The sequence below is a fragment of the Hylobates moloch genome, unplaced genomic scaffold (assembly GCF_009828535.3).
Source record: "Hylobates moloch isolate HMO894 unplaced genomic scaffold, HMol_V3 SCAFFOLD_6, whole genome shotgun sequence".
NCBI lineage: Eukaryota > Metazoa > Chordata > Mammalia > Primates > Hylobatidae > Hylobates > Hylobates moloch.
The window spans coordinates 36,172,251-36,278,143 of NW_026652281.1; the positions used below are offsets into that span (position 1 = coordinate 36,172,251).

The window sequence follows — 105,893 nt, forward strand, 5'->3', positions numbered from 1 at the left end:
CCAATAGGAAGTTTATCAGCCTTTGCCCCCTTCCCTCCCTCCTAGCAAAATACTTTACCTATAAAAGGATTTATTCATAAAATTGTTCTTAATTAATATAAATAGAAGGAAAGTGTATGCCTTTTAGATACACACACACAAAAAATGAATTCTATGCCCTGATCAACATGATAACCACATGGTGTACTAATTATTTCATTTAATTAAGCAGTCATTCAATATCTATGTATTAGACACCCACCTACTATGCATTAGACACTGTGGTGGTCACTGGGGAATCAAAGAACACAGTTCCTGTTTTCTGGATATTCGCTGGCCTAGTTTGGGAAATAGAAACACCGACTCCAATCATTTGAGTCCCTTCCCTCTTCCTCTCTTACCTTTATCTGGAGTGTTCTGCACTCCTGACCTGCCCAATGGGTTTAGATGATTCCAAAGAAAGGCTACGAATGGTCCAGGCCAGGAGCAATCCCTGGTCAGTTGGGAGGAGTCTTAGGGGACCCATTCTTGTCCAGCCTAGGTCTGTCTTCCTTCAGCCAGGTGAGGATATTATTCTCAGAGCAGCAAATCTACTAGGAGAGAGGCAATAAAACCTGCCTTGACATTCTTTTCACCCCTTGATTTGACAGGAAAAGGAAAAGAGCTGGTGGTTAAAAACAGCCCCAAAGAGCTAAGAAACCAAAGAGCAAAAGAGCCCAGTGCACTTCACAGTGAGTATGAACATGGAAACGTTCTCATGGAATCTCACATTTCATTTTTTTCAGTCTTCTTACACTAGAAAGTCTTTATTCAAAAATAGTAAAGTGATTTTCATTCAGCATTTTTCAAGTATCATAAAGGGATTTTAATAAGTCACATGCAATGGATTTTTCCAGTTAACAAAATGTATTCATTTGATTACTGTTTTATGTTTATTTAACTGATTCTGATATTTGTTTCATGTTAAAGACTAAATCTTCTCAGTCTTGAGACATGGGAGAGAAATATAAAAGACACCATGGCCTTTGTAAAATGATTATTTCTGCATTTCATACCATGAAAATTACCAGTAGAAAGTATAAATATCTTTACAGATAAAAATCTCTTCCAATCTTTCTGATATTAGTCTATAGATGAGCAATATTTAGACTTCACAGTGAGCTGATCCATGGGTTGGATCCTAAAGGTGATGCCAGGGCTAGATCATGATTTATCCTCTCTGCCCTAGCACCATGATCTAATCATAGTAGGTGTTAAAGAAATGTCTGCTGTGACATAAAATGGAGGCAGCTTCTGCATACTGCCCCTTGCTCTCACTGAGACAGCACAAAAAAGAAAAACAAAGGACATTTACCTAGAACCTGGATAGACAGACTGCTGAATACCTAGCAGGGATATACAGTAGCCACAGAGAATCAGAGGATTTCTCCTGCAGCACCTACCTATGTGTGAGTGAGCCTAGGACAGAGCAGGATGATGTAAACAAGGCAAGTGTCTGAAGGCAGAATATATCCTGGGTAAGTTGGTTTCTAAACATGGCATGTCCTTGTGTTATGTTGTATTTCCTTTCACCTACCTTAGTGATACTGTTTTATCTCTAAATCTCTTCTTAAACTTCACTCTTGTTTCCTTTATCCAGCCATATGTGTAAATGGCTGATATCAACTCTCAAGGTTTCAACAAAAGTCACAATTTAGGCCAAAAAAAAGGGAAGCTAGCAGGTGGAATTTTAAGATGCAGGCTCGAACATCCATGCCTAGAGTGGGGTTTGTGACTTCCACAGTCACAAATGATATGGTTTGGCTCTGTGTCCCTGCCTGAATCTCACATAGAATTGTATCCCCAGTGTTGGAAGAGGGGTCTGGTGGGAAGTGATTGGATCATAAGGTGATTTCTAATGGTTTAGCCATCCCCATAGTGCTGTCCCATGATAGAGTTCTCACAAGACCTGGTTGTTTAAGAGTGTAGCACCTCCTCCTTCACTCTCTTTCTCCTGCTCCAGCCATGTAGGATTTGCCAGGTTCCCCTTCCCCTTCTACCATAATTGTAAGGTTTTTTCAAAACTTGGAAATTGTAAATATCTTGGAAGTAACTAACTGGTTTTGATTTTACAGGCCCCTAAACAGAAGGCACTTGCTTTGTCTCAGATGAGACTTTGGACTGTAGACTTTTGAGTTAATGCTGGAATGAGTTAAGATTTTGGGAGACTGTTGGGAAGGCATGATTGTCTTTTGAAATGTGAGAAAGCCATGAGATTTAGGAGGGGCCAGGGGCAGAATCATATGGTTTTGTTCTGTGTCACCGCTCATATTTCATGTTGAATTGTAATCCCCAATATTGGGGAAAGGACCTGGTGGAGGGTGATTGGATCATGGGGGTGGTTCCTATTGGTTTAGCACCATCCCCCTAGTGCTTTCTTGTGATAAGAGTTCTCACAAGATCTGGTTGTTAAAAAGTATGTAGCACCTCCCCCTTTGCTCTCTTCCTCCTGCTCTAGCCATGTAAAACGTGCCGGCTTCTTCTTCACCTTCTGCTGTGACTGTAAGTTTCCTGGGGGATCATTAGCCATGCTTCCTGTACAACCTGAAGAACCATGAGCCAGTTAAATCTTTTTCCTATATATAAACTACCCTCTTTCAGGTAGTTCTTTATAGCAATTTGAGAACAGACAAATACAGCCTGTTTGTACAGATTCTTTTTGATCTCTGGGTATAGAGCAGTATACCTCTGGAGTGAGGGTCTAACAAACTACGTTCAGGTGACATTAGTCAGAAAATTCTTTTATGGCCTTCTTCAGGGAAGAAATGCAGAAGAAGGTCAAAGAGTAACCTTCCTGCTTCTGATGTTTTCTCAGTTTCCTTCAGCTTACAATGCTCAGTAGACCAAGGTGCCATATTTTGAAGTATCATGTTCTGAGCCCTGATACTGCATTTGCTTTATATGCATTACCTTATCTAACCCTCACTCTAACCCCGGAGACTAGAATATGACTTTTCCCACTTTACGTACTAGAATATTGAGGCAGTCTATAAACAGAGACACTAAGTAATTTGCTTAAAGTCATGAAGCTGATAGCAGGGAGCTGAAGGTAAGCAGAGCCCATACTCTTAACCATTATTCCATTCTTCCAGACATCCTTGAAGGAAATATCTATAGCTATTTATTACCTATTAAATAAAAAATTAACTATTTTCAGGAGGCAGCATGTCTGGCACATAGTTAATGCTCAACAAATACCTACTTTTCTGAGTTCCCTTTGTCTATTTTTCCATCATTCCAAACTGCCTTATGATCAGCCTTTAGAACACCACGTTCCTCATAGAATACTTTGCTTTAGAGCTGGAAGAAGCCGCTGCGGAGTGCACATCCAGCCGCTTTCTTCAGTAAATCCAGTGAAGAGATTAGAGACGGGCATGGTTGTGCACACCTATAGTCCAAGCTATTTGGGAAACCGAGGTGAGAGGATTGCTGGAGCCCAGGAATTTGAGGCTGCAATGAGATATGATCACACCACTGCACTCCAACCTAGGTAACAGAGCAAGACCCCATCTTTTAGAGAGAGAGAATGAGAGAAGAGAGGGAGATGAAAGAACTTGTGGATTTTTTTTTTGGAAGCAGCCTCATTTCTACTGAAGAGGCACTAATTCCTATGGCAGCTGTATGATGTATGTATGTATGTATGTTTACATTACACCCTATGCCCTATGATGTATGTATGTATGTGTGTTTACATCACACTCTATGATGTATGTATGTTGACATCACACCCTGTGATGTATGTGTGTTTACATCACATCAAATTCTGTGATGTAAACATCAGTGTCCCCTCCCAGCATCTGAAAATCTCATTCTGGTCTTTTGTTTCCTCCAAGATGTAGTCTCCGTCTCAGGATAAAAAACTGTTATACTTTGCTTGTTTCTATTTCCATGGTGTCCCCTGGGAAGAGAATGCATTCACAATGTGTATTAGTCAGCAAGGGAAATATCCATCCCCCTGATCCAATTACCTCCCACCAGGTCTTCCTCCAACATTGGGGATTACAATGTGACATAAGATTTGGGCAGGGACACAAATCTAAACTATATCATTCTGCCCCTGCCCCTCCCAAATCTCATGTCCTTCTGACATTTCAAAACACAATCATGCCTTCCTAACACTCCCCTGTATTAGTCCATTCTCACACTGCTATAAATAACCAATTAAGACTGGGTAATTTATAAAGAAAAGAGGTTTAATTGGCTCACAGTTCCACAGGCTGTGCAGGAGACATAACTGTGGAGGACTCAGGAAACTTACAGTCATGGTGGAAGGCAAAGGGAAGCAAGCATGTCTTCACATGGCTGGCAGGAGACAGAGAGACAGAGAGAGAGAAGGGTGAAGTGCTATACATTTTCAAACAACCAAATCTCGTGAGAGCTGACTCACTCTCACAAGAACAGCAAGGGGGAAATCCACCCCTATGACTCAATCACCTTCCACCAGGTCCTTTCCCCAACATTGGGGATTACCATTCAACATAAAATATGAGTAGGGACACAGAACAAAACCATATGATTCTGCCCCTGGCCCCTCCTAAATCTCATGGCTTTCTCACATTTCAAAAGACAATGATGCCTTCCCAACAGTCTTCCAAAATCTTAACTCATTCCAGCATTAACTCAAAAGTCCACAGTCCAAACTCTGATCTGAGATAAAGCAAGTCCATTCTGCCTATGAGCCTGTAAAATCAAAACCAGTTAGTTATTTCCAAGAAACAATGGGGTACAGGCATTGGCTAAATGTTCCCATTCCAAAAGGGAGAAATCATCCAAAACAAAGGGGCTACAGGCCCCATGCAAGTCTGAAACCCAGCAGGGTAGTAATTAAATCTTAAAACTCTAAAATAATGTTCTTTGACTCCATATCTCACTTCCAAGCAACACTGATGCAAGGGCTGGGCTCCCAAGGCCTTGGGCATCTCTGCTCCTGTGGCTTTGCAGGGTACAGAGCCATCAGCTGCTTTCACAGGCTGGCATTGAGGGCCTGTGGCTTTTCCAGGCACACAGTGCAAGCTGTTGGTGGATCTACCATTCTGGGGTCTGGAGGACTGTGGCCGTCTTCTCATAGCTCCACGAGGCAGTGCCCCAGTGGGGACTCTGTGTGGGGACTCCAACCCCACATTTCCTGTCTGCACTGCCCTTGCTGAGGTTCTTCATGAGGGCTGCGCCCCTGCAGCAGACTTCTGCCTGGACATACGGGCATTTCCATACATCCTCTGAAATCTAGGCAGAGGCTCCCTGTCTCAACTCTTGCCCTCTGTGCACCAGCAGGCTTAATGCCATGTGAAAGCTACCAAGGCTTATGGGTCATGCCCTCTGGAGCAGTGGCCTGACATATCTGGGGCCCTTTTAGCTACAACTGGAGCTTATGTGGCTGGGACGCAGGGAGCAGTGTCCTGAGATTGTGCAGAGCCGCAGGGCCCTGGGCCAAGCCCATGAAACCATTCTTCCCTTCTAGGCCTCTGGGCCTGTGATGGGAGGGGCTGCCACAAAGGTCTCTGAAATGCCTTGGAGGCATTTGCTCCATTGTCTTGACTACTAACATTCAGCTCCTCTTTACTTGTTTGAATTTCTGCAGCCAACTTGAATTCCTCCTCAGAAAATGGATTTTTCCTTTCCACCACATGGCCTGGCTGCAAATTTTCCAAGCTTTTATGCTCTGCTTCCTTTTTAAATATAAGTTTCAGTTTCAGATAACCTCTTTGCTCACAAATATAAGCATATGCTGTTAGAAGTAGACAGGCCACCTCTTGAATGCTTTGCTGCTTCGAAATTTTTTCTGCCAGATACCCTAAATCATCTCTCTCAAGTTCAAAGTTTCACATATCACTAGAGCAGGAGATGCTGCCTGTCTCTTTGCTAAAGCATAACAAGAGTGACCTTTGCTCCTGTTCCTGATAAGTTCCTCATCTCAATCTGAGACCTCCTCAGCTTGAACTTCATTGTCCATATCACTACCAGCATTTGGGTCACAACAATTTAACAAGTCTGTAGGAAGTTCCAAAATTTCTGTCTTCTTTTGAGCCCTCCAAACTGTTCCAACCTCTTTCCATTACCCAGTTCCAAAGTCGCTTCCACATTTTCAGGTGTCTGCCAATTTTCTGTATTGCTCTAAAGAACTACCTGAGACTGGGTAATTTATAAAGAAAATAGTTTTAATTGGCTCAGAGTTCCTCAGGCTGTACAGGAAGCATGGCTGGAGGGGCCTCTGGAAACTTACAATTATGGTAGAAGGGGAAGGGGAACCTGGGAAGTCCTATATGGCTGGAGCAGGAGGAAGAGAGTGAAGCAGGAGGTGCTACACACTTTTAAACAATCAGATCTTGTGAGAACTCTATCATGGGACAGCACTAGGAGGATGGTCCTAAACCATTAGAAACCACCCTCATAATCCAATCACCTCCCATAAGGCCCCACCTCCAACTCTGGGGATTACAATTCAACATTAGCCAGGGACACATATCCCTGGCTACCATATCCCTGGCCAAACCGTATCATGGGCCTAGAGTTCCTCTCAGTTTATTACCATTAGATCATACCTTTTTGTACTCCAGTCATACTTCTGCACAACTGTCCATAAGGATACACAGTTTTTCCTGAGTCTCTGGGTTTTTATTTCTGAAGGCTCCTGTGGTACATAAAGCTTATATAAAATAAATTTGTTATGCTTTTCCCTTGCTAATTTGTATTTTTTCCTAAGGATATATAAACCAAAAAGTATCTGAGACAGGTCTCAATTTAGAAGTTTATTCGGCCAAGATTATAGATGATGATCCATGACACAGTCTCAGGAGATCCTGAGAACATGTGCCCAAGGTGGTTGGGTTACAGCTTGGTTTTATATATTTTAGGGAGAGATAAGACATCAATCAGTACAGGTGAAGCATACATTGGTGTTGTCTGGAAAGGCAGGACAATTGGAAGGTAGGTAGGGCCTTACAGGTTATAGGTGGATTCAAAGATTTTCTGATTGGCAATTGGTTGAAACAGTTAAGTTATTATCTAAAGACCTGGGATCAATGGAAAGAAGTGTCTGGGTTAGCGTCAGGGGTGTGGAGACCAAAGTTCTTATTATGTAGATGACCATCTTACAGATGGCTCCCCACGAGAGGCAATAGATGGCAAATGTTTCCTATTCATACTCTTAAAAGGTGCTAGGCTCTCAGCTCTTGATTGGCTGAAAAAGGATCAGAAAAAGATAAGCAAAGAAAAGGGAATTCTCTATAGAATGGAAATTTCCCCCACAAGAGATGGCATTGTAGAGCCTTTTCAAATGATGTCAGATAAATGTATTTTGGGGTAAAATACTTTGGTTTCTTTTATGGCACTGCTATCTGTCATGTGATGCTAAACTAGAGTCAGGTTGGAATTTAATATCTTACTGCCACAAAGAGTATGTTCTGTCAGTCTTAGGATCTCTATCTCTATTTTAATGTTAATGCTGGTCAGTTGTGTGCCTGCACTCCAAAGGAAAGAGAGTATGAGGCATGTGTGGCTCTCACTTTTCCGGCATGGTCTGAACTAGTTTTTCAGGTTTAGTTGGGTCCCCTGGGCTGAGAGGGGGCCCATTCAGTAAGTTGAGGGACTTGAAATTTGATTTTTGGTTTACAGGGTCTCAGCCATGAACCTAGCAATGGGGAAGAAGAAGATACTACTTTTTCTCCCTTACAGTGGGTTGACTAGGTACTTGGTGCATAACGAGTCCTTTTTAACAATGGGCTACTGTGATTACTATGAGTTAGATGTCCAAGACTTCAGTGGAGAAGTGTCCAATAAAGAGGGCTAAGAAAGGAGGAGAATGTAACCTAAAAGATAGTCTACAGCTGTGTTTTCAAACTGTTGGTCATGACCAGTTAGTGGTCAAGGAACCTGTGTAGTGGCTTGTGTCCCGATTATTATTATTATCTTTATTGGAATGAAATAGAGTAGAATTAAAAACCACCAGAATGCTTTATACAAAGTAAGGTTGATTTTAACTTTTGTTCCAGTTATAAATACAAATTTATTTGCATTTGAATGTACTGGGTCACATAAAAATATTTTTACTTGGGTCTTTGACAAAAAATCTTGAGCTACGTGGGTTGGGGGTGGAGGTGGGGTGGAATGGGATGCACAGCACAGCAGCTGTGAGTTGAAGAAGGCAGAGCCAGCTCAGGTGTACCTACCAATAATGAAGCAGACGAAAGTAATTATCCTCACTCTTGGCTGAACACTGTATTCACCTGGGGAACTATAAAAATAGACTGGTGTCTGGGTCCCACCACTAGAGATTCTGATTAATTGGACTGTGGTATGGCTTCAGAATCAGGATTTTTCTAAACTCCCCAGGTGATTCTAATGTGTAGCCAAAGTTGTGAGCTCTGAATTAAAGTAAGGGGGCCCTTATACTCTAAAATCCTCCCTATGTCAAGGCTTCAAAGTCTCGTCAACAACCTCCTGCCTGACTCAGCAGTAGTATGAACATTATCCTGAACTTCTGCGTCTTATAGACTTCTTATAGGCCAATATTATCATATCCATCACTTAGTCCATTTAATTCCCCGGCTAGGTGGGTTGATCTTAACTCCCAAGTGTTTTCAGGAGGCATATTTTTGCTAAAATACTCTTTACTATCCTAAGGCAGAGTTTGCAGGTGGTGGCTAATTTATACTGTTAAAGTTTGTAGCTAGTTAGACATGAGCAGGACAGGAGAGGGCTCCACCTCCACCCCACCAGGAATGCCAGACAACCATCAGTGATGGTCAGGCGGTTGTTACACTGCTTCTCTAAAATAATAATTGGTTGCAGCCAGCACCAGGGAAAGGCAATCTACCAATAGATAGAAAAAACCTGAAACTGGTGATCAGTGACTTTCTGATAAAATCTCAGGAGTTGGGCAAGTGGGCTTGAGTATGCACACTAGGGGCAAAATGACGGAGTTTAACAGGTATATGACCTTCTAAAAACACTTGACTGGTAAGGGAAGAAGGCCTCAAGTGAGCATGCATACAACTCCACTAAACACACAGTGCATGTGGCCCCTCTCAAGTGCTAGCAGGCCACTGCACATGTGGACAGCCCACCCCAAGGATAGAATCAGGGGAGAAGTAATGCAAGACCCAGGAAGCATGCCAACATGTAAAACCTCAAGTCAAATGTCAGACCGCACACTTGACTCTCAAGTCACCCACTTGGTCCTCTTCCAAGTGTACTTTACTTCCTTTCATTCCTGCTCTAAAGCTTTTTAATAAACTTTCACTCCTGCTCTAAAACTTGCCTCAGTTTCTCACTCTGCCTTATGCCCTTTTGGTTGAATTTGTTCTTCTGAGGAGGCAAAAATTGTTGCTGCAGACCTGTATGGATTTGCCACTGCTAACAATACTAATGAAATAAGAATCTGGACTAGATTGGGCCATGGGGATAAAACAGAGAATAGTCACTGCAGAGAAAGAATTGGCAAATTTGGTGGAGGCCTGCTTCTGCCATACCTAATCCAGTATTAACAAGAAAAATTTACTCTAAAAATAAAGTGAAATGAATACTTCGGAAAATAGAAAAGTGGTAGAGAAGTAATAAATTTTTGAGCTCATTTTAATTTTTTTAAAAAAGATGACCCTCTAGCTATTCAAATAACTATGAGAACAAAACACAAATACACAGAATCAGAAATACTGTGGGGGAAATAGACAAATACCCAGAGGAAATTTATTATTTCTCTCTTCTCCGTGAAAAATGAATTGAAACCTTGTATGAAAGGGACAATTTCTGGGCAAATATGAATGACCAATAATGATCGTAAAAGAGATAGCAAAATTTCAAAAGATCAACTACAGATACAAATTGAAAAAAATTATTAAATAATTCATTCTGAAAAAACCACCAGACCAGATATTTTCAGTTTAAGTCAATAAAGTTTTCAAAATCTTCATGTTGTTTAAAGCATCCAGAAGTGTAGAGGAAAGAAGCAAAGCCTCTACATTATTTTGCACATACAGAATAGCACTGATGACAAAACCTATCAGAAATATCACAAAAGGGAATTACAAACAATGTATCAATACGAGCTTCGTAATAAAATGTTTTTTATCTTATTCACTACCAAGAGAACAGTATATAGGAAACGCCCTCATGATTCAGTTGTTTCCCACTGGGTACCTCCCACAACGTATGGGAAGTATGGGAGCTACAATTCAAGACAAGATTTGGGTGGGGACACAGCCAAACCATATCACTGTCTCTACAAATAAAAGTAATAAAGCCTGAGGTAGGAGAATTGCTTGAGTCCAGGAGGTCAAGGCTGTGTTGAGCCATGATGGCGCCACCGCACTTCAGCCTGGGTGATACAGCAAGACCCTGTCTCGAAAAAAAAAAAAAAAAAGAATAATTTCACATATGATAAAGGAAGTGGAGAAACCACTGGGATAACTGGTAAGCCAACTAGAAAAATGGTTTTTGGATTCCTGTATCTCTTACCTTACACCAGAGTATGTTCTACATGGGCCAAAAATTTGGATATAATAAATAGAACTATAAATTTAATTAAAGAAAACATATGAGAAATACCTTAATGATTTCATTACAGGGAAAATGACTCTAAGCTTGGCTGTGAAAGCAAAACCTAACAAAGCCCCCAAACATTAACATGTTGCATACAAAATTTTTTTTTCTGTATAGCAAAGATGTCATATACAAAAGTACCAACAACAGGCTTCTCCAAAGCATTTGCTACTGTAATTGCCACCATTGCTTGAGCCGGCCTAGTCTCTTAGTGCTTTGGGGCTCTATGACTGCCTCTTCATTAGTGTGGCCCAGATCCTGAGGAATCAGTCACAAGGGTCTTCTAATTACCTTAATGCCTTAATTGCTTATTTCCTTCACATGTAAAGGTGTGAGTCTTAATAAGCAGCATCACAACCTTAAAGGTCTTCAATGCAGAAAGCTGCGTATAGACTTTGAGGTGCATTAAAATAATAATTTATTACGTCTTCCTGTATCTGGGAACCCCCAAGTGGCTATAAAGAAGTTGATTTTCCATTGGCCCTCTCCTATGTTCTCACAGGAAACCAGCAGGAGCTCACAGAGAGTGACACACAGTCCACTGTAAGCCTTTATTCTAATGGCAAGCCTGGCCCTCAGTTTTGTTCTTTCCGACCCAAGGAAATGAAATGCTAAAAAAACAAAAAGCAAACAAACAAAAAAAACACTTGACAAAGAATATGTACAGAATTTCCCATGGTGGGAGGATTGGTTGAGGCCAGGAGTTCGAGACTAGCCTGAGCAACAAAGCAAGACCCCATCTCTAAAATTTTTTTTTTTTAATTACGTGGATGTCGTAGCACATGCCTGTAGTCCTAAGTATTTGGAAGGCTGAGTTAGGAAGATAACTTGAGCCCAGGAGTTCAAGGCTGCAGTGAGAGCTATGATTGTGTCACTGCACTCCAGCCTGGGTAACAGAGCAAGACTGTCTCTAAAAAAAATTTTTAAGAAAGAATTTCTAGGCCCCATGCAGTGGCTTATGCCTGCAATCCCAGCACTTTGGAAGGCTGAGGTGAGCAAATTACTTGAGCCCAGGAGCTTGAGACCAGCCTGAGCAACATGGCAAAACCCTGTCTCTACAAAAAAACCCAAAAAACAAAAAACAAATAAAAAAACAAGAAATTAGCTGGGTGTAGTGGTACCTGCTTGTAGCTCCAGCTACCTGGGAGGCTGAAGTGGGAGTATCACCTAAGCCTGCAAGGTTGAGGGTACAGTAAGCTGTGATTGTGCCACCGCACTCCGGCCTCAGCAACAGTGTGAGACTCTGACTCAAAAAAAAAAAAAAAAAATTCCTACAAACCCTATTAGAAAAATGGACAAAAAACAAAAAATATAAGCAGACAATGCACATAAAAGGAAATATAGAATAAATGACTTTTAAACACATGAAACTCAATTTCGTCATTGTAAGTGAAATGTAAAGTAAGAATATAAGCATCAGTTTTCACCTATCAGATTATCAAAGATCAAAGATTTTGAAATTATTTGGTGTTGGCAATGTTCGAGAGAAATGAGTACTCATGTAGAGTTGATGGGACTATAAATTGGTAAAATCTCAGTGGAGAGCATTTTGAGATGATTTTTCAAAATTAAAAATGCCCAAATCCTTTGATCTAGTAATCCTACTTTTAGAAACTCATCAGTAGATATACTTTACCTGCACATAGAATTTATTTCATTATCAAAATTGCAAGAGATTAGAAACCTAATTGTCTATCAATATGGGACTGTTCATATAAATTGCTATTATCCATCCAGTGGAATAACAGCATGTTTTATGTTTAAAAAAAAAAGACAGAGCTGCATGTAATAATATGGCACTATCTTCAAGGTGTAGTAAGTGAAAAAGTAAGGTTTGGAACAGCATATAGCATACTGCAATTTGTGGTGAAAACAAAAGCAATGATATGAAAATATGTGTTGAATATCTCTAGAAGGACATACAAGAAACTGATTGCTATGTATGTCTGGGAGGAAGGAAATGGGAGTGTGGGAGGTCAGGAGTAGAAGAGTAGAAGGGGAGCTGTCTTTTTTTAATCTACCACATGCCCTTTAAAATTGTGTGGATTTTTTTTTCACTGTGCTTTTTCCCTATTAAAAGTAAAACAATTTAAATTAATTTGATGATTTAAAAAAGAAAAATAAATGTTGACAGCGAACAAGTGTGCTTCTTCTTACCTTACTGTGGTTCCTGTGAACCTGGGAGAATGTCGCAGGACTGCAGGAAAGAAAGCCCATTTCAGCAGAGGAGCATGCTGGATCTAGATGTGGCTTCACAAAAAAAGAGCAAGAGTGGGAATATAGACTCTTCCAAGCATTTGGAAGAGGCACTGATGCAACTGTTTGCATAGTCTAGCCCATGAGTCATCTAATATGTGAATGAGGCAGACTCAGGTTCCAGAGCTTTTGTGGTCTTGGGGTCATGGTAGGGCAGGGGACTTCAGGAGAGAACACTGGCAGCTGTTCATAGCGTTATGGCCCACACCAACCCTCCTGGTGGCTGCTTGACTTCCATGAATATTTAGTTCTTTTCCATCTACAATGTTTAGAACCCCTTCCTCTGGCCCACAGAGGGCTGATGCCAGCCCACCACTCTGTCTTGCAAAATCAATGCCACTGGGCATAAGGGACTGGCAGTGGAAACCAGGTGAAGCTCTGCCAGCAGCCTCCTGCCATGATGACCAAGTGGCACAGAGTGCCTGTCCTCATGCAGGGCAGTTACTGTTGTCTACAGAAGACAGCACAATGTACTACTCAGGTCTGCACGGGTACAACCCTCCTTTCTTTGCAGATGAGGAGAATGTGAAGCTTGAGGTCTCACGGAGAGACCAGGCTGAGTCCAGCTGCAGTGCTGGCTCTGGCACTATCGAGCTCTTGGTGCTGACCCCACACAGCTCACTTCTTTGTACGATCTTTAATGAAATAAACACGCCTCTTTCCTCTTTATGGTTTCTAAATTTTTACCCATAGGAAAGCCTAATTAGCTAATGGAGTTTATGTACCAATTAAAGTGGAAATGAGGCCCTTGGAGCTAAGGTGGAGTGTCACCACCACCTTCTAGGAGGGAAGGAGCACAGCAGTGGGAGTCCAGAACCCAGAGGCCTAACTTGCTCATGAATTGACTGTGTGACATGCATCACAACTTTTCTGGACCTCAGTATCAAGGTTTAAAAAAAAATGAATGAGCATGTGCATTTAATCAAATGTTGTAAATTGGGAGTTCACAGATGTGTTTTAGTTAACCTGCTTTAAATTAGCTTCAATTAGTAGTCAAACTTGAGATACTTCATACAAAAATCTGCATTCTCAGCTATCTTTGAGAAGGCACACGATCTGACATCAGAGGGCCAGCCTCTCCTGTGGCTCCTATCAGCTGCAGCTGCAGACTCTGCTGCCCTGTCTCTCAGAGCCCAGCCCCACTTCCACACCCACCCCTGCACCTGTTCCCTCCACCATCAGAGTGGTATCTTTGGCCTGAATATTTACCTGATATGCTGACCTTGCAGGCATTTAGTTGCAGCCCTTAGTCATTCTGTAAGTTTCCTTTCACTTTTAGGACATAATGATTCTAAAATTTGGTCCAGCTGCCAGTCTAGAAAATATATTTCTTTTCCATATTACTTTAAATTGGGAGCATTTTGAGCTAATGTGGGTGTAGCAAGCCCTGACCCAATGCTTTTCTTTCTTTTTCCATTTGCTCATAGCAGATTATCCTTTGTTACCATGGTGATTACCATCCCTTAATGATACGCTGCTACCGCACGGGGAATATAATTTTCTTTTGGCGTAGTGGAGGCAGTAGGGGAACAGTAGTAGGTATAAAAGCTTTCTCTCCTGCTCTATCCCTCAGGTGCTTCTCAGTCGCCACAAAGGACAAGTCAGGCTGTCGATCGGTCTCTCTAGACAAGCCAACATGAAAGCTGCTGTCAGGATTTAAATATCTTCCCTGGGTCTCAGTGCACATCTGGGAACCCAGATACAGGCTATTTTCAACCTCTGCAAAGCGTTCTGCATCAAGTCTCATGGGACTTAATTAAAATAATCAGTTTGCACAGTCAAAGCTTTCATCTCTAGCTTTTCACATGAAGTGAGCATCCCATGTTCAAAGAGGCCTGCTCACACATACTGAGAGTGAGTGACACCTCTAACTGCATGCTTTTCCCCCTGGTCGGGATCCCATGGTCTGCACCTGGCCCTTTCTGACTAAACTGTGGTCAGTGGAAGGCAATCCATGACCCATGGCGCTGCCCAGATCTTGTAGGCCTGACTTCTGGGGCATGTGAGATCTGATCATATCCAGGGAGATGGGAGAAGATGTGTTCTCCCTAATTCACAAAACCCTCCAGCATCAAGGGGCTTAGCCCTGGAATCTCACTTTGTGAGGCAGATTGAATCTGGCCAAGGCACCCAGCTGAAAAGGGCTTTGAAGTCCCTCATTTTGGGGGTCCAGTTTTACATCAAGGCCAAATAGAAAACCAGGTGAATGGATGCAATTGAACTTTAAGAGATGAGTTGATATGAGAGTCACCTCTACAGGACTTTCCCCTCTCCTTCCTTCTTTCCTGCCCCTTCAAATTCCCATACAGTTAAAAAAAGTAACTGAAAAGATAGGTGAGAAAGCAAGTGGAATCTAGGTGATAGGCATCCAGAGCTGTGCATTGTAAAGTTATTTCACCTTCTCTATACACTTGAAATTTTCATAAATGTTAGAAAATTGACTAAAGCAGAGTTCATACATGAGAGACCCACAGACCATGTAAAGCCCACAGAAACTATTTACTTGGCCGCTCAGCGATATTTTTTATTAAATCATTCGCAAACATTTAAAGAGGAGATCGCACATAAAAATCTGGATTTCCAGTTTCTGTAGACAAATCAGGAGATCTTATAGCACTGGCCCCACATTCCTGCATGGAAACAGTTGACTGGAGCTGGGTGGCAGCTGTTCCCTTTCGATGGGGCACATCCTCTCCTCTTGGACGCGGACCCTGCAAGATACACATTCTTCACTTATGTTACTTGTATGGGCCAGTTTCTCAGGTAATGACATTCATCCAGAATGGGTACTTGCGTGCCCACATGCAGTTATGCAGGAAAATGCAGTCCTACACCTTTGTTTTGTGTAGTCAGGTGGCAAGGCCTCCTCTTCCCTTCTACTCCAGCCTCCTGAGATGCCGCTCAGCGCCGCACCACAAAGCTAAGTAAGCAGAGCAGCTCATAAACAACTCTGGGTATGACTGCATGGACAGGAAAGTCTTGCTTCAGACTAACTGAGCCAGCCTTCATTCACTACAGAATGTTTGCCCTCTGACTAAAATGCCTTAGTTAGTGCAAGAGACAGACCAAGTCTCCTGTCAAATTGTCACCATCATTGTTTATCATAAAGCTTCATTGTTTGGTGCCAGGCAAAAAAGAGAGCCACACAGAACTCAGGTGTCCTAGAGCCTAAACTTGATCTGTGCATATCACAGTGGGAAATTCTACCTCTTTTGTTTTTCCTTTCTGGCCTAAAGGAGTTTGTGGGTTGAAATACTTTCTCAGAGGAAAATGCGTACTGGCCACAGGGTTCAGTGTTTCCAAAATGTTGCCTCTGCCTCGCCTTTTCCTTGCAGGGATCCACGCTCCAAAGGATGCCTTCGTTGGGGTGTGCTGGGCCTCTGAGCTCTGTTCTGGGCTGAGAGGTCCTAGTGTAGGAGCCATGTCTACTAAATCTGCTATCTTAATAGTTGGAGCAATGTGAGTGCTGTCAGGAGCAGAATACATCCTCGGTGATAACAGGGAAGGTGAACTCGAGTACCTTTGCCCTTTGGACTCTTCCTCCACTGCTTTCTATCGAGCTTAGAATACAATTCATCTCCTTCCTTGGCCAACAAGTCCTTATGTGGTCTGAACCCTGATGATCTTCCAGCCTCGTTTTATCCCACCTTTCCCTCCCCTCTCCATGCTCTGGCTACACTGGCTTCTTTCTATTCTGAAACACCCAAAGCTTGTTCCTACCCAGGGCTGCTGCACTTGCTCTTCACTCTGCCTGGACCACTCTTCCCCCAGCCCTTGGTCTGGCTGGCTGCTTCTCATCTGGGCTTCAGGTCATGTGCCAGCTTTTCTAAGGCCTTTCCTGACACTGTTCTCTTCCCCTCATGTCCAATTTCTATTCCATTACAGTGTTATTTTTCATTGAAATTATTACCTAAAATTATTTTCATTTACTTGGTTAGTATCTGTCTCCTCTACTTCATGGCAAGCTCCGCAAAAGCAAGGACCTTGTCTCTTGTTCACCAGAGAATCCCCACTGCCTGAAATAAATGTTTAATCAATGAATGTCCACACCCAGAGCGGGAGGGAATTCTAACAGTTGTGAGGCTGCTGGTGTTCCTTCCGGTGAATGCTGTGAAAAAATCAAGTCTATATACATTTAATGCTCCTGTAATTTGGACCTGCTTTTAAGAATGGCCTTTGGCCGTCTGTAATATCTGGATGCCAATATTAAAATAAAACTGGTGAAGAAGAAGGCTGAGATTAGATGGTTCCATATATTTCCTTAAATATTATGGTTTTGTAAAATGGCTTTGATCGGTGACACAAAAGGCAAGGTTGCCACCTAGTGTTTAGATGTGTAAATCTGTGTCACTAGCAATACCTTTCAAAAAACTGTGCGTCTATAGAAAGCCACACTTCCACAGCCTGCTGTAATATGGACCAGAATTTACCAAGGAAGCACAATTCCCCACAAAGTATCTCTTAAGAGATTCCAAATGGATACTTTCCATTCTCATGGGCTTCTGCCAAAAGTTGAGCTACTGTCTTTGTTAGCTACTAAAGAAATCTGAAACAACCAAGAGAGCTGTCTAGCATTTTACCAGATAGCACGTTCTCCAGACTGTTTTCTTAAATGTCACCTTCCTTTCCCAGGTAAAGTACGCTGATTATAAAATAAGTAAAATCAATGTTAAAGAAAATAGCAACCCACTATCTCAACTGTTTTCCCCCTGGCCACATAGGAATTTAGCCTTAAAGTTCAGGAACACATAAACCATTCAGAATCTTAAGTGGATGCAACCAAGCACAAGATTTCCCTGCACTGAAAAATCTTGGTAGCTTTAGGTGAGTATTTTTCATTCCTGAGCCATGCTGAAGACTGGTGAGACAACGGAAAGCTGTAAAAAGTGGCTGGGGGAAACCATTTAATAAAGAGCCTGGGTTATTGGCTCCTACGATATCACTCTGGGAAACTAGCTTATTAGAAATGATGGAAAATGGGTGGTAAGGTGAGCTCGTGGCTGGGAATAACCATGGCAACCAAACTATCCATTTTCTTATTTCGCTTTCCTTGAGACTAGAAATAGATCAAGTGTAGGTCACTGCAAACAAGTCCAGTGATGGTTTACATCTCCTGCAACAGCTTTTGCTGGCCTTTTTTGTGAGCATGTGAAGAAATGCTACCCTACTTTTGAAAAAATGTCATGTATCTTTTGTCCCGACCACCTAGTTTGTGTTCTGTATATTGTGTGAATATGGTGTTCTATTTTTACTTTAAAATATGTTTTTTAAGAGTAAATAAGAAATAGTTGTGGAATTACAAAGCCAGAAGTAGAATGCTTTTTGGAGACCACCTACTCAATGCGGGAATTTTTGTTTTTTGTCATCCTGAGAGATGGGCTGTATTTTAATCTCTTCAGTGACAAGGAACTCTCTACTTCATGATATAACAATTGCATTGTTAAATTGTTGGAAAGTTCTTTATTATTTTTATTTATTCACACAGATGATATTTATTTAGCACCTATTTTATGCCAGGCACTGTGCTGGGCACTTTGGATCTAGTGGTTAACAATATGAGCTCTGAACATGAAGTCCCTGAACATAAAGAAGTTATAGTCTTCTCCTTGTAACTGTCAGGTGAATATGTGCAATTGAAACTAATGAACAGTCTTTTCATGGTACTGCTACTGTTTCACCAACAATAGTTTTAGTCTTTTGTCTCTCTGATCAAGAGTCATATTTTAAGGAGAGAGTATCTGATTGGCTTGAGTCCCATGCCCAGCCCTTGGCTGGAGGTGGCAGCAGAACTTCTTGATGTCCCTCCAGAATGTATCCAATGTGTCCAACCAGAGATCAGGCAGTTTTTGCTAAAAGTACACACAGGGTCATCATAAGATTTTTCCTGGGGTTTAATGTCAAGACTAAATATCTCTATACCTATTTTCTAAAGGCAAAAATATTTAACTATCTCAGTGTTCCAGAAGCTCCTCATGTTTTCTTGGAGATTACTACAGTATCTCCAATCATGTCTGCCGGCTACTTGAGTGTTTTGGAAGATAATTCACTTGGACCCTGCGTCATATAGTCTCTTAAAGCTGCCAGGTGCACTCGCTCTTGCATTTATGTGACCTACCTTGTTTCCACCCAGTCTAATTTGAATACCAGTATCATTGCTAGAAGAGGCCAAAGAGCAATGTAAAAGATCTGCCTTCACCTTGCAGAACTGTGCAGTGTTTAAAAGAACAAGGGCTTTGCAATGAGAAAGACCCGGGTTTAAGCCCTATTCCTGTGTTGTACTGGTTGTGTGGCCTTGGTCCAGTTACTCATCTGTTCTATGTGTCTGTTTTCTCATCTGAAAAATGGATACAATCTCATAGAGTTTATGGAAGATCAACTGTACAGTCAAGAGACAGAAATCACACTGATTATTTGAACAGGGAGATTTCATATAAAGATTTTTTAATCAAGTACTCAAGAAATGAAAAGGCAGAAAGGAAACACTGAGAAGGCAGAAATCATAGAAGCAGTTACTGCTCTAGAACTGGGTGAATACAGGAAAGAGTTTGGAGTTGTTAAAGTTTAGAAGCTTGAAGGAGGGGGTGCCCCGCAGAGCTGAAACTGAAACCTCTGAGACGGGGTTGAGGGTCATTGCACTGTACTATTGCCTCAGGATTTTGAAGGTGGCCCCTGGTAGGGAATAGGTAGGACCCTGACCTTCAAGGAGAGGTGCTAACTGGTTGGTACTGGGGTCTCTAGGGGGTGTGATGATGCTGGTTCTAAGGGGAGTGATGGTGCTAGTTCATCATGCCCCGGTATTTAGGGGTAATGCAAATATCAATTCCTGAATAAATGTTGGAATGAATTCCTAAGTGTCTGAGACCTGAGTGTTTCTCTCTTGTTTTAATTGCTGGAATTTTCCATTAACTTTATTACTTATGGAAGTATAAGATACATCCCAGAAAATCCCCAGCATCTGAGACATGGTCCTCCGTACCTTCATTTTGCAGCAGTAACTGTTAACTTAAAAATCACAAGATGTATAAATTTAGAAAGGGAGAGGAGATTATTTCGTCTAAAGTGTTACAGCCTATAAGATGGCCATCCTTCAGGCTGGGAAGTACAGCCTCTGGCTGAAGCCCAGAAACAGGCACTTGGAAGGAGGAGGGGTTGGGGTATAAGTTTTATACTGAACAGGTTGACTAAACATACATATTCCACAGGTTACAGGAGGAGCTATGAATATTCATGAAGGTGGCCCTGATGCATACGTCTTGAACAAACATGCACGTAACATACAACCCGTGTTCACTTTGGGGTGGAAATGTAACATTTAAATGTATTATAATGAAGCCCTGTACTTCAAAAGATCTTTTCAAGACATGAAGGGATGCAAGTGCATAATCTTCGTAAACTGGCCAGAACCAGTCCAGGGTTGGTGGTTTTCTTATCTGGGGAAAGTTATTGAAGTCAGTCTCTTGTCCAGTGAAAACTGTAGTTATGGCTGGTGGAACAGTCCAGTGAGTCAGCGTCTGTGAGCTAGATGAGTTGTGACAGTTGTAATCGTGCTTATCTTGAGGCCAGTGCTTGTTTAGTTGCTAGAGAAAAAGAAAAATTTTATGGCAGTTAGAACATAGATTATTCTTCAAGTGTAGGGGTGCATGACTTAACTCTTGCCTGACATGGCCTTAGGTCCTGTTTATATGTTGGTACCTTATTGTCACCAAGAGTCTGTTCTGTTAAACTTATGATCTTTATTTTGACATTTAGGCTGGTCACTTGTTCTGTCTAAGCCATAAAAGAGAGGAGGTCTAATGAGGTAGTCTGACCTGCTGTCCCATCATGGTCAGGAGCTCAGTTTCAAGCTTTTTCTGAGGTCCCCTCAGCTACAAGGGAGTCTCTTCTCAGTTGAGAGGCCAGGGTTGGCAGGGGCAGGTAGGATTTTATTTTTAGATTACACAACACAATTTGTTCTTGGTATTCAGGATCAATCATCCGAGCCAGTAGAGTAATCCTCCTCTTTGCCTGTGGGTTCAGGAGCATGAGTACCCCCAAATGACCACTTGACAGCCTACTTTTCCAATTCAATGGAATCATAGCTGTGTTCCTGAAAGGAAGCATTCTTTCCTTTAGAATAAGTGCTTCAAACCAGTGCAGATTGCCATTGCAGGAACGAGGGGCATAAATTCTGTAAGAAGTTTATCAAGTGTGTTAGTGGGAGGAACAACTCCGTCATCCACCCTTGATTCCTTGACCCATGTATTCTGGCTGTGGATGAGACAGCACCAAATACTGGTCATTAGTTCTAACATATACTGTGTCCCATAAGACAGAACACAGTCCTTTGAGGATATTGTCTTTTAACCGGCACTGTAACCTACTTTTCAATGAATCAGTCCACCATTTTTTTCAAGCCAGCTGCTTCTGGGTGATGGAAACATGGTCAGACAGAGAGGCATCTGGCATATAGTGCCTTCCATACAACTTGGTCCAAAGTGCATCAGTGCCAGTGACAGACCAGGCATTCCTCCAAATCAGGGGCATGCATTATGTCCTCAGGCAACTGAAGGAGACCAGCTCAGCTAGACATCCAGCAGGTACTCTCAATCTCCAGCCCCATCTGGGTGTTCTTTGTGCTTCTTGCTTTTCTTTTTTTTTTTTTTCTGGAAATGGTACTCTCATGGATACTCTCCTCCTGGGCATGTCATTGCTGGTGTCAAAGGCTTTTCAGCCCAGAAAGCTCCTCTGCTGGAACCTGGGAGACTTCCAAGCCATAGAGAGACTTCTTCCTGCTGAACAGCAGGGGAAATGGCTTTCTAGACCCCTCCAGACTTCATGACAGCTGCATCATAATTGGCATAATTCTCCATGGTCACTCAACCACAGCAGGAATTGTGGGCCTGTAAAACAAGTCACTTCTTTCTCTTGGGCACAGCGACTATATCAGGGCAAGGCTAGTCTAGTATGCCTGGACCCCAGGCCATGTTTCAGGTCAGCTATGCCCAGCTCTACCACCGTTGCCTACCCCCTTCTTTAACACTTAATGCAATATCGTTGACATGAATTAAATCAAACCTTATTTTGGTCATTTCCACTAAGGCCATACTTAGTGAAAGTAATTCCAGTATATGATTATTACTGGAACACCAGTATTAATTATGAACCCTGTAACACTAAGGTTTCATTGTCCTCAAACTGTCATTAAATTGGTTCTTGGAAGAAAATAAGCAAGTTTCTGGATAAGCCCAAATTCTAGGGATTATTAACTTGTAAGTCTGTATGAGTGCAAGTACACAAATATTTTTAAATTTAATAAGAACAATAATGTTTTTTGTTGCAAATTTTGACTAAGATTTCCTGATGCGTTTTAGGTCTTTGAATTATTATATAAAGGAGTTTTGAATCTGAAGCTAGTTTCTGTGGCATTTAATCAGAAAAAAACTTCACAAATACTAAGATAACATTTCTTTTCTTTGATTCTTTGTGCTGCAAAATTGGGACAGTCCTGACAGGGAGCCAGAAGCCAGTTCCATCTGTGCTCCTAACACTACCAAATATGTGTTGTGTGACTCTGAGCTGTGCTCCTCTGTGTCTCAGTTTCCCCATCTGTAAAATGAAGTGAGTAAACGAGATGATTTCCAGGTTGTTTTTACTTTAAGAGAACGATATGAAATGATTCCTATCTTATGATTTTGTATAATGTGACCAATAAAAGGATGAGGTAGTGACTGAATTAGCTGAAGATGACCATCACTTTCACATGTAAATTCAAACTCTTCTCAGCCTAAATTCTCAAGATAAAGCAATTATCAATTCCTACAAAATAAATATGGAATATCTGATCTTAGTATATCTTGTTTTTATTTCTCCAGAGAACTGGCAAAAGATTTCTCCCATATTTATTGGTAGCAGAGAAATTCAATCTAGGTGCTGGCAGCCAGAAGCATGTGGCTGGTCACTATGAAATCCACACAGCCTACTCAGATTACTTTGTGGGGTTTTACAGTGGGTTTTGTTTTATTCTCTACCTTGTCATGGCTAGATCAGAATGCCTCTTTGAATACTAAATGATGACTTTCTGCTCTCAACACTGTCTAACTTAAAACACAAATAAGAAGATGCAGCCAGAGACGGGTAAAGAGGGACAAGAAAAAAAAGCTGTTGGATGAAGGGTATCCTTTTAGTTTTATGCGTGTGTTGGGATCTGGCCCAACACTCGTCTTAGGAGTTCAGACACTTGGAAATGCTTCCACATCGGGAAGCAGAGATAAGAATGAGAAAAGTGAAGCTCATCCATTTCTTGTCTTGAGCTACTTGCTCATGTACAGTGCATGGATCCCAGGAAAGCAGACACACAGGCACAAGAAGTAACTTGACTAAATTGTGCTTATGAGTTTACATTGGCAGTGAGGACGGTGTCTGAGAGTCTGCTCTCCGGAGGACCAGAGGCTGGCCAAGGGGCTTGAGAGAGGAATGGATTTTGAGCCCCTGCGCATGAATGAAGAATTCAAAGGTGGTTGTCAAGCCAATGCAAGAGGATCACTTGAGACCAGGAGTTCAAGACCAGCCTGGGCAACATAGTGAAACCTTGTCTTTCCAAATAAAAAATAATTAAATGTACATGACAGCATGCACCTGTAGTCCCAGCCACTTGGGAGGCTGAGGACAGAGGAATGCTTGAGCCCAACATGTTAAGCCTGTAGTGAGCTGTGATTGCATCACTGTACCAAGGAAGATGGTGCTAAACCATTCACACAAAATCTATCCATATGATCCAGTCATCTCCCACTAGGATCTACCTCCAACACTGGAGATTATATTTATTTCTTTTTTGTTTGTGAGTTTGATTTTTTTTATTATACTTTAAGTTGTGGGATACATGTGCAGAATGTGCAGGTTTGTTACATAGGTATACATGTGCCATGGTGGTTTGCTGCACCCATCGACCCATCATCTACATTAGGTATTTCTCCTAATGCTACTCCTCCCCTTACCCCCAACCCCCCAACAGGCCCCGTTTGGTGATGTTCCCCTCCCTGTGTCCATGTGTTCTCATTGTTCAACTCTCACTTATGAGTGAGAACATGCAGTGTTTAGTTTTCTGTTCCTGTGTTAGTTTGCTGAGAATGGTGGTTTCTAGCTTCATCTGTGTCCTTGAAAAGGATATGAACTCATTCTTTGTTATGGCTGCATAGTATTCCATGGTGTATATGTGCCACGTTTTCTTTATCCAGTCTATCATTGGTAGGCATTTGGGTAGATTCCAACTCTTTGCTGTTGTAAATAGTGCTACAATGAATATATGTGTGCATGTGTCTTTAGGGTAGAATGACTTAGAATCCTTTGGGTATATAACCAATAATTGGATTGCTGGCTCAAATAGTATTTCTGGTTCCAGATCCTTGAGGAATCACCACACTGTCTTCCACAATGGTTGAATTAATTTACACTCCAACAGCAGTGTAAAAACATTGCTATTTCTCCACATCTTCTCTAGCATCTATTATTTCCTGACTTTTTAATGATCACCATTCTAACTGGTGTGAGATGGTATCTCATTGTGGTTTTGATTTTCCAGTGTCATCCACCAGTAATGATGAGCTTTTTTTCATATGTCTGTTGGCTGCATAGATGCCTTCTTTTGAGAAGTGTCTGTTCATAGTCTTTGCCCACTTTTTGATGGGGTTGTTTTCTTCTCAAAAATTTGTTTAAGTTCCTTGTAGAGTCTGGATATTAGCCCTTTGTGAGATGGATAGATTGCCAAGATTTTATCCCATTCTGTAGGTTGCCTGTTCACTCTGATGATACTTTCTTTTGCTGTGCAGAAGCTCTTTAGTTTACCCATTTGTCAATTTTGGCTTTTGTTGCCATTGCTTTTGGTGTTTTATTCATGAAGTCTTTGCCCATGCCTATGTCCTGAATGGTATTGCCTAGGTTTTCTTCTAGGATTTTTATTGTTTTAGGTCTTATGATTAAGTCTTTAATCCATCTTGAGTTAATTTTTCTAGATGGTGTAAGGAAGGGGTCCAGATTCAGTTTTCTGCATATGGCTAGCCAGTTTCCCCAATACCATTTATTAAATAGGGAATCCTTTCCCCATTGCTTGTTTGTGTCAGGTTTGTCAAAGATCAGATGGTTGTAGAGGTGTGATGTTATTTCTGAGGCCTCTGATCTGTGCCATTGGTCTATATATCTGTTTTGGTACCAGTATCATGTTGTTTTTGTTACTGTAGCCTTGTAGTATAGTTTGAAGCCTGGTACTGCGATGCCTTTAGCTTTGGTCTTTTTGCTTAGGATTGTCATTGCTAGATGGGCTTTTTTTTTTGGTTCCACATGAAATTTAAAGCAGTTTTTTCTAATTCTGCGAAGGATTAGAAAATTCTTCACAATGGTAGCTTGATGGGAATAGCATTGAATCTATAAATTACTTTGGTCAGTATGGCCATTTTCACGATATTGATTCTTCCTATCCATGAGCATGGAATGTTTTTCCATTTATTTGTGTCCTCTCTTATTTCCTAGAACAGGGGTTTGTAGTTTAAGAAGTCCTTCACATCCCTTGTAAGTTGTATTCCTAGGTGTTTTATTCTCTTTGTAGCAATTGTGAATGGGAGTTAACTCATGATTTGGCTTTTTGTTTGTCTATTATTGGTGTATAAGAATGCTTGCGATTTTTGCACATTGATTGTGTATCCTGAGACTTTGCTGAAGTTGCTTATCAGCTTAAGGAGATTTTGGGCTGAGATGATGGGGTTTTCTAAATATACAATCATGTCATCTGCAAACAGAGACAATTTGACTTCCTGTCTTCCTATCAAATATGATTTATTTCTTTCTCTTGCCTAATTGCCCTGGCCAGAACTTCCAATACTGTGTTGAACAGCAGTGGTGAGACAGGGCATCCTTGTCTTATTCCAGTTTTCAAAGGGAATGTTGCCAGCTTTTGCCTATTCAGTATGATATTGGCTGTGGATTTCTCATAAATAGCTCTTATTATTTGAGATATGTTCCATCAATACCTAGTTTATTGAGTGTTTTTAGCATGAAGCCGTATTGAATTTTGTTGAAGGCCTTTTCTGCATCTATTGAGACAATCATGTGGTTTTTGTCATTGATTCTGTTTATGTAATGGATTACATTTATTGATTTGCATATGTTGAACCAGCCTTGCATCCCAGGGATGAAGCCAACTTGATCGTGGTGGATAAGCTTTTTGATGTGCTGCTGGATTTTGTTTGACAGTATTTTATTGAGTTTTTTCACATCAGTATTCATCAGGGATATTGGCCTGAAATTTTCTTTTTGTGTTGCATCTCTGCCAGGTTTTATTATCAGGATGATGTGGGCCCTATAAAATGAGTTAGGGAGGAGTCCCTGTTTTTCTGTTGTTTGGAATAGTTTCAGAAGGAATGGTACCAGCTCCTCTTTGTACCTCTGGTAGAGTTTGGCTGTGAATCTGTCTGGTCCTGGTCTTTTTCTGGTTGGTAGGTTATTAATTACTGCCTCAATTTCATAACTTGTTATTGGTCTATTCAGGGATTTGACTTCTTCCTGCTTTAGTCTTAGGAGGGTGTATGTGTCCAGGAATTTATTCATTTCTTCTAGATTTTCTAGTTTATTTGCATAGAGGTGTTTATAGAATTCTCTGATGGTGGTTTTTATTTCTGTGGGATCAGTGGTGATATACCCTTTATCATTTTTATTGTGTCTATTTGACTCTTCTCTCTTTTCTTCTTTATTAGTGTGGCTAGTGGTCTATCTATTTTGTTAATCTTTTCAAAAAACCAGCTCCTGGATTCATTGATTTTTTTTTTGAAGAATTTTTTGTGTCTCTATCTCCTTTAGTTCTGCTCTGATCTTAGTTATTTCTTGTCTTCTGCTACCTTTTGAATTTGTTTGCTCTGCTTTCTAGTTCTTTTAATTGTGATGTTAGGGTGTTGATTTTAGATCTTTCCTGCTTTCTCTTGTGGGCATTTAGTGCTATAAATTTACCTCTAAACACTGCTTTAGCTGTGTCCCAGGGATTCTGTTATGATGTGTCTTTGTTCTCATTGGTTTCAAAGAACTTAACTACTTCTCCCTTAATTTCTTTTTTTTTTTTTTTTTAGTTTTAATAGATTTATTGAAAGTTCACCCATTTTAAGTGTATAATTCATTGATTTTTTTTTATTATACTTTAGGTTTTAGGGTACATGTGCACAATGTGCAGGTTTGTTACATATGTATCCATGTGCCATGTTGATTTCCTGCACCCATTAGCTCGTCATTTAGCATTAGGTATATCTCCTAATGCTGTCCCCGCCACCCCCACCCCCCACCCCACAACAGTACCTGGAATGTGATGTTCCCCTTCCTGTGTCCATGAGTTCTCATTGTTCAATTCCCACCTATGAGTGAGAACATGCGGTGTTTGGTTTTTTGTCCTTGCGATAGTTTACTGAGAATGATGTTTTCCAGTTTCATCCATGTCCCTACAAAGGACACGAACTCATCATTTTTTATGGCTGCATAGTATTCCATGGTGTATATGTGCCACATTTTCTTAATTCAGTCTATTGTTGTTGGACATTTGGGTTGGTTCCAAGTCTTTGCTATTGTGAATAGTGCCGCAATAAACATACGTGTGCATGTGTCTTTATAGCAGCATGATTTATACTCCTTTGGGTATATACCCAGTAATGGGATGGCTGGGTCAAATGGTATTTCTAGTTCTAGATCCCTGAGGAATCGCCACACTGACTTCCACCATGGTTGAACTAGTTTACAGTCCCACCAACAGTGTAAAAGTGTTCCTATTTCTCCACATCCCCTCCAGCACCTGTTGTTTCCTGATTTTTTAATGATGGCCATTCTAACTGGTGTGAGATGGTATCTCACTGTGGTTTTGATTTGCATTTCTCTGATGGCCAGTGATGATGAGCATTTCTTCATGTGTTTCATTATTTACCCAGTAGTCATTCAGGAGCAGGTTTTTCAGGTTCCATGAGGTTGTGTGGTTTTGAGTGAGTTTCTTAATTGTGAGTTTTAATTTGATTGCACTGTGGTCTGAGAGACTCTTTCTTATGATTTCTGTTGTTTTGCGTTTGCTGAGGAGTGTTTTACTTCCAATTATGTGGTCCATTTTAGAATAAGTGCTATGTGGTGGTGAGAAGAATGTATATTCTGTTGATTTGCGATGGAGAGTTCTGTAGATGTCTATTAAGTCCACTTGGTCCAGAGCTGAGTTCAAGTCCTGAATATCCTTGTTAATTTTCTGTCTCGTTGATCTGTCTAATATTGACAGTGGGGTGTTAAAGTCTCCCACAGTTATTGTGTGGGAGTCTAAGTCTCTTTGTAGGTCTCTAAGGACTTCCTTTATGAATCTGGGTTCTCCTATATTGGATGCATATGTATTTAGGATAGTTAGGTCCTCTTGTTGAATTGATTCCTTTACCATTATGTAATGGCCTTCTTTGTCTCTTTTGATCATTGTTGCTTTAAACTTTGTTTTATCAGAGACTAGGATTGAAACCCCTGCTTATTTTTGCTTTCCATTTGCTTTGTAAATATTCCTCCATCCCTTTATTTTGAGCCTATGTGTGTTTTTGCACATGAGATGGTTCTGCTGAATACAGCACACCAATGGGTCTTAACTCTTTATCCAATTTGCCAGTCTGTGTTTTTTAATTGGGGCATTTAGCCCATTTACATTTAAAATTAATATTGTTATGTGTGAATTTCATCCTGTCATTATGATGCTAGCTGGTTATTTTGTACATTAGTTGATGCAGTTTCTTCACAGTGTCGATGGTCTTTACATTTTGCTGTGTTTTTGCAGTGGCTGGTACTGGTTTTTCCTTTCCATATTTAGTGCTTCCTTCAGGAGCTCTTATAAGGCAGGCCTGGTGATGACAAAATCTCTCAGCATTTGTTTGTCCCTATAGGATTTTATTTCTCCTTCACTTATGAAGCTTAGTTTGGCTGTATATGAAATTCCGGGTTGAAAATTCTTTTCCTTAAGAATGTTGAATATTGGCCCCCACTCTCTTCTGGCTTGCAGGGTTTCTGCAGAGAGATCTGCTGTTTGTCTGATATACTTCCCTTTGTAGGTAACCTGACTTTTCTCTCTGGCAGCCCTTAACATTTTTTCCTTTATTTCAACCTTGGTGAATCTGACGATTATGTGTCTTGGGCTCGCTCTTCTCGAGGAGTATCTTAGTGGTGTTCTCTGTATTTCCTGAATTTGAATGTTGGCCTGTCTTGCTAGGTTGGGGAAGTTCTCCTGGATAATATCCTGAAGTGTGTTTTCTAGCTTGATTCCATTCTCCCTGTCACTTTCAGGTACACCAGTCAAACATAGGTTTGGTCTTTTCACATCATCCCATATTTCTTGGAGGCTTTGTTCATTCATTGTCATTCTTTTTCTCTAATCTTGTCTTCACACTTTATTTCATTACGTTGATCTTCAGTCTCTGATATCCTTTCTTCCCCTTGATCAGTTCGGCTATTGATACTTATGTATGCTTCATGAAATTCTTTTGCTGTGTTTCTCAGCTCCATCAGGTTATTTATGTTCTTCTCAAACCAGGTTACTGTAGTTAGCGGTTCCTGTAACCTTTTATGAATGTTCTTAGCTTCCTTGCACTGGGTTAGAACATGCTTCTTTAGCTCAGAGGAATTTGTTATCACCTACCTTCTGAAGCCTCCTTCTGTCAGTTCATCAAACTCATTCTCCATCCAGTTTTGTTCCCTTGCTGGTGAGGAGTTGTGATCCTTCGTAGGAGAAGAGCCATTCTGGTTTTTGGAATTTTCAGCATTTTTGTGCTTGTTTTTCCCCATCTTCATGGATTTATCTAACTTTGATCTTTGATGATGGTGACCTTTGCATAGGGTATTTACATGGGTGTCCTTTTTGTTGATATTGATGTTATTGCTTTCTGCTTGTTAGGTTTCCTTCTAACAGTCAGTCCCCCTCGTCTGCAGGTCTGCTGGAGTTTGCTGGAGGTCTACTTCAGATTCTATTTGCCTGAGTATCACCAGTGGAGGCTGCAGAACAGCAAAGATTGCTGCCTTCTCCTTCCTCTGGAAGCTTTGTCCCAGAAAGGCACCTGCCAGATGCCAGCCAGAGCTCTCCTGTATGAGGTGTCTGTCGACCCCTGTAGGGAAATGTCTCTCAGTCAGGAGACACGGGGGTCAGGGACCCACTTGAGGAGGCAGACTGTCCCTTAGCAGAGCTTGAGCACTGTGCTGGGAGATCTGCTGCTCTCTTCAGAGCCAGCAGGCAGGAACATTGAAGTCTGCCAAAGCTGTGCCCACAGCCCCTGCTTCCCCCAGGTGCTCTGTCCCAGGGAAATGGGAGTTTTATCTATAAGCCCCTGACTGGGGTTGCTGCCTTTCTTTCAGAGATGTCCTGCCCAGAGAGAAGGAATCTAGAGAGGCAGTCTGGCTACAGCAGCTTTGCTGCGCTGCAGTGGGCTCTGCCCAGTTTAAACTACCCGGCGGCTTTGTTTACACTGTGAGGGGAAAACTGCTACTGAAGCCTCAGTAATGGCGGATGTCCCTCCCCACACCAAGCTTGAGCATCCCAGGTCGACTTCAGACTGCTATGCTGGCAGCCAGAATTTCAAGCCAGTGATCGTAGCTTGCTGGGCTCCATGGGGGTGGGATCCACTGAACTAGACCACTTGGCTCCCTGGCTTCAGCCCCCTTTCCAGAGGAGTGAACAGTTTTGCCTTGTTGGCGTTCCAGGCACCACTGGGGTATGAAAAAAAAAAAACAAAACTCCTGCAGCTAGCACAGCGTCTGCCCAAACAGCCGCCCAGTTTTGTGCTTGAAACCCAGTGCCCTGGTGGTGTAGGCACCCGAGGGAATCTCCTGGCCTGCAGGTTGCGAAAACCATGGGAAAAGCCTAGTGTCTGGGCCAGATAGCACTGCCCCTCATGGCACAGTCCCTCAAGGCTTCCCTTGGCTAGGGGAGGCAGTTCCCTGACCCCTTGCACTTCCTGGGTGAGTGAGGCGATGTCCCACCCTGCTTCTGCTTACCCTTCATGGGCTGCACTTACTGTCTAACCAGTCCCAATGAGATGAGCTGGGTACCTCAGCTGGAATTGCAGAAATCACTCACCTTCTGTGTTGGTGTCACTGGGAGCTGCAGACCAGAGCTGCTCCTATTCAGCCATCTTCAGGATTACATTTCAACATGAGATTTGGGGGAGACAATCAAGCCATATCACTGGTCTTGATTATATTTGTCTTTACAGCAGTTCAGTCAGTGGTACAAATAATTTTTAATATTATTTTAGGGATGAAGCAACTCATAAAGGCAAATGTACCCAGGGCCCATGGAAGTTATAATATAGTTCTGATAACAATTTCTATGATCTTAATTTTATGGATGAGAAAACTGAAGCATGCTTAAGTGTCTTGCCCAATTGGCAGAGCTGAAACTTGTGTCCAGGCACTGTAATTCCAGTGTTTCACAGAACAGTATCCTCAGCTCTGCAGATTTGCTTTTCAATGGAGTATTTCACATGAATTTTCCAGATAACTAAAAACAGCTCTCTACAAAACCAAAACATTTTGTTTTAATAATTTTGCATGAAGATCTTTCATACCTTTGTTATTTACTTTCCTGCTTTATTAATTAGATCATCCTGAACATAATGTAGTCTTTTTCATGATGATGGTATTTTTGTCCATAGCTAGTCTTTATTGAATGTTTTTTATGTACCTGCACCATTCTATGATTTTTGCATGTATTAACTAATTGAATTCTCACAACGCTATGAGGCAGAGTTTACAGATGAGGAAACCAATGTTAAGTGAGATTAAGGTACTTAACCAAGTTCACCCAGCTGGAAGGTAGCAACTGGATCCAGACATTCTGGCTACAAAGCTGAGCGTCTTAACCACAGTGTAAGAGGAACTTTGTGTTGTGCAGTGCAGAGTGCTGCTCTCAGGAGCTTTATTTGTACCCCTAATAGCTTCAGAATAATAGATTACTTCAGGTCTGTGTCCACCTTTCAGGACATGTCCTCTCTCCCTGTCAGGTAGTTGGCTGATAATTCTAGCTGTTTTGTTTCTAATTTGTTTCTCAATAAATTTATGGAGTGCCTACTATGTGCCAGGTATTGTCCTTACTTGCCGCTTCCAAATTACTTTAATGGAAGAACCAGAGAGCCCATTATTTTAGCTTTGTGTGTTAAGTATTGTTAATATGTGCTGTATGAAAAGGTGCCCCATTCATCAGCCTTGTGATCCTTATTGCCTGGCCTTGTGAGATTGATTTTAGATGCCTTGAGGACTATTGTGTGTTAACATTTATTTCTTGGCTTTCAGCTAAATTTTCAGTAGTGAGCAGTGGTAAGTGGCATGGTAGATATTATTGTATGTAAAGAGAAAGTACTTGGCATGATACTGTAATTCAGCAAGTGGCGTGACAGAATTCATTCACCTGCTTCACTGCAGTGTCTTCACGGTCTTTACTGAATAGTGTTACAGATGATTTAAATAGAAAATAAGACTCCATTGAGCTATTCTGGATTATTCTTTCCTTAAGGCTCAATCTTCATTATGAAGCCTGAATTTGGGATGGACTTTATCTCCTTACCTATATATCTGCCATCTCAATGTTTTTAATGTGAGAAGAAATGCTTTTTATTTGTCTTGACATCTGTTTCTACTGAAATGTCACATTACTGATCTTGTGGCCTTCATGGCTACTTTAGAGTTTTATACTCCAATTGGCCATAGCTCTAGGATTTGAAGACCACTCTCTGCCATCAATGTGATTATTTTCTATAAACCTAATTTCAATTATTGGCCTTCACAGCCATCAGGAAGCATGCTACTACTCCCTATACCTTATTGTTTATGACCACCCCAGAATGCTGTGCCAACTGGGAATAAGTTTATAAACCTAGAGAGGACTGATGGTTTCTGGGCCCTGCTGCTCAGTCATCATGGAAATCCCTGCAGCCCTTTGTAGGCTCTGGAGTATTAACTGACAATTTGCATAAGAGAAAAATAGGCGAAGGATGAGAAAATTTCATGAAACCTCTACATCTGTTTAAAAACAAACAAACAATCTATCCTAGGCTATTACCTAAGTCAGAGTGTGCAAACAGGTTGAATTTAGGCCACAGACATTTTGTTTTGCCTGCATCTTAAACCTCAAACCTTTTCAATCAATTGCTTTTATTTAAAAATCAGGAAATTTCTCTAAGAATATTCTAGATTTCGAGCTTCTTTTGAAAACTGGGTGATCTGACAGCTTTGGTTCCATGTTTCTGTGTAACAGTAATTGGCTGGACTTGGCAGCACCTGGCCACTGTGCACAGGGCTTGCCCTGCCCCCACTTGCTGCAATCCATATGCAGTCCACTTTGCTTACATATTTTACTTGCCTGTCCCCTGGAGGCATTTGATATCGCGTGGGCATTGTATCCCCTAATACGAACCCATGAAGATAAAAGCTCAAAAGTTCAGGACCACAATATCTCTGCTTAGTTTTCTGCTTAGTTAATATAATTTTAAGAAATCAATATTGAAAATACATACTCACAAAAATTAAAGCACTGTATAAATATAGAAGTGTGTACAGTAAAAACTACAAGACCAAGTGACCTTGTTGATCCAACAATTCCCTTTCCTCTTTTCCCACAAATAATATCGTTAACAGTATCTTTTCCATTCTGTTTCTGCAAATATAATTCTTTATCCAACAAGTGTTACCTATTTTTTGTCAGGCCATATGTATATACAAATACTGGGTCCCACACATGTATAAAGAGTGATGTGGTATATTAAAGTAATTATCTGTATAGTTAACAAAAAATCCTCTTGTTGAAGTGTCTGAATATTAGAGGAAAAATACTTCTTAATTATCTGGCTAATTGCCTCCATTAATCATCCTTTCATGTTCTCCATGGAATGAATTCATCCATTCAGTAGATATTTTCTGAGTTCTGGTTATGTTCAAAGCACTGCGCTAGACAAAGTGGGAATTACAGAGGTAAACTGAAAACAAGATCAACAACATTACCATAGGAAAGAGGTGATGAATTTTTGCCTCCCTCAAAAGAGGTGAAGGTGTTGCATTTGGAATTAAACTTACCCTATTTTCAGTGGACCACATCTAAAACGTGAGAGATTACAAAAGTCCCAGGAATGATCCAAACCTGATATAGCTCAAAAGAAGTTCAGCAGAGTGGAGGACCTGGGTGGTGCAGAGATGGCAGGAGATAGACCCACCCAGCAGTGAGGCTGAGGTGAGTACAAGGGAGAGCTCAGTGATAAAGGAAGACCTCCGAGGATACTGGCCCCAAGATGTTTGGCTTGTGTTCAGGCAGATACAAACCACCATGGGCTCGGACTGTGAGTCTTCTTCTCTCCCAAGAAGATTTTGATGACAATTTTACTAAGATGAAGTTAAGATGAGAGAGCAACAAAGGCAGAAATAAAATTAGAGATGTGCTTGCGAGAGATTTAAAGAGAAAGCAGAATTTTGCCCTTGAGGTCTTACTTATACCTCAGTTACCTAAAAATAATATATTTTTGTTGTTGGAACACTCTCCTTAATTAGAGAATGGTAAACGAAACAAAACAAAACAAAACAAGAAACAAAACAAACAAAACCCTGTCAATCTTTAAAGAAATGAACAACCAAAAACCCATAAAGTGTTACCCTAAGGACTTTTATTTCCTCTGTAGATTTTCAGACAGTTGGGGCCTCTTGGAAATTACAGAAAACCCCTGTTTGTTCTGGATTGGCAGCCACTGCAAATGTATGTAATGAAGGCACGGAGCAAGCAGGCCTCATGGAGTGGAATGATAAGGTGGTATAATTCGTCCCCCACTTTTCCTTTTATATTTATTCAATGGGGAAAGTTTTCCCTTGGCTCTTGGATTAAAAACATCAGCAGTCCTATGACTTTCCTTATCACACTTAACTAATAAAATGATTGCCACTGTTAGTCACCAAGCACAGTCTCAATTCGGAAGTCAAAATTTCTCATCCCATATAAGGCAAAACTCTGAACCTGATTTAAATAGAAATCTTCCCTCTCCTACCAGGAAGCCTTCAACTGGAGGAGGGGTGTAGTTGGTTCCTTTTCCCTTCCTATGCTCTTCCTCCCCCAGCCTAATTGTGCTTTCTTAACCTTCGAGATCTGAAACCAAGGGAAGAGAAGAATTAAAATAACCAGGAGAGGTTTTACTTGACTGCTGCTACTACAAGGTGGCTTTGCAGCCCTTTTCCCAAGTTCTTGTCTTTTCCCATTCTGAACAATTTGGTCCTCAGTTGATTAAATGGTGCCCACCCAGACTGAGGGTGGGTCTGCCTTTCCCAGTCCACTGACTCAAATTTTAGTCTCCTTTGGCAGCACCCTCACAGACACACCCAGGAACAACACTTTGCATCCTTCAATCCAATCAAGTTGACATTCAATATTAACGATTACAGTTGGCTATGGTGCCCAGAATGGGGTGTCAGAGCCCAACTTGGGTGAGGAGGGCCTTGCCTCAGAGAGGTGCATTGGTGTGGCACATCAGACCCCAAGCAGGCTGAGGAGGGCATCTGAACCAAGAAGGCTGTCCAGGGCCACACACTGGAGTCAAATGAGTTGAGGTGGGTATTTGCATGGGAGTATGGGCTGCCTAAGGAAGCTAGAGCCTGTGCAAGGTGAAGAAAGTTCATGCCTTGCCACACATGTGGTGGCAGCCTGGTGCAAAGATGGAACCCAAGGAGGAGGGTGGTCTTGTGTAGGGTATAAGAGCATGGACAGGGTGGGGAAGGTGTCACTCCACACAGTGAGGCATGATATTGGCAACTTGCTTTCAAATAATTCAGGAAAAAGTTTTTAGTTCTGTACATGCGTGCTTCTGTAAGTTTGAGATTAAAAAAAAAAAACCCACAACAATTTTCAAATATTCTCTGGCACTGGCATGAGTTTAAAGGTAATGATTTCATAGATGCCATCATGTATTCTTTGGATATTTCACTCCTTGTCCCCTCTCTGCTTCCACACCATCTTCAAGGATCTCTCTGCAACTCTGTTCATGTGAATGGTGCCCTCTCATTTAGTGTGTTGCTTATTCCCTCTCCAATCCCTACGAGTCAGGCTATGCCATCAGCTTCTCTCTACTGAGGACTTTGCCCTCCTAGGTAGCCCTATTGGACAGGATGTAAGATGACCTCATGCCAGCTTTCTTGTGTGTGGTTCACATTTCTGTTATGTAAAATCCATGCATCTCTTGCCCTGACAAATTCTGTGTGTGCAGGCCTATGTCAACCCAGCCATCTTTCCCTTGGCTTACCAGTCAGCTGCTGTCCAGCCTGTCTGTCACCGTTGAGTGCTCAGAGGGGAGTCACACTCAAGTGCAGTGTGTCCCCACCCCCAGACTTCAGGAAATGCACATTAAGCTCTCTGAGAATTCCCTTTGATGCTTCTTCTAAGTTGAGATGAAAAAACAAGCAATTCACCTCCCATTCTTTTGTGAATGAGGTGTTAGGGGAACCCACAGCACATGCAGAGCTTTCAGAAGACATATCACTCTTCAAAAATCCCTTATTTTCATTTCCGGTAGCTGGGTGCTTTTATATGCTCAACATGGATGAGGGATTTAAGAGCTGTGCAACTCTGGTTTTGACATGCATCATGGTTATGCAAGATATTAACATTGGGTGAATGTGGGTGAAGGGTGTGTGAAAACCTCTGTACTATTTTTGTCACTTCTTATGAATCTTAAACTATTTCAATATGTAAAGTTATTTTAAAAATGGTCATGCAACCAATTTTGATTTTTGGATAATATCTTGTTTTAGAATGTTGGATTTGGGTTTGGAATTAGACTTACCCTGTTTTCAGTGGATCAAGTTTGAAATGTTGTCTCTTTTGTGTTTTGATGTCGGAAGTTCTAATTTAAAATCTTAAGTAGTGTGAGATCATGGCGGACGGGATGGGGGCAGGACTAGATTGCAGCTCTGGACACAGCAGTGGAGGGCAGCTCAATTGTGAATTTTAGCTCCAGATAGACTGCAAGCACAAGGCAGCAATTCCAAGAGCACCCGCAGACTCTCCAAAGGAAGTGGACTGCTCCTAGAGGATCCTGGGGACCCTCCCAAAACTGTGAGTTCCCCAACTGTGGAAGTGAGAAAGAGAGACCCTCCTCTCCTGAACACACACCTACACTGTAGCAGGACAAGCCTCAGACAAAACCCCTCAGACACCGAGTTAAAGAAGGAAGGGCTTTATTTGGCTGGGAGCTTTGGCAAGACTCATGTCTCCAACAACCGAGCCCCCCAAGTGAGCAATTCCTGTCCCTTTTAAGGGCTGACAACTCTAAGAGGGTCCGCGTGAAAGGGTCGTGATCAATCGAGTAAGCAGGGGTATGTGACTGGGGGCTGCATACACCAGTAATTAGAAAGGAACCAAAGAGGACACGGATCTTCACAGTGTCTTTTTTATGCAAATAACCGATTAGGTCCGCGGTGGATCTTTAACTACCAGGCCCAGGGTGTGGCACCGGGCTCTCTGCTTGTGGATGTCATTTCTGCCTTTTAGTTTTTACTTCTTCTTTCTTTGGAGGCAGAAATTGGGCATAATACAATATGAGGGGTGGTCTCCTCCCTTATTCTCCCACCTTTGAGAATCTCACTCAGTAGTGGGAGTTCTCACTTTCATCCTCACTACCCATGACTTCTTGCAAGACAGATTGATAGTGATTCATATAGTACACTTGTGCTGAAGTATTTTGGTGAACTAAGGTAGCAATGAAGCTTTTTATCATTTGAAGAAGTACAAGTAGCAAACAAGGGAGCAGTAAGCAGGTTCCTATTACTATTATAACTCCTATTACAAGAGTTTTAAATTCTCCTAGCGTTGGGAACCATTTTCCAAACATGGCCTCAGGATCAAATCCATGCCACACTTGCACAGGCACATGTGCCAGTTTTGTCATATCTCTAAGTATGTCTTCAACCACTTGCCCTTGATCATCTATGTGTAGACAGCAATTAGTAAGGTTAAATTTCCCACAGACCCCTCCTTCAACTGCTAGCAAGTAGTCGAGAGCCAATCTATTTTGATAGATATCATTTCTCCTCTGAGTTTCTTGTTGGGCCAGAATATTCAAGGCTCTGCCGGTTTTGTTAGTGATTATTTCTAAGACAGCTTGTAACCATATGATTTGGTTGATCATGTAAATTGTGGTCCGGTATCCCCACAAGTTGTCTTATGCCCAAGTAGCAGGCCCATAATATTGTATGATTCTCTCAGGGGGCCATTCATCATCTTTCCAATTTCCTATAGCTATGGTTCTCTTTTCACTGGAAGCATAGACAGGGAAGCCCAGGAGTTCGCCTGTCTTTATGGGCAGTAGAAAGAAAGATGGTTTAATATCGCCAATAACACAACTACTTGCCCACTGGTTGGATAATTTGGTGTAAGCTCTATGCCCACATATCCAGTATAATCCGGTGGGGGTTGTCCAGTCCCGGTGGGACTCTGGGTGGGTCCATACAGTTTGTAACTTTGGGAATTTACTAAGTGGATTCCTCTCTGTGTGATTTGAACTCCACCAAGTGACTGTCTTTGTGGTACCATTATACAGTTTCTGTTCCAAACAACTAAGTCATCCTACGGGGTGAGTGAATTCTTTCAGGACACAGAAATAATCAGGTTGATTCTTTTGAGCCGTGAATTCATCAGGAGCTGGGTCTGTAGGTACTAATTCTCAGGCTTCCCATGGCCATTGATCTCCCATTACAGTTCCTCCACATACATAAAATGAAGTGATATTGAGAGACTGGGCTACATGCTCAGCTAATTGCAAAAACAAATTTCTTTATTTTCCTGCAATTTCTGGTACTGGCACATTTAATTCATCATAGAAAGTTTGAAACACTGGTTCAGGAGAGTGTTTGTAAATTTCTCCTTGAACTAAGATATTTGCTCAAGGATCCAGTCCAATCCCATCAATTCCTAAGGTCACACGCTCCCCTTTTTTCCAGTGAGGATCAAGGGGATTGGTTATTACTAGGTCTAAGGGGTTACATTGTCCTTAGTACAAGAAGGGCCATTTTTTCCTTTCTGAAGGTGGACTGGATCCTCTTCATTTTTTATCCAAGTGGCCCAAATGACACAAGACCAGTATCCACATTCATTTCCACACAGTCCTAATTCATGATAAATGTACTTATTTTTGGTCATATAGCCTTTTTCCCAACTAAAAGAGCCACATCCCCTTCCTAACTTATTGCTATTAATGACACCACAGGTATCAAATTTCAAGATTATGCATTTGGGCACCCCTTTTTCTTCTGTTCTGGCTAATACTTTACTTGTATCATTTATGACTCCCCACCAGTCTTCAGTCCTTAATCTTATTTCAAAAACTGTGGACTTGGGAGGCTCAGAGGGGTCATAATGCACATCTGGCCAGTCGTTTCCTGGGCTACATACCTTGTACTGAGTGTCATTAGATAAACACGTTCCTTTTAAATTTCCGGGGCATTCATAGTAACTATAGAAGAGAAAGATTGTTTTAACTTGTTGCAGCCGTGGGGGTGGTCAGGATGAGGGTCTAAGGTCCTTTCCACCATGGCTGAAAAGGGGCTATCTACATTCCAGTCCTTGATCCACATGCGATCACCTGGAGAGAAAGGGTGAACTGGGGAGAATAAGCTGATGGGATACCTCTCATTTACCCAAGTTGAGATTGTGTAATTTTTCCTAAAGCCTGTAGCTGTCGCTGTAATTCAATTTCACCTAACTCTCCGAGAGCACCTGGAAGCCCCAGTAGTATAGGAGGAGGCCTATGATACAGTATTTCATAAGGGGAGTATCCTGTTTTCTTAGAAGGAGAGCATCTAATTTTAAACAATACCATACGAAGAGCCTGTATCCGCTTTAATCCTGTTTCCTGACATACTTTCCCTAAACTATTTTTGATAGTCCACTTCATTCACTCCACCTTTCTGGAACTCTGAGGTTGATAGGCAGCATGTAGCTTCCAAGTGATTCCTAATGCCTTTGCTGTCTTCTGTACCAAGTCAGCCACAAATGCTGACCCGTTATCTGAGCCAATTCTTAGGGGCAGTCCAAACCTAGGAATAAAATCCCAGGGAAGCACATGGGTTACCTCATAGGCCTTTTCAGTTTGTGTTGGATACACCTTCACCCACTCAGAGTAAGTACACGCAAGAACCAGCAAATACTTGTTACCTCCACATTTCGGCATTTCTGTGAAATCCACCTGAAAATTCTCAAAAAGAGCTGCTCCATAAGCTTGTGTGTTGGGCAGAACAGTGGGGCCTTGCCTCACATTATGCTGTTGGCAAGTAATGCACCGTTGTGCTACTGCTTTGGCAAGGGCTGGCAAGTGTGAGATGTAGAAGTACCAGCCTAACAATTTTTCATGTGACCCTTGACCTAGATGAGTGGTTTCGTGCATGGCCAATACGACTGTGGCTCCCAGTAACTGTGGCACAGACTCTCCCATCTGGCAGTCTGATCCATCCTCCTTTTATTACTTGCCCCCCTTCTGCATGGAAGAAGTCTTTTTCTTCTTTAGAATAGGTAGGTATCAAGTCAGGTGTTTGAGGGAGTAAGGGGGCTGCTATTGATGCCTACTAATGGGTAGATGCTGTGTTTCAAGCTTCTGAATCAGCTCGAGAGTCTCCTAAGGCCACTGAGGTGGAGGCTCGCTGGTGTCCCCTGCAGTGCATGACTGCCACCTTCTGAGGTTTCCACACTGCCTCTAGTAATTGTAGAATTTCTTGTTGATATTGTATGTCCTTTCCCCCAGAGTTTAACAGGCCCTTTTCCTTATATAATGCTCCATGCACTTGGAGGGTTAGAAAAGCATATCGAGAGTCAGTGTAGATGTTTACAGTCTTACCTTTACTGAGTTCTAGAGCCCGAGTTAAAGCAATGAGCTCAGCCTTCTGGGCTGAAGTGCCCTGTGGCAACGGTTCGGCTTCAATGACAGCATCCAAAGTTACCACTGCATATCCTGCACATCTTTCTCCTTATGGGTTGATGAAGCTGCTCCCGTCCACGTATAACTCCCAGTCTACTGATGCCCATGGCTGGTCCCGAAAGTCAGGTCTGCTAGAAAGTCAGGTCTGCTAGAATAAACTGAGTCCAACACCTCTACACAGTTATGCTCGACCGGGCTCTCTGATACTGGGAGCAGGGTGGCAGGATTTAGGGTGTTACAGACTTCAATGATTATGCGGGGATTTTCACATAGAAGCTTTGGTACTTGATTAATCTAGCATTTGATAGCCAATGATGTCCTTTGGTATTCATCAGAGTTACCACAGCATGGGGGGCCTTTATATTCAGGTTTTGCCCAAGGGTTAGTTTATCTGCTTCTTGTGCTAACAGAGCTGTTCCTGCCAGGGCCCTTAGACACTGTGGCCAGCCTTTGGAAACCCCATCTAGTTGTTTTGAGAGACAGGCCACTGGCCTTGGCCAGGGCCCCACAGTCTGGGTTAAAACTCCAACTGCCATTTTTTCCCTTTCTGACACATAGAATGTAAAGGGCTTTGTCAAATCTGGTAGTCCTAGAGCTGGGCTGACATAAGTTTTTCCTTTAACTTACAAAAGGCTTGCTGTTGTAGAGGCCCCCATTCAAAGGGCTCCAGGTCACCCCCCTTTGTAACCCTGTACAAAGGTTTTGCTAGCACTGCAAAGTTTGGAATCCATAATCTGCAAAACTCTGCAGCTCCTAGGAATTCCCTTACTTGCCTTCTGGTTTTGGGTTCCGGTAGGCTGCAGACGACCTGCTTTCTTTCTGACCCCAGGCTGCACTCCACTTTCTGAATAGTGAATCCCAGGTAGCGTACCTGCTGTCTGCAGATGTGAGCTTTCTTCTTGGACACCTTATACCCACAGTCCTCCAGGTGCCAAAGCAGGGCATCCATCCCTTTTGCGCACCCGACTGCCGTGGAGTGTCACAGCAGAAGGTCATCCACATACAGGAGCAAGACGCAGCCTAGGTATTTGGCAGTAAACTTTTGCAGGTCTCGAGCCAGGGCCTCCCCGAAGATAGTAGGGGAGTTCTTAACCCTTGGGGAAGCCGGGTCCACATGTACTGAGTAGTGACACCTGACTCTGGATGTTCCCACTGAAAGGCAAACAGCTTCTGGCTCTCAGGAGCTATTCTGATGCTAAAGAAGACATCTTTTAAGTCCAGACAGGTAAAGCAGCTATCCTCAGCCAGCAGCAGCCCTAACAATGTGTAAGGGTTAGGAACTGTTGGGTGCAGAGTCACTGTAGCTTGGTTGACCAAACGCAAGTCCTGTACTGGGCAGTAGTCCTTGGTCCCTGGCTTAGGGACAGGCGGGAGGGGAGTGTTCCACGGAGACTGGCAAGGAACTATAATTCCATAGGCTTTCAAGCACCTGAGATGAACCTGGATTCCTTCAAGAGCTTCCCTGGGAACCAGATACTGCTTTTGTCTAATTGGTTGGTCCCCAGGCTTAACTTCTATGAGTATGGGGAATTGGTTGGCCACAAGTCCTGGAGGATTATCGTCTGCCCATATTTGAGGCCATTGCTTAGCTGGAGCTGGTTTTATCTCTTGGCCTGGCTGGGTTAGAAAAAGTCTCCATTCTTTTCCCAGGGGACCATAAGGGCCATGATAACTCCTGTTCCAGGTAACTTTAGCTGTAAAGAGCCCTGTTTTTGTAAAGGAGATGGTGGCTGTCAGCAGACTAAGCAAGTCTCTTCCCAGCAAGAGCAACAAGGGACAGTCAGGCATGTACAAGAACTGGTGAACTATTTCATGTCCCCCCACTGAGCAGGTCCATGGTAGACAGAAAGCCTGCTTAGTGGAAACTCCTGTTGCTCCGATTATATCAATGGTTTTCTGGGATAAGGGGGCTACCGGGGTGGTCACTACTGAATGTTCAGCACCAGTATCGACCAAAAACTTAATGTCCTTGCCCCCAGTTGTAATCCTGACCGTGAGCTCCTTGGGGGTACTTAAGCCTGGTCCCCTTCAGTCCAATAGCCCTTCAGCCAGATTGAACAAAGTTCTCTCATCTTTATCTGAGGTGTTTTCTTCCAAATTATCTTGGTTTTCCTTCAGTTGGGTACACTTATCTTTCCAAAGTCCTATTTCCTTACAATAGGTGCATTGGTTACGTTGCAAGCATGGGCGATTAGACTGGATATTCTTCCTGGAACCCCCCTTCGCCTCTCCTTTTGGGGGAATTCCTCTAATGGCTGCAGCCTACTATAAGTTGGCATTTCACCTGGCCTGGCATTTGCCTCTTTAAGACTTTCTCTGTGGCTTATTGTATCTTTATTTACAAACACTCGATTGGCTATTTCCAGTAACTGTGAGGTATTCATGTCCGCAAACCCAACCTGTTTCTGCAATTTTCTCCTGATATCTTCTGCACTTTGACTAACTAAGGCCATATTAATCATGCACTGATTTTCAGGGCTATCTGGATCAAAAGGAGTGTACATAGAGTAAGCCTCACACAGTCTTTAATAGAATTGCGCTGGACTCTCCTCTTTTCCTTGGATGACCTCAGAAACTTTATTTACATTTGTAGCCTTTTGAGCCCCTTTCTTTAGACCTCCTATTAATGCCTCACAGTACTGTCTTAGCCTCTCCATGTCTAGTCCCTCATTTGAGTCCCACTGGGTGTCTGTTCCTGGAAGCTGAATTCTTATATATTCTTGGAGGTTTTGGTAATCGGCTGGGACGTGCCCCTCTAGCCACTTAGTTGCCACCCAGAGCACCCTTCGCCTTTCATCTGTATTAAAGAGGTACATGAGCAGCTGGTGGCAATCAGCCCAACTAGGATTATGAGTCTGTACAATAGTTTGGAGCAAGTCAATTAAAGCTTAAGGGTTTTCGGTGTAAGATGGTGTATTATTTTTCCAACTGATGAGGTCAACAGAGAAGAAAGGTTGAAACACAAAGGCAAGCTTTTCCACCATGTGTCCATCCTTATCTACCCCAGTATATCACTGCTTTCTCAGGGGCATTTGGATTCCAGTCTTGGGCCATAAGCGAGCTGCCAAGGGAGGATTTTCTCCTGCAGCTTCACTTCCTCTTTTGTCTACTCTGGGTGGTCTAGGAGTGTGGTTATCTGGTGTAGGTGTAGGTGCTGTGGGCCCAGGAGTGGGGAGTCCTTCCTCTCGATAAGGGAGGGGGGTACTGCTGGTACCAATTCCTTCCACGATTCTTCTGGTGTTAGGTTGGACAGGACTTCTGGTGCCAACTTCCCTCAGCGGGTGGAGTGAGAACCTTCCTTAACTGTCCCTTTGATACTAGTACTGTTGCTGCCTGTCCTCTTAACCACTGTAGGGGGTTCAAAACTAGCTGTAACTGAGAATCTATATATGGCAACTGATCTGGCTGCCCTGGCTTACAGGTTACCCTGTGCCATACCTTCGAGACAAGGGACCTGTGCAGGCTTCCTTCTGATGGCCAACCCACCTCTAATGCTGGCCAGTCTATCTCACACAAAGTCCTCAGTTTTCCTGCAGTCATAGTAATGCCATAGTATCCCTTAAATCCCTTTCTGAAAATTTTCAACATAGTTCCTAGTGGGGTGAGCTTACTTTGCTCCTGACTCATGTTTCCTCGGGACAAAACACCACGCTCACACCACATGCACACCACAAAACAAAGAACAGGTAAAAAGGGCACAGACAGACTTTTTCAGTTTACACCAAACCAGAATCAGAACCAAAATCAGAGTGTTGAGAAATCCAAGCCAGGTCAAAACCCAAACCAAAGTATCAAGCAATCCAAGTTCAAGTCAAAAACAAAAAACCAAAGTGCCGGTATGGGCATGACATGGGTGATCAGGCCACACTTCCACTCAAATGGAGCGGGCAAGTTCCAAAGACTAGTCTTACCAAGTTCCAGATGTCTGGACTCCAAGTGCCCGTTCCTTACCATTGTTAGTCACTATGTTGATCCTCCACAGGGGCCTGCCATGCACTGCTCTGGCGAGGTGTTCCACTGGGACAATTGCCTACCTGGGAGTGCTCTCAGGATCTGTGTCACTCAAGCTGGCTTGAGTCCCCCGCAGGGATGCTCCACATGGCAGGCCTAAGCTGCCTAAGGGGCTGCCTCAACCGTCCATTAATCACATTTCTTCCCAGTCAGAGAACCAAGAAATGTAGCAGGACAAGCTACAGACAAATCCCCTCAGACACCGAGTTAAAGAAGGAAGGGCTTTATTTGGCCGGGAGCTTTGGCAAGACTCACATCTCCAACAACAGAGCTCCCCGAGTGAACAATTCCTGTTCCTTTTAAGGGCTCACAACTATAAGGGGGTCCACGTGAGAGGGTCGTGATCAATTGAGTAAGCAGGGGGTACGTGACTGGGGGCTGCATACACCAGTAATTACAAAGGAACTGACCAGGACACGGATCTTCACAGTGCCTTTTTTATGCAAACAACCAATTAGGTCAGCGGTGGATCTTTGACTACCAGGCCCAGGGTGTGGCACCGGGCTGTCTGCTTATGGATTTCATTTCTGCCTTTTAGTTTTTACTTCTTCTTTCTTTGGAGGCAGAAATTGGGCATAAGACAATATGAGGGGTGGTCTCCTCCCATATCACTAGAGAAGCTGAAGGTCTGTTTGCAGGAGAAGTTTCTGACTGTACCTGGAGCTAAGTCAATTTGGAGAGCAGAGAGAAATACAGGGCTAGAAGAAGCAGCAGAAAGGCCCTGGGCGCTCGCTGGGTCCCCTAGCAGGCCATTCCTGCATGACACCACAGGGATCCATTAGGAGGGTGACCAGAGGAGCAGGGGGTAAAACCCCACAGAGAGAATGAAATCTCTGGTTGAACTTTGTAACAATTTGAACGGGGTGAGAAGCCTCCTGGCCACAACTCAGGGGCGGGCGCAAATCCAGGGTGCGGACTCCACTGGCAGGGGAAGAACAAAGCCCCTATTTTCATAGCTGGGAGGTGGATAGCCTGGGGCTGGTTTTCAAGCCCCTATTGCTCTCTGCCTGGAAATGGTCTGGGGGTTGTTATAGGGGAAACGATGGGAGTGAGACCGATCCTTCAGTTTGCATGGGAGCTGGGTGAGGCCTATGACTGCTGGCTTTCCCTCACTTCCCTGACAACCTGCATGGCTCAGCAGAGGCAGCCATAATCCTCCTAGGCACACAACTCCAGTAACCTGAGAATCTCACTCCCATCTCCCACAGCAGCTGTAGCAAGACCCACCCAAGGAGAGTCTGAGCTTGGACGCGCCCAGCCCCACCCCACCTGATGATCCTTCCCTACTCACCCTGGTAGTGGAAGACAAAGGGCATATAATCTCGGGAGTTCTAGGGCCTCACCCACCACCAGTTCCTCCCCATAATACCACAGCTGATGCTCTCTGGAAAGCACCACTTCCTGGCAGGAGGCCAACCAGCACAAAAATAGGACGTTAAACCACCACAGCTAAGAACCCTCACAGAGTCCATTGTACCCCCCATCCCCAGCCACCTCCACCTGAACAGCCACTGGCATCAACAGCTGAGAGACTCATAGACAGTTCACATCACAGCACTCTGTGCAGACAATCCCCAGCACCAGCCAAGAGCCAGGTAGACTCGATGGGTGGCTAGACCCAGAAGAGAGACAGCAATCACTGTAGTTTGGCTCACAGGAAGCCACATCCACAGGAAAAGGTGAAGAGTACTACATCAAGGGAATACCCTAAGGGACAAAGGAATCTGAACAACAGACTATAGCTCTAGTCCTTCCCTCTGACAGAGTCTACTCAAATGAGAAGGAACCAGAAAACCAACCCTGGTAATACGACAAAACAAGGTTCTTCAACAACCCCCAAAAATCACACTAGTCCACCAGCAATGGATCCAAGCCAAGAAGAAATCCCTGATTTACCTGAAAAAGAATTCAGGAGGTTAGTTATTAAGCTAATTATGGAGGGACCAGAGAAAGGCGAAGCCCAGTGCAAGGAAATCCAAAATGTGATACAAGAAGTGAAGGGAGAAATATTCAAGGAAATGATAGCTTAAAGAAAAAGCAATAAAAAATTCAGGAAACTGTGGACACACTTTTAGAGATGCAAAATGCTCTGGAAAGTCTCAGCAATAGAATTGAACAAGTAGAAGTAAGAAGTTCAGAGCACAAAGGCAAGGTCTTCAAATTAACCCAATACAATAATGACAAAGAAAAAAGAATAAGAAAATAAGAACAAAGCCTCCAAGAAGACTGGGATTATGTTAATTGACCAAACCTAAGAATAACTGGTGTTCCTGAGGAAGAAGAAAATTCTAAAAGCTTGGAAAATATATTTGGGGGAATAGTTGAGGAAGACTTCCCTGGCTTTGCGAGATACCTAGATATCCAAATGTGAGAAGCACAAAGAACACCCAGGAAATTCATTGCAAAAAGATCTTTGCCTAGACACATTGTCCTCAGGTTATCCAATGTTAAAACAAAGGAAAGAATCTTAACAGCTGTGAGACAGAAGCACTAGGTAACCTATAAAGGAAAACCTATCAGATTAACAGCAGATTTCTCAGCATAAACCCTACAGGCTAGAAGGAATTGGGGCCCTATCTTCAGCCTTCTCAAACAAAACAATTATCAGTCAAGAATTTTGTATCCAGTGAAACTAAGCATCATATATGAAAGAAAGATACAGTCTTTTTCAGACAAACAAATCCTAAGAGAATTTGCCATTACCAAGCCACCACTATGAGAACTGCTAAAAGGAACTCTAAATCTCAAAACAAATCCTGGAAACACATCCAAACAGAACCTCTTTAAAGCAGAAATCTCACAGGACTTATAAAACAAAAATATGTTAAAAAGCAAAAGTAAAGAAAAAAAACCCCAAAGTACACAGGCAACAAAGACCATGATGAATGCAATGGTACCTCACATTTCAATACCAGCATTGAATGTAAATGGCCTGAATGCTCCACTTAAAAGATACAGAACTACAGAATGAGTAAGAACTTACCAACCATCTGCTGCCTTCAGGAGACTTCTCTAGCACATAAGGTCTCACATAAATTAAAGTAGTGGAAAAAGGCATTTCATGCAAACGGACACCAACAGCAAGCAGGGATAGCTATTCTTATATCAGACAAAACAAACCTTAAAGCAACAGCAGTTAAAGACAAAGAAGGACATTATATAGTGATAAAAGGGCTTGTCCGCAGAAAAATATAACAATTCTAAACATATATGCACCTAACACTGGAGCTCCAAAATTTATAAAACAATTACTAATAGACCTACGAAATGATATAGACAGCAACACAGTAATAGTGGGGGACTTCAATACTCCACTGACAGCACTAGACAGGTCATCGAGAGAGAAAGTCAACAAAGAAAAAATGGTTTAAAACTATATCTTGGAATAAATGGGCTTAACAGATGTATACACATTCTATTCAACAGCACATGGAACTTTCTCCAAGATAGATCATATGATAGGCCATAAAAGGAGACTCAATAATTTTAAGAAAATTTAAAGTATATCAGGCATTCTCTCAGACCACAGTGGAATAAAACTGGAAATCAACTTCAAAAGGGACCTTCAAAACTGTGCAAATACATGGAAATTAAATAACTTGCTTCTGAGTGAGCATTGGGTGAAAAATGAAATCAAGATGGAAATTAAAAAATTCTTTTAATTGAGTGACAATAATGACACAACTTTTCAAAACATCTGAAATACAGCAAAGGTGATGCTAAGAGGGAATTTCATAGCCCTAAATGCTTACATCAAAAGACTGAAAGAGCATAAACTGACACTCTAAGGTCACACCTCAAGAAAGTAGAGAAACAAGAACAAACCAAACCCAAACCCAGCAGAAAAAGGGAAATAACCAAGATCAGAACAAAACTAAATGAAATTGAAACAAACAAACAATACAAAAGATAAATGAAACAAAAAGCTGGTTCTTCAACAAGATAAATCAAATTGATAGACCACTGGCAAGATTAACCAAGAAAACAGGAGAGAAAATCCAAATAACTTCACTAAGAAATGAAACAGGAGATATTACAATTGACACCACTGAAATACAGAAGATCATTCAAGGCTACTGTGAACACCTTTACACACATAAACTTGAAAACCTAGAAGAGATGGACACATTCCTGGAAAAATACAACCTTCCCAGGTTAATTCAGGAAGAATTAGATATGCTGAACAGACCAATAACAAGCAGCGAGATTGAAATGGCAATTTAAAAATTACCAACAGAAAAAAGTCCAGGACCAGATGGATTCACAGCAGAATTCTACCAGACATTCAAAGAATTAGTACTAATCCTTTTGACAGTATCTTACAAAATAGAGAAGAAGGAACCCTCCCTAATTCATTCCATGAAGCTAGCATCACCATAATACCAAAACCAGGAAAGGACATAACCAAAACAGAAAACTATAACCAAAAAAGAAAACTACAGACTAATATCCTTGATGAACAAAGATGCTAAAATCCTTAACAAAATACTTGCTAACTGAATCCAACAGCATATCAAAAAGATAATTCACCATGATCAAATAGATTTCATAACAGAGATGCAGGGATGGTTTGACATACACAAGTCAATAAATGTGATACACCACATAAGCAGAATTAAAAACAAAAATCACATGATCATTTCAATAGGTGCAGAAAAAGCATTTGACAAAATCCAGCATTGCTTTATGATTAAAACCCTCAGCAAAATTGGCATACAAGGGACATACCTTAATGTAATAAAATCCATCTATGACATACCCACAACCAACATAATACTGAATGGGGAAAAGTTGAAAACATTCCCTCTGAGAGCAAGACAAGGATGCCCACTCTCACCACTCCTCTTCAACAAAGTACTGGAAGTTCCAGCCAGAGCAATCAGACAAGAGAAAGAAATAAAGGGCATCCAAATTGGTAAAGAGGAAGTCAAACTGTCACTGTTTGCTGACGATATAATTGTTTACCTTGAAAACTCTAAGGAATCCTCCAGAAAGCTCCTAGAACTGACAAAAGAATTCAGCAAAGTTTCCAGATACAAGATTAATGTACATGAATCAGTAGCTCTTTTATACACCAACAGTGACAGAATTCAACCCCTTTCACAACAGCTGCAAAAAAAAAAAAAAAACAAAAAAAACAAAAAACTTAGGAATATATCCAACCAAGGAGTCAAAAGACCTCTATAAGGAACACTAAACAACACTGCTGAAAGAAATCATAGATAACACGAACAAATGGAAACACATCCCATGCTCATGCATGGGTAGAATCAATATTGTGAAAATGGCCATTCTGCCAAAGGTAATCTACACATTCAATGCATTCCCCATCAAAATACCACCATCATTCTTCACAGAATTAGAAAAAACAATTCAAAAATTATTATGGAACCATAAAAGAGCCTGCATAGCCAAAGCAAGACTAAGCAAAAAGAACAAATCTGGAGACATTACACTACCTGATTTCAAACTATACTATAAGGCCATAGTCACCAAAACAGCATGGTACTGGTACAGAAATAGGCACATAAACCAATGAAACACAATAGAGAACCCAGAAATAAACCCAAATACTTACAGCCAACTGATCTTCGACAAAGCAAACAAAAACATTAAGTGGGGAAAGGACACCCTTTTCAACAAATGGTGCTGGGATAATTGGCTAGTCACATGTAGGAGAATAAAACTGGATCCTCATCTCTCAGCTTATACAAAAACCAACTCAAGATGGATTAAGAACTTAAACCTAATACCTGAAACTATACAAATTCTAGAGGATAGCATTGAAAAAATCCTTCTCGACAATGGCTTAGGCAAGGATTTCATGACCAAGAACCCAAAAGCAAATGCAATAAAAGCAAAGATAAATGGCTGGGGCCTAATTAAACTAAAGAGCTTTTGCATGACAAAAGGAACAGTCAGCAGAGTAAACAGACAACCCACAGAGTGGGAGAAAATCTCTACAATATATACATCTGACAAAGGACTAATATCCAGAATCTACAATGAACTCAAACAAATCAGTAAGAAAAAACTCAGGCAGGAGAAAGAAATAAAGGGTATTCAATTAGGAAAAGAGGAAGTCAAATTGTCCCTGTTTGCAGATGACATGACTGTATATCTAGAAAACCCCATCGTCTCAGCCCAAAATCTCCTTAAGCTGATAAGCAACTTCAGCAAAGTCTCAGGATACAAAATCAATGTGCAAAAATCACAAGCATTCTTATACACCAATAACAGATAAACAGAGAGCCAAATCATGAGTGAACTCCCATTCACAATGGCTTCAAAGAGAATAAAATATGTAGGAATCCAATTTACAAGGGATGTGAAGAACCTTTTCAGGGAGAACTAAAAACCACTGCTCAACGAAATAAAAGAGGACACAAACAAATGGAAGAACATTCCATGCTCATGGATAGGAAGAATCAAAATCATGAAAATGGCCATACTGCCCAAGGTAACTTATAGATTCAGTGCCATCCCCATCAAGCTACTAATGACTTTCCTCACAGAATTGGAAAAAACTGCTTTAAAGTTCATATGGAACCAAAAAAGAGTCCGCATTGCTAAGACAATCCTAAGCCAAAAGAACAAAGCTGGAGACACCATGCTACCTGACTTCAAACTATACTACAAGGCTACAGTAACCAAAACAGCATGGTACTGCTACCAAAACAGAGATATAGCTCAATGGAACAGAACAGAGCCCTCAGAAATAATACCACACATCTACAACCATCTGAACTTTGACAAACCTGACAAAAACAAGAAATGGGGAAAGGATTCCCAATTTAATAAATGATGCTGGGAAAACTGGCTAGCCATATGTAGAAAGCTGAAACTGGATCCCTTCCTTACACCTTATACAAAAATAGATTCAATTTGGATTAAAGACTTACATGTTAGATCTAAAACCATAAAAAATCCCTAGAAGAAAATCTAGGCAATACCATTCAGGACATAGGCATGGTCAAGGACTTCATGTCTGAAACACCAAAAGCAATGGCAACAAAAGCCAAAATTGACAAATGGGATCTCATTAAACTAAAGAGCTTCTGCACAGCAAAAGAAACTATCATCAGAGTGAACAGGCAACCCACAGAATGGGAGAAAATTCTTGCAATCTACTCGTCTGACAAAGGGTTAATATCCAGAATTTACAAAGAACTCAAACAAATTTACAAGAACAAAACAACCCCAGCACAAAGTGGGCAAAGGATATGAACAGACATTTCTCAAAAGAAGACATTTATGCGCCAACAGACACATGAAAAAATGCTCATCATCACTAGCCATCAAAGAAATGCAAATCAAAACCACAATGAGATACCATCTCACACCACTTAGAATGGCGATCATTAAAAAGTCAGGAAACAACAGGTGCTGGAGAGGATGTGGAGAAATAGGAACACTTTTACACTGTTGGTGGGACTGTAAACTAGTTCAACCATTGTGGAAGACAGTGTGGCGATTCCTCAGGGATCTAGAACTAGAAATACCATTTAACCCAGGCATCTCATTACTGGTTATATACCCAAAGGATTATAAATCATGCTGCTATAAAGACACATGCACATGCATGTTTATTGCGGCACTATTCACAATAGCAAAGACTTGGAACCAACCCAAATGTCCAACAACGATAGACTGGATTAAGAAAATGTGGCACATATACACCATGGAATACTATGCAGCCATAAAAAATGATGAGTTCATGTCCTTTGTGGGGACATGGATTAAGCTGGAAACTATGATTCTCAGCAAACTATCGCAAGGACAAAAAACCAAACACCGCATGTTCTCACTCATAGGTGGGAATTGAACAGTGAGAACACTTGGACACAGGAAGGGAAACATCACACACCGGGGCCTGTTGTGGGGTGGGGGACTAGGGGAGGGATAGCATTAGGAGATATACCTAATGTAAATGACGAGTTAATGGGTGCAGCACACCAACATGGCACATGTATACATATGTAACAAACCTGCACATTGTGCACATGTACCCTAGAACTTAAAATATAATAAATATATATATATATAAAAGAAAAAACAAACAATCCCATTAAAAAGTGGGCTAAGGACATGAATAGATAATTCTCAAATGAAGATGTACAAATGGCCAACAAACATAGGAAGAAATGCTCAATATCACTAATCAGGGAAATGCAAATCAAAACCACAGTGCAATACCACTCCACTCCTGCAAGAATGGCCATGATAAAAAAATTAAAAAACTGTAGATGCTGGCATCGATGTGGTAAACAGGGAACATTTCTACGCTGCTGGTGGGAATGTAAATTAGTACAGCTGCTATGGAAAACATTATGGAGATTCCTTAAAGAGCTAAAAGTAAAACTACCATTTGATCCAGCAATCCCACTACTGGGTATCTACCCAGAGGAAAAGAAGTCATTATTTGGAAAAGATACTTGCACACACATATTTACAGCACCACAATTCACAATTGCAAAATCGTGGAACCAACCCAAATGCCCATCAATCAATGAGTGGATAAAGAAACTGTGATTGACATGTATACATATAGATCATAAAATACTACACAGCCATAGAAAGGAATGAGTTCACAGCATTTGCAGTGACCTGGATGAGATTGGAGACTGTTATTGTAGGTGAAGTAACTCAGGAACAGAAAACCAAACGCCATGTATTCTCACTGATATGTAGGAGCTAAGCTGTGAGGATGCAAAGGCATAAGAATTATGCAATAGGCCAGGCGCAGTGGCTCACGCCTATAATCCCAGCACTTTGGGAGGCTGAGACGGGTGGATCACGAAGTCAGGAGATTGAGACCATACTGGCTAACACGGTGAAACCTCCTCTCTACTAAAAATACAAAAAATTAGCCAGGCGTGATGGTGGGTGCCTGTAGTCCCAGCTACTCAGGAGGCTGAGGCAGGAGAATGGCATGAACCCAGGAGGCGGAGCTTGCAGTGAGCTGAGATTGAGCCACTGCACTCCAGCCTGGGCGACAGAGCGAGACTCTATCTCAAAAAAAAAAAAAAAAAAAAGATGCAGTAGACTTTGGGGACTTGTGGGGAAGAGTGGGTGGGGGGCGAGGGATAGAAGACTACAAATATGGTGCAGTGTACACTGCTCAGGTGATGGGTGCACCAAAATCTCACAAATCACCACTAAAAGACTTACTCATGTAGCCAAATGCCACCTGTACCCCAATAACTTATGGGAAAAAAAATTGGACAAAGGACTTAGAATTTTCACCAAAGGTAAATTTATAGCCAATAAATGGGTGAAATGGCACTCAGTATCATTAGCCATCTTATAAATGCAAATTAAAACTGAGATAGCACCATCTATTAATATGACTAAAACTTAAAAACACCAAATATTGGTGATGATATGGATAAAATTAAACTTTCATAAATTTCTTTTGTAATGAAAAAATAAATCTTAAGTGATTTTATGGATAATGCTGATTGAAATATTGATGCAGTTGTCTGAGTTATTCAGACAAAAATATCTATGATTAGGAAGAAAGGATTTTATTTGCTCTTGAGTTACCTAGGGTAGATTTCTTCAGTGATAAACTTCACAGGATAATTGGTCAACCTCAATTTTGCTTTGCTTTGCTTTAGAATCCAGGTATAAATGAATGTCTTTTATATTAATCCCATGAGTCTACATTTTTTATTCCTTTGAGTAGTATATGAAAAAAATTGTTTGAAATAGTGATATTACCGTAATCAACAACTACTTTTTGGTACTACTTTGCTGATGATTTTTTTCTCTCCACAACATGTTATGCTAGTCTATAAATGTTATTATATATATAATGATACAGGAGATACAAAGAAATTATTTAGGCAGATACTGAGGGCAAAAGAGTCCTCGGGAGAGCTCCTTCCAACAAAAAGCAGTTCTAGAAATCATTTCTTTTTTTAACAAAGAGCAGCCTGAAAGATCAAGCTGCAAACATAGATAAGGAAGCTGGAAGCTTGCACAGGGGAATGCTGGCAGCTGCACCAATAGAAAAGGGCTACCTGGGGCCAGGCATGTCTACCATGGAACCTCCATCTTCCCTTTTTTGTTAGCACATGCTCAGAAAGAAATGGGCAACATGGAGAAGCTCAGGCAGAGAACCCACCTGCATAATAAAAGATTGTGGTGGAGGCTGCCAGAGAGTTGCGCCCTATGCAGATGGCACAGCTGGTCCTAACCAGTTCTTCACACCCTATGTAGATCAGACACCACCTCCCCACTAGCTTATCTATGAAATTCCCTGCATTTCATCACAGATTGGCAACCCATTTTTCTGGGACCCCTCTCTGTGGCAGAGAGCTATTCTCTTTCCTTTGCCTATTAAATTTCCAGTCTTAACCTCACTGTTTGTGTGTCTGGTGTCCTTGATCGCTGTGGCCATGAAACAACAAACCTCAGGTGTCACTCCAGACAATGAGGCCGCTTCAATAAGTTATATAAAATCAATTAATGCCCAACTTTCTGAATTCTGGACATTGAAAATGCTATACATTCACCTAGAGTTAACATTGCAGACTACTTTTAAAACAAATTTAATGTTGTGGTCTCCAAAGTAGGGTTCACATATCCCAGGGGATGTTCAGGTTGATTCTTTCAAATTATTTAAATTTGAAAAACCAAGAGGTGATCCAAAACAGTAGTAGTATCAATGTACCTGTGCCAATGGTCTTCAAAATTCCTTCAGGCAGTATTTCTCCACAATAATCTTCACAATAGATTAAGAAAAGTTTCTTGTAATTATGTTTCTAATATGAAGTGGCTACTTTTGGGGACAGGCGGCTGTATTAATAATGTACGTATGTTCTATAATTTTCTAAAAAGCATTATGACGTTTTTGGTAAATCATCAGAGTAATTGTCCTCTCTGGTCAGGAAAAGATACAATTTCTGGTTAGAATGATTAGAATAAATGCTATCCAGCCCTACTGACTGCCTATGGCTTGAATCTATTGCTTTTTAAAATTCTCACCAAGCATTCTCCTAGCTCAGAGTTTCATGCTATAACCTGCAGAGCCTCAGGTGCTCAGAGGCCCTGCTTCAAGGGCTACTGCTGGGAGGAGATGGGGAAGAGTGGGAAAGGTTCGTAACAATCTGGCATGGATCAAGTTCTCCCTATTCACTCATTGAACAAAAGCAGCTGGAATAGCATTTGATTCATTTAATGAGCTTCTGCACTGAATTTAATTTGCAGAAAGTGTTTCATTGCTCAAGGAGGTGACCTTTTGGTTGAGCCTTAAGGATACGTAGAAGTTAGCTGTGCAAAAATATGATAAAGACACAACCATTTGAGAGGCAAAATATGTGGCCTTAAATAAGCTACAGAGGAGAAATATCAGAGTAATGATCTCCAAAAATTCTTCATAAAAACAATTTAAAAACTGGAAAAAATTTGGGGTCAACTTTTTCAGAACTCTAGAAATTAATCAAAGGCTTTCAGTAATCTGGAATGTGTTTATTCAAGAAAGATGGCTGAATCTCAGTAAAAACAGTGAAATTTGTAGCATTTTAATTTTGCCCTGTTTATATCCTTCCTCTCCAGTTGGGTGGTAGGCTTGAAAACCAACAGCCTCAATCATGGCTGAAAAGCAGCAGCCCCCCCACTCCCCGATAGCCACCAGAAAAAACAGAGTCAGATCACTTTCAGAGACTCATTACCAGAGAAATGACATTATTTAACCTGTCTAATTGCTCCCTGGAGGACCCCACTTGCAAGTTTTTCTTTATTTGATGTGATTCAACATGGAGCTCTTCTAGTGGAAAAAGCCATTTTTCCAGATCTGTCAAAACAATTAGAGGCAATCATTTAATTCTGTGGCTGCCAGAGGTGGTGGATAACAGTTGGGATAAACAGTAGAAAAACTAAAAGCTTACAATGAAAAGATATGGAATAAGATGTCCATGGGGATTTTGAAAAGTTCTGTTACATGCCTGGGAATCTGGAAGGTAATGCACATGCTTAGCACTAAGTATACACAGAACTCTGAATACTCAGAAAATACCTTACAGAGCCCTAAGCTGTCACCTTTAGATGATCTTGAGACTCTGTGCAAACAAGAAATGAAGGCTAAGACAGAGTTTTAAACTACCTGGCTGAGTGTTGAAGGCATGTGCCAACACACATGGTGCCCTTGGCAAAGACTGAGAGGCCTATTAATCCCAGGCATTTAGAGAAATCTCTGTTAATCATTATCTGACCACTAACCCAACAGAGCAGAGACTTCAGTGGCCACACATGCCAAAGAATACAGACTTAACCAAAGGATTTCAGAAAAGTCACTAAACAAACAAATAGCAACAGCAGCAAGCCCTGGGAAGAGAGGAGAATCCAACTTCCAGAATTGCCACAATATATTATTTAAATGTCCAGTTTTCTACAAAAAATTACAAGACATGCAAAGAAACAAGAAAGTAGGTCCATGAATGGGAGTTGAGGGTGGAGGATGCATTCTACAGGATCTGTCCCTAACCGTAACCCTAATCTGAGGGTGTTGTCAACCTGAAATAATTGAAAGAATTGGAATCCAACTTTAAAAAGTTTGTTCAAGTGAAAAGTTGAAAATAGCCATCCAGGAAACAGACTTCAGAGAAATGGGTTCAGCATTCCAAATTTAAAAGTTAAGGTCTTGCTTATATATTACACAGAAAACAAAGACATTCAGTAGAATTATAACATTATTTAATACAAGGCTGGTTTATGAGTTACAACAATTTAGTTACAATTTTTCTTTTCTTTTCAGCTTGTTTTCTTTTCTTTATAAATTATTTTCATTTCCTTTCTATTTTAAGACTATATTTAAAATTTTATCCCAGACAAGGTAATAGTCATGAAGTCGTGTGAAAGAGGAAAGAAGAAAGTTACTCTATAATGAACATCAATGGTTAAGAGAGAAGGGGTGTTTCTTGGTACCCTTTAGTCATTTATAATATTTTACAACACAAAGTAGGCAAGGAAAAAGACTAGTTTATAATCAGAGAAAAATGTTACAGCTTTCTAGGTTACAGCTGCCTGTTTATGTGACTGAGGTCTCAAATATTTTAAAGTTCCAACAACTTGGACTTTGAATTACTTAGTTTCACAAAGTCTAGATGTTGGAATTACTAGACAAAGACTTTATATCAGCTATTGGCCAATAAACCCATGAAAAGATGCTCAACATCATTAGTGATTAGGGAAACGCAATCCAAAACCAAATGGAGATACACTTCATGCCTACTTGAGTGGCCACAATAAAAAAGACAAATAATAACAAATGTTGCTGAGAATGTGGAGAAATTTGAACCCTCATACATTGTTGGTGGGAAAGCAAAATGATGTAGTTGATTTGGAAAACAGTTGAAAATTCCTAAAAGCGTTTAACGTAGCTACCATATAACCCAACAGTTCCACTCCTTGGTATATGCCCAAGAGGACTGAAAGCAGATGTAAATGCAAAAACTTTTATGTAAGTGTTAATGGCAGCATTATTCATAGTACCCAAAAAGTGGAAACAACCCCAACGTTCATCAATTGATGAATAGATAAACAAAATGTGGTAAAGCCGTGCACCACATAATGACATTCAGTCAATTACTGTTCATACATAGAAGAGTAGTTCCATAAGATTATAATGAACGTGGAAAATTCCTATCACCTAGTGAATCCCCCCAAAAATTAACAGTGAAGTGTTTAGCAGTAGCTTTTGCAGACTGTAAAAAGTTTGAGAGGCCAGGGGTGGTGGCTTACGCATGTAATCCCAGCACTTTGGAAGGTCAAGGTGTATGGATTGCTTGAGCTCAGGAGTTCAACAACAGCCTGGGCAATATAGTGAGACCTCATCTCTACAAAAAATGAAAAAAAATAGCTGGGCCCAAGGGTGCATGCCATAGTCCTACCTACTAAGGAGGCTGAAGCAGGAGGATCACTTCAGCCTGGATGGTGGAGGTTGTACTGAGCTGAGATCGTGCCACATGGACTCCCACACTGAAAGGTTTGCATTAATAGAGAGGAATGTTCATGGTACACTATCTGTTTACAAGCAAATCTGCGATTGGAAAAAAAAAATCCACCATAAACATATTTCTGGAAAGAATGACACTTCCTCAAGAACAGCTTCAGGCAGGTCCTTCAGGAGGTGTTTCAGAAGACATCGTTATCATAAGAGATGGCAGTTCCATGCATGCCATTGTCCCTGAAGATCTTCTAGTATGACAAGATGTGGAGGTGGAAGATGTAATATTGATTATCCTGACACTGTGTAGGCCTAGGCTAATGTGTGTATTCATGTCTTAATTTTTAACAAAAATGTTTAAAAGAAAAAAATGGTTTTAGTAGAAAAATACATATATTTAGTATAAGGATATAAAGAAAGAAAATATTTTTGTGCAGCTGTGAAATGTGTTTGTGTTTTAAGGTAAGTGTTTTTACAAAAAAGCCATAAAGTAGAAAAAATAAAATGTTTATAAGGTAAAAAATTACATTAAGCCAGGTTAATTTATTATCAAAGAAAGAAAATTTTTAAAAATAAATTTAGTGTAGCCCAGGTGTACAATGTTTATACAGAATACAACAGTGTAATATCCTAGGTCTTCACATTCACTGATCACTCACTCACTGACTTACCCAGAGCAATTTCCAATTGAGTAAGCTGGATTGTACTGTACAGGTATACCATATTTATTTATTTATTTTATTTATTTATTTATTTATTATACTTTAAGTTCTGGGGTACATGTGCAGAACGTGCAGGTGTGTTACATAGGTATACACGTGCCATGGTAGTTTGCTGCACCCATCCACTTGTCATCTACATTAGGCATTTCTCCTAATTCTACCCCTCCCCTAGTCCCCCACCCCATGACAGGCCCCGGTGTCTGATGTTCCCCTCCCTGTGTCCATGTGTTCTCATTGTTCAACTCCCACTTATGAGTGAGAACATGTGGTGTTTGGTTTTCTGTTCTTGTGTTAGTTTGCTGAGAATGATGGTTTCCTGCTTCATTCATGTCCCTGCAAAGAACATGAACTCATCCTTTTTTATGGCTGCATAGTGTTCCATGGTGTATATGTGCCACATTTTCTTTATCCAGCCTATCATTGATGGGCATTTGGGTTGGTTCCAAGTCTTTGCTATTGTGAACAATGCCACAAAAACATATGTGTGCATGTGTCTTTATAGTAGACTGATTTATAATTCTTTGAATATATACTTAGTAATGGGATTGCTGGATTGCCACACTGTCTTCCACAATGATTGAAATAATTTACACTCCCACCAACAATGTAAAAGCACTCCTATTTCTCCACATCCTCTCCAGCATCTGTTGTTTCCTGACTTTTTAATGATTGCCATTCTAACTGGTGTGAGATGGTATCTCATTGTGGTTTGATTTGCATTTCTCTAATGACCAGTGATGATGAGGTTTTTTTCATGTGTTTGTTGGCTGCATAAACGCCTTCTTTTGAGAAGTGTCTGTTCATATCCTTTGCCCACTTTTTGATGGGGTTGTTTGTTTTTTTTCTTGTAAAGTTGTTTAAGTTCTGTGTAGATTCTGGATATTAGCCCTTTGTGAGATGGATAGATTGCCAAAATTTTCTCCCATTCTGCAGGTTGCCTGTTCACTCTGATGATAGTTTCTTTTGCTGTGCAGAAGCTCCTTAGTTTAATTAGATCCCATTTGTCAATTTTGGCTTTAGTTGTCATTGCTTTTGGTGTTTTAGTCATGAAGTCTTTGCCCATGCCTATGTGTTGAATGGTATTGCCTAGTTTTCTTCTAGGGTTTTTATGGTTTTAGATCTTATGTTTAAGTCTTTAATCCATCTTGAGTTAATTTTTGTATAAGGTGTAAAGAAGGGGTCCAGTTTCAGTTTTCTGCATATGGCTTGCCTGTTTTCCCAACACCATTAAATAGGGAATCCTTTCCCCATTGTTTGGGTCTGTCTTTTTTGTCAAAGATCACTTGGTTGTAGATGTGTGCTGTTATTTGTGAGGCCTCTGTTCTGTTCCATTGGTCTGTATATCTGTTTTGGTACCAATACCATATTATTTTGATTGCTGTAGCCTTGTAGTATATTTTGAAGTCAGGTAGCGGGATGCCTCCAGCTTTGTTCTTTTTTGTTAGCATTGTCTTGGCTTTGCAGGCTCTTTTTTGGTTCCATAAGAAATTCAAAGTAGTTTTTTCCAATTCTGTGAAGAAAGTCAACGGTAGCTTGATGGGAATAGCATTGAATCTATAAATTACTTTGGGGATTATGGCCATTTTCATGATATTGATTCTTCCTATTCATGAGCATGGAATGTTTTTCCATTTATTTGTGTCCTCTGTTATTTCCTTAAACAGGGGTTTGTAGTTCTCCTTGAAGAAGTCCTTTACATCCCTTGTAAGTTGTATTCCTAGGTGTTTTATTCTCTTTGTAGCAATTGTGAATGGGAGTTCACTCATGATTTGGCTTTCTGTTTGTCTGTTATTGGTGTATAAGAATGCTTGTGATTTTTGCACATTGATTTTGTATCCTGAGACTTTGCCGAAGTTGCTATTGGCTTAAGGAGATTTTGGGCTGAGACGATGTGGTTTTCTAAATATACAATCATATCATCTGCCAACAGAGACAATTTGACTTCCTCTCTTCCTATTTGATTACGCTTTATTTCTTTCTCTTGCCTGATTGCCTGGGGCAGAACTTCCAATACTATGTTCTGAATAGGAGCGGTGAGAAAGGGCATCCTTGTCTTGTGACAGTTTTCAAAGGGAATGCTTCCAGTTTTTGCTCATTCAGTATGATATTGGCTGTCGGTTTCTCATAAATAGCTCTTATTATTTGAGACATGTTCCATCAACACCTAGCTTATTGAGAGTTTTTAGCGTTAAGGGGTGTTGAATTTTGTTGAAAACCTTTTATATTGATATAATCATGTGGTTTTTGTCTTTGGTTCTGTTTATGGGATGGATTATGTTTATTGATTTGTGTATGCTGAACCAGACTTGCATCTCAGAAATGAAGCCAACTTGACTGTGGCGGATAAGCTTTTTGATGTGCTGCTGAATTCAGTTTGCCAGTATTTTACTGAGGATTTTTGCATCAATGTTAATCAGGGATATTGGCCTGTAATTGTCTTTTTTTGTTGTGCCTCTGCCAGGTTTTGGTATCAGGATGATGCTGGCCTCATAAAATGAATTAGGGAGGAGTCCCTCTTTTTCTATTTTTTGGAATGGTTTCAGAAGAAATGGTACCAGCTCCTCTTTGTACCTCTGGTAGAATTCGGCTGTGAATCCATCTGGTCCTGGGCTTTTTTTGGTTGGTAAGCTATTAATTACAGCCTCAATTTCAGAACTTGTTATTGGTCTATTCAGAGATTCAACCTCTTCCTTGTTTAGAGTTGGGAGGGTGTATGGATCCAGGAATTTATCCATTTCTTCTAGGTTTTCCAGTTTATTTGTGTAGAGTTGTTTACAGTATTCTCTGATGGTAGTTTGTGTTTCTGTGGGATCAGTGGTGATATCCCCTTCATCATTTTTTATTGCATCGATTTGACTCCTCTCTCTTTTCTTCTTTATTAATCTGTCTAGCTATCTATCTGTTTTGTTGATCTTTAAAAAAATAGCTCCTGGATTTATTGATTTTTTGAAGGTTTTTTTGTGTCTGTCTCCTTCAGTTCTGCTCTGATCTTTGTTATTTCTTGTCTTCTGCTAGGTTTTGAATTTGTTTCCTCTTGCTTCTCTAGTTCTTTTAATTGTGATGTTAGGGTGTCCATTTTAGATCTTTTCTGCTTTCTCTTGTGGGCATTTAGTGCTATTAATTTCCCTCTAAACACTGCTTTAGCTGTGTCCCAGAGATTCTGGTATGTTGTGTCTTTGTTCTCATTGGTTTCAGAAAACTTATTTATTTCTGCCATAATCTGTCTCATTGATCTGTCTAATATTGACAGTGGGGTGTTAAAATCTCCCACTATTATTGTGTGGGAATCTAAGTCTCTTTGTAGATCTCTAAGAACTTGCTTTACGAATCTGGGTGCTCCTGTATTGGGTGCATATATATTTAGGATGGTTAGCTCTTCTTTTTGCATTGATCCCTTTACCATTATGTAATGCCCTTCTTTGTCTCTTTGATCTTTGTTGGTTTAAAGTCTGTTTTATCAGAGACTAGGATTGCAACCCCTGCTTTTTTTTGCTTTCCATTTGTTTGGTAAATATTCCTCCATCCCTTTATTTTAAGCCTATTTGTGTCTTTGCATGTGAGATGGGTCTACTGAACATAGCACACCAGTGGATCTTCACTCTATCAAATTTGCCAGTCCGTGTTTTTTAATTGGGGCATTTATCTTGTTTATATTTAAGGTTAATATTTTTATGTGTGAATTTGATCCTGTCATTATGATGCTAGCTGGTTATTTTGCCGGTTAGTTGATGCAGTCTCTTCATAGTGTCAATGGTCTTTACATTTTGGAATGTTTTTGCGGTGGCTGGTACTGGATGTTCCTTTTCTTATTTAGTGCTTCCTTCAGGAGCTCTTGTAAGGCAGGTTTGGTTGTGAGAAAAATCCCTCAGCATTTGTTTGTCTCTAAAGGATGTTATTTCTCCTTCACGTATGAAACTTAGTTTGGCTGGATATGAAATTCTGGGTTGAAAATTCTTTTCCTTAAGAAAGTTGAAAATTGCCCCCCACTCTCTTCTGGCTTGTAGGGTTTCTGCAGAGAAATCTGCTGTTACTCTGATTGGTTTCCCTTTGTGGGTAACCCAACCTTTCTCTGTGGCTACCCTTAACATTTTTTCCTTCATTTCAACCTTGGTGAATCTGATGATTAGGTGTCTTGGGCTTGCTCTTCTCAAGGAGTATCTTAATGGTGTTCTCTGTATTTCTTGAATTTGAATGTTGGCCTGTCTTGCTACGTTGGAGAAGCTCTCCTGGATAATATCTTGAAGTGTGTTTTCCAACTTGTTTCCATTCTCCCCGTCACTTTCAGGTACACCAGTCATACGTGGATTTGGTCTTTTCACATAGTCCCATATTTCTTGGAGGCTTTGTTCCTTCCTTTTTATTCTTTTTTCTCTATTCTTGTCTTCATGCTTTATTTCATTAAGTTGTTCTTCAATCTCTGATATTGTTTCTTCAGCATGATCGATTTGGCTATTTATACTCGTGTATGCTTCATGAAATTCTTGTGCTGTATTTTTCAGTTCCATCAGGTCATTTATGTTCTTCTCTAAATTGGCTTTTCTAGTTAGCAATTCCTGTAACCTTTTTTGAAGGTTCTTAGCTTCCTTGCATTGGGTTAAAACATGCTCCTTTAGCCCGGAAGAGTTTGTTGTTACCCACCCTCTGAAGCCTACTTCTGTCAAGTCATCAAACTCATTTTCCATCCAGTTTTGTTCCCTTGCTGGCAAGGAGTTGTGATCCTTTGGAGGAGAAGAGGCGTTCTGGTTTTTGGAATTTTCCGCCTTTTTCTGCTGGTTTCTCCCTATCTTTGTGGATTTATCTACCTTTGGTCTTTGATGTTAGTGATGTTTGGATGGGGTCTCTGAGTGGACGTCCTTTTTGTTGATGTTGATGTTACTCCTTTCTGTTTGTTAGTTTTCCATCTACCAGTCAGGGCCATCTGCTGCAGGTTTGCTGGAGGTCTACTCCAGACCCTGTTTGCCTGGGTATCACCAGCAGAGGCTGCAGAACAGCAAAGATTGCTGCCTGTTGCTTCCTCTGGAAGCTTCATCTCAGAGGTGCACCCGCCAGATGTCAGCTGGAGCTCTTCTGTATGAGATGTCTGTCGGCCCCTGCTGGGAGGTGTCTGTCAGTCGGGAGACACGGAGGTCAGGGACCCACTTGAAGAGGCAGTCTGACCATTAGCAGAGCTGGAACGTTATGCTGAGAGATCCACTTCTCTCTTCAGAGCCATCAGGCAGGGACGTTTAAGTCTGCTGAAGCTGTGCCCACAGCCACCCCTTCCCCCAGGTGCTCTGTTCCAGGGAGATGGGGGTTTTATCTATAAGTCCCTCACTGGGGCTGCTGCCTTTTTTTCAGAGATGCCCTGCCCAGAGAGGAGGACTCTAGAGAGGCAGTCTAGCTAGATCGGCTTTGCTGAGCTGCAGTGGGCTCCACCCAGTTTGAACTTCTTGGTGGCTTTGTTTATACTGTGATGGGAAAACTGGCTACTCAAGTCTCAGTAATGGTGGACGCCCCTCCCCCAGCTAAGCTTGAGCATCTCAGGTCAACTTCAGACTGCTGCGCTGGCAGCAAGAATTTCAAGTCAGCGGATCTTAGCTTGCTGGGCTCTGTGGGTGTGGGATCTGCTGAGCTAGACCACTTGGCTCCCTGGCTTCAGCCCCCTTTCAGGGGAGGGAACGGTTCTGTCTTGCTCGTGTCCCGGGCGCCACTGCAGTGTGAAAGAAAAAAAACCTTTTGCAGCTAGCTTGGTGTCTGCCCAAACAGCTGCCGAGTTTTGTGCTTGAAATCCAGGGCCCTGGTGGTGTAGGCATCTGAGGGAATCTCCTGGTCTGCAGTTGTGAAGACTGTGGGAAAACATAGTATCTGGGCTGGAGTCCACTGTTCCTCATGGCACAGTCCCTCGTGGCTTCCCCTGGCTAGGGGAGGGAGCTCCCCAACCCCCTGTGCTTCCCGGGTGAGGTAATGCCCCTCCCTCCTTTGGCTTGCCCTCTGTGGGCTGCACCCACTGTCTAACCAATCCCAATGAGATGAACCAGGTACCTCCATTGGAAATGCAGAAATTACCTGCCTTCTTTTATTGATCGTATTGGGAGCTGTAGACAGGAGCTGTTCCTATTTGGCCATTTTGCCGGCAATCTCCCAGGCATACTCTTTTTAAATCTTTTATTCCAAATTTTTACTGCACCTTTTCCATATTTGAATATGTTTAGATATACAGATTGTCATGCATGTCCGTGTGAAGAGACCACCAAACAGGCTATGTGTGAGCAACAAGGCTGTTTATTTCACCGGGGTGCAGGCGGGCTGAGTCGGAAAAGAGAGTCAGCGAAGGGAGATAGGGGTGGGGCCGTTTCATAGAATTTGAGTAGGTAGTGGAAAATTACAGTCAAAGGGGGTTGTTCTCTTGCAGGCATGGGTGGGGGTCACAAGGTGCTCAGTGGGGGAGCTTCTGAGCCAGGAGAAGGAATTTCACAAGGTTAATTGCTGTTAAGGTGGGGCAGAAACAAATCACAATGGTGGAATGTCATCAGTTAAGGCAGGAACCGGCCATTTTCACTTCTTTTGTGATTCTTCAGTTACTTCATGCCATCTGGATGTATAAGTGCAGGTCACAGGTGATATGATGGCTTATTGGCTTGGGCTCAGAGGCCTGACACGGATATTTACCATTTAGTTACAATTGCCTACAGTATTCAGTACAGTAACATGCTGTACAGTTTGTAGCCTAGGAACAATAGGCTATACCATGTAGCTTAGGTGTGTAGTAGACTGTCCCATTTAGGTTTGTATAAGTACACTCTGATGTTCCTATGGTGGAGAAATTGCCTAGCAATGCATTTCTCAGAACATGTCCCCACTGTTAAGCAATGCATGGCTGTATAGCTATACAACAGAATATTACTTAGCTATAAAAAGGAATGAAATACTAATACATGATACAACATGAATGAGCTTTGAAAATATTATTCTAAAAGAATTAAACCAGACACAAAAATGCCATATATTGTATAATTACATTCATATGAAATGTCCAAAATAGGCAAATCCATAAGAGACAGAAAACAAATTGGTGGGAGAGATGGGGGAGAAAAGAATGGGGCATGACTTCTACTAGGTATGGCATTTTTTGGGGGGATGATGAAATGTTCTGATAGTGATGATGGCGGCACAACTTTATAAACGTAGGAACGACCTCTAAATTTTATACTTTAAAAGGGTAAATTTTGTGGTTCGTGAATCATATCTCCATAAATGTAAAATAAAATAAGCTGCAGACTAGAGCACACTGAAATATCTTACTATTAATATAAAAAAATTTAGTTTTTAAATATGACCCTATGAAAGGGAAGAGCAGTAAAGTGAGAAGAAAAAAATAGCATTCAGTGAGTATCTCCTATGTGTCAGGTATTGTGCTGGGTGCTGAGGGTGTAGAGGAAATAATTTGTAGCCCATGCCCTTAAGGGGCTCAATCTAGAAAGTGTGAAAAGGATGAATGATGATACAAATCAAGAAATGCTGTCAAAGAAGGCACTGTTAAGTGAATGAAAAGACAAGATACAATCTGGAAGAAATATTACAAATGATGTACCTGATAAAGAACTTACATGCAGAATAGATAAAGAACTCTCAAAATTCAAAAAATAAGAAAACAAACAATCCAATTTAAAAATGGACAAAAGATTTGAACACATACTTCAACAAAGAAGATATACAGATGGTAAATAGCACATAAAAAGAGGTTAACTTTGTTAGCATCGCTGAGGAAATGCAAATTAAAAGCAATGTGATACCACTGCAAACCTGTTAGAGTGGCTAAAATTAAAAAGACTGGCTATGGTAGACTGAAGAATGGCTCCTGCCCAAAGGTAGCCAAGTCCTAATTCATAAATTCTGACTATTACCATACTTGCCCCCTCTCCCCAAAAAAATAGGAGGGGAAGGTCTTTGGAGATGTGATTAAGTGTGAGATTATCTGGATGGACCTGAAATACTACCATAATGTTGTAAGAAAAACTGGGTTCTTGTCACACAACCAGGAAAGAATAGGCATGCAGACACTTTGCGGGATGAGGCGTTACGTAATTTATTGGGCAAAAAGGAAAAAGACTCTCAACAAAGCGATAGGAGTTCCTATTAACAGGGCCCCATCTCATAGACTAAATTCCAGGTTACCACACAGGAACAGGAGGGGCCAGAGTCCTTCTCACCGCAGGTGGCGGGAACTTCCCAAAGCCCCACTCCGTCCTCCCAGTGCGCAGGTCAGTGGGAGATTCTCCAGGGTTGGCAGTCCGGTTTTTCACCCTTCAGGCTGTTTTAGACTTGAAGGCAGGGTTATACCAGGGAATCCTTGGCTGCCTCCTGTCTATACCAACAAGTATAAGAGAGAGGAAGAGGCAGATTTCACCTGCAGAAGAGGCAATGTGACTACAGAAGCAGAGGTTGGAGTGATGCAGCCACAAACCAAGGAATATGGCAACCACCAGAAGTTGCCATATTCTGACTTCTGACTTCTGTTTTTCTCTCTAGATCACTTGTCTGCAAATACTGGTGGATGCCTGGAACTTAGAAGTCAGAAGAGCCAAGGAACAGATTCTCCCTTAGAACTGCCAGAGGGAGTGTGGCCCCACTCATGCTTTGATTTCAGATACTGATTTTGGACCTGAGGCCTCCAGAACTGTGAGAGAATATATTTCTGTTCTTTTAAGCCACTAAATTCATGGTGGTTTGTTACAGCATCCATAGGAGCTAACACATGGACCACCCCAAATGTTAGCAAGAATGTGAAGGAATTGTTACTCTCATATCCTGCTGATAGAAATACAAAATAAAGTGGTATTACCACTTGGGAAAATAAGGGTAGTGTCTTAAGTTAAACATAGTATCTATCAGATGATTCAACCATCTCAATCCTACACATTTACCCAAGAAAAATGAAATAATATGTTCATAAAAAGACTTGTACATGAATATTCACAGCATATAGTTAAACTGGAAATATTTTTCAAGGGGTGAATGCAAAACCAAATAGTGATATACCCATAAAATGGATTACTGCTAAAAAATATGAAGAAATGAACTATTGATATATACTACAAAGTGGATGAGTCTCAAAGTAATTATGCTGAGTGAAATAAGCCAGGCGAAAAAGAGTACATTACTGTATAATTCCATTTATCTAAAATCCTAGAAAATGCAAACTAATCTATAGTGACATAAAGATCAGTGGTTGCCTATGCAGGAATGTGGGGCTAAGGGGCAGGAGGTGATGATGAATATGTTTGTGATCATGATTACTGTGATTGTTTCACAGGTGTACACATATGTCATACAAATTGAATATGTACACATATTGAATCCTGTAGTTTAAATCTGTGTAGTTTATTGGACAGTGATTATGCATCAATACAACTATTAAAAAATAAGTGCTGTCTAAAAGCCATGCCAGGAAGCTACGGCAACATGGTAGTGTCCTCAGGAAACCTGATGGGACAGAGGTCTGGGACTTACTTTTTTGGCCCAGTCGTCTTGCCACTCTCATTCTAGAAAGGGAGACTGGCTTTAACCAGAGTGTGAGGAAACAGGATCATGCTCATAGCACTGGTCTGATAGTTTTAGTCATCCTGGGGTACTTTTATTCCACATACTTACTGACCTTTTAAAGTAAGTTCCAGGCATCCACAGTATTTGCAGAGAAGTGATCTAGAGAGAAAAACAGCACAGGTAATTTGATGCCCAAGCTGGAGTGATATAAGCAGAAAACTAAGGTAGGGGCAGGTAGTTTGGAGGCCACAGGGTACAGCAGTTGAGAAGGTAGAGGAAGGTCTAAATGGCCCAGAAGCCATCTCCCTCTGCATGGGAGTGGGTCTGTCCTCTCCGGATAGGATGGGACAGGGAATCAAAGTCCCAGGTGCGTTCCAGGAGTATTCAAGGAGAGCTGGGACTGGGAGTCTGCTGGCCAAATGGAAATAAAACCAATGGAGAGCCATGGTCTCCAAAGGCAGGTTGGCATATGCCAGAAATACACACAATGATTTCTCTCTTGTTGTTGTCGTTGTTGTTGCTCCTCTTCTTCCTCTTCCTCCTCCTCCTCCTCCTCCTCCTCCTCCTCCTCTTCTTCTTCTTCTTCTTCTTCTTCTTCTTCTTCTTCTTCTTCTTCTTCTTCATCTTCTTCTTCTTCCTTCTTTCTTCTTTCTTCTTCTTTTTTTTTCTTTCTTGAGACAAGGTCTCCCTCTGTCACCCATGCTGGGATGCAGTGGCACCAACATAGCTCACTGCAGCCTCAAACTCCTAGGCTCAAGCAATCCTTATGTCTCAGTCTGTTGAGTAGCTAGTCCTACAGCCATATGCCACTATGCCCAGCTAATTTTAAAGCTGGTCTCGAACTCCTGGCCTCAAATGATCCTCCCACCTCAGCCTCCCAAAGTGTTGGTATTACAGTTCTAAGCCACCAAGCCTAGCCTTTCTTTTTTTCTTCGAATAGCAAGAAATAAATGCCAGTAATCTTATTTATATTTATATACTGACAAATAAATTTAAATTTATTTATAAATAAATAATTTGTGTATTTATATATACTTATTTTAAAATAATTTACATATATATGGGGATTCATATACAATTTTAAAATTAATAGAGTGTGCAGTCAAAAACACTTGGAAAAACAAAGCATTTGGAGATCACTATTGTATAAACAGTGGTAACTGCATGGCAAACTTCTATCTCCCTTTTTCTCATAGCGGAACTTCTGTTTCTTGTGCAGAACCCTACCCCCTACCCTTAATAGGAGTTAGTTCATGATCTAAGTTCTTGCCAAACTGAATCCTTGAATTAAAGGGAAAGGGTCTTTCTTTTTTCCTTGTGAACATGAGCTTAAGGATTATATGACTCTATAACTTTCTGGGACTATTTTTACCAGCAGACAAGGAAGCACTTGTCCAAGAATGAATATAAGAAAGAAAGTAAAGGTAACAAAAAGAGAAGGACAGGTCCTTGAATCCAAAGGTCTGTGAAGCCAGTTTTGCCTTGCTGAAGCTCCCATACTAGACCATGAAATGAGTCCCAATAAATAGAAAAGGATTGAAACTATACAGAGTATGTTCTCTGACTACAAGATAATTAAGTTAGAAATCAACAAGGAAAAGATATCTGAAAAATCCCAAAACACGAGGAAAGGACATAGTACTGCTGTTGGGCAGTAGGCAAAAGACTTTTCCTCCCATGTCTCTTTTCTTCTGTGAGGGAGATTACACCCAGAAGCATCTCGCATCTTTACGCTCTTTCTCATGGACAAGAATGAGTTCCCATCCCATTCCTAAACTTACTTGGCAAAGGACGATGAGATTATGGTGACCGGCTTAGAGCAATCATTGCTCATGTCTTGGTTTAAAAATAGACCCATCCTCTCTGAGTACATTAATCTTTCTTGGCAAAATAAAAGTAAGTATTATTAGTAAGAACAGAAGAAAGGAGAGAAAGAAGGAAGCAAGGAAAAGAGAGAGACGGAGGTAGGAAGGAAGGGAGGAGGAAATACTGAATCAACCAAAACAGTGTCCTCTATAATATTCTAGTTTCTTTGAATAAATTTACTGTATTTCTGTTTTTTTTTTTTTTTTTTAGGGTAAAGCAATCCTCCAGAATGCTTTTTGGATGGATGAAAAACATGACAAATCACGAACAAACAAACAAATATAAATTCATGTTTTATTATGTTTATCTATATCTAAAAGAAATAGGTGTCAGTTAATTGTTTAACCATTATACATTGATGTTTTTATGTATGAATCCTGAACTTGAAAGACAATTCTAATACTAGCAATTTGATCTAAAATAAAAAATTCCTACTGTTTTCATTGTAAAGACAAGTATAGGGTGATTTTAAAATAACTATTCCAATTTCAAAGTACCTTATTTGCAGAAATAACAAAGATTTTAAAATAATACATGAAACCATCGAGCAAAGTTGTAATGAAGTTCTTGAAGATGACAAACTTGCTTTTGCTCAGGGGCAACACATTCTGAATTTCATAGAAGTGATTTATTGGGGAGCTACTGGGTTATAATTAAAATCTCCATGTAATCAGGATTATAGGACATAATTTTGTCTCTTACAAAGTAAGAAATAAAATAATTGGCCTAGTTCTGGTCATAAACATGGGGACTCTATTCTGTAGTTGGGTGGAGTGTCCTACAAATGTCAATTAGGTCAAGTATGCTAATAATATCATTGAGATCTTCCAAGTCCTTACTGATTTTTCTGTCTATTTATTCCATCGGTTACTAAAAGAGGAGTGCCAAAATCTTCCTTCTTCTGTTTTTTGTTTTGAGATGGAGTTTTGCTCTTGTTGCCCAGGCTAGAGGGCAGTGGTGCGATCTTGGCTCACTGCAACCTCCGCGTCCTGGGCTAGAGCGATTTTCTTGCCTCAGCCTCTGGAGTAGCTGGGATTTCAGGTGCCTGCCACTGCACCCGGCTAATTTTTGTATTTTTAGTAGAGATGGGGTTTCACCATGTTGGCCAGGTTGGTCTCGAACTCCTGACGTCAGGTGATCCGGCCGCCTTGGCCTCCCAAAGTGCTGGGATTACAGGCATGAGCCACGGCGCCTGGCCCAAAATCTTCAATTATAATTTTGGATTCACTTATTTTCCCTTTCAGAGATACCAGTTTTTGTCCTATATATTTTGGATCTCTATTATTAGAGGCATAAACATTTAGGATTATTATATCTTCTTGCTGAATTAGCTAGTCTTGATGTCTATTTTGCTTGATACTAATAGTTAAAGCCTTTTTAGGGCAAGTCAAGAGTAGCCATTATTTTACCATTAGTAAGTAAATTGGATTGTCTCTCAGTTCTGTGTGAGCTCTGGAAGTTGTTAAGTAGCCTAAGACTTGTTCTTTGCACAGTCTTATGAAATTTCACCGCATGGATGCACAGCTCAGCACTTAGCCAAAGTTTCAAAGGGACCCCATGTAGATTTTGAGATCTCTTTTTGTGTAGTTCCTTCCTCTCTGGTATTCTTCCTTGCAAGTTCCACCTACCTTAATCTCCCCAAACTCCATTCGCTGTCCCATTAACTTAGTGAGGTTGTGGTGCTTTGCTTGGGTTCCCCATCCCAGCACTATAGTCCAGAAGGTGGCTCCAGGCAGAAAGCTGGGATTTTCACAGGGCTTGCCTTGTTTGTTACCCTGCTCTCAGGGATCACAGTACTGAGCCATGCATTGTCCAGCATTTCATCTATTTTGCCTAGTTTTCTAGTTGTTTATGGCAGGTGGACAATTCTAGTAGAAGTTACATTTATTATCAGAAGCCTGTCTTGGCTGTTGTAATATGAGGAATTTATAGTTGATATTGCAGCAGCCATTTTGTGACAATGAGGAGAAAGCCAAGAGGAGCTAGGAGAAACCAGTCAGGGCTATCAGTGTTGAGCTGTTGTATTAATCAACAGTAAACCTGCCTACTTCTGGACCTCTTGGTATGTGAAATAAAAACTCCTATTTGGGTATTCTGTTATTTGCAGGCATATCTCCTATCTGATTCATACATTAAAAGCCCTGTTACTAGAAGACAGAAATAAATATATCCCCGAACCTAGGCTAGTTACTACAAATGAGCATTAAATTTAAGTTCAAGGTGAAAAGTTTTATGTTAGGGGCTACATAATTCTTATTAGCCAGTAAAATATCAACTATCCTTAAGAGACTCTTCTTTCTTGGAATAAAATTATAAAAAGCAATATTATTGTGCAAGCATTTATTCAAGAGTCATAGGAATTATGGATGCTTAGATGCTTAGATATTGGGGAGCAGTCCTAGTAGAGGGGCAGTTTCCTACCACTCTCAACACATAAGTGCCATGATGATCACCTGTTTAATAAGGTGCCCTTTTACTTCCTCAGTGGTTATGGTCCTGAAGAAAAATTTTGATTGTAGCGTGGCTGATAGCACAGACACACAAGGACAAAATGGATTTACCTCCTGTCACATTTGCTGAGCTGAGCAAGCCAAAACGGAATAAAGTCATTGTATGTTTTCATCTACTCGCTCTGATAATACCCATTATATGATACTTTAAGGCTTAGCTAAAGGCTATAGTTTTCATTAGAATGAAAGGACCCATACCTTTCTTTTACCAAACAGCAAGTAGATCATCTTTTGCGTACCATGTATTAACAGCCACCTGGAAGAGTCTTTCTTCTTTGCTGGCAGCATGCTGAATGGTCCTCACGTGGCAGGACAGGAGAAAAAATTTATCGTCTCATTAGATTGTTACAACATAATTTTTCTTCTCTCACTCTTACTTTTTCTTAGCTGCAAATAGGGATGATATGTTTCCCTAAGGTTGTGAGGGTCAGATGGTACTTTTCAAAATGGCTTTGAAAAGTGCTTTGCTGAAAGATGCCAGCATGAGGTTAGTGAAGTGTCTGGGGTATTCACACAACTAGATTTCTCCATGCAGAGAGAGCCAAGATAACTCCAACAGGGTATTTTTTAAAAATATAGATTCCCCAATATTGGAAAAGTTCTTAAAATCAATTGGTGGCAATATGAATGGAGATCCAGGTCAGAAATGAGGGATATAGGCTGGGCGTCGTGGCTCACACCTGTAATCTCAGCACTTTGGGAGTCCAAGGTGAGTGGATCACTTGAGGTCAGGAGTTCAAGACCAGCCTGGTCGACATGGTGAAACCCTGTCTCTACTAAAAGTACAAAAACTAGCTGGGTGTGGTGGCTCACACCTATAGTCCCAGCTACTCGGGAGGCTGAGTCAGGAGAATTGCTTGAATACAGGAGGCGGAGGTTGCAGTGAGCTGAGATTGCACCACTGCACTCCACTCTGAGTAACAGAATGAGACCCTCTCTCTTCCCCCCAAAAAAACAATGAAATAAAGATATAAAATAAACAGTTGACTAACTTTGGCTTTGAAAATCTCAGATGTCCAAGTAGTGGGAATATCAGAGCAGGAGAAAGGGAAGGATCCTTCTAGAAGCTGTTTAGAGAGATGACTTGGGACAGGGAAGGTCATGAACCCAGTTCTCTCATTATTTATTTAAATTTATCTGACAAATCTTATTTTGATGAGTATAAGCTCCTTCACTTCAGAGGCAAGTAAATTATCTATAGGTAATCAGGGCACTTTTTGTTATTTCCTGAATTGCTCCAAGTACCCACAAATCATACTGATGTGTCCTAGAAGCATCTACTTAAAAGAGCAAAGAAAAACTATGGGATAAGTTAATGGATTAAATGCTAGAGGCATGTTCTTGAGACACGCATTCCTCTTTGTCTCAGCCTGATTTCTCTTTCTTATGAAGAACCATAGTGGAAGTGATTTGCCTAAAGCTCAAATGAAGTACCCAGTAGCCCAGCAACATTCTGTCTCTTGTGCTGTAGAATCTGATACAATTCAACTATGGATGTACATGCTGTTTAGCTTTACAAGGTGTTCTTTTGATCTGTAAAACTGATTAGCCTCTTCAGCTCTAGGCTGTTGTGCATTTATATCTTTTCTCAACAACAACAAAAAATGAATTAATACTTTCTGTAAAATACATGACAAATGCTGTGATTGTATGGGTTAAGGTAAATCAAGCAAGGTACTGGAAAATATACCACATTAAATATAATTTAGTTTGCCATTTAAATGACAAACATTAGTGGTCTCCTTGTACGTATATATTAAAAGTTAAGCCTGGTAGCTATTGTAAATCTATCGGTCAATTTTAATTTCCTCTGAATAGCCTTACTATTCCATTATTTCATGCAGTATTTCTAACTGGTAACCATAAATCCCCTTCTATTATATTAAAGAATCAGGCTGTGATGAATGTGGCAGCTGCCCTCTGGGTCAGTAAAATGTATTCAGTTTCTGTCAGGGGTCCGACTAAGTTGAATGTGTCTCATTCTGCTTTTTACTTTAGGTAGGAGAGAGCAAATTTTGTTAAATCAGTCAGATTTCTTGTTTCCGTCTTTTCCATTGAATCATTAAGATAGTTATTCATAACTTTCAGTAAAAATAGCCATAGTTTTAATTTTTCCTGTCTAACATATCTCAGTGAGAAGTTACTTTTAAGTACATGAATGTTATTTTTGAGCACAAGTAGTAAATGGGATTTAAGCTGGTTATAATCTTGAGGAATCCACAAAAGCATAAATCAAGATCAACGATGTATTGGCACAGGATTGATATTGTATAAGTGATCTTGATAATTGCCTGCATTTTCTTCTAATTTGCATGCTTCACACTGCACAAACAAAAAATTAAAAGTTGGATAGGATGTGATCTTTGTTTTTGCAATGTGTGTCTGATGGAAATTTTGGTGCTTCTTGAGGCAATTCTTCACTTTGGATTTAGAGAATTTTCTGCTTCATCAGGTTGTCATTTAATCAGTTGTCTTAGCAACCTCCCCGCCTTCTTGTCCTTCCCAAGGCCTCAAAGTCTCACCTTGTTGGAGCTACCAGATGCAGAAACCTGGCATGCCTTCCACTTCCACAAGCCTGTTCCTTTTTATTCTTGTTCTTTTTTTTCAAAAATTCCAATCAAAGGAAATTAAATTCAAAGCAAATCAGGACACCTTGACTGAAGTGAGGTTGGGATAACAGCCTTCAATCTAGAGCTATTTTCTAAGCAGAATCTCTGCTAGATGTCTGATGTGTCAGATCCCTCAGGTTTGTATTGGGGCAGAATATCTTATCATCTTGGATGTTAAAAAAGCAAAAAACCATAGTAGAGAGATAGATCAGTCAGAGTCTTAGGAGATTAAAAAAACATACCTTGAGGGAGGACCAACATTTCAAAGGATCGCTTTTATTCTTTTTTTTTTTTTTTTTTTTTTGAGACGGAGTCTCGCTCTGTCGCCCAGGCTGGAGTGCAGTGGCGCAATCTCGGCTCACTTCAAGCTCCGCCACCCGGGTTCACGCCATTCTCCTGCCTCAGCCTCCCGAGTAGCTGGGACTACAGGCGCCCGCCACCACGCCCGGCTAATTTTTTTTGTATTTTTAGTAGAGACAGGGTTTCACCGTGGTCTCAATCTCCTGACCTCGTGATCTGCCCGCCTCGGCCTCCCAAAGTGCTGGGATTACAAGCGTGAGCCACCACGCCCGGCCTCGCTTTTATTCTTTCGTAGCTGTGTAATAAACAGGATCTGGTGTTGGGCTCTGGAAGCTCCACCGTGTTGGCAGGGTTTCCCCAGCCCAGAGCTCTCTCCTCTGGTAGATTTGGGGGTTTGTGCCCTCTCACTGCTGCTACCATGCTGCTCTTTCATTGTCCACTTGGGGGCTCTGCCACAGTTGTTTGCTGCCAAACTCTCAGCAAGGATGTCAGATATGAGTCATGAAAATATCTAATTTGGAGCAAATCTAATGGTTATTACATTGACGTACCATTACAGTGATCATTTTCTGATTGGAAACTCAAGAGCAGTACCAGACCTGTTGTCCTTGCCTTCAAGCTCTAAGGGTTACATTAAATTCTCTCCATGCAAACCTATCTGTCCTTCAAAGGGAATTTGGGTTATAAATGGTGACCCCAAATTATTATTATGAAATGTATTCTTTATCACCTCTTCCTTTTTCTAATCAGAGGTTTCCCATTTTAGAGCTGTAGTCCAACAATTATTAGTTTTATTTTTAACAGCTAATCTGGAATGATACTGTCCTTTAAGGCTTGAAAAAAATTAATTAGAAACCTGATAATTAAAGGGTGATTGTGGTCAGCTGTAATACACAAAATCACCTGTCATAGTAATGTAAGATATCTTCAGTTCAAACAGCCCAGGTCACAAAAGCAGTATCTCTAGATCCCAGTTTCCTCGTATATAAAGTGGAGGTATACTACATACTTTTTTAGGGTTCTCTCACTTCTAGTATGTTCTGAGTTCAAGAATCAGTCCATTATAGAAGTTTATTATTAGAATTTCAGGATCTCCTATTTGCTTAAGTCAGAACCCCCTTTTCTATCTTCATTCTCACTAGTATCTCTTGTATTAGAAAATGGCTCTTTATTAATTTGAAAAACATTTATCAAGTGTTTATTTGTGGATCAAGCACTCTCATGGGCACTGAAAATATAAAGACCTTAAACTCAGGATGCTGTGGTCTAGTTAAGGGGTGCCCTCATCCTTCTTTCCTGTTAGTAATTATTACTATACGATTTACCCATCTCTCTCACCATTCTTTCTCTGTCTCCTTTGATGACTCCTCTGCCTTTTTGCATTTTAAATCAGTCCTAAGAAATGTCATCTTTCTGTCCTTACTTACGTTTTTCCCCTGAGAACTCTCCTAGTGGCCACAAAACATAGGTCTTCAAAAACGCTCATGCCCGTAATGACTCCAGCCCTGTGGCCTTAAACCATTGTGTCATGCCCACATGCCAGGCCAATAATACAGGTCACAGACACTGTCATTTTATTTCTTCACCAAGAATATTCCTCAATTCTACCTTAACCTGCTCTGGGCATTTCCACCTCATTCCCAGTTCTTGGTTTTTGTCTCCATTTTTGGATCTTCTCCCATCTTTACAATGCTCACTGAACTTGGTTTCTGTGTTAGTTTCCTAGGGCTGCTGTAACAAATTACCACCAACTGGGTGGCTTAAAACAATAGAAATTTATTATCTCACAGTTCTGGAGGCCAGAAGTCCAAAACCCAGGTGTCAGTAGGGCCATGCTCCCTTTAAAGGCTCTTGGGAAGAATTCTTCCTTGCTACTTCTATCCTCATGTGTTTTCCAGCAGTCCTTGGCATTCATTGGCTATTAAATGCACCCTTGGAATACCTGCTCTGTCTTCACATGGCCTTTTCCCCTCCGTGTCTCTATCTATGTGCAAATTTCCCTCTTCTTATATGGATACTAATCATTAGATTTAGGGCCCACTCTAATCCAGTATGACATTATCTTTATTACATCTGCAAAGACCTTATTTCCAACTAAAGATCACAATTACAGGTTCTTGGTGGACATGAAGTTATAGGAGACACTATTCAACATAGGGCGTTTCCCTCATGTGGTCCTTGACAAGCAATGGCTTTGTCTTAGACTCACACTCTGGCCTTCTACTCATGATCTTCTTGGGAAGGCAAACCCCATCAAGCTCAGATACCCAGGAACTAAGATTCAATATCAACATGGCCAGTGGGTTGTATGTATGTATGTATACATATATAGCCAACTGGTTCTGTTTCTCTAGTAGAACCCTGACTAACATAGCATGCAATAAACATTGGTTGAATGAATGAACTGAATACAAAGAAAAATCAGCCTGGTACAGTGGCTCATGCCTGTAATCCCAGCACTTTGTGGGGGCCGAGGCAGGTGGATCATCTGAGGTCAGGAGTTTGAGACCAGCCTGGCCAATGTGATGAAACCCCATCTCTACTAAAAATCTAAAAAATTAGCTGGATGTGGTGGCGGGTGCCTGTAGTCCCAGCTACTTGGGAGACTGAGCCAGGAGAATCACTTGAACCCAGGAGGCAGAGGTTGCAGTGAGCCGAGATCGCACCACTGCACTCCAGCCTAAGCAAGAGCAAAACTCCATCTTAAAAAAAAAAAGAACAGAACAATCAAGCCTACTGTAGCCAGGCACTGATTTTATTTTCCTGTATTTAGTATATTCTTCCTTCCACTAACAGGTCAATCTTCCTTTAACATAAGTTTTATCATTTTATTCATCTTCCAAGGCATTGATTAATTGCTTAGATTTTAGCAGGTCATAATCTGAGCTCTCTCTCTTATCACATAGTAAGATCTAGTGGTTAAAAAAATGCTCTATGGCATCACAGAGACCTGAGTTTATTCCAGAATTCACTATTTACTATATATGTGACATTGGATACATTACATTATACTCTCAGTAGACCTCCACACTTGTGAGGCTGTAATGAGGCACCCAACAGTCCAACTGTGGTGATGTTAGAGATGGCCAAGTAGAAAGGCTGTTCTCCAGCCCACTTCCTTTTCCCAGAGTGGTCTCAGAGGAGGCTTAGGAGAGAGTCAGGCCTTGCACCATTGCCCAACAATAATGAGGCCACTGTCACTGCAGTGAATACTTGGAAATCAAAATTAAAAATAAACCACCATTTACAGTTGTCACCCCAAATGATATACATACTTAGGTGTAACTCTAGCAGAACATGTGCAGACATACCATGTTCATGAATTTGAAGACTCAGTATAATAAAATTGTCAGTTCTCCCCTATTGATATAGAGGTGTAACAATTCCTGTCAAAATCCCAGCAAGACTTTCTATAGATATACACAAAATTATTCCAAAATTATTTAGACAGAAAAGTAACTACAGTAGCTAGAAATTGTTTTTGAAAAAGAATACAGTAAGAAGAATAAAGTTTTTTACTCAGTAAAAAACTTGTTATTTATAACTACAGTAACCAAGACTGTGTGACAATGGAGAAGGGATAAACACATAGATCAACGAGGCAGAATAGAGAACTTAGAAACAAACCCACAAAAATATGCCCAACATTTGCATCTTTTACAAAAAAAATTAAGGAAATATTGCCAAGAAATGGTGCTGGAGCAAGTTGATATCCATTTGCCAAAAAAAAAGAACCCCAACATAAATCTTATACCCTATAAAAAAGTAACTTGAAATGGATCATGGACTTAAATGTAAAACTATAAAACTTTTAGAAAAAATATATAAACTTTTAGTTTTCTTATATTTTGGCAAAGAGTTCTTAGACTTGACACCAAAAGTATGATTGATTAAAAGTTGATAAATTGACTTCATCAAAATTAATTTTTTTTTCTGTGAAAGATCTGGTAAAAAGATAAAGGACAAGATAGACACAGAGAGGAAATATTAATATTTTCAAGCCACATATCCGAACAAAGCGCTAGTATTGAGAACATGGAAAGAACTCTCAAAACTCAAAAGTAAAAAAGTGAACAGTCCATTTAGAACATCAGCAAATACATGAAGAGGATTTTCACCAAAGATGTACAGATGGCAAATAAACAAAACGAGTATCAACATCAATAGCCATTAGAGAAATACAAATTAAAACCACATTGAATGGTTGCAAGGAACTAGAGGAAAGGGATGAATAGGTGGGACACGGTTGCTTTTTATTTTAAAGACTTTATTTTATTTTTGAGACAGAGTCTCGCTCTGTCATCCAGGCTAGAGTGCAGTGGCTTGATCTTGGCTCACTGCAACCTCCACCTCCAGGTTCAAGCGATTCTCATGCCTTAGCCGTCAGAGTAGCTGGGATTACAGACGTGCACCACCACGCCCAGCTAATTTTTTGTATTTTTAGTAGAGGCAAGGTTTCATTATGTTGGCCAGGCTGTTCTCGAACTCCTGACCTTAAGTGATCCACCCACCTCGGCCTCCCAAAAAGCTGGAATTACAGGCTTGAGCCACCATGCCCAGCCAAGACTTTATTTTAGAGCAGTATTAGGTTCACAGAAAAGTTGAGAAAAAGCTACAGAGATATCTCATATACTTCCTGCCTCCATACATGCATAGCTTCCCCATTGTCGACATCCCCTACACAGAGGATTTTTAGGGCAGTGAAACTCCTCTGTATGATACTACAATGGTGAATGCATATCATATAAATTTGTCCAAACCCACAGATTGTACTACACCAAGAGTGAATCCTAATGTAAACTGTGTAATTTAAGTAACAATGACGTGTCAATGTAGGTTCAACTGCATGGGCTCAATGTAGTTAAGAGCCCAGGCTTTGGAGCCAGAGGGATGTTGGTAATGGGGGAGGCTGTGCATGTGTGGGAGTAGAGGACATACGGGAAATCTCTGCACCTTTCACTCAGTTTTGCTGTGAACCTAAAACTTATCTTTAAAAAGTCTATTAAAATCATGAGATATTACTATACACATATTAGAACTGCCAATGTTAAAAACAGTGACACGACCAAATGCTGGATCACTCATATATTGTTGGTGGGAATGTAAAATGGTACAGCTTCTCTGGAAAACAGTTTGGGAGTTTCTTAAGAAACTAAACCTACAGCTCCTATACCACCAAGTAATTGAACTCCTGGGTCTTTATCACAGAAAAATGAAAAGCAAGTTCACAAAATACACATGTTTATGAACACTTATAACAACTTTATTTGTAATAGTCCCAAACTGAAAACAACACAGAGATCCTTCAATAGGTGAATGGTTAAACAAACTATGGTATATCCATACTATAGAATACTACTCAGCAATGAAAAGAATGAACTACTGATACCAATAATAACCTGAAGGAATCCCCAGATAATTGTGATGAGTGAAAAAAGCCAATCCCAAGATGTTAAATACTTACAATTCAACTACAATAATATATTTATAGAAATGGAGGATCGATTAGTGTTTGCCGGGAGTTAAGGAGGGAGTGGTATCAAGAGGAAAATGGGTGTGTCTATAAAAGCACAACTTGAGGCATTCTCATACTCACAGAAACAATGGAAATATTCTGTATTTTGACTGTATTAATGTCAATATCCTGGCTGCAATATTGTGCTATAGTTTGGTAAGATGTTACCCTTGGGATGAAACTGGTTAAAAGGTACTTGTTACAACTGCACATGAATCTACAGTTATAGTCTTGTACCACATAATGATATTTCAGTCAACAACAGATTGTGTGTACAACAGTGGTCCCATAAGATTATAATACCATATTTTTACTCTACCTTTTCTATGTTTAGATACACAAATACTTACCATTGCCTACAGTATTCAGTGCAGTAACATGGTTTGTAGCCTAGCAGCAATAGCCAATACCATACAGTCTAGGTGTATAGAAGACTGTACCATCTGGGTTTGTGCAAGTACAGTCTATAATGCTCACACAATGACAAAATCACATAATGATGCATTTCTTGGAATGTAACCCCGTCATTAAGCAACACATAACTATTTCAAAATAAAAAGGTTAATTTTTAAAAAATTATTTGGAAGGCTAAGTTAGGAGGATTGCTTCACGCCAGGAGTTTGAGACCAGCCTGAGCAACATAGTGAAACCTTGTCTCTACAAAAAAAATTTTAAAAATTAGCCAGGGATTGTGATGTGTTTCTGTAGTCTGAGAGGATAAGGTGGGAGGATTGCTTGAGCCCAGGAGTTCAGGGATGCAGTGAGCTAGGATTGTACCACTGCACTCTAGCCTGGGCCACAGAGTGAGACCCTGTCGCAAACCCCCCTGCCCAAAACTTGTGATAAGTTAGATAACTTATTATACCCTGGCTTGTATTATATATCATATCATATATCATAATTATCTTCTATATTTTTCACCATTTATTCCAAGTGAGATCATCTTATCTCCTTAATAGGTTTTAAACTACTCCAGAGTAGAAACTGTCTCTCTAGTCTTGTCCTTAGAATGGTGTTTGGCACAAAGCAAACATTCAGAAAGCATTTACTGAGTGAGTATTGTTGAATGAATTCTCTGTTCCTAGGAGAGATAGATATAAATAAGCACATGGCTTGAGCTTATTTGTCAAACCAGGTAGAATCTGCCCAAAGTCCATGTCATTTTTCCCAAGGATAAGATTCAGCAACACAGGGCAGTCACAATAGTCATGCCCAGACAAACCTTTGCCTTCCAACGCTCTCCCCACCCCACTGGAATGTTGAAGGAAGAGGAAATGAGATAGGGTAAATATCTCAATAATATTTTTCCTGCTTGGAGAAGCAGAGAAGGAACTTGACACATAAAATAAAGCAGTAAGAAAGTTTATGTAAACTCAACTTTCTAACTTGAATCAGAGAGCAACAGAGTAGGAAGCATGGTGTTATCTCTTACTGTACTGTCTGTGCAGCTTCCAAAGAAAGTGATCATGGACTCTGTGTGCTTCCCTGGTCTGGGAGCAGATCCTTAAAGGGGCTAACTGAGCTGGATATAAACCAGAACATTTTTAGGATATAATTAATAAAATCCCTTTTTTTGATTCATGTTTTTAAAGTCTAATTTAGGGAAACCAGCTTTTTGTTTATTCTTGTTGTTGTTTTGTTATTTTTAATCTCTTGTTGCCTAGCTATTAGTTTTTTATATATGTCTATATTAAATCTTAATATTTGTCTCAATACTGATAAGAATACAAATACTAATTGCCTCCTAAAATATGTAGTGGCCAATGACAATAAAACCAATGGAAGTTCACGTACATTGTAACTAGCTTTATGGATGCTAAATTAAGATATGATTAGATGAATATTTATAGACCAGATATTAATTGGCCCTTCATTAAATGACACATATTATAGAACATTAGTGAAGATGAGTAAGACATATTTTTTTTTCCTTGAAGAGCTCACAAACCAGAAGACAACAGACATATAAAACCAATTAAAACACTGTAATACAAGCTAAAATAGGGTGTGTTCACAAAGTCATGGAAACATAGAGAAAGGGGAAACTAACTCAACCTGAATGTGGTGGTTAGTTTCTAAAAGTCATAGAATCCCATAGTTTTCAAAAGATCTCAGTTTCTCAGGTCCCAAACTGTCTCTTTATTTAACTGTAAGAAATTACATGGCACCACGTTGCTTTTAAAATTTCAGATCTGAGGTTTCCAATATTTGTGCCATACCTGACCAACCTGCCTGAAGTCCAACTATTTCCAGGTACTGCCTGGAGAAACAGTGGGTGGAGTTAAAAGGCCAGGCTTTGGAGACAAACTCCTTGGGGTCAAATCCCAGCTTGGCTATTTATCATATGACCATGGCCAAGTTACTTCTCTGCCTTCACTTTCCCCAATCGTAAAATGGAAGAAATAATAATATACCTATCTGTCACTAATTTTTAAAACCATCCATGAATTTGAATGGCATATTCATCTTATTGCATCATTAGTCTATTACTTTCAAACTTATATGACTTTTGGCTATATAGTAACAATAATATGTATTTGGCTGTATTATAATGCACAATCGGTTCGATTCCCCATCTGCTGAGTAAGAATAAATTTCAAGTCTCTGAAATAGCTCATGCAACTTTTCATAATATCATGTAATTTTCCAGAATACATATACCTACATAAACAAATAAACTGGATGTTGTAGCATTAGAATCCTGGCAGGAAATAGGTAGCACGCTGAATTTGGATGGTTTGAGGAGAGTTTTGAAAAGGAACACTTGACAAAGATGTGAAGAGGGTGTAGGGGAACCCCAATGAGTGCAGCACTCCGGGGTGAGTACTAGCAGGGAATCATTTCCATTCCTGGACCTGAGGGGCACGGGAGGGAGCAGTTATCAGAATTCAGAGAAGGCTGCTTGATATGAGCTGCTGTCTTTGGTAGGACCATGGCAACCCAGCAGAAAGAAATCTGGTGAAAAAGACATCCTGATCTCCCTCTCCTCTCTCCCTGGGATGACCTTCAGGTTCCCTTTATTGGCCAAACCCAATAGAAAGTCAGAGAGTGGGGGAAACATTGAGGCCAGGAATTTAGGTCAGCTTCCCAGAACACATCAGGGTTGAGATTGGTAGAGAGTAGTTCTGAAGGGGCAAGTGAAAGCAAATCAATAGAGAAACCTAGTTATTTTATGGGGAGATTCTACTGCAAAACAACTGCAAAGCAACCACAAAGCAACCACAAAAAACACAATGAAACAAAAACAAACTCAAGACTGGTTGACAGCTTGTCACTAACTGACCTCTAGGACTGAAAAAATGTCTGCAAAAGCTGAGAAGCATGCTGGAAGAAAATCCTTCTAAATTTTAATTTCAGACGTAGCTATGGCAGTTCGCAGGGAATGTCTCCTTCAAAATGGATAACCAGGAGGCAAGGGAAAATAAATGATGAAGGTTTCCCGGGAGGGCAGAGCTTGGGTCTTAGGCAAGAGCCTCATTCTTCCTGTCCAGCAGGATGTAATATGGGCTGTTTGTTTCTTATCCATACCTTTCCAAATGGGAGTTTTGACTGTAGTTATCCTGTTTCTTCCCCTACCATTATATACTGGGTATGTTTAGACTGGATATCTTTAATTTTTATGGTCCCATGCAACCATAATCAGAACTGTTGGAGAGAACTGGATACCACAGAGAGATTCTAGACTTGGATCTGGATGTAGTAACTAAATGAGAGTTGAGGGTTGTGCTTCTTGGGGGAAGGGATAAACATATTCCATATGAAATGAATATATGGAAATAAGGAAAGGCGTGAATGTTGTGGAGCCAAAGGGGCAGACTGAGGTGGACACTGCAGACAGCCTATCCAAGAGCCTCTCACAAACGCTTTCCCTTGCCTTTCTCTACTAGAGAGACTGAAAAGCTAAAAGACACACCTCTCCAGACTCCCCTGCAGCTAAAGAGAACACAGTTGTGGATGCTGAAATGTTGAAAGAAGTCTTCAAGGATGGGTTACTTTCCTTCTTTCTCCTTAGACTGTAAATGTGGTGCCTACATTGAAGCAGTCATCTTCTGAGCAGTCATGATGGCAATGAATTCTGTATACTAAAGATAATAGAGCAAAAATAGATGAAACCTGATTTCCAGAATCTTACTTAGCATGTTTTTCAGCCATGTAATCATAATTAATACAGACTTACCTCATATAATGACCATTTGGTTGACAACTCTCTGCTGTAGCAAATCTTTAAAAGTTATACCATTTCTTCAGCAATGTCTCCTTTTGTTGTCTTTATGACTTTTTCACCTGAAAACATACTAAGCAGAAATACCGTAAGAAGTGACATTTTGACATTACAGCTTCAGGCAAAGGCACACTCAGATAAATCCTGACCAAACCGCAGTTAGTCCGAGAACATCATATAGTAGAAATATGAATTGTTCACCATATTGAAAGGATTAAATTCATGAAAATATAAAGCATTTAGAATAGTGCCTACTACGTAATGACACAGGCAGGGCCAGCTTCATGGGTATGCAGCCTGTGGAGTCACAGAGGGCCCAATGCTTAGAAGGGTTCCATGCTTGGTTTAATGCTCTGCTGCTGTCATCTGGATTTCTTAAAAATTTTATCTTCAAATGTGTGTATGTAAACTCTGATGGAAAAATAGAGCATGCACATGAGCAGAGGAGACACATGCAATATCTTTGCCCTCTATTTATTGCTGCCTTGTTTGCATATACTGTGTCGTCTGAGATGCCCATGAGGGAGGTCTTGAGGGAGAGCTTCAGAAAGCAGATTGAGTGATCAAGGAAATCCATGAGCAAAGGAGATTTTTCCCCTAAGAGCAGAAGCTGGGGCAGCTGATAGGTAGATCAAGGACTGCCAAGGCATGGAGTCCCTGCTGTTCCTGTCCAGCAGAAAAAAATATATGTCATAGTCCAGGAACTATTGTGTTCTCTCTTTTCTCAAATGGTAGTTGATACTGAAGCTATCCTGTTATCTTGTCAGTATTTTATATCAAGTTGTATGACTTGGTTAAATGAGAAGAGCTACATTTGGAGGGGGATTGAATATTACCCAGAGAACCTACATTTGGAGCTGGTTGAATACATACAAGATACTTGGATTAACTCTCCTTGAGGAGTTTTCTAGGATCTAGCTAATTAATATCCACTGCCACTGTCATGGGAGACCACTGAGATTCGACTGATGTTCTGGCCACAGATGCTGACTCTTGACACCACCCCAAAGCTGCATGCACCAGCGTGCTGCCCTCTTCTGAGTTCTTAGTGTTCCGAAGGCGTGCTGTGCCCTATGCCTAACTGGAGAGAAGACCCCTCCTCCTCACCCTGCCTGCATCCTCATGTCTCACAGTGTCTCAGAATCCCTTATGAAGACAGTTCCTTTCATGTGTGCCAGTAGCCACTTTCTCCATAGGACTCAAACCCAAATTTATGGGGCTGGCCAAGGGGAACATCACTGAGACTCTGCCATGTTCCCTCACAACATCTCCTGGCCTCTGCATCTTGGGCACCCTGCGTCTCTTCTTTTTCAGCCAACAAAACAAAGCAAACCCTTCTGGCAGGCCTGCCTTACCAGTTCAGCAGAGAAGCCTGGTCCTGTCTGAAGCCCAGTTATGAGTCATTGCAGAAAATAAACTGATGTAAGTATTCCTATATTCTATTTAAGAAAGCCTCAAGGATCTTGGAGTGATTGAGCAGAAAACCCAAAGTACTTGAAACTGACTTACCATTTAATTTTTAGAATAATCCACTGGTATTGAGCAGAGGTGGTAGAGAAAATTTATTTATTAATGAATAAGAGGTATCATCCCTAGAAGGAAAACATGATTTTTCTTAATTTCAATTGAGGCTGCAAAGCTGAGAACAGTAGATGGCATGTACCCCCATATTCTAAAAGGAGGTGCTAGATTACCTCTATAGTAATTGCTAAGAGGTGACTCCACAGTGCGTCTGTTATTTCTTCTATGCTTAGTGAAGAATTGAGAATGAGGATTTCTTAAAAGTCTGGTAGATGCTGAGCTCTGTGGTGTGGCCCCTATCCTCCCAGTGGGAGAGAGGAGAATGCTGCTCTCTCCCACCTCAAGCTGAGTGAGGGGGGTCCATAAACCCTTAGGAGGCATTGGCACGGGAGTGGAGTCTCTTGAGAGAGTTCACAGAAGAGTTTGACACATGACTCCCAGAGTTTGGAGGATCTGGGGCCTGACTTCTGCCTAGAAACTTCTAAGGTGTGAGGTCCTCTGGACTTGCTCCTGAAGCAGAGCGAAGTGAGGGATAGCAGTGGAGGTGATGGTGGCTGTACCTCCCTCGAGGTGAGGCCAGTGTGGCTACCTTTGCTTGAAGAGCCTGTGGAATATCCCACCAGAAACATGATTGGGGCAGTGGGAGTAAGCAGCTATCGGGGGAGCACATCAAGCACATAGAGTGATTCACGTATCTGAGGGCAGAGTCTGCAAAGAACCCCCAAAAGAGAAAGCCAGCTTTGGCACATCTGCCATGTAGGGGTCAGTAACACCAAGTTACAACAGCACCCATTGAGTCAAACCTATTTACCCCCTTACCGGTCCTCTCCCTGCCAACCTCCTCCAACCCTGGAGGAGCCAAAGGGTGCATAGTGAATGAGAGAAGAAAAGTGGAGGAGCCACATGGAGGCGTTGTGAAGATACGGAGGAGACCACCCCCTTCCCCACTGCTGGTCTGTGGAGGGCGGGGGAGAGACTCCAGAGAGATCAAAGTTTTCATTTTTATCACACTGGACTTGTTATTATTTTGCCTGGAAAGAAAACATTTTAACATCTGAAAGGGACTGGAAATCTAGGAGAGATGCCTAAGCTGTCAGCCAGAGGCAGAGCAGGGAGATCTGACAGAAGATACCTAATGATCAAAGTGAAGAAAAATGAAGGTGCTTCTCGTCTGCATCCCACAGAGTCCAGCTCATTCACCAAACCTGTCATATCTAGGATCCTGGGGACCCACTGGAAGGAGAAGTCATTAACGTGCATGGATTTCAAGTAAATGCCACCCGAGAAAATTTCACTCGAGGTTTACATTGCTGCATTTCCCTGTTAAAATTACAGCACAGGGCCATGGGCATCAAATGTGGGTGTTTCTCAGTTTCTATGGATGACAACCAAAATTATTTTCCCAGATCAGTGATTTATTCCTTTGAGGGAAAAACACCTGATTACTTATTTTTTATAGTTAGAATTCTATTGTAATAATTTTCTATGTTATTAATATTTCATATTCTTTTGAGTGCCGCATTTAATGACATTTTAAGCATACCATATAAAAAGATATTTAGGTTACTGACAGTTTTTCTCACTTATAAATAATGAAGCAAGTAGGTAGAACTTTTTCAAATGTTTTCAAGCTTTTGTTACATTCTAAGAACCAATTGAACTTTTTAAAGCCTCATAATTATTTCCTTTTGAATTCACGATAATTCAATGTATAATTGGTTTTCATTAATTACAACTTAAAGTCATTTTTTTTCCCTTGTGAATTTCAAGGTCATACTGGTTAGAAAAGACAGTTTTAGTCCAACGCTGATCACTTTTTAAAAAAATCATGAGCTCGTAAATTAACAATTCATGGTTTTAGCAATAAATTATTTCACCTTGAATGACTTGTGTTTACGTTCAAACAATGCTAGTTCATTTTGCTCCTTAAATTTGTACTATATATGCTACATGAGGAGTAAATTGAACCAGGTGCTGTGACTCGCACCTGTAATTTCAGCTACTCAGGAGGTTGACGCACAGTGATTTCTTGAGGCCAGAAGTTTGAGACCAGCCTGGGCAACATAGTGTGATCCCTATCTCTAAAAAAACTTAAAATAAATTTTGAAAAATTAGCTGGGTGGTGGCCAGCACCTGTAGTCCCAGCTAGTCAGGAGGTTGAGGCAGGAGGCTCTCTTGAGGCCAGGAGTTCAAGACTGCACTGAGCTATGAACTCTGATAGTACTACTGCACTGCACAGCAACCTGGACAACAGAGCAAGACCTTGTCTCTTAACAAAAAGTGTTAAAGACAATTGGAGATAGGGTCTCACTCTGTCACCCAGGCTGGAGTGCAGTGGCACAATCATGGCTCACCGTAGCCTCAACCTCCTGGGCTCAAGTGATGCTCCCATCTCAGCCTCCTAAGTAGCTGGGACTACAGGCACACACCACCATGCCTGGCTGATTAAAATTTTTTTTTGTACAAATGGAGTCTTGCTATGTTGCCCAGGCTGGTCTTGAACTTCTGGCCTCAAGCAATCCTCCCATTTGGGCCTACCAAAGTGCTAAAACTCTTTGCCGATTCCAAATTCTTGCTTGGTAGAAGAGCTATTTTGTTATTGTTTTTAGTTTGTGAAATTTTCTTATAACATGCTTATATTACCAGAGTCAGAGGTGTTTTAAGAATTCACAGTAATTTTAATTCATTGGTAAGGTATTTTGGTGGAAATAAAGTAGTTTATACTAAATATCAGAAAGTATGAGTGGTGAAGTTATCACTTATTAAAATTCTCTAATATTTAATAATAATGTTAAGTACATTATATGAGCAGAATGAAACAGGTTCCAAAATATTTTGCTTGTAAGTGTAGTTTTATAAAGTAAATAGGTTTCCATTTTCAGAGAAGATAAGGAGAACAGCAGAAATAATAAACAATGACTGATTTAACCCAGTGATACTAACCCAATGTTTAGTATTTAACCCAATGTAAATACTAAACAATGTCCACGCATAAGACTAATGTTTAAGGGCATGTGCTTGGCTTTGTTATTTTTAATATGTATGGGATAACATGGAGAAGGGTAGTATAATTTTAAAGTTTAATTTGAATTTTTGGCAATATGTCTTTTAGCAAAGAAAACTGGACTCTTTTTTTCCCAGTTGCCTTTGGCAATAAACCTCACAGTGACTGATCTTCATGACCTCATCCTGGAATTTGGCTTGAGTGACCAGTTTTAATCAACCTGAAAATAATGCCTCTTTGTCTATTGGAAAACAAATGGCGACAGATTGCCTCTTTCTGCTATAACCATAGCTCATCTGACTAGCTTTGCCCATGAAAGTCTTAGAAAAGTATGAGATACAATTTGAGGAGTTAGTTGTGTGTGAAAATCTTAATGAACTCAGTCACCTTGTAATTTAATGGCTAAGAAGCAGCTGTCTGAACAGATTAGCCATTAAATCTCAGATGTAGGGTTGTTTGACCTTAATTTGCATATTTTGAAAAGCAGATTTTGCAGACTGTAGTTGGCTTCTGAGTCGAGCAAGGAGTGTGAGCACTGCCTCTGCTCTGTTCAGTTACAAGGCCATGAAGCCAAACCTGAGCCAGTCACTAGCAGACAAACAAAAGGTGGCACTGCTTTCCTTTGTTTTTTGTTTTTTTTTCAAAGTTTTATTACCTTAAAACTGCTGTATATGATTAGCATTAGTTAACTGGCCACTTTTGTTTCCGAGAAACTAAATCAACATTCACCTGGGGATACCTGTACTGGGGAGGCCTGTGATGGGCAATAGGAAAAGTCACTTACGTTGTTCTCTCAGGAAACTCTGAGCAGGTAAAAGGTTGGCAGAGGCTACCGGTGCACTTCCAATATTAGTGATGGAGTCCTGCTCAGAATACACACCATGCTTCTCAGGCTTTGCTGCAACCAGGCGAAGCACAGTTCTGGACCGTGAAATATTTGCAGAAATGATGTGTGTAACTTCTGAATTGTACCATGATGAGGAATGGACACACCCCCACCCCCAGCCCCACCCCGCCGCCCCACCCCGCTTCCCCTTCCCTATTACTTAGTGGCTGCAATCTATAGCTGGTGGTAAGTGGTAATGAGTGACCCTCAACCACTCCAATGAGCACAATGCCTTAGAGATAGTTGAGTAACAATATAGAAGGGTCCTGAGTCCCTCACACCACAGACCCATTATTCCAGTTCTGTAATGCTTATGCTTGGGCAGCCACATAACAGAAAAACAAACTCTTGTTTTATTGAAGTCACAGGTACTTTGGGTCTTGGTCTTAATAGCAGAATCTACTTCTTAATTAATTAATTGTGTATAATGACAATTGAGAGGAGTGGTTAAAGTCGTAAAGCATTCAGATTCAAACTTTAGAAAATGATGTGCAGGAGAAAACAAAATCAAACCAAAAATATGTCTTAGGGTGGGTTGAACTAATTTGCCATTGTGCCCCCCAACCCCAGCCCCCATTTTCAGCCTCTTTTCTTTTTTTTTTTTTTTTTGAGACAGAGTCTCCCTCTGTTGCCCGGGCTGGAGTGCAGTGGCACAACCTCAGCTCACTGCAACCTCCGCCTCCTGGGTTCAAGCGATTCTTCTGCCTCAGCCTCCCAAGTAGCTGGCACTATAGGCACCTTCCACCATGCCTGGCTAATTTTTGTATTTTTAGTAGAGACAGAGTTTCACCATATTGGCTGGGCTGGTCTCAAACTTCTGACCTTGTTATCCGCCTGCCTTGGCCTCCCAAAGTGCTGGGATTACAGGTGTGAGCCACTGCACCCAGCCTTTCAGCCTCTTTTCTAAAGCTTGCACTCAAGAGTCACTGGAAAGCTGCCACTTACCACATACGCAATCCTCTCTGTTTCAGTTTGTTCGAAGCATCTCTCTCACACAGCTCAGTAACGGTGACCTTGCCTGTCAATCTTTTACAAGATCTAGACCTGGGGTTGGGGATGGGAGCACATAGTTCAGGTTCTTCTTTATGACTAGTTAATTAATTGTGAAAACGGGAAGTTGGAAACTCAGGTCCAAGGTTTATGAGGTGCCAAAAAGAAAGCGGTGGGGTGGGGGTGGGGGGGCGGGATTTGAGGATGAATTGGAGAGAAAGTGCCCCTGGAGGAGATGGGCACAGGACCCATTCTTGATGGAGTGGGATATTTGTATATTCTGACATCTTTCCGGCAAGTATTAGTAAAGCCTTAAGGGTCCCTTCCTAATTTGCACACAGTTGCAGTCTAGGCTAGTGGTAGGTGGATGCAACACTCTGGCTGGGGCTGAGGATCAAGAGTGACAAGCTTCCCGCGGTTAGAGAGAGAGAATGTGGCAATCTCCAGAAAAAGGAAAAGCTTACTGTCCCCTTGGTAAAAATTACTGTGGATTTACAGTGCCAAGAGTGCCTGGATTTCAGAATAAGCAAAGGGTTAGCATCTAGATCTTGAGACAGCCTTGTAAAACACACACACACACACACACACACACACACACACAGCAAGAGAATCCATGACATGTAGGTAGTAAGACATTTGATTAGAAAGTTTCCTATTAATATGTTTTAGTCACTGCGTAGGAAATCCTAGACACTCAAAATGGAGAGTTTTCCAGGATCATATCTTAACCGTTAAAAAAAGGTTTTTCTGTGTGTGTCAAACATATTTTATGAGTAGCTGTTCTATACTTCAAATGTCTTCAAAACTTGATGGGAGGAGGGGGGAGAAATGGCACCACTTTGTGAAATTCACTGCCTGTGTTTGTAAACACTATGTAATGTTCTGTGCCGAAAGTTGTAAACAGGCTGCTCCAGTCAAATTTGGCTTTGCAGTCATGTTTTGCTTTGCTGACCTAGTATTTAAAAAAAAATCATAATTAGTTGCTAATGTTTCAAAAGAAGAAATTTCATAATAAAATTTGGATTTGAGGCTTCGGTTTTGAAAATGAGGCTATACTGAAATTGCGTTCCCTTATGGAAATAATCAGTGGATCTGAATAAGAGCAACCTCTTGTAGATGCAGTCTCTAGTCTTCCACCTACCACATTCCCAATTTCCACCTTGCCTGCCCCATTTATGTTACCTGCCTGTCTTCTGTAGACATTTGACTTAGCTGCCCCTGCTAGATTTGGAATAGAGACTTGTGCCCTGCATAAGGACATAGCGTATTACTAGAAATGTATGTACTCTATAAATATTCATTGACTAATGAATGAATGAATGGTTGGATGAATTGATCCTGCCTAAGACTCACTAACGTCTGATGTCAGTGATTATCCTCAGGCTAGAATAAGTTATGGACCAGTGTTTTGATCATCTTGCCTGGACCTCTGCTTCCAGCCAGAGGACAGGCGAGTCGTCTAAGCCAGATGTCATGAATCTGTCTTCAGGGAAATGGCTTTGTAGTCATTCCTGATGAGTTTGCTGAACCTGGTCGTGCTCTTCATTCTTATTAAAACCTTGATTTTCTCATTGCCTATAGCCTGGTATTTAGGGTGCAACTAAAGCCATCTCTAGGCCTAGGTCTTTCTGCATGTGTTTCTTTGTAAGGCTGCTTTAGATGCTTTGTTCAAAAACAGATGACTTTTTTTCTGGCAACTCAATTTTGCTTATCGGCTTTTTCAACAACTCCATGATTTCAGTTATTTCCTCAGGAAGCTGTGTTTGATTCCAAAAGAAACACTTAAGTGTTTTATCTGCAAGTAACACACAAAGTATCCCAAATGCACTTACTTTATTTAAGAGTCATATAAGAGAAGGGACTATTAAAAGCAAACTAGGGGGAAAAAGCAAGCAAGAAAAGAGCGGTTGAGGTTGTTTTGTAGCCTCAGTAGAACGATGGGGTGGGAATATCGAGAGAGAACTTACCCTTAAATCACACAGTCATGTAGTAGTGTAAATTCAAATGTAAGACTCTTCTAAAATTAAAAGAAAGTCATCCAATCCATGCTTTTACGGAGAATCTCTCTGATTCTGGTTTAATATTTTTCTGGAATTCTGCTTTGTTCAATTGTATATTCCACTCCTTTTTTTGTGGGAGTTGGAACAGACAGCAAATCTCCCAAGAGTTCTGCAGACTGGTGGGTGCTTCATAAATAAGCCTGAAAGAATTTTAAAGTACTCCCAGCAGGATACAGTATATTAAAGAAATAATACTAAAATTTTAGTTGCCTCATTGCCAAGATCCTTTATGTCCCTAAGTGCTGTACATGCCATTTTAAAGTAACTAATAACTGCTCCCCCAATACAATTCATAAAACAAGAAGCATTTCCTGCTGTTACTCCAGGTGTGTGTTTTCTAAGCCCCTTTCCACAGCTCAACACTTACAGGAGAGAGCGGCATTCTTCCCATTCTGTAATCATTTATTAACTGTGTCTGGTGTACCTCTTCCTGGTCAAACAAGAGGCATAGAATGACAGTTGGAAGGATCAGGAAAAAGAGATGGAGAGCTAAAAAAGAATACAGAGAAATCACGTAACAACATAGCCCCTGATCAAAAAGTCAGTCTTTGAAAGGAGATAAAACTTACATACTTCATTCATTCAATTAACTCATTCATTTATCCATCATTCATAAAGCATTTATTAATTTATGTTTAGAAAAATGTAACAGGAATGAAATCAAAAGACCCACAGTTTACTGGGGAAAGCAGTGCCTGGCACATAAAGCACTCAATATTTGTTAACCATTGTTTACTAGAAAATTTAAAAGTTAATATCACAAAGAGCATCTACAAATGGATAAAAAGGGAAAAACGCTCTGATAGAAAATTAAGCAGGGATTATGAACAGGCAATTTATAAAGGAGAAATCCTCATTTTCAATCAACAGGTAAAAATATGCTCAGCTTCACTAGAGGTCGGGGGAAAATAATCTTATTTAAGCAATAAGATCACACATCAGGTTAGCATAATTAAAAGGGTCAGTGAGGAAGGGGAGAAATAGTTGCCACAGCTTTCAGAAAAGAAATCTGGTGGTAATTATTAAAAATAAAAATACACATATCCTCTTTGGGCTTGTGGTTCATTTTGGCTAGAACTCACAGGTGTGTGTGTGAGTTTATTAGGAAAGGTATACAGAGTGAGAACTCTGTATGTGCTGGGGAACTAGAATGTGCAGGTGTGTGGCAGGGTTTTACTTGGGAAGTGGTGTGATCAGAATTAGAGAAGGTGAGAAAGATCAGATTTAGTGTTTCAGAAGGACACGCTGGCTGCAGTATAGGGTGAGCGGTGGGTAGCCATGAGACTGGAGGCAGGGAAATGGGGGCCCAACATTGGAGTGGTAGGCCTGAGAGGAGTGGATGATGTTAAGATACTCAGCAGGCAAAGTTAACAGGACACCTAAATGAACACTCCGGATTGGGATAGTATAATGCTGAAGTTTTAGGAGAACAAGGTGAGAAGGGCCTTGACAAGTCTAGGAAACAAGGCTACTCCAGATCAGATTGTAAAATAGCTAAAATTCAATTAAGCACTTTCTTATCTTTTTCGTCACTAAGTGCTGGGGCCCTCATGCTACCTTGAATCACCCAGGGCCCTACCACAGGGCCTTAGCAAACCTGCCTCCCTCCAGCAGTGCTGCGGGTTTCAAAAGTTTCCTACTTCCAGGCATTAAGCTGGGAACCACTGTAGGGCAGGGATTGTCCTATTCATTGTTGTGCCCTAGCCACTAGCCTTGCTTCTGCATATACCAGGTGCTCATTAAGTGGTTGCTTTTTCTGTACTTTCTCTAATTATTAAGTTGATAATTAACTAGATCACAACAAAATTCACAAATGACAGTCAGCTTAACATGTGAAGTTCCTGGAGCCACTTGTTAACCCAAAGTAATGTATTAGTGACAGTGACATTTCTGGGAGATGGAGAGCTTTTGGAAGGCTGTCTTCAAAGCCTGTCAAATCATACAATACCGGCAAACATTTAGCTAAACTCTATCAACCTGGCTTGGCAGGAAAAAATCCCAAGTACCATGTTTGGTTATGAAAATCCAATGAAATAATCTACATACAAATGTTTAAGAGTGGGTAAAGTAGAGCAGAAATTCAAGTTCTGTAAAAATCCCATTCCTGCCCTACATAGAAGTCATCGTACGGAGTGGCAGAATCTAGCTGTATTTGATGGCTTTGATTTAGTTACATCAATCTGTGCAACCCAAACATGCAAATTTTACACATTATGGGCCCTCTAGCTTAGTCCATGGTCTTAGTATTTCATACCTTAGCTGCTCTGGGTTTTCTACTACCCAAACTTGACCTAGGAAGATGAACTACCCATCTAATTTCACTGATTGTCTCTCTTCCTCACCCCTTTGTGTGTTCCCAGGTCCACTGGGGCCAGTGATGGCCCTCATCCGTGTCTGCACTGTGTGTCTGTTGGTTACGAGGGGCTCTTCTCCCTGCAAGAACTGCAGCCAAGCTTCTGGAGGGCAGAGGCCTGTCTTCCTCCTTACTGTGTCCTCTACAAACCTCTGTATTTGGTGCATAGTGGGAGCTCAGTAAATGTCTGTTGATTTCATTTAGAATGAACCATGGAAAGGGGGAAAGACTTTCTGGGCGCTCTCACTGGGTTGATGGGAAGCTGTGTCTACAGGCAGGAGCAGATTCTGCGCTCACAAGTTGATGATAGGTCCCAGAGAGACTAGGCTCTGGTCTGCAAGGCACTCTACTTCTCTGTACCTCATTTATATCACATGCAGAAACAAATTCCTTGGTAGTCAATAACTATAAGAATATTATAATGGCAGCAATTATTTATTGTTTAGTGTCAAGTAATATTCCCACTGCTCTGTATATTTTTATTGTAATTCTCACAACAACCTACCAAGAGGAATTAGTATTCCTGTTTAAAGATTAGAGACGTTAACTGACCTAGGTCCCGGGGCTAGTGGTATGATTTGGATATGGTTTGTTTGGCCCCATCAAGTCTCAAGTTAAAATTTGATCCCCAGTGCTGGAGGTGGGGCTTAATGGGAGGAGTTCGGATCACACAGGCAGATCCCTCATGAATGGCTTGGTGCAATCTTCACTGTAATCAGTGAGTTCTAGCTCTATTAGTTCCCTGAAGAACTGGTTGTTAACAAGTGTGTCACTTCCCTTCTCTTTCTTTCTTTTTTTTTTTCCCTCAGCAAACTATCGCAAGGACAAAAAACCAAACACCGCATGTTCTCTTTCTTTCTTGCCATGGGACCTCTACAAGCTGGCTCCCCTTTACCATCTGCCATGAGTGGAAGCAGCCCTCACCAGAAACAGAAATTGGTGCCATGCTTCTTGTACAGCCTGCAGAACTGTGAGCCAAATAAACTTCTTTTCTTTATGAATTACCCAGTCTCAGGTATTCCTTTATGGCAACACAAACAGACCAAGACAGCTAGAAAGTGATAGAAAAAAAATGTATAAATGTTGTTTAAAATGTTTAAAGGTATTTTTATTAACTAAGTTTTGTATATAATTTAATACATTAATCAAAACTTCCTTAAAGGTTATTGTTGCACCCATTAACTCATCATTTACATGTATACATATGTACCAAACCTGCACATTGTGCACATGTACCCTAGAACTTAAAGTATAATTTAAACAAAGTTATTGTTAAAATGTGTCAGTTTTGAGAACAGAATAATAAGATTTATAAGAGAACTAAAAGCTCAAGAAAGACCTGGAGTTTTCATTTTTGACAAAGCTCCTGAATAATCTTTCCTCCTTATAAAAAAGCCACCCAAAAGGCATAAACAAATCACTTTGATATGATGTATGCCCAAATTAAAAAGAATGCTATATGATGTTTTCTAAATAATATGTGTGATATATTTTAACAATGTATTCTCAAATATAGTTGTCTCTTTGTATCTGTGGGTTCCACATCCATGGATTCAACAAACCTTAGTTCAAAAATATTTTTTAAAAAACTTGCAGACCAAGCATGGTAGCCCCCGCCTGTAATCCCAGCACTTTGGGAGGCCAAGACGGGTGGATCACCTCAAGTCAGGAGTTCAAAATCAGCCTGGCCAACTTGGTGAAACCCTGTCTCTACAAAAATACAAAAATTAGCTGGCCATGATGGCGGGTGCCTGTAATCCTGGCTACTTGGGAGGCTGAGGCGAGAGAATCCCTTGAACCCAGGAGGTGAAGGTTGCAGTGAGCCGAGATAGTGCCACTGCACTCCAGCCTGGGTGACAGAGCGAGACTCCATCTCAAAAAAAAGAAAGAAAACAGCAACAGAAAAAAACTTGCATCTGCACTGAATGTGAAAATCTTTTTTTCTTGTCACTTCACTGAAACAATATAGTATAACAACTATTCACATAGCATTTACATTGTATTGGGTATTATAGGGAATTTAGAGGTGATTTAAAATTTATAGAAGGATGTGCGTAGGTTATATGCAGATACTAAGCCATTTTATGTAAGGGGACTTGAGCATTGGCAGATTTTGGTATCCATGGGAGTACTGAAACCCCCACAAATACCAACTGACAACTGTATACATATCATATATTACATATGATTATAATGATATATTCTTAATATTTGTATGTGTGTTTATATATGTGCATTTCTTTTTCTTCACATAGGAGAAGCAACTGTAGGCAAACACTGGGTGATGAGGGTAGGATAGTCTTGTCTGAAAGCTGTTTTCCACAGCTCTGATATTCAATAACCTATGTAGAGAACTAAAGGATTTTGCTCCATGAAGTCTAATTGCCTGCTGAATAAATAAATAAATAGATGAAGCACTGCATGCATTAAATGAAAGTAAATATTGACCCTGCCACCATTTGTTTGCTGGGGTGCTGGCTGAAGTGCGCTGGAAGGTCCAATCAGTCAGAGTCTGCCAGCCCAGCAAGCAGGAGAGACAGGAATATCCAAAAGGCTCTCCTGCTTGTGCCTTAATCTTTGTCCAACCCCCAATTCCTCCACCACAGGCAGCTCACAAAATAAAATCCCAAAAAGGAAAAATAAAATGGGTATTGATTGTCTAGGCTCAGATGATCCCATAGGAATCTTTGTTAAGTCAGACAGAAGAGGATAAGCATATCTTTTTTATTTTTACCTTTAACTAAGAAAGGAGAAATTACTCTATTGGGTCAGATCTATGAGTGTGTGGGCAACTCCAGCATGCCCTAGTGGAGGAACAGACCTCCGCCTTCTCATCCCCAACTTATTACTTGCTGGGGAAGTCCTACCACCCCTCTCAGCTTGTTTACTCAGCCTCAGAAAGAGTATAATAATACTGGTCCTGCCTTTGTCACCGATTTTAGAAGCTCAGGTGAGGTTAATTATATAACAAGGCCGGGAATAAAGGGCTGTGGATATTTAAAAAGTTAATTACAATGACTTCTGAGTAACAAGAACTCACTCTGGAGTATCCCTTTGTCCCATCTTTGCTTTCTGTTTTTGCTCTTGTTTCTCAAGCCCAGAGTAGCTAACAGAGGGGCAAGGACAGGATAGTCAGCAGCAATGGTGACATGTGTAGGGGTAAATTCCTTCTCTCCTCCTAGGTCAAGTACCCACTGCAGCATCCAAAACACTTTCTAAATATCTTATGCTGGTTTCCTTTACTTTAAAAAATTTCGGGGGGTGGTTCCAAGATGGCCAAATAGGAACAGCTCCAGTCTACAACTCCCAGTGTGAGCGACGCAGAAGATGGATGATTTCTGCATTTCCAACTGAGGTACTGGGTTGATCTCACTGGGGATTGTCGGACAGTGGGTGCAGGACAGTGGGTGCAGCGCACTGAGTGTGAGCCAAAGCAGGGCAAGGCATCGCCTCCCCCAGGAATCACAAGGGGTCAGGGAATTTCCTTGCCTAGCCAAGGGAAGAGGGGACAAATGGCACCTGGAAAATTGGGTTGCTCCCACCCTAATACTGTGCTTTTCCCACAGTCTGAGCAAATGGCACTCGAGGAGATTATATCCCACACCTGGCTTGGAGGGTCCTACACCCACAGAGCTTTTCTGACTGCTAGCACAGCAGTCTGAGGTCGAACTGCAATGTGGCAGCGAGGCTGGGGGAGGGGCGCCCAGCCATTGCTGAGGCTTGAGTAGTAAACAAAGCGGCCAGGAAGCTCGAACTGGATGGAACCCACCACAGCTCAAGGAGGCCTGCCTGCCTCCCTCTGTAGACTCCAACTCTGGGGGCAGGGCATAGCCGAACGAAAGGCAGCAGAAACCTCTGCAGACTTAAATGTCCCTGTCTGACTGCTTGGAAGAGAGTAGTAGTTCTCCCAGCATGGAGCTTGAGATCTGAGAACAGACAGACTGCCTCCACAAGTGGTTCCCTGACCTCCAAGTAGCCTAACTGGGAGGCACCCCCCAGTAGGGGCAGACTGACACCTCACATGGCCGGGTACCCCTCTGAGACAAAACTTCCAGAGGAACAATCAGGCAGCAACATTTTCTGTTCACCAATATCCGCTGTTCTGCAGCCTTTGCTGCTGATACCCAGGCAAACAGGGTCTGGAGTGGACCTCCAGCAAACTCCAACAGACCTGCAGCTGAGGGTCCTGACTGTTAGAAGGAAAACTAACAAACAGAAAGGCCATCCACACAAAAACCCCATCTGTACGTCACCATCATCAAAGACCAAAGGTAGATAAAACCACAAAGATGGGGAAAAACAGAGCAGAAAAACTGAAAATTCTAAAAATCAGAGCACCTCTCATCCTCCAAAGGAACGCAGCTCCTCATCAGCAACAGAACAAAGCTGGATGGAGAATGACTTTGACGACTTGAGAGAAGAAGGCTACAGATGATCAAACTTCTCCGAGCTAAAGGAGGAAGTTTGAACCCAATGCAAAGAAGTTAAAAACCTTGAAAAAAGATTAGACGAATGGCTAACTAAAATAACCAATGCAGAGAAGTCCTTAAAGGACCTGATGGAGCTGAAAACCATGGCACAAGAACTATGTGACAAATGCAAAAGCTTCAGTAGCCGATTTGATCAACTGGAAGAAAGGGTATCAGTGATGGAAGATCAAATGAATGAAATGAAGTGAGAAGAGAAGTTTAGAGAAAAAAGAATAAAAAGAAATGAACAAAGCCTCCAAAAAATATGGGACTATGTGAAAAGACCAAATCTGTGTCTGATTGGTATACCTGAGAGTGACGGGGAGAATGGAACCAAGTTGGAAAACACACCGCAGGATGTTATCCAGGAGAACTTCCCCAACCTAGCAAGGCAGGCCAACATTCAAATTCAGGAAATACAGAGAATGCCACAAAGATACTCCTCGAGACACTTAATTGTCAGATTCACTTCCTTGAAATGAAGGAAAATCTGTTAAGGGCAGCCAGAGAGAAAGGTCAGGTTACCCACAAAGGGAAGCCCATCAGACTAACAGCGGATCTCTCAGCAGAAACTCTACAAGCCAGAAGAGAGTGGGGGCCAATATTCAACATTCTTAAAGAAAAGAATTTTCAACCCAGAATTTCACATCCAGCCAAACTAAGCTTCATAAGTGAAGGAGAAATAAAATACTTTACAGACAAGCAAATGCTGAGACATTTTGTCACCACCAGGCCTGCCGTACAAGAGCTCCTGAAGGAAGCACTAAACATGGAAAGAAACAACTGGTACCAGCCACTGCAAAAACATGCCAAACTGTAAAGACCATTGATGCTAGGAAGAAACTGCATCAACTAAGGAGCAAAATAACCAGCTAACATCATAATGACAGGATCAAATTCACACATAACAATATTAACCTTAAATGTAAATGGGCTAAATGCTCCAATTAAAAGACACAGACTGGCATATTGGATAAAGAGTCAAGACCCATCAGTGTGCTGTGTTCAGGAAATGCATCTCACGTGCAGAGACACACACAGGCTCAAAATAAAGGGATAAAGGAAGATCTACCAAGCAAATGGAAAACAAAAAAAGGCAAGAGTTGCATTCCTAGTCTCTAATAAACAGACTTTAAACCAACGAAGATCAAAAGAGACAAAGAAAGCCATTACATAATGGTAAAGGGCTCAATTCAACAAGAAGAGCTAACTATCTTAAATATATATGCACCCAATGCAGGAGCACCCAGATTCATAAAGCAAGTCCTTAGAGACCTACAAAGAGACTTAGACTCCCACACAATAATAATGGGAGGCTTTAACACCCCACTGTCAACATTAGACAGATCAACGAGACAGAAAGTTAACAAGGATATCCAGGAACTGAACTCAGCTCTGCACCAAGCAGACCTAATACACATCTACAGAACTCTCCACCCCAAATCAACAGAATATACATTCTTCTCAGTACCACACCGGACTTACTCCAAAATTGACCACATAGTTGGAAGTAAAGCACTCCTCATTAAATGTAAAAGAACAGAAATTATAACAAACTGTCTCTCAGACCACAGTGCAATCAAACTAGAACTCAGGATTAAGAAACTCACTCAAAACCGCTCAACTACATGGAAACTGAACGACCTCCTCTTGAATGACTACTGGATACATAATGAAATGTAGGCAGAAATAAAGATGTTCTTTTAAACCAATGAGAACAAAGACACAACATGCCAGAATCTCTGTGCCACATTTAAAGCAGTGTGTAGAGGGAAATTTATAGCACTAAATGCCCACAAGAGAAAGCAGGAAAGATCTCAAATTGACACCTTAACATCACAATTAAAAGAACTAGAGAGGCAAGAGCAAACACATTCAAAAGCTAGCAGAAGGCAAGAAATAACTAAGGGAAGAACTGAAGGAGATAGAAACACAAAAAAACCCTTCAAAAAATCAACAAATCCAGGAGCTGGTTTTTGAAAAGATCAACAAAATTGATAGACCGCTATCAAGACTAATAAAGAAGAAAAGAGAGAAGAATCAATTAGGCGCACTAAAAAATGATAAAGGGGATATCACCACCAATCCCACAGAAATAAAAATTACCATCAGAGAATACTATAAACACCTCTACACAAATAAACTAAAAAATCTAGAAGAAATGGATCAATTCCTCAACATATACACTCTCCCAAGACTAAACCAGGAATAAGTTGAATCTCTGAATACACCAATAACAGGCTCTGAAATTAAGGCAATAATTAATAGCTTACCAACCAAAAAAAGTCCAGGACCAGACGGATTCACAGCTGAATTCTACCAGAGGTACAAGGAGGAGCTGGTACCATTCCTTCTGAAACTATTCCAATCAATAGAAAAAGAGGGAATCCTGCCTAACTCATTTTATGAGGCCAGCATCATCCTGATACCAAAGCCTGGCAGAGACACAACAAAAAAAGAGAATTTTAGACTAATATCTCTGATAAACATCGATGCAAAAATCCTCAATAAAATACTGGCAAACCAAATCCAGCAACACATCAAAAAGCTTATCCACCATGATCAAGTGGGCTTCATCCCTGGGACGCAAGGCTGATTCAACATATGCAAATCAATAAACATAATCCAGCATATAAACAGAACCCATGACAAAAACCATATGATTATCTCAATAGATGCAGAAAAGGCCTTTGACAAAATTCAACAACCTTCATGCTAAAAACTCTCAATAAAGTAGGTATTGATGGGACGTATCTAAAAATAATAAGAGCTATCTATGACAAACCCACAGCCAATATCATACTGAATGGGCAAAAACTGGAAGCATTCCCTTTGAAAACTGCCACAAGACAGGGATGCCCTCTCTCACCACTCCTATTCAACATAGTGTTGGAAGTTCTGGCCAGGGCAATCAGGCAGGAGAAAGAAATAAATAGTATTCAATTAGGAAAAGAAGTCAAATTGTCCCTGTTTGCAGATGACATGATTGTGTGTCTAGAAAACCCCATCGTCTCAGCTCAAAATCTCCTTAAGCTGATAGGCAACTTCAACAAAGTCTCAGGATACAAAATCAATGTGCAAAAATCACAAGCATTCTTAGACACTTATAACAGACAAACACAGAGCCAAATCATGAGTGAACTCCCATTCACAATTGCTTCAAAGACAGTAAAATACCTAGGAATCCAACTTACAAGGGACATGAAGGACCTCTTCAAGGAGAACTACAAACCGCTGCTCAATGAAATAAAAGAGGATACAAACAAATGGACGAACATTCCATGCTCATGGGTAGGAACAATCAATATCATGAAAATGGCCATACTGCCCAAGGTAATTTATAGATTCAATGCCATCCCCATCAAGCTACCAATGCATTTCTTCACAGAATTGCAAAAAACTACTTTAAAGTTCATATGGAAGCAAAAAAGAGCCCACATTGCCAAGTCAATCCTAAGCCAAAAGAACAAAGCTGGAGGAATCACGCTACCTGACTTCAAACTATACTACAAGACTACAGTAACCAAAACAGCATGGTACTCATACCAAAACAGAGATTTAGACCAATGAAACAGAACAGAACCCTCAGAAATAATTCCCCATATCTACAACCATCTGATCTTTGACAAACCTGACAAAAACAAGCAATGGGGAAAGGATTCCCTATTTAATAAATGGTGCTGGGAAAACTGGCTAGCCATATGTAGAAAGTTGAAACTGGATCCCTTCCTTACACCTTATACAAAAATAAATTCAAGATGGGATTAAAGCCTCAAATGTTAGACCTAAAACTATGAAAACCCTAGAAGAAAACCTAGGAAATACCATTCAGGATATAGGTATGGGCAAGGACTTCATGTCTAAAACACCAAAAGCAATGGCAACAAAAGCCAAAACTGACAAATGGGATCTAATTAAACTAAAGAGCTTCTGCACAGCAAAAGAAACTACCATTAGAGTGAACAGGCAACCTACAGAATGGGAGAAAATTTTTACAATCTACTCATCTGACAAAGGGCTAATATCCAGAATCTACAATGAACTCAAACAAATTTACAAAAAAAACCCAACCCCATCAAAAAGTGGGTGAAGGATATGAACAGACATTTCTCAAAAGAAGACATTTATGCAGCCAACAGACACATAAAAAAATGCTCATCATCACTGGTCATCAGAGAAATGCAAATCAAAACCACAATGAGATACCATCTCACACCAGTTAGAATGGCCATCATTAAAAAATCAGGAAACAACAGCTGCTGGAGAGGATGTGGAGAAATAGGAACACTTTTACACTGTTGGTGGGACTGTCAACTAGTTCAACCATTGTGGAAGTCAGTGTGGCCATTCCTCAGGGATCTAGAACTAGAAATACCATTTGACCTAGCCATCCCATTACTGGGTATATACCCAAAGGATTATAAATCATGCTGCTATAAAGACACATGCATACATATGTTTATTGTGGCACTGTTCACAATAGGAAAGACTTGGAACCAACCCAAATGTCCAACAATGATAGACTGGATTAAGAAAATGTGGCACATATACACCATGGAATTCTATGCAGCCATAAAAAATGATGAGTTCATGTCCTTTGTAGGGACATGGATGAAGCTGGAAACCATCATTCT

General features: G+C 40.9%; 1 long non-coding RNA gene across 1 annotated transcript; it reads left to right on the top strand.

The window, feature by feature from the left end:
- Positions 1–622: 622 nt before the first annotated feature.
- LOC131383857 (uncharacterized) lies at positions 623–97,732 on the top strand. The gene is made up of 3 exons (XR_009214251.1): positions 623–710; positions 96,798–96,951; positions 97,600–97,732. It is a non-coding gene; the product is annotated as an uncharacterized LOC131383857 (long non-coding RNA).
- The last annotated feature ends 8,161 nt before the right edge of the window (positions 97,733–105,893 follow it).